General features: G+C 44.5%; 2 protein-coding genes and 2 long non-coding RNA genes across 16 annotated transcripts; 2 read left to right on the forward strand and 2 right to left on the reverse strand.

The window, feature by feature from the left end:
- Window positions 1-25,878: 25,878 nt before the first annotated feature.
- Ak2 (adenylate kinase 2) lies at window positions 25,879-46,869 on the reverse strand. 3 transcript variants are annotated; one of them, XM_005004222.4, is made up of 7 exons: window positions 46,661-46,869; window positions 37,181-37,306; window positions 35,113-35,223; window positions 34,888-34,982; window positions 30,605-30,677; window positions 29,156-29,351; window positions 25,879-26,971 (listed from the first exon to the last, which is right to left on the reverse strand). In XM_005004222.4, exons 1-7 carry the CDS (start codon window positions 46,751-46,753, stop codon window positions 26,967-26,969), a joined length of 699 nt encoding a protein of 232 aa, XP_005004279.2. In that variant the 5' UTR covers window positions 46,754-46,869; the 3' UTR covers window positions 25,879-26,966. The 3 variants fall into 3 exon arrangements, with proteins under 3 accessions (XP_005004279.2, XP_003471157.2, XP_023421402.1); XM_003471109.5 differs by lacking the exon at window positions 25,879-26,971 and having other exon boundaries at window positions 28,987-29,351; XM_023565634.2 differs by lacking the exons at window positions 25,879-26,971; window positions 34,888-34,982 and having other exon boundaries at window positions 29,115-29,351.
- A 150-nt stretch (window positions 46,870-47,019) lies between these two features.
- Window positions 47,020-73,649, forward strand: LOC134472988 (uncharacterized). Of its 5 annotated transcripts, XR_010043067.1 has the most exons (4): window positions 47,033-60,943; window positions 61,402-61,451; window positions 62,635-62,950; window positions 65,941-71,858. It is a non-coding gene; the product is annotated as an uncharacterized LOC134472988 (long non-coding RNA). The 5 variants fall into 5 exon arrangements; XR_010043065.1 differs by having other exon boundaries at window positions 47,020-60,943; window positions 61,402-62,950; XR_010043063.1 differs by adding an exon at window positions 71,901-73,649 and having other exon boundaries at window positions 47,033-62,950; window positions 65,941-68,140.
- A 7,542-nt stretch (window positions 73,650-81,191) lies between these two features.
- On the forward strand, window positions 81,192-106,979 carry Azin2 (antizyme inhibitor 2). 6 transcript variants are annotated; one of them, NM_001293708.2, is given in 11 exon segments: window positions 81,192-81,376; window positions 81,473-81,593; window positions 82,260-82,449; window positions 83,952-84,125; window positions 90,995-91,167; window positions 92,061-92,195; window positions 92,931-93,096; window positions 94,264-94,426; window positions 95,537-95,649; window positions 105,528-105,742; window positions 106,516-106,858. In NM_001293708.2, coding segments are annotated over 9 exon segments (1,383 nt in total). In that variant the 5' UTR covers window positions 81,192-81,376; window positions 81,473-81,593; window positions 82,260-82,344; the 3' UTR covers window positions 106,655-106,858.
- Window positions 106,980-108,480: 1,501 nt separating this feature from the next.
- On the reverse strand, window positions 108,481-110,995 carry LOC134472990 (uncharacterized). 2 transcript variants are annotated; one of them, XR_010043068.1, is made up of 2 exons: window positions 109,722-110,995; window positions 108,481-108,727 (listed from the first exon to the last, which is right to left on the reverse strand). It is a non-coding gene; the product is annotated as an uncharacterized LOC134472990 (long non-coding RNA). The 2 variants fall into 2 exon arrangements; XR_010043069.1 differs by having other exon boundaries at window positions 108,481-108,750.
- Between the last annotated feature and the right edge of the window lie 12,419 nt (window positions 110,996-123,414).

Consider the following 123,414-nt stretch of genomic DNA (forward strand, 5'->3'; position numbering starts at 1 on the left):
GGCTAGGCCTGGTGGTGTTGGCCTATGATCCCAGCACTCCGGAAGATTGAGGTGGGAAGACTGTAAATTTAAGTACAGCCTGGGCAATTTAATGACTTATCAAAACTTCTCTCAGAATATAAGGGCTGGGAATGTAACTGAGTATGAAGGCCCTGTGTTCACTCCCTAGTACTGAAAAATATAAATAAATAAAAAGTCATTTTTTACTACCATGAATTTACTATTTTTGCAATCAGAAACTACTGCAGCCCTGATAGTGTAAGCCTGTAGTCTCAGCATTCTGGGAGGCTGAGGCAGGAGGACAACAAACTTCAGCCCAGCAAAGGGTTATTAAGAGATTTAGTGATACCTTGTCTCAAAAATTCTTTTAAAAATTACTGGGATTGGGCCAGGGATTTAGCTCATTGGTATAAGCATCTGCTTGGCAAGCGTGATGTTGTGAGTTTGATCCCTGGTACCAAAAAAAAAAAAAAAAAAAAGTTGGATTATCAGCTTAGCTCACAGGTTCTAGATTCAAAGTACTCAAAACAAAACAAAGCAAACCCTATTACAACAATTACTTGTGGCCCGAGAGATGTTGGAATGGGTCTATTAGAAGCAGTCTCAGAGCAGGACCAGGACAGAACAAGGCAGCACACAGGAAGGACGGGGGGAAGTGGAGGTAAAAGGTTACCCCAGACTGAAAACCGATCACCATTCCTGAGGGACCACAGAGCCCAGCTTCTAACTTATTTTTTCCTGTTTTTTTTTTTTTTTTTTTTTTTTTTGTCTTTTTCGTTTTTGTCGGTACCAGGGATCGAACTCACGACTGCCTGCTTACAAGGCAGGTGCTTATGCCGCTGAGCTAAGTCCCCAGCCCCTTTTTCCTGTTTTTTAAAGACAGGGTCTCGCTATGTGGTCCAGGCTGGCCTTGAACTTGATACTTGATACAGTCTTCCTGCTTCAGCCTCCAGAGTGCTGAGATTATAGGCTCAAGACACCCAGTTTCTTTCCTAACTCCTGATAATCATATCTCATTAATCCTGAAAACCAGACAAACTATTATTTCACAGCTGAGGAATCTAAGGTTCTACTTCATAGGAGAAGAAACTCAGACTCAAGCACTTCCATCACTTGAGCAGGGACACACAAATAGAAAGTGGTAAGACAAAATTTGAATCAGGTCCTTGTGACTCATAGTATATACACAAAATCCGCCAAAAACAAGTATACACACTTCAGGCATAAAACAACTTGTATAAATATTTTTAATACTAAATTTATTGAGAGCATGAAATGGATCCAAGTTACCTTTGGTCTTTACAATTATAAGAGGTGCTCAGAGGTGGCCATCGGCTTTCTGACATTTATTAGCACTGTGAACTGCTGCTAGGTAACGTCGGTCACTGAGACTGCTGCATGTGCATTTCAATTTCTTCTCTAAGGGCTGACAGTGGGCTTTCTGTGATACATGACATCCTCCACATCTCTTGCATAAGGGCAATACCATCTGTTGAAAAAACAGGGTTAGGATTTTTCTGGGTATACCTTTTTTGGCAGAATATTTATTTATTATTTATTTTCCCTCTGGTAGTGGGGGCTTAACCCAGAACCTTTACGCTGAGCTACATCTCCCATCCTTTTTAAATTCTGAAACAAAGTTTTGCTAAATTGCCCAGGTTGGACTCCACATTGTGATCCTCCTGCCTCAGCCTTCCAAGGTACTGAGATTACTGACTCACACTGTCACACCTGGTTAATCTGCATACTTTTAACCCTTGGATTTGGTGGCCATTCTAAGCCCCTCTGCTTGAACGCCACTTACATATTCCCAGATGGTCATACGCAGACATCCATCAGTATTAGTACAACCATGTAGAGAAGAAGTTGGGGAGATAAAGACCACTGTTCCATTCTCCAGTTGAGAAACTTAAGGCCCCGGAGGCGACTTGGTCATTAGTCAGCTGCAGCAGCAACAATCCTGGATTCTCTCACCAGACAGCTCTCCTTCGGCCAACCAGGTAGAGGTTCCGTCACCAAACAAGCGACTCATGATAAATCGCTGGCTGCACTTCTCCTGTCTCAAAACACAGGACATCTGTGTGTTTGCAATCCTGGGGGTGAACAGTTGCAGGTCAGTTGCAAAGTGGGCAGGGCTGTGGAGACGGGGACAGGGCGCAGGCACACCTGTACTTTTCCTCCCTGTGGTCCTTGTGTCTGCCAAGTCAGGCTTGAAGTCCTCCTGGAAGCTGAATGCACTTTTGTTTAATGATTTTGTTGTGCTGGGGATTGAACCTAGGATTTTTTTGTTTTTTGTCTTTTTCTTTTTTATCGGTACTGGGGATCGAACACACGACTGCCTGCTTGCAAGGCAGGTGCTTATGCCGCTGAGCTAAATCCCCAGCCCGAACCTAGGATCTTTACACTGAGCTATATCCTAGTTCTTTCAAAACCTCTTTTTTTTGAGAAACAAGGTTTTATAAATTGGTAGGAAGCCTAGGCCAGGCTGAAACTTGCAGTCCTCCGGCGTCAGTCCCCCAGAGCTGGGATGACAGGCCTGTGGCACCCAGGAGGAAAAACTTCCCTCCTCTGTATTAATAACAACTCAATGTTGCTTTATTTTTATAGCACAGTGATCTTTCTATCGGGTGCTGTTGTAAGTGGTTAACATGTGAACTCATTTCAGCTATATAAGAGCCCTAGGAAGATGACACTGTAGCTTTAAACCAAGTAACACTGGATTCAAATCGTACCCATACCGCTGCCCAGCTGTGTGACCCCAGGGAAGTTATTTATGTTCATTAACACATATTCTTGAGCACCTACTATGTGCCACACACTGTTCAGTGAAAAGAACAAGGATCCCTGCTCTCACCTAGTGTTTACGTTCTACAAAGTAAAGCAGACAGGTTGTAAACCTATTGAATACACAAATAATGCCAGAAAGTGATAGGGCTAAGGGAAAAATAAAGAGAAGAGCATGATGAGAGGATACGGCGAGCTGATAGAGAGGGGAAGAGGGAATATGAGATTCAGATAGTGCTACCAGGGGCTGAAGTGTAGCTTAGTGGTAAAGCACCTGTCTACATTGTGCAAGGCCCTGGGTTCAAGTCCAAGCACCACAAAACAAAATCAAACAGTGGTATCAGGGCAGGTCTTCCTAGGAAGTGATGTTTATTAATTGGAGGGGGAGCGCTGGGGCGTGTGCCGTGGGCCTGGTACATGCTAAGTAAGTGTTCTACTACTGACATTCCTCTCAGCCTGAGAAAACAATATTTATACCAAATCTTAAGGAGGTGAAGAAGTAAGTAAGAACTTTTATTTATTTACCACAAGGTCTTGCTAGGCAGCCCAGTCTGGCTGCTTGGAGCAACCCCTTTCTAAGGAGAAGAAACAGCCAATGAAAAACTCTACTCCTGCCTGGTTATTTCAGAGAGCACCCAAGTCAGTATGTCTGAGCTTAAAGGAGTCAAGGAGAGTCCTTCCCAGCAAGGCTGCCTCAGTCATCATTTCTCATCCCTTATTTTATTGCTCTTTTGGTAAGTATTTTATTTGCTTATTTGCTGTTAGTTTCCTCCACTAGGCCAATGCTACTTTAGGTCAGAGGTCGTATCAGTCTTGCTTGGTCCTAATCACAAAGCCTGGGCCATAGAAGGCATTTAAATTTGCATGAATGAATTAAACCCATTCCCCCATTTACCTGGCCATATTAACACACAACCCTGCCTCTCATTCTGAGTTCCAGTCTAGGACACTAGGAACAGAGTGTTTAAATGTGCTTGATATAGAGCCAGATACATGGGTTCCGATCCTGATTTTTACTTCTTTGTAGCTATGTGATTTTTTTAGGGATGCTGACCGTGCCTCAGTTTCCAAATCTATAACATTGTCATAATAATAATATCCTTCTAGCCTTGTAAGTGTAGGGAAAGTTGGGGGACAGGAAGTGAAAGTTAAAGGGCCTCTGAGGTTTCTGGTAAATAGAGTTAAACCTCGGCTTAGAGAGGTAGCTAAAAAAAAACAGATGGAGAGAGAGCTGAAGGGCCCAGCTGAGCTGGCTCACTTCATGCCAAGGTGCAATCCCCTCCTCCTTCCACCTCTAATTAAGCACTAAAGATTCACTTAATATATAAAATATACACTAACACCTAAACACTCACGCACCCATACATATAAGTAAATATGTATTTTTTATTCTCATCATATTAATACACTAAAATGCACATGTCCTTTTCATTAACTTGGCCTTGAATGTAATTCTGCTGTAAATATCACAGTATAAACACTTGGACAGCACAAAGAGACCAAAGAAATGGTTTTCTTCAAATGTACACGTAGGCAATGCAGCGGGCAATGGCCAAATCAGGGGCTCAGACACCAGTAATAGCAACTCTCAAGGGAGAGCCCTTTCTCTCTATGTAATAATAAGGCTTAGCACAAAGACCCCCAAGTTCCGGCTTTGGACTCCCCACCTTATTCCTTATTCCACCTTTTAAAGTAACTGTCTGATACTGGGGATGCAGCTCAGTGGTGTAGCTCCTGCCTGGTAAGTTTGAGAGGTCCTGAGTTCAATTCCTGGTACACACACACATACACAAGTAGCTGTCTGTCTCTTCCTTTCCAATAAAATGATTTTGTTCCCTATTTCTCTTCCTTTTCAAATAAAGTGATTTTGTTTTTCCTTCTAAAGTTGAATCTCTAATTCTTCAATTGTTGTAGGTTTTTTCACAAATTGTAGATAAAAATTTACCCTCACGAAAGGTAACATCTTTTGGATTGAGTTACGATCCTGATGGGCTCCTCTGACAACAGAGCAGTGGTGCTTATCCCCCAGACACAACATAAGCACTCGAAGGAGCACAGGGTAGATAGTGCTTGTATGTATGTTTTCCAGGGCATACATTCCTGATGCGAGAGCCAGGATTCTCCTTCCTTCTTCCTGTACCAGATCCCAAAAGAGAAGAGGAGGAGGGCTGGGGATTTAGCTCAGTGGCTTAGCACAAGGTTGTGAGTTTGATACCTGGTACAGAGAGAGAGAGAGAGAGAGAGAGAAAGACAGACAGACAGACAGACAGACAGACAGACACAGATAGACAGACAGACAGACAGAGAGAAGGATGTCATGGTGGAAGCGAGCCTGCAGAGCATTCCTGGTGTGGGCTGCCTTATCTGCACTGTGTGCCTCCCTGGGGTGCCTTTCTGGGGATACTGTTCCTGGCTGTAGCTTTCCAGTCTGCTCTCTTGGCCTTTTTCTGTTAGGTAACCTAGAGCAGGGTTTTTTGTTTGCAATAGAGAAACCTGACTTGATGCAGATATTAATACAGATATTAATACTAATTCTTCACCTAGTACTTTACATTCATTATCAACTCTTACAGACTTGAGGCATGGGTGTTAACCCCATTATACAGATGAGAAAACCAGCTCAGAGAGGCAGAGTTGCTAGACCAAGGTCACATAGCTAATGAGTGACAGAAGCAGGTTTCAGGCCCAGGTGTGACTTGAGATTGCTCTCTGCAAGTGCCTCCAAATAGTGACTAAAAGGCTCTTGTAGGATTTTTCTCTTGTAACCGCTGCTGCACGCAATGACACACAACAGCTCACTCTCCTGGAGAAGGAGGCATGGAATCTGGTCTCTAAACTAGGAAGATAGATGGCTCCAGGCTGCCTGCAGGAACACCCAGGAGCACTGACTGTACCATGCTTAGGTCAGTACTTCAAAGCAAGAAACCCTCCCCCTGCTGCCCCTTAAAGACATTTTCTCTCTGAGGTCTGAGCTCAGCTGTCACTGCGTGGCCTGATTCCTATAAAAACACAGATACAAAACATCTGGGCAACTGTCATTGCCAGGCAACAACCAATGACTCACTGATTTGACAGGATCAAAAAGGCTATCTGATGCTGACAGAGGTACACGTACCCGAAGCCTGGAGACCTAGATTCTGGCTCTGACTTGCTGTGTGATGTGGGGGAAATCTCTGCCTCTCTTTGAGCCTCAATTTCTCATCTCTTTTATTAAGTGCACACTGGAATGGGGAGTGTAGCTCAGTGGTAGAGCACTTGCCTACCACTGCATCAGGTTTGATCTCCTGCAGAGAGAGAAAGAGAGAGAGAGAGAGAGAGAGACAGAGAGACAGAGAGACAGAGAGACAGAGAGAGAGACAGAGAGAGACAGAGACACACACACACACACACACACACACACACACGAGAGAGAGAGAGAGAGAGAGAGAGAGAGAGAGAGAGAGAGAGAGAGAGAGAGAGAGCGATGCAAATAATACTAGGTTGTCAGCATTAGAATGAAGGCAAGGCAAATCACTGTTTAGGGAAGACTCAGTTCTTCTGTTCATCATGCCCCAGGCTGTTCTGGCCAGCTGTGGGCAAGGGGCATTTCCTTTCCCATCCTGATCTAATTCGGGCTGCCCAGACTATCCCAGGCTCACTCTTGCAGTTGGAGTCTTGGAATTATCCTCATATTCACAAGTTAGCACAGCCACCACCTACCCAACAGATGTTTGCCCATGGGGAGTTTCTCCAGTTTCTGCCAAAGAGAAGCCACTCAGCTCTGGGTGTTTCCCTGGACACCCATTAAGAGGATCTTCTGACGCTGTCTGCAGAGGTTGGTAAGCCCTAAGGGTGTTTTGTGTCACTGTGATCAGCAAAGCTGACTCCACTTCAAACTATTACAAAATATAATGACGGCAGCTGCTATTTGCTGGGCCTAGCATGGCACCGAATGATTTATGTGCATGATCTCATTTAACCCTTAAACAATTGAGAGGACGGGAATTATTTAACCCAAGGCCTGGAGACCTAGATTTTGGCTCTGTCTTGTGTGATCTCAAGTCTCTGCCTCTCTGAGCCTCGGTTTGTCTTCTCTTCTATGCACTCTGGGCTAGGGGTGTAGCTCAGTGGTAGAGCACTTGCCTAGCACGCTCATGAGAGGTCACTATTGTACAGATAAGGAGATGAGGCCCAGAGAGGAAAAAGATTTGCTCAAGATCTCATAAATGGTGGAGTCAGGATTTGAATTCATGGCCAAGTGCTCAACTACTGCTATTTCCCCACGATCCCATCAGAACATATCAAAGCTGGTTGGCTTCAACCTGCTCCCAACCCTCACTTTATAGATGGACGGGTCAAGTCCCAGAGAGCAGTTACGGGGACGTAGTCACACAGCAAGTCAATTCCAGAGAAGTCTAGATTCGTTCTTCTCAAAACCTCCCCATATCATTCCAGAAAACAAAACGTGCCCCAGGCAGAAGCAGCAGATAAACAAGAAATCTCAAGTCTTTAGAAATCCCCAGCATTTCTGAGGAAGCGAAACAGTACCTAGGGTTTACAGAGAAGGATCTCCCAGAAGTCGTCAGGGTTAGACAAAAGAGTCCCAGCAGCACTGTGAGGAGTATGTTGGCTCTGGATGTCACTCTTCTGGGCCTCCTAATGAGGTCTCAACTCCAGCCACTTGCTGAGATGACATGCAAACCCAGAATAATCTCCTACAGATTTTTTTTTGTCTTTTTCATTTTTATTGGTGCCAGGGATTGAACTCACGACCGCCCACTTGCAAGGCAGACACTTATGCCGCTGAGCTAAATCCCCAGCAAACCCAGAATAATCTCGCTCATAATTGCCTGGCCTGGCTTATGCCCACCTGTCCTCACTGAAACTCAGTATTACCTCCTATGGGAAGGCCTTGAGGAGCTCCCAGACTCCCCAGGTTTTCCCACATTCCAGCTCTTTTCCATAATGGGACTGACCCAGTTTGCCCTGCAGACTCACGTCAGGGACACCTTTAACTACACCAGCTTTACAACCTATTCTCCACCCACTGACCTCCTAAGGGCCCCTCCAGAATGTGGCATTATCCTCATAAAAGCCGGCTCGTCCTGTAACGTGTGCTAACATGATGGATACTTAATCCAAAAACCAATTCAAGTCTGTGCTGCAGCCTCCAGGAACGCTCCAAGATCCCTGCCCACCCTGAGTTCAGCCGTGGGCATGAGGTCATCCCCTTAAAGGCAGAGCCTCTTCGGTTCCAGATATCTCGAGGTAGCCTTTTTTTTTTTATTTCTTGTGGTCTGAATCACTCACTGTTCTCAGACCTGAGCATGCAAAAGAATCATTGTGCCATATATATATATATATATATATATATATATATGACTTTTTTCTTTTTTCTTCTTTCTTTTTGTGTGTGTGTGCCAGAGTCTTGTGCATGCTAAGTACTTGCTGTACCACTGAGCTGCACCCTCAGCCCCAGTCTACCTAATTTAAGGTTTTTAAGTGTAATTTTAAATGAAAATGTTCTTTTCCCCTGACTGCTGTCTTTAAAACTGAGCCTCCTTCAGAGACACCCTCAGTATAATTATGAACGTGAGACAGTACTAAATTTCTGCACGCTTCCCCAGCCCTCCTGCTGCCATACTGGAAGCTCCATCTCCATGAGACTCTGTCGGGACTCTTCTCTCTGTGCTGCCATCCAGCACAAAGCCAGGGGCAAAGAAAGTGCTTAGTAAATGTTTATGGAAGGAATAGGTCACACGTTGTTTACCTGAGGAAGTAACACCAAAGTGGTCTCTGCAGGCCTGGGTGCGGGAAGCTACATGCTCACTTCTGTACACCTGCTCCCTACATGATCAAGGGCCGCAGCAGCGTGAATGTGAATGTGGATGTGCATTTATTTGCTCACACCAGAGGCAGTTTATTTTCTTACAGTTCTGGAGATCAGAAGTCTAACCTGGGTCATTTGGGGCCTATCATCAAGGTGTGGGGCTGAGCATGTAGCTCAGAGTTAGAGCACTTGCTTAGTATGTTCAGACTCTAGTGCTGCTAACCAAATATAATAAGTAAATAAATACATAAATACCATAGCATGGGAAAGTCTGCATTCTTCCTGGAGGGTCTAGTGAGACAATTTCTTTCTTTGACTTTTCTCCTTCCTCATATTTTTTTTTTTTGTTTTGTTTTGTTTTTTGAGGCAATGAGAGTTGAACTCAAGGTCTTTGCACTGAGCTAGCTAGCTCTCTAGCCCTTTTTATATTTTAAAAGTTTGAGACAGGGTCTCACTAAGTTGTGAAATTGTGACCAGCTGCCTGTCTTTCAGAGTGCTGGGATCATAGGTATGCACCACCACATCTGGTTCTTTTCTACTTTCTAGACCTACTTTTCTTGGTTCATAGTTCTCCATCTTTAAAGCCAGCATAGTATCTTAAATCTCTCTTATAAATGTGATTACATTAGGCTCACTTGGATAATAATCTAAGGTGATCTCCTTCCTCACTTTGAGATCCTTAGTCTGAGGATGTAACTCAGCAATAAAGCACTTGCCTAGCGTACGTGAGCTCCAGAGATCAAACTACAGTCTCACACACACACACACACAACACACACACACACACACACAGCACTTCTAAAATCCTTAATTTAAAGCCTGGCATGTGGTATAGGCTTGTGAGTCCTGTACTTGGGAGGCTGAGACAGATGGATCATAAGTTCAAGGCCAGCCTGGACTATATAGAGACTCCTTGTCTCCAAACACAAAAACAAAGCAAAAAATGAAACCTTAACTCTCTTGCCATCTAAGGTAAACTTCACAAGCCCTGGGGATTAGGACCATCATGACTTCTTGAAGTGAGCATTATTCAGCCAACAGCATCTTACCATACCTTACTCTGTTGAGTAAGATGCTTGAAAAATGTTTGGTGAATTCACTGTTCAGAGTGATATTAGTCTAGTTTCTTATGTTCAATTTCAGCGTATGTAAAGATAAAGACAACTACTACAAAAAGAATGAGAGACATTATGACAGTCGTTATTGACTTCCCCAATGTCAGGTCTTGAAGACCTAAAAAGCCTTCATCTTCCTGTAATGATTAGATTAGTTCTATAATGTGCAGTATGTATTCAATGTGTGTGAAGATAAGGACAACTATTTGGAAGAAAACTAGAGACAGTAAGATAGACAGGGAAGAGCTCCAGTGGACTTGCTTTGAAATCCGTGTTTCTTAAAATTGTTTCCTTGTGATCTGTTTTGTTCTGTTTAATCTTACCCTCTTTAAAATAAAAAAAAAAAAAGTTTGGTGAATTGCATCATAATGAAGGGAAAAACTATTGCCCCAAAAGACAGCACGTAGCTTGAGGGCCTCAGAGCTGTAAGAGTGTTGAAATCCTGGGCTTAAGGAGGTATAACCCGGAGCCCCTCCCAGTGTGGGGGAGGGCCTGACGCACTGTCTCCCCGCCCCCACCCCGGGACATTGCTGTTTCCCCAACTTCTACCAGGGATCAAAAAATTTGTTCTTATTTCACAACTTGAAGATACAATTTGCAAGGTTTATTGTTATTACACAATTAGAGTCTTGATTTCTGGTCACCAATTAATGGAGAAAACTGATTGTTTTGGTTAAATTTAAACTTTGGGGTCAGAAAGACCTGGATTCAATCCTTGACTCTTTCACTTAGAAGCTGTAAACAGTAATTTTACCTCTGAGGAGCCTCAGATGATGGCTGTGTTGTGAAACACGGATGATTACAGAACCTCTATCATAAAGTGGTTGTAACAAATAAGTAAGATAATGTATACTGTGGTTTTCAAAGTGAGGTCTCCAGACCAGCAGCGGGCGTTAAAGTCACCTGTGGATTAGCCTCACCCGGAACACCCTGAATCAGAGACGCTGGACATGGGACTCAGCTGTCTGTTACGATACAGCTTCCAGGGAATTCTGGAATAGCTCAAGTTTGAGAACCCCTGATATGGGTAATGTGCTGAGCATAAAGAGCCTGGTATAGTATAAGTGCTCAACAAACTGTTCTCATCATTATCACAGTCGTGTAGTGTGATAGTTCTGGTACATTCCCTATGATGATGAGCTGGTTGTATCTTTCTCCCCCTTCATATCCTGCAAACTCTGTAAGCGGTTGGCCCATGAATGTAATTGATTATTGGCACAGCTGTCCTGTAGAGGTGGTCTTCAGCCTGTCTCTGCATTTCTAGTAACAGGGAGCTCACTATCTGGCCAGGGAAAGTCCCCTGTTCAAGCCCTGCCCTTACCTGCCTGTCAACAGCAAGTGCTATGAAGGTGTTCCCCAGGGCCTCTTCTCCAAGGTCTTTTGGCAGTCTCTGTGTCAAAGCAGTTTCCCTGTGCACTGAGCCTCAAACGAGGCTTGACCGGTCCTGAGGTGCAGGAGAAATTTCTTTCTCTACTCCAGGACTGTATTTCTGTTTGTCTGGTGTTTTGGCAGCCACATCACCCTGCTGACTCATTCTGGTCTGAAGGCAACCAAAATCCCCCAGGCCTTTTTCTCAGGAACTGTGGAGCCTCTGGCTGATCAGGTCAACCCAGTCCTTGAAGTGTGCAGTTCACTTCTCAAAAATAACACTACTTTCCTCTTATGAAAATCATACATGCTAGATCCAGTAAGTTAGGGAAACAAAAAGGAAATAAAACCGTCACTGGTGATGGCCTCTTTAAAATTGACGGTTTTAAGACAGGGGAGCTATACTGGGGACTCACCCCAGGGCCTTTCCTCCAAGGTATATCCTCTCCTTTTTATTTATTTTGAGACAAAATCTCTCTAATTCACTAAATTGTCCAGGCTGGGCTCAAACTTGTGATCCTTCTGCCTCAGCCTTCTAGAGTGCTGAGGTTACAGATGTGTGGCACCATGTTGGACTGCAATATTTTTATAAATACATTTTTTTCTTTTTTTTGGAGAGAGTTTTGCTATGTAGCTCAGGCTGCCCTTGAATTCACTATGTAGTTCAGGCTGGCTTTGAACTTTCAGTGATCTCCTGCCTCGGCCTCCTGAGTGCTGGGATTACAGGCACGCTTTATCATGCCTAGCTAAATTTTTATGAGCACATAATAATTACATTCCTCATGGGAGGTTGGTCATTCAATTCTTTTAGTTCACTAAGCAGCAGACAGCCTGGACAGAAAAGTGGGATCTTCTGTTTCCTTGTTCAGTTTCCTTGTCTGTATAGTAACCACTGATAATAGCTGTTCCTACCCCGAGGGATGGTCGCCAGGATCAAGGGAGCTATTCACTGGCCTGCTCTGCAGAGGTTGGAGCATGTTACTTTTACTCAGAGTGGTGTAGCTTGGGTCAGCTTCCCACATGCCCTCAGCTGAGGCCAAATGGGAGGGCCTCGTGGGGCATTCCTGGGCCTGGTGTGGCCACAGCTAACAAGTCAGCCTGGGTTTGCTCTGTGCTGAGAGCCGGGAAGGTCTCAAGGCCTGCTGCGCGGGAGTTTTTAGAGAAGGAAATGGTTGTGGTGAGACAGAATGATGGAGCAACTTTGCAGGGATCTGGGTGGAAAGCCCCTGCTCCTGGTGTGTTCTCACATATTGTAGCCTCGCCCCATCCTCCAACGTCATCAGAAAGTTCCTGGTTGGGCGCAGGGACACAGCAACAACAGGTCTTAACGTGTGAAGCCTCAGACTTGCTATCTCTGCCTCAGAACCTTTCTCTCCCTGACCAGTGACTGGGGTCATTCAGGTTCTGGTCTTACCAGCCAAGCTTCAATTCTGCTGCTCCAAGGGACGGGCTGAGAAAACAGCCTTTGGAGTCAGTACCTGATTTGTTGGCTGGGTGACCAGGGAAGTCTTTTTCCCTTTTCAGGAAGTGACTAATGTTGCATCTGACTGTTCAGTGGCATGATCGTGAGATCAAGATATCGTGGCCAAACTAAGTTATTTTATAAACTCTGGGCTGTTGGACAGTAGAAAGGCTCAGCCTTATGGAGAGATAACCACCCAAAACAGTAGGAGGGATTGGCCACTGGTCACTGAGTGACTTAGAGAAGACTCAACATTGTGCATTTCTACTTCCTCATTGACAACCGTCAAGGGGCTTGGGCCTTGTGATCTGCTTCCCAGCTGTGATTCATCTCTCTGCATCTTAGTTTTTCCATCTGTCTAGTGGGTACTTTTATCTCTCCCTAGTCTCAGGGGTGCTGAGCCCAAAGGATGAGGGCCACCAAAATATTCTGATCAGGAAAGAAAATAGATACTAATGTTAGCATAGCACATCCTGCCTTCCTGCTCCCTGAGGAATCTGGGGTATACTGCCCCCACAGTGCCTGCTGGAAATAAATGTGGGACCATCATCCCTAGGACCTGTGTAAACAAAGTCAGTGGCTCTCTACTGCCCCAAAGGGACCAAGGCCTTCCACTTGGCTTCCGCTCGAAATCCTCCACCTCTTATGCCTATTCATCCTGCTCTCTGAGATCGTCGAGAACCTTCATTAAACAGGCTTATGCGCTTGCCAGGCAGGTGCTGTGCTGCTGAGCTGTATCCCTGGCCCCTCCACTCCAGACGTTTTTTGCTCATGAGTGCAAGGTTCCAACTGTACTTGTCATCTTCCCCTCAGTCCTGCTCCTCTTCATTTCTCTCAAAATGAGAGGAATCCTGTGTACCTAAGGGGCTGAAACCTGGAACCTGGGATGTAGCAACCTCAGCTCCTTTTTTCATCACTCATTTTTTTTTTTTTGGTCTTTTTCGTTTTTATCAGTACCGGGGATCAAACTCACGACTGCCTGCTTGCAAGGCAGGCGCTTATGCTGCTGAGCTAAATCCCCAGCCCCCTCATCACTCATATTTACATGAACCCTGGGCCATGAAGATTCTGTTCTCTGAGAATTCATCCTTTGTTTCCCAGGCCTTGAGGCCATTCTTCAGGGACATTGCAGAATGGCCAGGCACCTTCTCTGGGTGAGGCTTGGTGTGAAAACTGGAGGCACCCAGATAGGTAAATCTTTTCCTTACAGGTCCAGGCTGGTAGGGAGAGGATCACATAACTATGATCCTGGATTTAACTCATCATTCCCACTACATGTTAAATCCCCACATAACAAAGCCTATAGGTCTTTTACAGTAAGATCTGTAAATACAGCTGGTGGAGGACTGAACCAGCTGTGACTATGGGGAGGATCTCTTGCGCTCTGGACCTGTTTTTCCTCCTGCATAACAGTGTCAAATTAAAGAAGGGAAAGTTGGGGGCTTTTCAGTTCCAATAACTTGTGTGTGTGTGTGTGTGTGTGTGTGTGTGTGTGTGTGTGTGTGTGTGTATGGTCACTAGCAATCGAACTTGGGACCTTGCACTTGCCAGGCAAGTTCTGCTGTGCCACTGAGCTATAACTCCGGTCCCTTACAATCTTGAAAGCAATGACTCTCCAGGGTAGGGAGCAGATGGTAAAGGGACACAGAGGCACAGTTGTCCAGATGCCTGAGAAGGTCCTGCTCCTGCCAAGGCCCCTGATGGGCCAGTTCCTTTGAAGCCCGTTATTCTTTCTCATTTCAGCTAATTTCAGCCATTTGGCAATTTAGTGGTGTCCACTCTATTGGGCTTTGGGATGCACTAGAACTATAGGCTGCCCTGGGCTTCTAGCTTCTCAACTGAAGATCTTGGGACCTGTTAGCTTCCATAGTTATGCAATTATATATAGATGCTATTGGCTGTTTTTCTGAGTAATACACAGGCCTTGGACAATTTGTTTGCTTTCTCTGAGTCTTTATTTTGAAATCTTTAAAAAAAAAAACAAAAGAAACAGGAATTCTTATTATGAGGGCTTCTTTTCTATGTTAGAATTTTCATGCTTTACTCAATAGAACTCTGAATCTTACGAGTATCTCAAGGCCTTCTTGGCCCTGGCCAGCCTTAGTAAGATACATTTCCCCCATCACTGACTGGATGCTCTAGTCAGACACCAGTTTCACTCCAGCCCTCTGCCTTTGTAGAAGCTGTTCCCACCTCTGAAATGTATCTTATCTCTTCTCTGCCTGGCGAACACTCACACATCCCTCAGGGCCGGTCTCCAGCATCTACCTTCCTGTCAACCCCCTTCCAGGGCCTTCCCTGACCCCACTCTCAGTGCCCAGCACACCCCTTGGCTCTTGTGTCACTCATGCCATTTTAGGGCTGTGTGTGTGGCTGTGTGTTGGCCTCTTCCAAGACTGAGAGTCCCTTTAAGGCCTGGCTCCAAATCACTCATGTCTACCTACAACGCAGTGGTGGTTTCCCTGCCTTGTGCTGGTTCAGCATTTTCCAGTTTATGAAGCACTTTCAGATCCATGGACTCAAAACTCGCAACCACTCAGAGAAGGGGCAGAGGCAGGCCTAAGTCCCCAGCTCATTTCAGCTCCTTAGGCAAGCCTTTCTCAACAAGGGCGACTCTCCTGGGGAATGGGGTTTGGTTTTTTGCCTTTTTTGGCCTTCAGCACAGCAGAAATCAGGGAGATTGGGATCTCTGGTTTGGCAGAAGGTGCAAGGGCAGACAGAGGCCTCAGGGAAGGGTCAGGTCTGGGGCAGGCTGGGCTGGATCTTATTCCAGATGTATCCCTCACTATGAGGCCTTGGACAGCATTCCGTTCCTTTTTTCAATTTCTAGCTCCATGAAAGGTAGCTGTGTGCGTCAGTGTGGAACACAGGAGATAACTAAGCGGTAATGAAAATTCAAGGGACTGAGGAAACTTTGTGGACATAGCAAACATATGTCCCCACATATACGGAAATACTTGGAAGTGTTCCTGGTTTACTGTCGGACAAGTTATCTGTTATTGTTGGAACCTCCTCACAGGCATCCGGAGCATCCCAGCTTACCAGAACCCAAATCTCCTCTCCTGAAGGCCCTTTTGGGGCCCAAAAATAGCCCCTCTCATTTCATGGTGTGAGGGTGTGGTACTTGAATTATAGATCTCTCTGACCTCAGGGGGTCTCTTCGCCTAGATATCAAAGGAGAGGTTTACAGTGCCTGCCCAGGATGGGCTCACACTCCAGTTCATTCAAAAGCAGCCCTGCTTACCTTTGGGAAGGCAGGAAGAACCATGGTCAGAGCATCAGCTCTGGGCTGCAAGGAAGCTGGGAAGATACCTTCTTGGGGTCCCTAGACGCTGTTAGGCTTAGGACACAGCTGTCCCCAAGTTAAACGTATCTCTGGATTTGTTCTTGTATCTTTCCAGGAAGTTTTTCTCCAGGAAAGTCCCTGGGATGCCTGTCATTTGAAGAATAGCATGGCCCAAGCCAAAGCTGGGAAAGGGAGGTGGTTTTCTTCTATTGTCTCACCAGGTTATCTTGAAGCCCAGAGAAGTGGATTCTTGTTGTGGCTCTTTCTATGTAAACAGATGAATCACTTACTGTAGATTTCCTGGGTTTCAGTTTGCTTTAGTGTGGGGAGAGTGGGGCCTACCTCACTGAGGGTCCAGCAAGATCAGAGATGAAAATTCTTTGTTGACATTATTTTTTTGATACAGAGAATTGAACCCAGGACCTTGTGCTGTGCCGCTGAGCAATATCCCTGACTGTTGCTGATATTTAAATGAGAGGAAACCAGTGGAAAGGCTCTGTGAGGCAGCAGCCTGAGGTCAGAAGGGACCTGAGTTCCAGTCCCAGGATCCCCTTACTGGTGGGATGACATGGCCACTGTCCACTTGGCTGCATACTTTCCTCTGCTGCTTTGGTAAGCTGGGCCCCTGCATCCTCATGCTCAAATCGTAGCATCACTTTCTTAGGGACCTTCCCTCTCAGCCCTGCTTGTTCTAGCTTTTGGAGATCAGCAACCTGGTATTTAATTTAGCCCCTTCCATCTCCCACTTGTCCCTTTAGCCCCACATTTCCACAAACACTCTCTGCTCTCTGCAATGTGCCACGCAGAGCCCACCCTTTCCTCGATAGACAACAGTCTCTTCTGTCCCCAGGCTTTTGCAGAGGTTGTTCTCTTAAGGTGACTACAGATCCCTTCTCTTCCCAGAAAGTGCAAAGAAGTTTCACTCCATGTTCTTACTGCTGGGAGCTCTCCAGGCTGCTGCAGGCAGTGCACTGCTCCCTCTTTGGAGTCTGGCAGCTCTGAGGAAGCTCTGCTCTTTGTGCAGTGACAGACTTACTTACCATGCTGGGCTGATACCAACTGGAAGCTACTTCAAGGCAGAGAGCAGCTCGCCTTCCCTCCGAGACCCCAGTGGTCAGCAGGGCTTGACACCAAGGAGAGATTCTAAATGCTCTGGGGTCTGGGTTTCTAGGTAGGGATGACTACTTTGTGGCACCTCAGGTGGCCAATCAGTCATAGGTCATGTCTGCAGGAAAGTCAAGGCCAGAGGTGATATTATGACCTTCCAGAAAACTGAGGGCCATGAAGGGCAGGGATTTCTCCATGGTCCCACAGTCAGCTGAGCCTGGAACTGAAGGGTCCTAATGTTTAGTCCTAATCTCTGGCTGTGACAGCATGAACACTGTCCCAGCATTAGGCCAGGGTCCCTGCAGGCCCAAGGGGCCCAGACCCTGCAGCTGCTTACTCCATTCTGGCTCAGTCCCTCTAGGCAAGGCTCTCGGCCAACAGCAGCATGGGGACTTGGCTGCCCCTGCCAAAGGTTGCGCCGTCAGCAATCTGGGGAGGCAGCCAGGCCACTTCCCCACGGGCAGCTCAGACACAAGGTCTGGAGCAGCATCTCCAACTGGACTGTGGGTCTGGGAACAGTCTCCACACAGATAGAGGCCTTCAGCCAACCTGCTTAGCATCTGATTAAACTGGAAGCAGCCATCTGAAGTGCGCAGTGCGGCCTGTACTTCCCAAAAGCTGGTTCACTTGACGCTGATAATGATAATGGTAGCCTTTGCTGCTCAGGAACTGGAAACACAGGCCTGAAGGGTGCTAGCCAGGGTGCGAAGTCAGGGCCCGCCACTGAGCAAGTTATGCAGGTTACCGAACTTCTCCTTCATCTTCTTTTTGTGGCAGTAGAGGTTGAGTCCAGAGAACACTGAGCCACATCCCCAGCCCTTTCTGTATCTACTGACCACCTGACTGTGGAACTAGGGACTGTGCTCCACTCCTGAGCTATAAGTCCAAACCCTTTTTTATTTATGTTGAAACAGGGTCTCACTTCACTAAGTGGCCCGGGCAGCCCTCTAACTTGTAACTTTCCTGTCTCAGCGTAAGGAGTCCTGATTTCTTTAGTTTCTTTGTGCCTCCATTTTTGTGTCATTAAGGCAGGGATAACAGTAATACGTCTCCTAGGATTGTGGGAGAACGACATCATGTAATACATACTCTTCCCCACCCCTGAGGTGACCTGTGAAACCAGAGCCTTCCCTTAACTAGTGCACAAATTTCTCAGTGACCACAATGCACTCTACTCACCAGTACCACGGCTCAAGGTACAGATTTCAGAGCCAGGTGAGTCCAACTTCCACATTTACTGTGTGACCTCTAAATTGCAGTTTCTCATCTGTAAAATGGGAACAGTGATGATACCAACCTGCAGGACACTGTGAAGATTTACTGGGATAATGCACAAAGGTGTAGCATAATGCTGGGCATAAGGCGAGATAGGACAGGGACCCTCATGGGACATGTGATGTAGAATTTAGGCCCTAATCTACAACCAGCTGCTCGCTAAAGCTGGAGACATCTTTTCTCTATCTTCCCTGGCAAAAGATGTGTGGAATGTACCCTGCCCTTATCACTATACCCTTATTGCAAGGACCGAGTGCGTTGTTAATACCAGGGAGGATGCCAGGATGTCCCTGGGGGTGAGAATGGGTCTCTAATTCATATCCTGAGGGAGGAAATCCCTTAAAACATGAGGGAGCTGGGCATGGTGGTGCATGCCTGTAATCCCAGCACTCAGGAGGCTGAGGAGGAGGATTGCTGTACATTTGAGGCCAGGCTGGTCTACATATTTGAGTTCAAGGCCAGCCTGCACTACATAGTGAGAACTTGCCTCGAAGAAACTTTATGCAAAAATAGACATGAGGGAAAAATCTTTTTAAAATGTTGTACTCGAGAAATGTACAGCCTCTATTCCACCCTAGAAAAGTATAAGAGCTGGTCTTGTTCTTTAGTTAACAGGCCAGTCTGATCCTCTTCATCAGAGCTGTGCAACTCCCTTAGCTCCTCAAACTACAGTCCCTTCGCTGTTTTTTCTTAGTTTTCTTCCTCTTCTTCTTCTTCCTTCTTCCTTCTTCTTCCTTCTTCTTCTTCTTCTTCTTCTTCTTCTTCTTCTTCTTCTTCTTCTTCTTCTTCTCCTTCTTCTTCCTCTCTCTCTTTCTCTCTCTCTCTTCCTCTCTCTCTCTCTCTAAGTCAACCCAGGCTGGCCTCAAGCTAGTGGTCCTCCTGCCTCAGTCTCCCCTGTGCTGAGATTACAGGCATGTGTTCCATCTTGCCCAGCTAGTTTTCTTGTACTTTCTAACTTTGCCTAATAAATCAGCCTGTGCCTCTCACTGACACATCTTCAAAATTTCCTTTGATGAGAGTTGATAAACATACGGGGGAAAGTTAAGGTCCTCATCTCCTCTTAGAGACCTCTTTGGACCCTGTCCAGCAACACGTCAATGTCATGATTTCCACCCTGTGCGAAGAACCCTTAGCTGATTGGTGACTACGGGGAAGCATTCAAAGCCTCTGAGTTGCATCCTTCCCTTGGCTCCCCCTCCTCACCCCCACTCACTGCCCAAATCGTCACCCCTCGGTGGCACAGTATTGCATCTTTCTCCATGAAGCTTCCCTCCTTTAGCTCCTGCAGCCCTTGTCTATGCCACACAGGTCAGTATATTCCACTGAGCTGAACACCTGTGGTTCACCTTCCCAGGATCCACACTGCTTTCCCCTTTCTCAGATTCTTAGTTCCCTGTGAGGATCCACAGAGTTTCAGAAAGTAAGTTCTCTGTTTCCTCATCTCCCCAATGTTTAGAGTGAGACACATGGTCGGTGCTAACCCAATAAACAACTCCTGTCTCTAGTGTCTCACTCGTAGGGTGGACAGTGACCTGATTCAGACCATGGTGAATCTCAGGGCTTCTGCTTGGAATTCTGGGATACAGAATTTCTCTCCTGTTCTGGATGGTATGAAGTACATCTATGACATCCGGAGTTGCTGCAGTCACTTTGCCACTGTGAGAGAAGTGAGCCTGAGGGAAGACTCAGACGTCCTAATAAACCACACCTGACTGCTAGGCTCCGTTACATATTTTTTTTGGTTGCATGAGCCAACAAATGGGTAAGTTTTCTGTTATTTGCAACTCGAAACATTCTGCTTCAAATACCATCTAGTTAAATGGTTTTGTTTCATTTATCAATAAGTGTATTTATTCACTTAAATAATAATTAAGCCTCTGTCACATGCCAAGTCCATACTGGGTGCTAGGGATTTAGTGGACAACACTGACATGGTCTTACTTTTTCTTTTTGGTGCTGGGGATCAAATATCCAAACTTGTGCTTGCCAGGCAGGCGCTGTACCGCTGAGCTATATCCCTGGCCCTTGCCATGGTCTTTTTTTTTTATCAGTACCGGGGATTGAACTCACGACCGCCTGCTTGCAAGGCAGTTGCTTATGCCGCTGAGCTAAATCCCCAGCCCCCAGGGAGCTTACAGTCTGGTGAGAAAAACTACAGATTCAAATGCCTACTTTGGGGTGTGCACTGATGTGTTTGACTTGCTCAGCATCCATTCCCCATGTCTCTGAATACCAGAACTCAGGCTTTTCTTTGGGAAGTCATCTCTAGAGGCCTGGCTCACTGACCTAATCCTGGCCAACTGGCGCAGTCATGGTGCTGGCCAGTGATTCACTCAGTGCGGACGTGGAAGTTGGCCCTGAGACTGTTAACTGCAAAGGCAGGTCCTGTCCTTCTGCTGGGGTCACCAGACGAGACATAAACCTGTGGCTGCCCTAAGCTGAAAAAGAGTACTAAGACTAGTAATCTCCAGGAGCTGGCAGTGATAAGCTTCTCCGACTCCACACATTCATTTAACCAGCCGGAGGGACAGACAGACATGGCCCCTTCCGAGCACAGTCTTAGTGAAGGACAGGCAAATACCTCATCACAACACAGAGTGGCTGCACTGGAAGTTATTGCAGGGCATTGACTTGGCCTAAAGACAGAAGCTTTGTTTGTTTTTAAAAACTGAAACACAATAAACAAAAACTAAGACACACTAAAAACTTTAAACAATCTCCAGCCAGGAGCGGTGGCAGACAGCTGTAACCCCAGCACTCTGAGGCTGAAGGAGGACTGCACTTTTGATCAAGCACAGCCTGGGCACTTAGTAAGACATATTTCAAAATGAAAATAATAAATGGCTTGGGGACGCAGCTCAGTGCAGAGGCCTTGGGTTCTACTTTTATCACTGGGAAAAAACCTAATGATTTACCACTCTGCCATGATCACAGTTAATATTTTAATCTGTGGCCTTTTAGATGCTTTTCTATACCTCCAAACTTTCAAAAAAATTTTTTGATACAGGTTCTCACTATGCAGTTCAGGTTGACTTTGAACTTTCGGGAATATCCCAGCCTCAGCCTCCTGAGTGCTAGGATTTACAAGTATAAATCCTGTAACACACCCTACTTGACTATACACACACACAAAATTTTTTTACTATATGAATTTTAAATATCAAAAATAGTAATTGCAATGTGATATAAAGGATTGAATCCTGGAACAGATAGAAGAACATTGGTGGAAAAACCAGTAAAATGAGTCTTATCAGAGTCTAGTAATATATCAAAATTAATCTGTTAGTTGCTTATGTAGGATGTCAACCTTAGGAGAAACTAAATGAAGTTTAGACAGAAATTTTACTTTTGGAACTTTTCTGCAATCTTAGAGTTATTCCAAAATATAAGTTTACTTAAAAAAAAATAAATGCATTTTGGGGCTGAGGGTGTAGCTCAGTAGTAGGGCGTTTGTCTGACCTGTGTTGCATCTCTAGCACTGCAAAAAAGCAGTGAACACCCCAGAGGTCCTAGTGCTCACTCTCACTGAGCTACACCCCCAGGCCTTTTTATTTCCTTATTTATTTTAGTTTGAGACAGTTTTGTCTCGTCTGGCCTTCACTGCCGCCTCTTGCCTCAGCCTCTCTAGTTGCTGTGATGACAGGCTCGGGCCACCATGTCTGTCTCCTGCCCTGTTTCACCACCTCTGTTTATTCACCCAGTAATTTCTCATGAAAACTTTGCCTCCCGAAATGATTATTTTGTGGTAGCATACTATACTATTCCATGAATGAATCACAATCTCCCATTGTTGGAAATTTAGGTTGTTTCCAGTTCTTAACATCACAGAAAAGTGCTTTCTTCACCTATTTAGTCATTTCCTTAGGGTGTGTGAACAAACTGGAATCACTGAGCCGGAGGCTTCTAGTTAGCAAATCCTTCTGAGTAGCTTGGACACCATGAAGGCACCCGATATACACCAGCTCGCCCTGCCTGCTTTGCCAGGAGGAAGGTACGGTTCTCATTCCCTTGAACAGGGCAATTTTCAAAGGTTCTTAACACTCAAAGACTTCCTGCCTACTCCAGTGTCTATCTGGCGCCCCATGCATTTGAAGAACCCTGATCTCTCATCAGGTACTTCTGTGCTCCACTCGCTCCACCCCAACTTTTTGGTCTCTGGAGGCCAGTTCCTGTAGGCAGCATCAGAGGTCTGTGGAACCCAAGTGGGTACTGCTCCAGATCCCCTGTCTTCAACTACAGAATGTTCCACTCTCAGTGAATTTTGAGCTTTGTGGGTACTAAGACCATCACTAGAGCTGGCTGCCATGTCAGGGACACATTCCTCCTGCTAACCTGAGCAGAATGAGTGTCTCTGGGCACAAAAAGTGACTTCCATCTCCAGTCAGGGCCATACCCGACAGCTCAGGAAATACTCAATGTCTTAACCAGCAGCCTGTTCTGACTCGGTCCAGTACTCCAACGGGGAAGGAAAAGGAAGTGGGACACAGAAAGGGTGTCTTGGTCATCCTCAGAAACTATTCTCACTCCACTGAGGACATGACTGGGCCACAGAGCTGCCAAAAATCGAGGGATTCTTCTTCAGATGCATGGCAAAGGGTCACCTAATTCTAGTCAGAGCACAGACTGTGGCACGGCTAGAGGAGGAAGAATGGTACGTGGGCTGAACTTAAAGTGGGTCATCAACTCTTGTCTTCTGCTCATCTGAGTTCTTGACATTATTCATGAGCTAAACAGCTTCACTTCTATTGTTCCTGTACTTTACTTAAAAAGCACTATTACCAGTGAGATGCAGGTTTCCCAGGGACTCTTGTCCCCTAGATTAGGGCAGCCGGGCTGCCCTGGCACAGCGGCCTGCACACCTTCCCTTGGGCTGTGCTTCCTGTTGGCCTGTGTCCCCCCTCTCCCCTGCACAGGGCCACCGGCCCCATCCTGCCTAGGAGCCCTTCCTGTGCACCTGGCTCTTTTCCAAAATGGGTCTAAGGCAGTTTACTGCACATATATGAATATGAAAACACTAAATATAACACAACTGATTGGGGTGGGCTAAGAATTTTAATAAGACTGCAGCAGTGGAAAGCACAGCAGTGGAACACTAGACTTAGTTTCAAATTTCTTCACACCAAGAGCAAAAAGGAAAGCAAAAAATATGAAGAATTCCTTACCTAGAAGAAAGGAGACAAACTAAATGGAGAACACTGTCTCCTAGCTCTAAACTCAGAGATATTTGTACATTTTTTGTTTGAGTCTTTTTTGAGACAAGGTTTTACAATGCAGTTCAGGATGACCTTGAACTTTCTTTGTAGCCCTGGCTGGCCTTGAACTTGTGGCAATCCTCCTGCCTCAGCCTCCTGAGTGCTGAGATTATAGGTATACACCATCATACTCAGACCATTTAGAGAAATTTGTCCTAAAAGTTTTATCTAAGGGACATCACTCAATGGAATGCTTTACTGTACTTCAACCTCACTCTACAAATGTAGACCTGTTTGATATACAGGCCTGAGGGTGACCTAGAGGATCTGAGCGTGATATTGCCCTCTGGCTTTTCTTCATCTTTTCCATATCCCTGCTCTCTGCCCGGGGCACTTCAACCAAGCTGGGGCACCTGGCAGAGGCCTCCTATGGGGAAGCTTATCACCACACTGCCCTGCACTAATGCAAAGCCAATGCCCAGAGCTCCAGTGAGAGGCGAAGGAAGCAGAGCCAATGTACACACTCTGGAGCTGCAGCCACCTATTCCGAACCAGAAGTGAGGGACCTGATACCTCTTGTAACCTCTGGATGGCTGCCAGCTCTGTAAATCCTGTACCCCAATAGCTACTAATAGCAAAGAAGCCATAGAAGATGATCAAATAGAAAAAGGCTTCACTTCTATGACAATGGTCTCCATTTAGACCCTTTGCAGTGAGGGAACATACGTGTTTTTCCTGTCATTTGTTCATGGGTCACAGGATTTTCTGTATCATGAGTGCCTCGGAGAACCCTTCCTTTCTCCCCAGCACTGATGAGGCTGGGATGCACAGCCACAGATGCAGGCCGACACTTTGGTTCTGCCTTTCTCAGATGTATGAAGCTCACAGTACCTATCAATGCCCACTTTTTTCTCTTTGAACTCCATCACCATTCCTGGAGTACCTGCTGTGTACTGGTCATCCTTACCCATGAGCACTTACTGATGAGACTGTCCGGCTCTTGAGGTTGCTCCTTATCCTGCTTTGATGTCAGTGACACACTACATAAGATCCAGACAACAGACCCCAGGTCCTTAGAACTGGCAGTAAAAACATCTTCAAAATCAGCCTGGCATGAAGATCTGTAAAAAAGGGCTCTTATTTGGAAGGTTCCCTCCTGCCTGTAGAGGTGCACAAGTCACTACATCTCTTCAGCAACAAGGCCAACGTGCTGGCACGTGAGTTCCGGCTTTGGCTCTTCTGTGTGACAGGAGGAATGTTCCTCCACCGAGTCTTGGTTTCCTCACCTGTAAAATAAGCTTTGACTGCACAGGGTGCTCCGTGAGGGTGTCAGTGGTCAAGGGTGTGAGGGCTCCACTGAGTTTGGCATGCTGTCAGCCCTCCAGCAGCGCTAGTGATGCTTTCTCATCCAATCTTGGTTTGCAGTGAGGAAACTACAGTCCAGAGAAGCAAATGAGTAACAGCTTACTCATTCTTCTGTTTATTTTTTTCAGTCATACTAGGCTGCTCTTCAGGCTGGTTTGACAAATATTTCCTCTCAATTGGATGTATGATGGTCAAGGAATGGAAGAAAATTTCCATGGGGCATTTAAGAAGCTCAGGGGATGAAAAGATCAGAGCAAATCTGTCATGCTTACACCTGAAAATGACTCTGCTGAGACGGGGAAGTGAAGCAAAGAGGGAGGAGCTGGCCCAGGGAGCAGGATTTAACATGCCGGTGAGGACTCAGACTCTCAGATGCATGCAGAACAGCAGCAGTACTTCCAACCCAGCTCCCTCGGACTCCGGAAACAGCAGTGATTTCTCAGAAACTTCACTGCAAGGCAACTCTCACAAAAGCTCAGCAACACAAGCGTCTATCTGGCAAGCGTGAGGTCAGGAGTTCAACCCCCGGTAGCAAAAACAAAAACAAAACGAAACATGAATGCCTCAGTCTGGACAAGTGATTGAAACTCACTTTGGAGGAGTAAGTGGATTTAAACCAGGACACAGAAAGAAGCAATCAAAGGTGCTGAAGCAGTTGAAAAGATAGCCAAAGATTGGCGTAGGGATTACAAGCACTGGCTGTGGACAAATATCCACCTAGCCCAGCAGGACACAGGTATTTTTTTGTGACTATCTTGATACAACTTTTATATAACGTCTATTACATATTAAATACCAGGCCAAGAGCTTTTCTTTACAAATTCCATTTAATGCCAGTAAATCCAAGAAAGTGGCATCATCTGCTTATTCAGATTTAGGAGACGTGAGCAGAGCAAATGACTCACTGGCTGGGACTTGTCCCGTTTCCTGAACTCCAAGGACGGTGCTATCTTCACTAGACTAGACAGTGCCTTATCTTCCTGGGTCCAAGAAAAGCCTGCACAAAAGCTGGAGGTTGCAAGGGTGCAGGCTCATCTTGGAAACACATTCTTGGATCTCCCTATGAAATTTTCTAATATAGATTCCTTAAAAAAAAAAAAAGCCACAACAGGGGATACAAATTTTCAATATATTTTATTGATTTAGGGGCCAAATAAGGCAGCATTTGGTCAGTTAAGAAAGGCACCTCATTGAAAATACATCACACAGTGCTGTCAGTCACAGGATCTGAGAGTGGAAAGGGCAATTTTTTTGGATAATATGGCTTAGGACACTTGCTCATTTATTTTTATTAATTTATTTAATTTTGGGGGGAAGAGAATGGGGAACCAAACTCTGGACCTCTTGCTTGCCAAGCAGGCACTAGGCCACTGAGTCACACCCCTGGCTCCACTTAATATTTTTGTGGTACTGAGGACCAAACCCAGGTCCTTGCACATGGTAGGTAAGTGCTGAACCACTGAGCTCCGTCCCCAGCCGTTGCTCATGTACTTAAAAGGTCCCTTTACACACCATAAATGAAAGAAGTCAAGGCTGCAGGACTGTAGTACTCTGGGTGGCTCTAAGAGCTCAGCTATGAGAGCGCGTGGACTGCTAAGTCAGCGGTAGGTCAGGGAAGGGAGTTAGGGCTATCTCCCCACTCCCTCATGACTCGCAACCAGCCCTGAGAATTCACCAGATCTCTTTCAAATGTGGAGATGGTGTTCTGATCTGTGAGGGGAACCAAGATCCACAAATACTCTCTATTCCAAGCTATAAGACAGACAGGACCACATTTCCATCTCCTGCATTTTTGGTCCGGTACCCCAAGAGATTCTGAGACAACAGGTGAGGTCTTTACAGGACTGGCTTTTAAAAAGTCCAGAATACATGAAAACCCATAGCTTAGAAACCATATAGCTTAGAAATAATACTGTATCTCCCTATTTGTACCCACACCCTCTAATCACAGTTTTTAAAAATCTTCTTTGCTTACACTTTGAAACTCCCACTTATGTGTTAAAAAAAACCAAAACACCAAAACCCCCCAAAAACCCAGCTCATTATGACTCTGCTGCTCTTCCAAATCCTCCTCTTGAGCCCTCACTAGCCCTCCCTTCTCCATCCTTCCCAGGATTTCCCTTTCCCTCTGCCCAGCACCTAAGAGCAGGGATCACGCCGCGGGGTGATGAGCAGTGATGCAGTCTCGCCTGGCCTTCTGTTACTAGGCTGAAATAGAGAGGAAACAAGAGAACAAAATGGGCTTTTAAAAACCAAGTAAATGTCAGGGAAGGCTGGCATGCATGCCCCAGCAACCAAATGCATTAAATACTGGCTGTTTCTCTGCCAGGTGAAAGCTCTCATGCCTGCTGAGGTTAACACTGCAATTAAATGAAGCAAAAATACAATCCTAACCAACCTCAGACAGGCATATGAATCCCCCATGATCTTTTAGTTCTCATCTGCAACCCAAATATCACATGCACATGTGAGTATATGCGGACAGATGGCAGATACCTGGGCAAGGATCATTTAATTATCAAACACTGAGGAATTTCAACTTTGAGGCAAAGTACCTATGACTATCCCAAAAGAAGGGAGCTTACTCCAAGGTTCACAAGGCCACCCTCATCTAGTCTGTGCCAGACTCTTACAGGCACAGCTGATAGTTTTGGTTTCACTCCTCTCCCCTGCCAATTCCCAAAAGTCATGTGTTTCCCAGAAACACAAAACCAGACTTCCTTTCTGAGAAGAGTGGGGAGCTAGCTCAGGCAGGGGAACAAGGCAGGGCAGAGGCAGCACTCACTCGCTTGGACAAGGCGAAGAGGGAAGCAACATGGCCACACACTCATGCTGTTTCCAAGTGCACAGAGGACAGGCCCTCTGGTAGTCTCACAGACAGCAGGAAAACTCAGGTCAGATGGGCACCAAGCACTTTAAAATTCACTGCACCAAGTCAGCGGGAGGCTTATGCTGAGGCGGGCAGCATTACTTACTAGATGTTCCACTGACTTTCTAATGGTTTTTCCAGAGCTGCAGGTTTTGTGGTCTCTTCACAGCAGCCTACTAATTCATCTGTTTGCCCACAAATCAAACCAGAGACCGAAATGCACAGCATGGACCCTAGAAAATGCTTAACAGCTGGGGAACTAAGGTTATAAATAAAAGCTGGTTACAATCATAGATGATCTTATTTTTGGGTGATCTTTTCTTGGAGAGTCTGTGGCTACCAACTGTCATGAAATAAGGGGTAAAAGATTGGATCTGCGAGGGAGACTATTTGGGTTTAAAGAGGGCATAACTTTGAGTTTCTTATACTGGAAAGACTGGGTTTGAATAAATTTTGATCAAAATGAATCCAAGAATAGATCACTCCAAATCACTGTTTTGTTTATACTTAGAAACAAAAACAAACATTAAAAATAAAAGCAATCAACCCCTCCATGGTCTCTCTTTGGGGAAGTAGGTTTGGCTGTCTGCAGGTACCTAGCCCAGCCTGGATGTTCAGAAGACGTCTGAATTACAGAGGACTTTTACCTGCTTTAATTCTTTGGCAACAATTCAAATCCCACATGATTCCTACTTTATAGCACCATGATGCTGATTACAAGAAATATTCCAACCTAGCCTGGTTCTTGCTACTGTGATACTAGCTACCAGCAATTTCTGGAATCTGTAATAAAAATGCCTTTTGCTTCCATTTAGGGGTGAAAAAAATGCATGATCCCTGTCTACACACTGACTCATGCAGTTTTTCATCATGAACTGAAAAAAGTAAAATTTCCTGCCAACAATTTGCATCATGGATCGTGACTCTGCCTGATTTCCTGTGACCTTAGACTTTTAATCAGCTGCTGGAAACAGGATAAGTACTACGAGGCTTTGGAACTGGGGTATCTAACAGATACCAGGATAGTTTATTTTGGTCAAAAATTGAATTAAGAGTGTGACTAAAAAAGTAAACCATTGGTAAGCAGCTTGATATGCTGATGCATGCCTATAATTCCAGTGCTTGGGAGGTTGAGACAGGAGGATTGCTGCAAGTTTAAGGCCAACATGGATTACACAGTGAGTTCAAGCCCAGCCTGAATTACATAGTGAGACCAAGACCCTCAAAAAACAAAAAGAGACAAATATAATGATTGGTAAAGCAACTGAGCCCTGAAATTAGAAAGTAGGAGAGTAAAAACACAAACTTTTCCATACACACACAGATGGGATGAGAGTTGCATACACACCAAAGATACATCAAGCAAAGGCTTTTTAATTAATACATCAAAGGATATTCTTGCTAGCCTGAGAAATGAAGCTTCTCCATGCCTGCCCTGCCACTCCCACCCATTCCGTTAACAAGGATAAGAAGAAAGATTCCTTTTTGAACCCAACATTAGATAAACATAACCAAGTCTTTACATGTGGCTTTGGAGAAGGCTGCTAGGATGCTTGCAAACACGATGTCAGGGGTCTGGGAGGCATCGATGGCTGAGTGGATTCCCTGTTTCCTGTAGTAGTCCACAAGTGGGGTAGTCTGAGTGTGGTAGGCCTCCAGGCGGGTTTTCAAGGCTTTCTCATTATCATCTGATCTACGGATCAAGGGTTCCCCCGTGATCTGAAAACAAAAAGGGAGAATGAAAGGCTGAAGCTATTTGCAAAGCTTTATTTACATTGATGCAGGTCTGCGATGGAACGCCTGTCTGGGCTGCTGTTTGATCCCACAGTCCATCAGGGGCAAAGTCAGAAAATATACACCCTTTCCAATAAAAAGCTTCGAAGCAGACTCTTAGAAACAGACTAACTGGTCCAAAGAAGCCAGGGAGACCATCATAAACAGCAACCATAAGGAGCAAGGCCTTTCTCTTATACCCTCTGTGCGCCAGTTGGTCAGCTTCCAAGATGGACACTTTTGGTGGGAGGGAACTAGGAATTGAACTCAGGACCTTGCATTTGCCAGGCAGGCACTTATGCCGCTGAGCTATATCCTTGGCAAGATGAACACTTCTAAGGTCAGAAGCAAGGAAGATGGAGGACTCTGAGACCAAGAGAATGTATCAAAATCAGAGATGCATTAACAATTATAATCTTTTTGTGTAAAGAAAAGGTTTTGCTATGCAGCCCAGGCTGGCTTTGCTCTTCCTGCTTCAGCCTCCAAGTAGTTGTGATTATAGTCGGGCACCACATCATGCCTGGCACAATAATTGTAATCCTAGTGGCCTAAATATTTATCATCCTACTACAGTATTACCAATCAAATGGCAAGTGAAACGAGAAAGAATCTGAATGGTAAAAATTATTATCGCTTTGAAATGTGACTAAGTTGATACAATGGCTTTGGAATCTGAATTTACAGAACCTAGATAACTTGATGAAATTGTCTCATGACAAAGGTAAACCCAGGAAATTCTCACTGTTGCCTCCATGCTCTAAAACAGACCATATGGACTCCTAACAGCACATGGTACAGTGACCATGTACAAGATGCCAGAGTACAGCACAGAAGCCAGCAAGATATTCTGGAGCAGGGCTCGTTAGCAAACTTCTCTTGATTCTACCACCCCGCTAATTCTGAGGTTCCCCACAACTTTTTCCCAATTATTTTATCACTTAGGTAATGCCAGATAAGGGCAGTCCTCCTTACGAATCTAGACACTGGGAAAAAGCTGACACTGGCAGCTGCTTTGAAATCAAGCAGTGAACTCCCCGGGGAGCCAATGCACAGATCTGTTCACAGGCCTCCCGGCTTACGTGACAGCACTATTTTCCATGGCTGAATCAGTAATACTGGTAAAAGGGAAGAGCAAAGAACAGAGAAGAAGAAAGAAACAAGAATGAAGAATGAACATTTCCGATCATGAGTTCACATACATCATCTTTCATGGGCTCCTTTGGGGGGTTGAACTCCTCGTGGTAGGATCGGCCACTCTTGGGATGAATCAGCCTGAAAGACAGCAAAGGTGTGTGAGTCAGGGTGCTGGAAAGTACCCCTGTACTCCAGACTTGCAAGCAGAGAAGCTGACATAAGGACTTCTGCCCAGGTACAGGTGCCCCTCGCTTAGGATAGTAACTAGGCTAATGCCAACAGCACAGGCACTTTTTAAAAAAAATGTTGATCAAATATTATAATGAGGGTCTGAAAAGGTAACTGCTCACACAACTACCTAATTCAGAACCTGAGAGCAGGACACTGGTGCTGGTCTTCCATTCTATTCAACAAACACTCCTAAGTGTCTAGTTTGATTCAGGCCTTAAGCCAAAACTGGGGCTGGAGGCAGTGATTTGGTATCTCTGTACATAATCAGTGTTCACTACAGGAGACAACTGTGGAGACAGGTAACTACAGCAAATGAGTTCTTTCACAAGGATTTATGTGAAGGGTCAAGGGGAAGAAAAGACAGAGAAAAATTAAGCTTATTTTCTTTTCCTTTTGAGATGGAGTCTTGCTATGCTACTCAGGCTCATCTTAAACTTACATTCTTTCTGCCTTAGCCTCCTAGGTAGCTGGGATTACAGTGGTGAGCCACCAAACCCAGCCTCACTAATGGAACTTCTTCATCCACATGGTGGCCAGGATGCTAACTCTATGCTACCATTTTCTATGCTCCCCTTATCTCTCTGTTTACAAATTCCCAGGTGCCCTCAGCCCTACTTGCACACAACACACTGTTCTTTCCACATTCACAAATATCATTTTTAAAAGGAATGCAAGGCTTATTCCCTAGAGGATAAATGAAAGAAAGCCCAATCTTTTAATTCTCAAAATAGGATTGGTCTCAAGTACCAACCAAAACAGTTCCATAACCATTGGGCCTGGCCCAATGGTTGGAGGCACAGGTGGGCATGAGTCTGGACTGGGACTCTACAGTCACTGTTACTTTTGGCAAGACACTATAGACCCCTGATTTCTCACCCACAAAGTGGAGATGGTAGTAGGTATTAAAACAATGATACCAGAGAGCCAATGGGTAGGATAATTAGGATATTAGAGTCAACACCGAACAAGTGAAAATTCAAACAACCAACTATAATGTAATCAGGAAACAAAATGAAGGGTCAGAAGACAGCTCAGGGGCACAGTGCCTGCCTGGCACAAGCAAGGTCCTGAGCTCAATTCCTGGTACCAAAAAAAAAGCCCCCAAAACAAAATGAGGCCAGGTGTGGTAGCTCACACCTGTAACTCTAGCACTCTGGGGGCGGAGACAGAAGATGAGTTCAAGGCCAGCCTTGGCTACAGTGAGACCTTGTCTCACAACAAAACAACAATAAAAAGAAACCCCTCAAAATCATTAGAAGTAAGGTCACATAAAATTCAGAAGACTGTTGTTACCTGAAGCTCTTATTACCTCAGATTTAAACTGACTGGTACCTGCTTTCTGTTGTCAGCACGGCAGACAAGGAAGCAGCAAGCAGATTTCTGGTGCAAGCCCTGCCATGCATGTCAGGTGAACTTGGAAAAACACCTTCACCAGTTTGGCATGTTCTGTGAGGAAGCAGGTCCTTTTCCATGAGGGAGGGAGTTGCACTAAACCACTCACTTCTAAATGAGGGACTGAGCTTGCTGCTTCTGCCCTCTACCATAATCCTGCAGTTTGTTCTTCAGAATCTGTTTCTTTCAGTACCTGAATAGTCAGAAGCTTCATATGGATGACGAGCAAATTCCCAGAAAGGGTCCTTATCTGTTTTTCCTCTTCATCTTTAATGCCACCACCAAGGGCCTGAGAATGTTACTTTTGCCGTACCACTCAGGAGCTGGAGAACATCCCCTGCGCCTTGACTCTGTCTAGGCTATCCTCTTCAGCCTGGTAGACTTCCTGCTGAGTTCCTAGCTTCCAACAGCTCCCATCCTGCCCTCTGGCCCCTAGAGCACTCCGCCAGCTCTGGACAGACATGTCTTCTATTAGCCCCAACTAGATACTTCTCCCAGCCTACATTCATTTTTGCTTTGACTCCCCCTTCAGGGAAAGCCTCACTGAAACTCTTTTCATTCAGGAAGACTTAGTCTTACATCTTTTCCTAGGAAGCCTCGTATCCCTCTCCCAGGCTCTCTTCTTGAACTTCTTCTTGCTCCAAGTGGTCAGAACAGCCCTGATTTCACACATGACTTTCTGAGACCAGCGATGTGTAGATGTGTATCACTCTGTTGTTCTAGAGCCTCTCTTGGTCTTCTGTCACTGGGGTTAGTGTGCTACACAGGAAGTAGGTACTCCAGGTCAACCCATCAAATCAAAGCAGTCTGGTGTCACCTGATTCTGGTAATACTTGCTTTGCACCTCAGGGACCTCATACCTGGTGATATCCTTTAATGTCAACTCTACCACTTCCTGTCCTACATCAATTTTATTTACCTACTCTGTGCCCAATGAAGATATAAAGAAACAAAAGCCCTTGTACTGCAGGAACCTACAAAATATCTAGGAACACGAAACTTGAACATTTGAAAAGAAATTAATATAAAGTAGATCTGACTGCATTTCATAAAGCCTTCCAGAGTAACAGCTCTTACATTCACCCTGCTATACGCACGTCTGCATCAACCCTTGAAGGTATGGATAAGAGACACAATGGAAAAAAAGTGCAACCCTCTTAGGAAATAGAAAGTCTAGAAAACATCTTCTTTCTAACTAAATTGAGGAGGAAATTGAGGAGGGCACAGTCACCCATGCCCCTGATCCCAGCAGTCTGGGAGGCTGAGGTAAGAGGACTGCAAGCTTGAACCCAGGTGGGGCAATTTAGCAAGATCCTGTCTCAAAATAAAAGAGTTGGGATGTAATTCAGTGCAGAGGCCCTGGGTTCAATCCCCAGTATCATAAACGACAAAATAAAGCAAAGCAAAACAAAACACACAAATTTACATGGTCTACATAATGGTCATAGTATCAATTTAACAGTGACTACATAAAGCACAAACATACAACAATAAGGGGACAGTTATGTAAAGAATTGTTTACCTACTATTGTGAAATGTCATATAACAATGCAAAATAATGCTCATGGATGTTTGGTATGAGATACTGTGCTGATCACTTCCCTGAGGCTTCATCAAGAAATAACAGTCATGGGGCTGGGGGTTTAGCTCAGCGGCATAAGCACCTGCCTTGCAAGCAGGCGGTCGTGAGTTCGATCCCCGGTACCGATAAAAATGAAAAAGACAAAAACAAAAAAAAAAAAAAAAAAGAAATAACAGTCATAAAAAAAGTCATATGACCCACAATAAAGAAAAGAATAGAGTGCCCATTAATAGTTGAGAGCATCCAACATATTTCTGGAAGGCATGAAGCAGATGGCAGAGTAACTGGTAAAATAGGATAGGAGAAACTGCAGCCTAAAGCAGCAGCTGCTTGTCAGTACAAACTAGTTCAGAAGCAGACGCATTTCTGTGCTCAATATTGACTGGTACACAGAAACAAACATGTTTTAACAAAATGCAGCCCAAAGTGACAAAGTGGCTGGACTATGAACAAAATTTTCTAAATTTTATGTAGATGGCTGCATTATTTCTATAATAAAAAACCTACAGGGGCTGGGGGTTTAGCTCATTGGCTTAAGTGCCTGCCTGGCAAGCACAAGGTCATGAGTTAGATCCCCAGTACCCAAAAAATAAAACATAAAAAATAAAAAACCTACAGCAAAGTGTGCCAATTCCAACTGAAATCAGATTTTTTTTTAAAAAAAGCACTAAACTAGAAACATACTTCTTAGGAATATAACTTTTCTTTTGGTACTGTAAATTGAACCCAGGGCCTTGTGCTTGCCAGGCAGGTACTACACTGCTAAGCTACTAACCCAAGAATACAATATTTCTTAAGCATCTACTACAATCAAAGCTTGAATTATATATTTTATATTACCTAACATGCACAACAATTCCTTAAAGCCAAGAACTACTAACCTATTTCTGCAAATGAAGGAACAACCTTAGACAGTTTAAGAAATGTTCCTAGGGTCAAAGATTTTTATCTGAGATACTGTCTGACCTCAAATCCCTTGTTCTTTATGCATCTCAGGTCACTTGTTCAGTGGATGTCAGCAAATAAGATCAATTCATTTTAAAACATCAATAAGCTTTACATCTGAGGTTATGCAAGAACAATTCTCAGTCTGACACAGCCCAGAGGAAGCATGAAGAGATAGGACCTTCAAGGGACAAATACCTTCCAGTGATTCTCCGGATTAGCAAGGAGTCTGGGATGCAGAATTCAATCACAGAATCAAGTTTCTCTTTTCTCTTCTTCATGAGGCCATCGAGCTGTAAAAAATAGTGTGTGATCCACCTAAGCTACCAGAGCTTGACCAGACCCATCTCCTTCAAACATTTAAGAGGTAACAGGCCAGACCTTGCTTACATGCAATGACGATACAAATACTAAACTACCCACCATTTCCGCCTGCCTCACGGTCCGAGGAAAGCCATCCAAAAGGAAGCCATTTTTGCAGGAAGGGGTCTCCAAATTCTTCTCAATGAGCTCCACTACCATTTCATCACTCACCTGGAAGTTAAGAATGAAACAACTCGTGTTTAAATCTGTTAACTAGATGACGTTAGCCCAAGGTCAAAATTTTGGGTGTGTACAACACTGACATCTCTCAGATCCCAAAGAAGCATAAATGGGCAAATACAGAGTGGCTTCATTTGCAAGACCCATTCATAACCATTTCTGTACAGCAGCCGTCATACCCCTATTCTCTTCCCTTTCTGGATTCTAATAACCTGCATGATAGAAGACGGATTCCACAGCCTGTCACTCCACCAGAAGAGCTCTATGTCTTAGGTCCTAAAGCTTCTCTCATCACTAAAGCTGGAGTCCTAAATATCAGGTAACAGCTTCTCAGCAATCAGCTGTCTTCAAGGCAAAAGAAAGATGAGGGCACAAGGCTGAGAGATCTGGGGAAAACCAAGACAGAATGGGGATGGACTAGGATGCAGGAAGGCGTATGACTATTCTGTTTCATAATTTTGATTAGGCTAACAGAAGCAAGACTGAGACATAGACTTGGTTATGTATCTGGGCCATTCTGGACATGAAGCAACAGAGAAGCTAACTGAACTGGCAAGAGTGAGTCAGAAACAAGAATCCAAAGGACCAACCTCAGAGACTTAAAAAGCCCAGTGATAGCTTGGCATGGTGGTGCATGCCTGTAATCCTAGAACTTAGAAGGCTGAGGCAGGAGGATTGCACTGAGTTTGAGGCCAGCCTCAACTATAAAGTGAGATTCTGTCCCAACTTGGTGGTGGTGGTAGTGGTGGGGACAGTGAGGATCTTTCCCAGTAAAGAAGAGGTTTTGTCCTGAGTCTTTATAGAAAGATGACTCCCCATCCTATATTATAATAAAGGCTGCTCCTCTTGGCAGATAATGCTTTTATCTTTCAGGATCAGCTATGAACCTGGGGACAAAGTATCAGCTTTGAGATTAAACAAAGGCTGGAGATAAGTAGTATAATTGTCATATCCCATTTTTTTCTCCCAAGACCCAAAGCCCAAAATGTCTAATAATACCTTTGTGTTTTGGCCTGACTTAAGGTATCACTAACATGAGAAGAAAGCTTGAAAGAATAAGGCAGGTGAGTGGTTCCGTTCAGTGTAGTTACATGAATTCAAAACCTAATAGGTAACTTTGGAATGAAAGCAAAGTTTATAATCTTCCCAACCAATATTCTCATATACAAAAAGGGGACCAAATATAAAATGACTTCTGAAAGTGATTCCCAGAGGTCAAGCTCCAGAATAATTAAGCTCTGGCATGAACCAAAGATTTTATAGATAATAATTTGTCCAATCAGACCAATTAGTCTAAAAGCAAGAGACAATACTATTATGTCTCCCAAGTAGGATGGTTACTTTGTTACAAATGCCAAATATCTACTTCATTAAAAACACAGAACACTAATCCATAAAACACAAAACATATTTTGTGACTTTCTGAGTTTTTTCTTGAATATATCCCTCAGTGTTGGACTAGGGATGGCAGCTATATTTTGACCCTAAAATTGCAGCACATTTTACAAAGCATTTACACAAAAGAAAATAAAAAACACTGAGTAAATTGCCATGAATTCAGAACAAACCAAGTAACTTGTTACTGTGAAAGCTCATATCATCTTCTAGCTGAAACACCTTTCAGCAGAGGGCTATGTCACAGAACTTTTTATAATGGAGATGCGATGATCTGTATTTGTGCTAGTGGGATATTTGAAACACAGCTAATGCAGTGGGGAAAGTAAATTTTACTTTATGCACACATTACTTTTTCTGTGCATTAGAGTTCTACTATGTTCCAGGAATGCAGAATATGCCAATTGCTTGAAACAGAAACAAGGAGCTTCTGGTATCCGTCAGAAGTGAATTTTAAGTAAATAAATAGGCACATGTAGACGGCTGGTTACCATATTGAACAGTTCAATGTAGACTCAGGCATATCAACACTCACTGGTGTGATCCGTCTTACCAGTTTCCCAGCATCCATAGTGGCCTTCAACTTCTTCCCCAGCTCTGAGCCAGAAGCTACCATAGCCCTTAGCATATCCCCAGTGGCCAAATGGCAGACACAGAAGTTTTCAGCTAATCTGGGTGCCTACGGAGAAAGACAAAAACCAAGGTAGAGTTAACACTGCAGGCCCCGGTATCAGACTGCCTGAGTATGGACCTGGTCCTGCCACTTACTGGTTACATGAACTCTGGCAAATGCCTTCTTATTTCCTTGGAACAGGGATAGAAGTACTTTATGTTACATTCTCATGTAAAATGACTATAGGATTATGGTAAAAAATTATGTGAGATAATACATGTAAAACACTGTATTTACAAGAGTATACTTAGTATACAAGAAGCCATCATAAATATCAGCCGTTATCACTACTTTTACTGGCCACACTAATGACACAGACACCTCAGTTTCCTTATTATAAACAAGGAAAAAAACAGCATTATCAACACTTTACAAATTTGCTGTGAAGTTTAAAACTGCCTGGGTTTCAGACTCCAGTCCTACTAATTACTACATATATTACACATACCAATTGCTATTTGTGACGTTATTGTAACTTTTCAATTTTCAAATTTTCTCTAAATAAATGGACATGGCACTATATCTAGATCACTGGGTTAATGAAAAGTTTCTATAGAATGTAGCGCGTATGAGGCACACACGAATCCTCAGTGAGCATTAGCTGTTAACGGAATGCTGGCTCTTGTTCCATGTTCATTTATATAGAAAGAAAATATTTGCTCATGCCTCTTCCAAGAACCCTGTTGGGAGCCAAGGGCACAGAGGAATAGGAAACATAAGACTATGTCCTCCAAGAGCTCACAGTTTGGTGGATTACAAATCAGAACATACTCTGAACAGAAAGAGATAAGACAGCTCAATATTGATTTTATATGGCAAAAAAGAATGCAGAATTCACAGGAAATTGAATTGGTTCAAGGAGCTCAATACTTAGTTTTCTGGTTCAGCTGTTTTAGAAAGTAAATGGTTTGGCTCACCATTTAAACCATTTTGCTGGGAGTTTTCTTAAATGCACACAATAAAAGTAAATAGATGGGGCTCAATAGAGGAAATTCTGGTTTATGATTCATGAACTGGTTCAATTCAAGCAGAGAAATTACTTCTTAGTGAAATGGAACCCAGATGGGAAGGTATTAAAACTACATGCTGGGTTGGGTGTGGTGGCTCATGTTTGTAATTCCAGCTTCCTGGGAAGCTGAGGCAAGAGGATCACAAGTTTGAGGTCAGCCTGGGCAACTTAGCACAATCCTATCCCAAAACAAAAATATAAAAAGGGCTGGGATATAGCTTGGTGAGAAGCTTGGGAATGTGAGGCTCTGGTTTCCATTCATATTGCTGCAAGAAAAAATAAACAATATAAACTCTGCACTTTGAGTATCAATGAAGATCAAGACTTTTCGGTAATGGACAACCAGCTGGCACCATGGCACACCCCTACTTTCTCTACTTGGGTGTTGAAGTTAACTTGAGAGAACAATATAGAGATTGAATTTGTTCACAGGAAAGGTAACCAAATCACCAGAGAGCTGTGAGCAGGGCTGGCAGTTGTATTTTCATCACGCCCAAACTGTAAGACTTACATACACCATTCAACGTGAGCAGATCCTACAGGTGCATAAAAAACCACACACCCGGGGCTGGGGATTTAGCTCAATAAGTGCCTGCCTTGCAAGCAGGCAGTCATGAGTTCGATCCCTGGTACCGGTAAAAATGAAAAAGACAAACAAACAAACAACAACAACAAAAAAAAAAATGACAAAAAAAAAAAAAACCACACACCCACAGGGATGCGGCATGTGAAAGCCTACTTCCTCCATTTCCTGCTTGGCTGCTTAGAAGCCTCTGTGGCCGGGTGTAAAGAACCTGGATGGGCTTAAATTCTGTCTAAGCCACTTAGCAGTTACATGACATTGAGTTAGTTGCTTGACTTCTGAGAAAGTTTCCTCATCATTCAAATGAGGATAATGGCCATATCACAGGACCCTTAAGAGGATAAATGAAACAAAGTACCAAATATCAGACACATAGTATGCATTGAGAAAATAAGATTTTCTATGGTCTTTCTTTTGGTATTATTCTTTACTTACAGACTGCTGAAGCCTGATAAAAGGTTATTACAGTTCCATCACGCTTCAAACTTATGCTTCAGAGCAGTACCTTGGACTCCAAATCACTTGGGAGTTAACATGCAGACTCTGATTAGAAAGGGCAGGGGCCAATCACATGCTTAATTTTAAGTAAACTTTTAGGCTTGGACGGGTGGCTGGCTGCACAATCACACTCTGTTGCTGGCTATAAACTGTTGCTGAGCTCAAGGAACAGATTCTCTGTCATATCTATGAGAATCCTGCGGAGGATGGAGGACTTTTTGGGGGAGTGGATGAGAATGGCTAAAACCACCAGAGGCCGTGTAGTGGGGCTTAGTGGTTCTCAAACTTCAGTGTTCAGATGGACCCTAGCTTATAATTTTTAAGTGGTTTTAAAGAGATGTGTCCCTTGAATTTTAATCTTTCCCCAGGCTAGCCAGATGTGATAGAGTACTCTCGTGATGCTGGGTAGAAGCCAGAGCTGCAGTTTCTACTCAGCTATGAAATTATGTGGGAAAACAACTAACACTTCACTGTGTAGCACTGTGTTGATGAGCTATGCTTGGCAGGTTAGATGTATTAAATGCATTTTCAATTTATGGTTTAGGGATGGGTTTATCAAGATGCAACCCTGTAATAAGTCAAGGAATATCATAATCATCTAATCATTTGTACTATTTAAAATGCTAGGCCTATCTCATCCTTAAAAGTTCTCAGCTAGTGGGTTTTTTTCCCCCTTCAAATGAGCATCCCATTATGTCATCAGAGTGGTCTCAAAATCATAAGCTGCTCATCTCAGTCTGGAGTAGAGGTGATGACCAGTGTGCTGGGCTAAGGCAGTGCTCTGGGATTCTGTTTCTGGTTTTGTTTTTCAGGGCTGGGGATGCAGCACAAGGCCTCATGCACATTAGGCAGATGGCTTATCACTGAGCCACACCCCCAGCCCTGCTTTGGGATTCTGATGCACAGTCTGTAAGGCCCTGTGGCAATGGCAAAAGGCTTGGTTTCTCAGTGGTATAGACCTTGGGATGGAATCCAAATTCTGCCATGTGTTCCCTGTTTTATCTTGAACATGTTCAAACCTTGTTAAGGCCTCAGTTTCTTTATTCATAGTTACAAATAATATTTATTTCAGAAATATTGTGCGGATCTAGTAAGATCATGTATGTTGACTGAGACTAGGAAACAGAGGGAAGCAATCAGACCTCCTAACTCACCTGCTTTCTTAGCTCACAATTGCTTTTCTGCCTCTAGTCTTTCCTATTACCTTGAATGCTTCTGCATACGCAGCTAGAAACATACCTAAAATACTGCTGGGAAGGGTCGGGTATTTAGCTTAGTGGTGCAGCACCTGCCTGGCAAGTATGAGGTCCTGAGGTGGATTCCTGGTACCCTCCCATAAAACAAAACTAAACTGCGGGGCATGCCACCTAACGCCAGTGCACGTGTTCAGCAGCTTTCTAAATGCTAATGTATTACTACTGAGTCAAATACCTGAACCTGGCATTCAGTGATGTCCGAAATCAGCTTTCTCTATATCTCAAACTCTTGAAATTTACTTCTACAAGTGCCCTACATCTATTCTCCGTACTATTCCAGGCTAACTTCTCTGACCTATGGTTCCCAAAAGCACAACATAAATGCCTCTCCAAGGACCTCAGCTCAAGCTCCTTTCTACACAAGAACGCTCTCCCTTTCGTCTACTGGTTTCAGCTCTACTCTGCCCTGTAGTCAAATTCTGAGTCCATTTCTCTTGGGACTTCCCAATCACTTCTTCCTGTGAGCAATCACAGCAACATCAGTGAAAAATGAACATTTGCAATATGCCAAGCAATTTTCTGAGTGTTGATTATGTATGCATAACATATAATAAACCCATGGGGTAAGAACTATTTTTATCTGTATTTTATAGATGTAATTCACAGGTTAAGTTATCCATGGCCTTAAAACAAACAACCTGCTGAACTTTAATGGCTGTCCACATAGGAGGGTGTCCACAGAAAGATTTCAGTCCTGGCAATGTTCTGCATCCTGATGATGGGTGTAAGCCACAGAAGTGTGTTCACATTATAAAAACTCAAGCAAGGTTCTATTTGTACCTTTTTCTATGTATATTATACTTTGATTTAAAACTTCAAAAAAATCATAGAAACTATGTCTGGATTTTAGCTCTGCTTAACTTACTCAAGTTATTACTTACTTCACTGGATGGGTATGAGGAGACCTTCAATAAATTGGTTCTTGTGTTATACTTCAACTCACTGATGCTTCTCATATGGCACCGTCTACTAGCATGTATTTCTTGTAGGCATAAAAATGATGATTCTACTTAAGAATCAGGAGATAGTAGTTTAAGTCCCATCTTTACTAGTTACTAATCTGTGCTCTGAGACAATTATTGTCTCTGGGCCTTACTCTCTCATCAGTAAAAACTGTGGATAACAACAGGATCTACTTCCTAGGGTTGCAAAATTAACTCAGATGAAACATAAAAAATCCAGGGGCTGGGGATTTAGCTCAGTGGCATAAGCACCTGCCTTGCAAGCAGGGAGTTGTGAGTTCGATCCCTGGTACCGATAAAAAGGAGAAAGACAAAAAAAAAAAAAAAAAAAAAAAGAAACATAAAAAGTCCTTAGTCTGAAGTGTGTCAAATAACTAAGTAAAGGGTGACAACTGTGGCAAAGTACAGAAGAATTTACTGGGGAAACAAATAAAGCCCTAGGTTTAATACTCATTATGAGAGACAGAGACAGAGAGGTATGAAAGCTCTTACAAAGCCCTGGGTATCAGTGCACTGATAAAACTGACAAACCTAACTTGTAAATTAGCAACTGACTGCCTACGTACATAAAGCCTCAAAAAACTGGTATATGCTGGAAACACTAGAAACATGAGGAATGGCTGGTAGAAAAAACCAAGAGGGATGGGGATACAGCTCAGTGGTACTGCCTAGCAAATACAAGGTCCTGAGTTTGATTTCTGACACAAACAAACCAACCAGACAGACAAACAAACAGACTTGGTTTTGGCCACAATGCAGGAACATACAATTTCAGAAGGCAGAAAGCTATTTAAAGAAAATAACAATCTCATCTGGGTGTGGTGGTGCACTACTGTAATCTCAGTACTTAGGAGGCAGATGCAGGAGGATCCTTGCAAGTTCAACACTAGCCTGGGCTACAAAGGGAGCCCAAGGCCTGTCTGAACTGCACAGCGAGGCCCTGTCTCATAATCACAATAAATAAATAAATAGGATAATAAATAATAAATAATAGTAATAAAAACAAATAAATAAGATAAAATAACAATCCCAAGCATTCTATGATGTTTTAAAATATCAAATGGCGCAAAAGCAGGCAGTTTTCCAATGGCTATTTTAAAGTGGGAAGTTTTCAAAGAAAACATTATTTCAGTTATGACAACATAAAACATAGGATGTGGTAGTCAGAAGAAAATAATTATTGAGCAGGTAACTAGGCAGAAATTCTAGGTTAGGAATTTACTGAAGATTGCAAACATCTGCCAGTGTGTGTCAGGTAGACAATACAAATGAACACTGGGCCTAAGGTAAGCCTCAGGCAGTGAAGGGAACTGTGTCGGGGACAGGAGAGCACATGGACCCCCCCAAGTAACACCACCACTGAGTCAGAAGTGACTACTGTCACCCTGGAATGCAGGCGCACTGCCGCCAGATCTGATTTCTCAAGAGAAACTGGAGAAATTTCTCTGAATTTTTAGAGAAATTTCACAACTGAAAACACTCTACCATAATTATTATTTTTTAAAATTTAGGGGCTGGGGATTTAGCTCAGCGGCATAAGCACCTGCCTTGCAAGCAGGCAGTCGTGAGTTCGATCCCCGGTACCGATAAAAGACAAAAAAAAAAAAAAAAAATCTGAAAAAAAAATTTATGATTTTGAAAGATGAAAACTAAGCACTTATCTTGCCTTTTCCAGATAAGCCATATGACTGGCTTTTCCAGATAAACAGAGGAGTGGGAGTTTCTCTAGAAATATTTCACTAAGGAATGAAAAGGGAAATGACAGAACTGGAACACCACCCATCTGTCACCCACAAGGAGTTACTGGTCCTAGGCACTGACTAGCAATGACTACAGACACCCAGAGACAAGCGGACATTGGTGCCTCTTTATGGACAGCTGAGCCAAAACCTGAACCTGAATCTGATTAAGGGTACAGGCTAAACCAAGTCCTTACAGAAAACAGGACAGAGAAAGATTTTAAATACTTCGCAAGGATACAATTGAAAATTACAAGAATGAGGGATAATACTCTCACAACAAACAACTTTCTTCCAAAAAATTGCAGGATAAAGAAAAGAAACCAAAAGCCATCATCACATTTGTGAGACAATGGGAAATGTGAACATTAACTGCTATTAAAATTGTTAATATTTTAGGGAATATTATACTAAAAAGCAAATCAGTTGATGGTTAGTTGTGTTTGTTATGTTTTCTTTTGTGTACTCTACACTCTTCTTAATAAAGGTGGCCACGTTGGTGCATACCTGTAATTCTAGCTACTCTAGAGGTGGCAAGCAGGAGGATCACAAGTTTAAAGTCAGCCTGGGCAACTCAGTATGACCCAGTCTCAAAAATAAAATTAATTACTGTATGTATTTATTCATTCATTCACTCATTCATTCATTGAGACAGGGCCACACCATGTAGTGCAGACTGGCCTTGAACTCCATAAGCATCTAGGCTGCCCTTGAATTCACACCTATCCTCCTGCCTCAGCCTTCTGAGTGCTGGGATTACAGGCATATGCCACCATGCCTGGATCCCTCAAAATAAAATTTTAAAAAAGGACAGGGGATGGAGCACTTATTACACTACTTGCCTAGCATGACCAAAGCCCTGGGTTCAATCCTCAGTACTGAGGGAATGGGGCACCTCCTCATAATAAAAGTATGGGTGTGTCTGCAGGCTAAATGCTGCAATAGGCTGCCACTTTGCAAACTATAATTTCTGTACTTTTTTCCAATACCATAAACACGCTCAACTACCAGTGTTCCTTTGTTCTCACTATGGAAAGGGACGTATACAGAGGTCAAATGATATATGTAATTTTACCTTTCCTCAAGTCCTAGCTCTAATTACATCTTTCACTTCACGTAACCTTGTGACCAACTCCTACCATTCATATACTCTCATCAATCAGGTCATAATTTTGAGATTCCTGAATAAATCACTGTTTACACTAAAATTATCAGAACTGGGAGAGGGAAAATGTGCTAAGATACAGGTGCAATATTTAGAGTGCCCATTGTGCCAGGCTGTCATCTAGGTATGCATGGGTGCTTTATATGTATAAACATAATCTCCTAGTATTCTTGTGAATTTTTCATTTTTCAGGTGAGAACACTGGGGATCAGAAGTTATACAGCTAAAAAGCTCTTGTCTTAGCATAAGGATGGGTTATCTACAATGTCCATTTTACAACTACCGAATGTCCTACCTATCAGATACATATCAACTTCAATCTAAGCAAGGGGAAAAAATACATGTGAGCTACCCTGTTTTCACTTAGTCACTCACACCAAAAGTCTGCAAAGTCTTAAACGTCCTTAAGCTGCATGTTGCCTAATAACTGACAGTGGTAGCAAAAGGAAAGAAGTGATGTCAACATCACTTTTTGTAAAGGCTACTGGTAGGCCAAGGAAGAAACAGCTTAGTTTATAGAGAAAATGGAAAGTGGTCGTTCCTGACCTAGTAACACAGGCAGAAAGCAAAGTCTTTCAGATCTTTCTTTCTTTTTTTTTTCAGTACCAGGTATCGAACTCACGACCTCATACTTGCCAGGCAGGTGCTTATGCCACTGATGCCCCAGCCCCAGATCTCCTTTCTCTTCAATACCCATATTAAGCTGTGTTATTCATTCATTTCCAATAACCCCATTGAGTGCCAAGTAACACGTTGGTAAGTGCTAGGAAGACAGGAAACAGAACACTCCCCATTGATTGAGAAATCCAGACTTTCAGGAATTTCCTCTTTAAAGCCTAATGGTGAACAAGAGCCCCAATCCTACCCCTAGGAAGCAATGCAAACCTCCAGGCAGGAAGGCAACATTAATAACCCACATATGGGCTTCCAAATCCTAAATTAGATCATAAACCCAAACCCTGACCTGTGGCCCCATTATGTCCCAGATCTCAAAAGGGATCAGATACCAAGACATGAACTGCAGCCTGCTAGGGGGGAAGGCAGTTTCAGACTCCAGTCCTCTGGAGGTCCAAGGTTCCTGAGGTTCCTTCCAGGCCCAGTGAAATCGATTAATCAATTTCACTAACTCAGGAAAGCCACCTGACTTTTCTGGGCTTTTCTTTCTTTCTCTCTCTGTATCTGTCTCTGTCTTTCTGACACAGGGTCTTGCTCTGTAATTCAGGCTGGTCTTAAAACGCACTATATAGCCCTGGCTGGCCTCAAACTCACAGCAATCCTCCTGCCTCAGCCTCCAGACTGTTGACATTACAGGTGTGTGCTATCATATCCGGCAGAGCTGTTTGTTACCTGTTGACTTAGGAAGTTTAAAATTCAAGTTCCCTCTCACCTAAAATCATTTAAACCATCTTGTGCTGTTCAGCTTTCAGTCACCTCAGATTCCAACTGGAAGTTGAGGCCCTATACACATTCCTAGTCTTTGATTTGGTCACCACTCAAAAGTTCAGATTTAGAACCTATATGGCTCCAGAGGTGACAAACCAGATCTACACATCCATCTCTTGTTTTCAGAAGAACAGGGAGAACCTTAGGTTTTCTCCCACCCCGAATTAAGTGATTCCCATAGGTCAGTTTTCACTCCTGTTGGCAGTACTAGTCAGCATACACGAGATCTCACTCTGTCCCACGTGCAGGAGATGCTCCTTCATCCCCAGTCATTAATCATTATCAAGTAAAGTTCTGCCCCTAGTGTCTAGCACATATCCCTGATACTGGACAATTCATTCCCAACTTACAGGCAAACTGGGCCAACAAGCTTCTTCCTCCATTCAATCTGTAATCCAGAGCCCCAAACTACTCAACCTCTAACTCCTCATAGCCCTTCTAAAATTCTTGAAATCTCTTAACAAGACACTTCAAGCCTGCATCTCTAGGTCTTCAAATTCAACCCAAACTACCTGCCCCAGCCTCTTCGCCCTCCCATTTGGACCCTTCTCTAAAACTCCTTACTGAGACCTGAAACCCTGGCCAGGGTCCCCTCAAGCTCAGGCCACCATCTGCTCCTGGACAAGGAAAGGACTTCCGGATCTCCGTCCGCCCTGACCTTGGAGTTTTGCGGGCTCTGTCGCCAAGCGCGGTCAGGACGCTCACCTGGGTACCCTTACCAGCCCCAGGAGGCCCTAGCAGCACGGCCCGGATGCCTTTCGGATACTCGGACTCCGTTGCCTGTACGGTAGGAGCCATGTCTGCCAAACTCTTTTACCGCCAGCCCTTGCACACCTCCAAGGTCCAGCGCTTCTAGACCTGCGCGCCACGCACGCCACGCAGGCCACACTCGCTGCTCACAGTGGCCACTCGCCACGTCCTTCAGCTTTCTCCTCCCGCCCCTGAGAGAGACGGACACTTCAATTTACCAGTCATAAAGCCATACTGAGGAAGGCTACTTATGATTGGACAGGATATCTACGAAGTAAGGAAGGGGCGGGCCATCATCAGAGTGGGCGGGGTGCTTGTTGCGCTCTTGGCTGGCGTGCAGAGTGGGCGGGAAAACGTAAGGGAGAGCCAGAGCCCGCGCGGGACGTTCTACCTCGTCCCTTGACAGTTAATGACACCTGCAACTCCGTTTAAATGCTATGAAATTGCTCGAGGGAATGTAAATGGTTAAAATCACTCGTAGGAAACAAATTGGCGCCGGGCGTGGTGACACGCGCTTGAATCTCAGCTCTCAGGGAAGCAGAAATATCGCGGTGAGTTGGAGACCAGTCTGAACTGCATAGTGAGTTGAAGGCCTGCCTGAACCCTGATCCTCATAGCAAAACTCTGTCTCAATAAGATAAATAAACAAATAAGACAAAAGAAAATAAATTGACAATATGTATCACATAACCTTTGGTCTAACAATTCCACTTATAGAAATTCAAGGACATAAGAATATGTGTAAGTGTAAATATTTGTGTAATGTAGTAGTTACCATATTTATACCAGTCTCAAATTTCCAAACCAAAAAATAAAGGCAACAGTCTACATGTTGGACAATAACAGGCTGGCTAACTAAATTGCAACAAATTTGTATGCTGAAATTCACCCCTTGAATGACTAATGACAAGAGAAAAGTGTTCACCAGCAGGATACAAAATTGCAATTACAAGAAATCCCAAATTTTGTTTGATGGTTACTACTGGAGATTTCTATAGCGTGGTTAGGCGTGTGCGTTTAGATTTCAAAAAAAAATTCTGTAATTCTATAATATGCAGGTAATGCCTTTATATTTTTAATTATATTTTTATATTTTATTTATATTTAATTATATTTTAATTAATTTAATTTATATTTTTAATTCAGAAAAATTGCTCAAGAGAGATGACCTCTGGACAGGGAAATGATTTCTACAGCTTTTGGTGTAGAAATTGAGCCCCTTTGGACTTTTTATGAGGGTGTGATTAGGAAACCATTGCTATTTCTACATCCTAGTGATGAGGTTACTAACCTTGCAGCTGCGGTCTCTTCTACTTTACTTGACAGAAGTTAACATTCATTTTCATCGCTGAAATGAACTTTACAAGATGCCTGCTTGATTTTGTTTGATGGTAGAATGAAGCAGGGGTTGCTATGCCTATTTTCCAGAAAGTGAGCTGGGGTCTAGAGCTGTGCAGCAACCAGTCCAACATTAGGCAGTAGTAGAATTACAGTTAAGACTGGGGATGACAAACTGGTGCCTCTGAGAGCACAGGGCTTCTCTGATAGAAGCGTCCATGTAGCCAAAATTCATTTGAATAAGATTAGTTTATTAAGGTTTTCTGTGAGCAGGGCACTAGCCCAGGGATGTAGCTACAAGCAGCCTTCCCCTTCCACCACCGATCCCTGTAACAACTCTGACCAGAAATAGGCCCTTTAGGTGGGAAAGCAGTTAATATGATGCACAAAATGTGAGACTTACTCATTCAACTAAAAATGTTGTAGGCTTTGGTGGTTAGTAAGGAAATAAGACAACTAAGCTATATTCTTACAGAATTAACAAAATATCAGAGAACTGAGTGTTAAATGGTGAACCAGTCTTCAGCAATATAAAATTAACACAGTAGGAGATGGGAGGATAGGAAGCCATCTCAGCCTTCAAACACTGTATGGTCAGTAGAGAAATCAAGAAACCAGGGCCAAGAAATCTCCCACAAGTTCATTAAAATCAAACCCACTGAGGCAGGGGAATGATCTAACCTACTTAAAGTCCAATGAAGAACTTTTCCAAATGATAAGGAACAAATTCCAGGTGGCTAAAGGACAAATCTGTGTGTAGAATAGTCATGAAGTAATGTATGGTTACTTTTACTTTTTAGGATAGTAAAACTGACACCTAGAATGACGACTTATCATGATATATATTACATGAAAAGCTATGATAACCCAGCCCTTGGGAGGCTTAGGCAGAAGGATGTGACTTCAAGGCCAGTCTGGGCTATAGAGTGAGTTGGAGGTCAGCTTGAAATACCTAGAAAGATCCTGTCTGGGGGGAGGTGGTGGGGAGCAAAAGGCAGAATAAGGCAAAAGGCACAACTAAAATTGCACTTCTGTGTGTGATGTCAAGAGATCAGGTCTCTCCCCTGTTGATGCCATGAAAGCTGTTTATCCTTTGGGTCAACCTGGGATTTCTGTGCCCATAAGTTTCCCCCTTTTCCTAGAGCATAATAATAAAAGTCTTGTTCTTGTGCCAAAATGCTTCTATCTCATTCTTCTGAAAAGCACCAAAGCCCACAATGTAACTAACGAGACAATAAGAAGGATACTGACATTCCAGGAAGAGTGGTGTCTCATTCATTTAGTCACCCAACTATTAATTTTTAAAAATAAATGCTGTAGGGCTGGAGATTTAGCTCAGCGGCATAAGCACCTGCCTTGCAAGCAGGCAGTCGTGAGTTCAATCCCTGGTACTGATAAAAAGGAAAAAGACCAAAAAAAAAAAAAAAAAAAAAAAAGAATCCAAAAAAATAAATGCTGTTATACACCTATTATTGGATATTATGTGGCAAGCAATGGACTAAGTGATTTACAGGCACAATCTCATTTAATCCTCACAGCTGTCTATATATAGGGCAGCTACTTTATTATCAGTGTATTTTAAAAATGGAGGCACACGGGGGCTGGGGATTTAGCTCAGCGGCATAAGCACCTGCCTTGCAAGCAGGCGGTCGTGAGAGTTCCATCCCCGGTACTGATAAAAAAAAAAAAAAAAAAAAAAAATGGAGGCACATAAAGGTTGAGTACTGGACCTTACTCATGGTCGTGTGACTGGCCTGTGACTGAGCAGAGATCTGAGTTCAGATCTCGCTGGCTGTGCCCTACAACTGTCAGATAGCAGATGTGGCATTCACAGACCAGCAGGGTTCCAACTAGAGTGTAACAGGAGGAACCAGAAGGCTGGAGAGATCTGGGGTTTGGGGAAGGGAACATTTCAGGCTGAGAATGCTTGGAGCAAACTTCTAGGAGCAGGGGTGCTGTGGATTTTATTTAGTGAATTTTGGGGGAATTGGGAGTTTCTAAGTAGGGCTTATGCTCAGATTTACTTTATTTAAAGATCACTTACATGACAGACAGGAGAGGAGAAAAAGAGGTATCCACCCATCTATGACAAGAGCTATTTCTGTTAATGTTTTGTGGTACGAAGAAATAATAGCCCCTCGAAGATGTCCACACTCTAATCCCCAGAAGCTGGGATCAAATCACTTTATGTGGCAAAAAGGATTCTGAAATGGAGAGATCATCCTGGATTATCTGGGTGAGCCCAAAATAATCACAGCTGGAAAGGGGGGCACTCAGGCAGCAGGGACAGGGTCACCATGCAGTCCAGGGAAAGGCTCACTCACACGAGTCCTAGCACTACCAGGATGAGTTGGAGAAGTTTAATTTTGGTGTCTTGTGTAAGTCAGTCCGTTGTATGCCAGTGAGGACACATCTCTAACATCTCTGTCAAGAACAAAGGTGATATTATCTCCTTAGCACAGCAGGCAGCGTGTCAGTCTCATAATCTGAAGATGATATTGTGATCTTCCTTTGCTTTACTTCTATAGCTATTTCTTTATTTGTTTATGAAGTTGGGTGAGGTCACCCTGAAACCCAACAATATTCTTGACTCAAGATTTCCACTCAATGGGGCTGGGGGTTTAGCTCAGTAGCATAAGCACCTGCCTTGCAAGCAGGTGGTCGTGAGTTAGATCCCCAGTACCAATAAAAAGAAAAAATAGTAAAAAAAGATTTCCACTCAAGATTCAGATTTTTTTTTTAATTTTGAAGAGAATGAAACCAAATGAGACAAAACAAAATGAAGTCAGTCAAAACAAAAGGGTGGACATAGTACACAACTTAAAAACAAAATACAAAGTGATCAACAGTGGTTGCCATGATGTCTCTTGTTAGAATTGCCTATATCATCAGGCAAAATAAAATTGAACAGAACAGTACAGAACAAAACCAATAAAAACAAAACATTGGAGACATTATGGGATTTCAAAAGAAGATAATAGTCAAACCAGAATGGGTATCATAGTGAATCTTACTGTCTTCAAAGTAATTGCCTGTACCCTCAGACTTGATACTATCAAACAAAACAGATTCGAATAAAATCAGTCAAAATGAAACAGTGAAGGTAATACAGGGCTTCAAATCAAGTTAATAGGAAATCAAAAATGGTTACCATAGTATATCCTGCTCTCTTTGGAATAGCTGTCCATGCTATCAAATCTAGTACAAGTAGACAAACAGGAACAGAACATAACCAAACTAAACAGAACAATGAAAACAATATGGGTTTGAAATCATGATACAAGATTAACAATGGCCACTGCCTTCCCTTTTTAGACAACTGCTCTCCTTTCACTTTCACAGGGCACACTGTGCATTTTGTATCCCACTAACTCCTTTGATTTTTAGATTAGGAGGCAACCCCCTATTCGCCTAAGTAATTCTGAACCTTTTTACTCCTGAGCATGATCTCAAATTGTATTCACTTACTTACAAGAGCCTTAAGGTTTTCTTTCTGTATAGCTGAGTAGTTTTCCATTGTACAAAAGTGTCATGGCTTTCTAACCAATCTGCAGCTCATGGGCAAGCTACCGCACTTTTTTCTGGTTCCCTGTCACATAGAGCATTGTTTTCTCATTTTTGACTTTCAGTCTATAAAACTTTTTCAGGTTAATTATATTTCTTATCTAGAGCATATTGATGGACCCTATCTCCTGATCTATCTGCTTGTATTTCTTTTTATTGGTGTATCGAGGCCATCCATATTAGTGATTATTGCTATCCTTCTCTGCCTCGCTATTTTTCTGCCATTGGTTGTCTACTTTCCCCCTTTATTCCACTGTCTGCTCCATTCAGTGAGCCCCCTCTGCTGCTGTTCCTGAAACCATGGTTTTTTTTCTCTCTTTAGAATGTCCTTCAGTACTTTTTGTAGGGTTGGTTTGGTGGTCATGAACTCTCCAAGTTCTTCTTTGTCATGGAAGCATCTTGTTTCTCCATTAATTTTGAAAGATAGTTTTTCAGGGTACATCAATCTAGGTTGGAGGTTATTTTCTTTCAGGACTTGGAATACTTCACGCTCTTCTTGATTTGATGGTTTGTGTTGAGAAGTCTGCTGTGATTCTGATGAGTTTTCCTTTATAGGAGATCTATTTGTTTTTCTCTAACAGCTTTTAATATTCTGTTCTTGGGTTGAATTTCTGGGATCTTGATTATTATATATCTGGGTGTAGATCTATTTTGGTTATAGCTGGCAGGAGTTCTGTATGTCTCATATATCTGAATATCATTTCCTTTTCCTATGCTTGGGCAATTTTCTTTATTTCTGTAAATAGCTTTTGTATTTCATTTGTGTTTACCCCTGCTTCTTCACTCACGTTTTTTATTCTTAAGTTATAGATCCACTTGTCATCTTCTAGTCTTTGTATTGTTATTTCCTGGTTCCTTTTTTTTTTTTTTAAGAGATCTTTCCTTTTGCAATCGCAAGTTGCAAACCAGTCTTCAAGGTTTGATAGTCTATCTTTAGTTTCTTTGAAGTGGTTTTACAAGCTTTCAATAGAGGTTTTCTTTCTTTCTTTCTTTCTTTCTTTCTTTCTTTCTTTCTTTCTTTTTTTGGTTCCAGGGATCAAACATGTTACCTTGTGCTTGCCAGGCAGGTGCTTATGTCATTGGGCTAAATCCCCAGCTCAATGGAGTTTTTAATTTTCTGGTAATCTCTTTGAATCTGTTTCATGTATTCTAAATTTTTAAAATATTCTTCATTGAAGGTTTCCCTCCTTTTTCTATGCTCCTCTATTCCATCTGTGTCTTCTTTAGAGGTGGTTAGCAATTCTTTTGTTATGTTTACTTCCTTTACTTGTACTAGTATTTCTATTTTAAGTTCTTTTATAGCTTCATGAAGTTGTTTATTTCAATTGCTGTTACTTCAGAAACTGCAGGTGTGTGACTCCAGATCTCTTCTGTGTTTACATTTCCTGGATAAGTACTGCTTGGGTTGGAGGCCGGAGACTGCCTTTTGCTTCTTCTTCTTGTCATGTTTCTGGTTTCTTCCAGACAAGTGGGTAGTGAGTTCCCTGGCACTTCCTGTATTGGTTATAGTTACTCTGAAGCTGCTGGCTAGGGATTTCTGCTGTTTGCTGCTTTTCCCAATCTGCTGGTGACTAGTGGAGTATAAGCAGGGGTGGGGCAGTCTGGTGCCTCCCTCCTGAGCTGGTTAACCACAGGGAATCTCCACCACATTAGTGTGTGCCAGACTTGGTTAGGGATAGCTTTAGGGGAACCTCAGCAGTGGCCATTGAACCACACACAGAAGTGGGACTCAGTCCAAGCAGTTTCCCCCAGTCTGCTCTCTGCTAGAAGTGGCTGAAATAAATCGGCTGCAGTTCTGCTCCCGGGCTTATCCTGCCTGACTCCAAAATGGCCCCTGGCCAATTGCCCACTCCTGCAGGAGGACTGAGTTCCCCACACTCACCACCAGCCAGTGCAGTTCTGCGGTCCACTGCTCCCCTCTGCCACCACGTCTCCCCGCTGAGGCCTTTGGGCTTGCCCGCCACCAGCTTCACTGTGACTGTGCGTCTCTGGATCCCAGTGGCGCTTCTTGCACAGTGGGACCAGCTCTGGTGAAAGTGCCACTGGCTACCACCTTCTGTTTAAGTTTTTCTTTTCTTTTTATTCTCTCTGTGGGCTTCAATTCTCACATTAGTTTCTTCCTGGGTCAAGGGGACTCATTTCTTTCCTTCTGGTCTTTTCTAGAATGCTATATTCCAGCATCAGGGCTATTTCTCTCAGAGAGGCTCTTTACTGTGCTGCTTACTGTTCCGCCATTTTCCCATTTTTTCCAAGATTCAGATTTTTGACTTGGCTTGGATCTCATGTTTACCCTTGGGTGAAAATAAAAAGCACCTTGATTGACTCAGAGTTCCCTCAGGACTGTTGAGAATAGAGAAGTAATTCCTTAACAGTAAATGGTGACAGCCAAAATAAGAGACAAGGGTTTTGGGTAGGCAAAAACAACAGAGGTCCTTGCAGGGAGCTACTGCAAAGGCCATATGAAAGATAATGTGAAGGTAGCATTAACAGGTTTGGCTCCAGACCAGATGAGGATAAGAAAGTATGAATCTTAGGGCCAGAGGACTGGTGGGCGGTGGTAGCCCCATTTATAGTTATCTCCTTTATTCATTGAGTCAAAAACATGTTTAATGAGCATCTATTATGTGCCCAGTATTGTGCAAGGTTCAGAGGACCCAGTGAGGGGAGGGTGTCCACCCTATGGAATTGCAGTCAAGCAGAGGAAAGTGCAGGTAAGAGGTGGTTGGAGGCTATGCTGGGAAAGTACAGGCTGCAGAGAGATCACAATAGTCTGAGTGTCTAACTCAGACTGAGGAGGAATTTTGTGTAAGTGAGATACAATTTTAAAGATGAGGAGGATTTACACAGAGGAGATAAAGAAGCATATTCTGAAAAGAGCAGCATGTGCAAAGGTCTAAAAAAAAAAAAAAGGAGACTGGGAAGTGGAGGAGAATTGTGGTACTCAGCAGAGGAACACTTCTCTTATGTTGTGGAAAATCTCTACTGTACAGGACTGGGAGGAAAACGGCCATGCTCCCTTCAGGAGAGTGGAAAGGACAGAAACCCACCTGCTTTCTTGGCAGGAGAGTGAGCACATGCCAAGACTTGGCCAGCATGATATTCCTGCCCAGGACTTTGACCTTCAAAGGAGGGGGTTTTAGGGACAGAGCCGGCTCTAAGGGAGGTGAGAGTCCAGCAGCACTGGGGAGGCCAGTGGCCAGTAGTGGCTGTCCAGCTAGGCAATGCCTGTACCATGTCTTTGGGAGTGTTCTCAGCCTAACTGCTTTTGGTTCCTCTTCAGGTTTGGAATTCATGAGATCCTCACATTATTCACGAAGTTCCTTCGCCTCTTAGGCTAGCCACCAGGTCTACACTGGCAGCTTGAAATCAGCCACGGTGGAGAGTTTATACTATAGAAATTGGCAAATATTGGTATGGAACCAAGAGAGGGCCATTTTGGCTGGAGTTAAAACTCAAGGGGGGGGGGCGCCTGGATGTAGTGGTGTCCACCTGTAACCCCAGCTACAGGAGCTTGAGGCAAGAAGATCATAAGTTCAAGGCCAGCTCAGACAATGTAGCAAATTTTTTTTTCTTGGTACTGAGAATTGAACTCACGACCTACAGTTACCAGGCAAGCACTTGAGCCACTGAGCTAAATCCCCAGCCCCAATTTAGCACATTCTATCTCAAAGAAATAAATTTTTTTTCAAAAGGGCTAAGGATGTAGTTTGCCTGACATGACCAAGATCCTGGGCTCAGTTCATAGTATTAAAAACAACAGGAAGGGGGAGGGGGAAGAGAGAGAGAGAGAGAGAGAGAGAGAGAGAGAGAGAGAGAGAGAGAGAGAGAGAGAGATTGATTCTTAGGCAGGAAAAACATGCTTCTTACTTTTGATCAAAATTTTTTTTTTAGTACCAGGAATCAAACTCACAATTTTGCGCTTGCCAGGCAGGCACCATGCCTCTGAGCTATATATCCCAGGACCTGCCTCCTTATTTTTGCATGTCAAAGGGAGGCTGCAATGCCTGATATTCAACAATATTCTTGGGGGGCTGGGGATTTAGCTCAGCGGCATAAGCGCCTGCCTTGCAAGCAGGCAGACGTGAGTTCGATCCCTGGTACCGATAAAAAGGAAAAAAGACCAAAAACAAACAAACAAACAAACAACAACAACAAAAAAAAACCAATATGCTTGGGACCATGAGGGGAGACTTCCTTTGGACTTCTTGTGATCAGAGATAGACCCTTAATGGTCAAGCCATGTTTATTTGAGTATTTGGATAGCTGCTGCTGAAAGCCTTATGTAACACTGAAATCACCCAATCTCCTTGGCTCTCAGTTTCTCTCTGCAAAGTGAAGTTGGATGACACTTATCTTATAGGGTCATCGTGACTGGAATTAGGTAAGAGATGTAAAGTATTTAACATAGCACCTTGCTTACATTAAGCATTCTGTAAATGCTATTATATACTACTGGCTTCAAAACTGTGGAGTAGATGAGTTTGTCCTGGGAGAAGGTAGGGAGAAGGGAAGGAAAATAAAGACTAACATCTGCGAAGCCAGTATATGCGAGGAAAAAGGTGTCCAAGAAAGGACTCAAGGAATGATAGGTGAGCTAAGAGGAAAACCTGAAATCTCATTTGCTCCTAATTCCCTTTTTCACCTGGACTAATTCATCCTTTAAAGTTTGATTTACATATCTGCTTCTCTTTGAAGCTTTTCTGCGCCATTGGACCACAGTTTCAGCTTTTAAGTTAGTTGCCATCTCCCACCTGTTCTCCCTTAGTTTCTGTATTTACCGTGATTTAGTGTGGCTTTCTGTTCTTATGTCTGCCTTCTGCTTTGGACCATGAATGAAGTCCTTAAGCAGAGGTCCCCGGACTGGATCTCCTCACCCCCGGCTTGGGGGTTGGCAACCTGTAATAACAGCAGCAGCTATTATTTGATGGCAGGCCCTAGGCTAAGTGCTTTACGCATATTAAACTATGCAGTCCTCATGACAACTTGATGAGGTAGGTGCTAGTCTTAGTCCCATTTTATAGACAAAGAAATTTAAGTACTGTGAGATTAAAAAAATTGCCCAACATTATGGTTAATAAATGGTATAACTGGGCCACAAAGTCAGGTGGTCTGGCTCTCAAACCTGCATTATATCCACTCTGTTATGTGTTTTCCTGTGTAATGGGTTCTGATAAGGTTTTTTTGGTCGAAAGAATGAAGAAGGAATATTACCAAAGCCAAAGAGTTTCGGGGACTATGTTAGTCAGTGTCAGCTAAATTACTCTGCAGTGGTGACTAATAACCCTCAACTCTCTAACTTACACAAAGAGTCACATGGCAACTACATGTCAGCTATGGCTCTGTTGTATTAGGGATGTAGGCAGTTTCTTTCTCGTCTGATCTCGGAAGCTAAGCAGGGTCGGGCCTGGTTAGTACTTGGATGGGAGACCGCCTGGGAATACGGGGTGCTGTAGGCTTAGAAAAAAAAAAAGAAGCAGTAGTTTCTTGTCCTATTTAGAAAAATGCTGTTCTCAGGGGAGAAGACGGGATGCATGGTGTGCTACAACCAGCTTACATTAGAGGAAACTTATAGTATACATCTCTTTCCAATTCCATGCTTGAAAATATCACCCGGGCTGAAATCAGTTATGGTGGGAAAAATTTATACTAATCGAAATTGACAAATACTTCTTTCTTTGGGAAAGTTGCTTATTAAACATTTACCAGCACAGCACTGGAGGAAAACAATGATGAGATTACCTCCTGATCCTTAAAGCTTTGGCCCAGAAATGGCACAGGTCATGAACATGTCACAGTTAATGTGTATTTGTACTTGCCGAAGCACAGCCAATTGCTGTCACTGGGGCCCAGAATATACTCCTGCCATTTCAAGGGTCTCTTTCAGGGAGGCAGCAGTTATTCAGAAAAAGCCCCATGATCTGCTGTCATGGAGGATCATGGACAAGGAACAAGAAAAAACCCCTAGGGGCTGGGGATTTAGCTCAGTGGCATAAGCGCCTGCCTTGCAAGCAGGCAGTCGTGAGTTCGATCCCCGGTACCAATAAAAAGGAAAAAGACAAAAAAAAAAAAAAAAAAAAGAAAAAACCCCTGAAATTGGCCTTGAGGACTCTGAGACTTTTAACAGGTGGCTGTTTGAGGTTGAAAGAGGTGGGTGGCTACGTGGCTCCCATTTTATTTCTGCTTTGTGGCAAAGTTCTCCATGATTTAATTTTAAAAAGTGAGCATTTATTTAGCCAAGTGTTGGTTCCAGGACCGTGTCCAGCCCACCACAGACAGTCTCACTGAGTCATCTTAGTGAGACTCTTGCTTTTGCTATGTCAGAGCTATTTTTATTCCTGTTTTATGTATGGTGGGAACTGAAGCTCAGAAACGGCTTGCTTGAAAACCACACAGTTAGTAAAATCTACCGGACGGCAATTTTTTTTTGGTGGTAGTTGTGGTAGAGTATTTAAGTACTTCCTGTTCTTTCTGATGGGAGAATTATATATCTCTATTTTGTTGAACTTAGGTGAGCGCATATGACTTTGCTTAACATGACCTGAGCAAAAGTGAGAAACATGCCGTGTCAGGATAGCAGATGTGAGTGCCTTGGGGGGTGGGGTGGGGTTCTATGTTCTCTTTTCCTTCCTTCTGCAGTTATGAAAGCTGTGTTGGATTGGGACCATCCCCTCAGCCTGTGTCCCTAAGAAATTACATTAGCAGACTCTCCTGGTTAATTCAGATGAGACTGAGCATGAACAAGGAGTTTATTTGGTAATGAGATTCTCACAATTATTGCTTACTGCAGCAAAACCTTATCCATCCTAACTTATCTGTCCCTCACCAGGATCAGAATAAAGAGACTGAACAGGAGACTCTTGCCAAGTGGACCAAGATCTACTTATGCTGCTGAGTGGAGACCTAGACTTTGTGTTCCAGGGACTTTGTGGGCTTTAAGTTCTGGTTTCCTATTCAGACCAAGTTGTTCCCATCTGGCAGAGAGCATGTGCTTCTATACCCTTTTTGGGCTTCACAAGCCCACCTGATCTAGTGCCCTTTTCCAATCTCTGTAACATGCTTTCTAACCCTTTGCTACCAAAACCAAATGTGGTTTGAGATGTGGTTTTCTGAAGAACTGACTAAATCCAGGCCACCTAAACAAGCAAAGCCTTTCTGCTACTGTTTTGAGGCTACTGTGGTCAGATGCTGGTTTGCATAAAAGCTGCCAGCCTTCAAAAGCAAGCTTATGATATTAACAGCAACCATTAAAGAAAAATTATTCAATGACATTTGTTAAAGCAAGGAAAAGCAGACTCTACCCAGGATCACTGATATGCTTATAGCCACCACTTCAATGGAGCTTTGCAGTGGCGGCAAGAAATTGGGCTAAACTCCAAATACAGCTGAGGCAAGTGGGAATTTATAATGAGGAAGCAGTTTTGGGGGTGTCAAAAATGGAAAATTGCCAAGAGAAAACTTCAGGGGTTAGAGCTGTTTTGGCTAAACCCACCTAACAGGATTGTTGCTGAAGTCAGGCTAGTGATCAGATATTGCCTGGGGGTTGGTAAAGAATGAGGATTAATCAAGAATGATCAGATAAACTGATTTAGCCATGTTCTTTGGTAAAATCGGATTTTATAAGGAAGTACTCAAAGGGGCCTAGCAGAACATTCAAAAACCTGACTACAGTTTGGCCAAACAAAGAATCTTTGTCACAACAAATACACATTTAGTTAGAAAATGTTGCACATTCAGTATAGACTGTGATAATGTGAGATGAACTAGAAGCTCTACAGGAAAATGATGATGCAGGCCAGAGGGCACTGGGTTGGAAGAATTTACTGGGATCACACTTTTTGAGCGTCTCCTGTGCCTCGCAGTGAGAACTCTGTGGTCTCTATATTATCATTTTCCTATCATGGAGACAAGATACCTGAGAGTTTACAAAGGGGAGCCTTTATTTTAGCTCACAGCTTTGGTGGATTTATTCTATAATAGGCTGGCTCCAAGACAAAAATGGCATGAGGGAAGAAAGCTCTTCACTGTATGTCTGCTAGGAATCAGGGAGAGAAGGTGGAGGGGCTGGGGACAAGAATACTTCCTTCCAAGCCATGCCTCCAGCAACTGTGCCTTCTGAATGTAAAACTTTGGGGAAACATTTTAGATCTAAACCATAACACTGTGTCAGGAAATGCAGGTGATGGTAGAGACAGGCAGGTAAGTAGCACAGAATGCTAAGGGTAATGGATGATGTCTACTGATTAGTTTGGTTGTTCTTTCATTTCAGCATATCTATTAAGCTCTCCTGTTCTGCTAGGGGCTGGACATTTATTGGACTGGGCAGTAAGTATAAGGAAGACTGAGATTGTCCTTCTGCTCTTGACATTTAGAGTCTAGTCAACATGAGAGAAATAGGCACAAAGTGCAAGGGCGCATCTAGCAGGGGCAGACAACATAATCCAGGGTGCGGGCAAGGACAGGGTTCTAGCATAACTTTTTAAAGGACAGGACTGAATCCTGAAAGATGAGTGAGAAGGAGGTAGCAAAGAAAGAAGAAAGGCATTCTGGGCAGAAGAAACAATTTAAGCAAAGACTTGGAGGTACAGTACACCAGTATGAGTTGCTTGGCTAAAGCAAGGAGTGTAACCTAAAGAGGGGCTAGAGATAAGGTCAAAGACTAGACTGACAGGGGCTGAAGGAGCTCAGTTTAAGTGCTTGAAGACAAAGGAGCCACTGGATGGGTATTGAATTGAGGCATTTATTATTTAAGAAACAGGCTCAAGTACTATAATGGAGCCTCTAAAATAACAATGATTTAGACAAGATAGAAGTTGACTTTTTGCCTATACAAAAACTCTGGTAGGCAAATGAGTGTCAATATAGTGCCTCCTATGTCAATGGCTCTGGCTCCTTTTGGCTGGCTGCTCTGATATTCCCAATACAGCTTTGTTCTTGAGGTTCAAGACAGTCAGGGTAGCAGCTCCACTTCTGCATCTTACCCAACCGGCAGGAGTAAAAGGGCTGTAGGAGGACACCCCTCCCCTCTAAAGATGTGAACTGGAATTGCAGGCATCACCATCATTCACACTGCCTGGGTCACAAGTGAGTCACATGGCCACAACTAGCAGCTGGGATCCTGGGAAATGTAGTCCTTATTCTGGACTGACGTGTTGCTCAGCTAAAAGGAAAGGCTGTATGATTAAAGGAAGAATGGCTGCTGAGGGATGACTAGCTGTCTGTCTTTTGTTATGCTTTATTATGTTCTCTCTGGGGAGGGGTGGAGGATGGCTAGATGGTAAGAGATCAAAGCCAAAGAAACAACCGAAATGAGAGACACTGGGGCCTGAACGAGGGCAGGTATGTCTGGGATGAGCAGGGTAGGGGAAGGCTTAGGAGATACCTGGAAGTTGAATAGACAGAACATAGCAATCAGTCAGTTATTCTTTAACTAACTATAATTATTGTAGCCTGAAATTATACCTGTGGGATTAGCTGTTTAATGTCTCCCTTCCCAAGTAGATCATAAATGCATAAGGACAGGGACTAAGTCTATTTTGCTCAACACAGAATCCTGGGGACCATGTCTATGACAATGCCTGGCATACAATACATGCTTAAGAGTGAAAGAGGAGGAGCCAAGGACAGTAATAATGATCATTCCTAGAATTGGTTTGATTAGAGACTATCAACACCTTAAAGTAAATATCAGTTTTTAAAAAATAATTTCTGCTGTCTCCCTTTCCTGATGAGCATTTGGCACCAGTTTTAAAGCTTTTCAGTGACTTTTAGTTACTAACACAGCGTATTGTTTCCAGTATTCCTCATTTCCAAAGGTCAACTTCCACTGGATTCAAAGTCCAAAAAGGTAGGACCTGAGGCTGGAGAGATGGATGGGGCCTTTTCTCTCTGCTCTTCCCTCTTCTGGGCAGGAATCAGAAAGAAAGAACTTGTTTCTCTGCATGTTCCTTGCTCCCCCTTGGCTGACTCTGTCTTCATAGCTTGGAAGATGTCTGTTTTCCTGTCTGTTGGCTGAAAGCTGCTTGGCTTGTTGTCTGTAGATGTAGCTCCTGTGTATGTACTGGGGAACTCTTACGGAGGGATCTCTCTACAGGCCAAGCTGAAAAAGGGCTAGGTGCCCTGCTGGTGGTCTCAGGTTTCACCATTCATCTGTTTGCCCCAGCAGGCCAGCTGCCCCAGTCACATCTACTCTCTGCAGCTCCAACCATGGCTTGTGGGCTTGGTGAGATCCACCTTTCTACCTCTCCGTGCCCACTCACCACTTGGTTACTTCCTCGGCCTTCTCTCTTCAATGCCATTTGCCCTATTTCGGTTATCGAGGTAGGGTGGCTGTTATGTTCAGTTGCTCAAAGTGCATGTCAAGCAACGAGAAGTCAGACGCCCTCTACTGGCACCCTAAACCAGAGGAATAATTCATTTAGTTTTGATCAAATTACCTACATCTGTGTAACAGACCACCTCAAACTTTGCATCAAAAGACAATCACTATTTTATCATGCCTAAGGAGTCTGAGCCAGGAATTAGGCTAAGCATAGGAGAGATTCTACTTAGAAGGTGGCCTCTAGGACGGCTCCCAGTGGATTCTGCCTCCTGGTATTCACCCTTGGGAAGTCCTCGTCCATAGGATATTGGTTTGTGTGACCAATAGGAAATGGTAGAAGTAATAGTCAGTGCTATGGTTTGAACGTGGTTGATTATCTCCCCAAATGTTCATGAGCTGGAAGCATGATCTTCAGTGTGGAGGAGTTGAGTGGTGAGTCCTAGTGGAAGGGAATTAGATCATGGTGTCACTGCCCTCAGAAAGGTCTTGTGGAATGAGTTAGTTCTTCCAAGAAAGAAATTGTTATAGAGGATAAGCTTATGCCTAAATCCCTCTAGCTTTATATTTTGCTAAAAGATCTCTTTCATATTCATTCCTCCTGTTATAATGCATCTCACAAGGGCCTCACCAGAGGTTAAGCAGGTGGGGTCTTCCTGGTCTTGGACTTTTTGCCTCTGAACTATGAACTAAATCTCTTTTGTTTAAAAAGCATCCAGCTTCAGGTATTTTGTTGCAACAACAGAAAACAGACCAGCCCAGTATGTCACTCATGAGTGATTCTCTTGGATGGTTCACTCTGGGGGAAGGTAGCTGTCAAGTCATGAAGACACTTGTTTGTGGAGAGTCCCATCTGGAGAGAGACGGAGACATCCTGTGAATGGGCGTGTGAATGAACTTGGAAATGAACCCTCCATCCTCAAAGTGACTGCAGCTTGGCTCACAGCTTGAATGTATTTTTTGTGAGATGCCCTGAGTCAGAATCACCCAAATGTGCCACTCCTGGATTCCTCACTATCAGAAGCTGGGTGAGTTGATGAATACTTGTCTTTAGTTGCTGTGTGGAAGAGTAACTTGTTACATGACAACAGACAACTGGCACATTGCTCTGTGATGTTTGGGTGTTAGCTAGGAAGACTCAAATGTCTGGGGGCTGGAATCGCTTGGAGGCTAGGATGCGCGATCATACAGATATTACAGCCATCTTTGCCCACTGCATTTGGCCACACCTACCCTGCTTAGGGGCCAATCCATGCTAAGGGACAGAGGGACAAGTGACTTCTTTTCACAGTCCCTGCACTCTCCCACACTGTGGGTAGAGCTAGTTCTGCTGAAATGGCACTTCTTATCAAGCTCTGAGCAGAGCCAGCAGCCTTTTGGGTTTGGGACGCCTTTTATCCTTAGTTGTGGATACTGGTATAAATTCTACTTTTGTGGGAAAATGGGGAAGGTCTAACATCTAACATCTCATCCCTTTAGGTCACTCCAACTTTTCTCTGCCAGTCACTGTGCTTTACCTTTGCCTTTAGCCCTTTACCTCCATTATTCCTACATCCATCTTCCAGCTCAGAATGATGAGTCCATTTAACAGAAGTGGTATAGGAGGACCAAGGTCATACAGCCGCAAGGTGATAGGGCAGGGATTCAGTGACAGCTCTGACCCCTACATCCATGATCTAGAGGCTTTGGGATTCCCAAAAGCCTATAAATAAGAGCCTCAGCCCTGTTTTCCTCAGGGACCTTCTGGGATTGAAGCCAGAATAAACAGTGTGAGAGGGTGGGCTGGGGGAGTTATACTCATAGGAGCAAGGGGCTGCAAAACTCCACCCTAAGGGTTGGGGCTGTCAGGTGCACACTTAGAGTGAAAGGTATAGAGAAGCAAGACAGAATAGATTTTTACTTTCTTTTTAGCCTGTCCCTGACCACTGAGCTTTCTACTATCCAGAAGGCTGAACCCAGGGAAAAAGCCTGTTTGTTGGCCTGGAACATCTAGTTGGAGATCCCTTTGAGCTCATGGGTTCTGTGGACACTGGTCTCCTGCTGGTGCCCAGCCAGTGCCCTGCTGACTCCTCCTTCCCGTAATGCTGTACTCCCAAGTCCCAGGAGGTGACATTTCCCAGAACTTTCTTTTTGCCTGGCATTGAGCTCATGTTAGGGATCCAGAAATAAATGAGACACAACCTCTGTCCTTGAGCAGGTCCCAGTCTAGTAGCAGGAGAAGCATGAGGAGAAACTACGAGGTGTCTGTTAGCGGGTACGTTTAGAAAGGGTGAGGTCACACATGGGTGGGAAAAATACAAAACTCAGTGGTAAGATGGAAGAAACCTTTGAAAGAATAACCCATGGATGAATCCCAAATCAGTAGGCAGAAGATGAAAGAGTCCATAGCATATGGTTCCAGGTTCATCCCATTTTAGGCTAGGAAAAACCATGATTTTATGTGGATAGAAATAAGATTGCTTGATGCTTGGAGTGAAATGGGATTGACTGGAGAGGAGCATGAAAGGAGGTTCTGAGCTGATGGACATGGTCAAAGCTTCACAGAGGTGTGGGTTTAAAGAATATTCCATTTTTACAACTGGTCAAACTATACACTGAAGATCTGTGAATGTCATTGTATGTAAATTATACCTATGGCAAGCAGCATTTGAAATAGTCCCAATGACACTTACCATGCCTTACATGATCCCCACGCATGTTGTACAAGGCTGGTCTGTGTGGCCCACAGAATATGGCAGATGGAGTGTCACTTCTGAGATTAAGCTATAGAAGACATTGCAGTTCTCTCTGTCTCTCTGTCTGTCTGTCTTGTCTCTGTCTGTCTGTCTGTCTCTCTCTCTCTCTCTCTCTTTCTGTCTTTCTCTCTGTCTCCCCACCCTTCCCTGGAGGAGGCCCTGTAGAAAAGTCCACATGGCAAAAAATTAAACTCTTGCCAACAGTTACGTAAGTGAGCTACATGCAGCTCCTTCAGCCCCAGATAAAGCCTTCAGATGTCTGCAGTCTTAGCTGACTGTCTGAGGACAAACTCATGAGATTTCTGACTCAGAGACTATGTGAAACAACCAATATTTATTGTTTTAAGCCATTACATTTTGGAGTTATTTGTTATGAAGCAATAAGTGATATAATATTTCAATAGACTAAATAAATGTGTGGGGAAAAATACTCAAAGTTCTCCTGGCCTGGATGATTTTTCCAGAAACTTTTAAATGCTTTCTGTGACTCAGACTTTTGGGCTCAGCCTCTGAGATGGGGTGATAAGGGGTTGGAAGCTCTGTCTAGATCTCAGCAACTAGTGTTTCTAGACCCCTATCTTCTGAATGGTCCCCCAGTAACTGCATGCAAGGTCCAACAGCACACCTGTATGGCAGGGAGGACTCGGGAATGTTCCCTGATCCCTGCCCATGGATCCTCAGCTGCAGCAGGAGTCTACCCAGGGCCCAGAAGCCAGTGACAGTGGCTAGTTTGGGAATATTGTCTGTTTATCGGGGGATGCACAAAGTGCTTTGCCTGTGTTTTTTGTTTGTTTACTGTTTGTGTGGGTTCACCTTGACATGACTGCAGCTGCCATGATTCCTTCAGAATAGCTCTAGTTGGTTTTTCCTTCCTAGTTTCTCAGAAAATTATAAATAGACAAAACCATGAAAGTGGTATGTGGAACTTTACAACTGGACCATCGTTCTAGGGATGTGCTTGGTTCTTTGGTATTAGCTTAAGATAAATCAGGAATATTCCAGCCAGGATGAAGTCACTTCTGTCTCAACTCACAGATATGGCCCTCTCTCTGACCCAAGTTGCAAAGATCCAGCAGGCCTTGCTGCCACCCAGGACCACACTTACATCAGTAAATCCCCTAGTCCACAGGATTCAGAAAACTGAAGCAAATTTCAGAGCTTCAGTGTCATGGTAGCTTTGGATGGAAATCAACACTTACCTAGTTCTCAAACTGAGTAGCAGTGAAGCAGCAACCACAGACAACACTTTTCTCACCTTTGATCTCCTATGATTCCTTTCACAGGAGAACAAGCCACACGCTGCCGTTAGCGAAACGCCTACCATTCTCTTCCTGGATTCACTACAGCGTGTATAAAGAGACTGGCAGATGCTATCAGAGTCTCGGAGATCACAGGAGTGAGAGAGGCGGGACTGAGAGCCTGAGGGGGAAGTGACTTTTCCAAGGCAGGCTCTGCTGCGCCTCCTACCTCACAAGAAGGGAGTGAGAGGAACATGTCAGGGCAAAAAGTAGACATGAGGGGCTGGAGATTTAGCTCAGCGGCATAAGCGCCTGCCTTGCAAGCAGGTAGTCGTGAGTTCGATCCCTGGTATCAATAAAAAAGAAAAAGAAAAAAAAAAAAAAAGTAGACATGAAATCCAACTAGTCAATATTACCCAAGTGACTGTGCTTATTGTAACCTTTACTGGTTCACCATAGTCTCGGCCCATCTCAGACCCATCTTGTGATTTTCCACTGAATCAATTATTACCTTAGCAAGTATTCTTGTAATCGTACTGATTCATCATAGCTCTGTCCCACCTTGAGCCCCCCTCCCCTCATGGCTTTGTTCAGTAAACACCCCTGAGAAGCAGGGTTGGTGGGCAACTCATTATCTGGGCTCCCTCCTGTCCCTCTTAGGCAGAAGCTTTCTTTCTCTCAGTGAATTCTTCCTATTGTTTAAAAAAAAAAAGTAGATTTGAAGTGGGAGGAAGGAGTGAAACGGAGAAGTCAAAAGCAATGACAAAAGTGAGATCTCACTGTGTGTGGTGGCACACACCTGTAATCCCAGCACTCGGGAGGCTGAGGCAGGAGGATCACTGTGAGTTTGAGGCCAGCCTGGGCTACAAAGTGAGTTCAAGGCCAGCCTGAAGTACACAATGTGATCCTATCTCAAAACAAAATGAAACATCTGAGATCTCACAATTTTTTCCTTAGGTCAACCATATGATGGCTAAAAGATATAGAAAGCAGAATCCTAGATGGAGCAGTTGAGGACCTAGGCTATACCAGAGGATGTTACAGAAGAGCACCGAGGGCAGCAGCTGATGAAAGCACTGAATCTCCTACTCACCATGACCTTGGGTTGCATCAGCAATTAATTAACTCAGTAACTACTTTTGGACCATCTGCTATATATCAAGCATTGTTTTAGAAATTTAGGCCAGCTCTGGTGGTGCAGGCCTGTAACCAAAGCACTCTGGAGGATGAGGGAGGATGATTCTGAGCTTGAGCCTCACCTGCCAAACTTAAGAGACTTTGTGAGATCCTGTATCAAAATAAAACATACAAAAAGGGGATGGGGGCTTGGAAGGTAGCTCGCTGAGAAGATCCTGGGTTCAATCTCTAGTACTATAAAAAAGAAACGAAAAGAAAACAAAATTGGGATATAGTTAGGGGTTTGCAAGGAGAAGAAGACAATACAAGACATACAATTATAGTATTATTTTATGGTAGTCACTCGAGTCAAATACAAAAAAAAGTACAGGAACTCTGTCCACAAACTAAAGACTTAGAGAATCCAGTCAAGAGCCTGGGTCCCACAGCAGTGTCCTACATAACTCCAGCTTAAACCTATAGCCTTGACAATGTCCCCCATGAGTCCAACAGGAGGTCTAGGGCCCACAACGATGACTCCTGAAGTCTGTTTCATGGATCTGTGCTGGGAAGGCCAAAGATCAGTGGTGGAAGCAAGAAAGTCTATGCCAGCGGAACAAAGGATCTGTGCCAGTAGGTTAAGTATTCTGCACTGGAGCCAAGAAGCAATGCTCAACATAAGGACCAGGGCTCCCCTGAAAAGTACCACAGCCATCCTTGGTGACAAGGAGATCCTGAGCTCCTCCAACAATGAGAACTGGCTTCATATCAGGAAGCCAGCATGACAAGCTTCTCCTGGACATTTGAACAGCGCACCATCTTCCCTTCAGGAGCCAGGAAGCGATGCTCAAAGTAAGGACCAGAGCCCTCCGAAAGTGAACTGCAGCCATTCTCAGCAACAAGGTCCCGAGCTCCTTTGATAATGTGAACAGCCAAGTTCATATCAGGAAAGAAGCTCAGCAAGCTCCTCCAGGAGAATCCACAGCAACAGGAGAACCAACAGCACTAAAAAGCACGTAGGAGGATCCACAACACTACTCTTCCTTTCCAGGTCTCCTTTTTATGCTGGCAACAGTCCTCAGATGGGCCATCTACATTCAGCACCACACGGATTCAGTTCAGCTGGTGTGTAAGTTGACCATCAATTTTCAGTCCACAATAGGATATATCAGTGATCAAAAAGATCACATACCCTTGTACTTAGGAAGTTTAAAATAGACTCACTCTGAAAATTCTAAAGCATCTTAGAAAGTGACAAGTTCTGGGGAAGAGGAACAGGTGAAAAGAAGAGAATCAAAAGCATGCATAAGGGTGGGTTGAAATTGTGGTAAGGTGACATTTGAGCAAAGGCTTAAACTTAGCGAAAGTGTACCACATACAGCATGAAATGTGTAGACGCCTGGAAGAAAAGCAATCCAGGCAAAATATACAGTGACGTGCCTGGGGTAAAGGGGCATTACATCAGCAACTTACTCTTAAATGATTCAGAAAAAATAAATGATAGAGACAGATGGCTGGACAGGTAGTATAGATATTGATAGAGGTGTATCATGTATGTGCACATACATATATAAACATATGTGAAAAGAGAGAAAGAACAAGAAAGCCAAACTGTTAAGATGTTAATATTTGGGGGAATCTGGGTGAAGGTATGTGTTATTTTTGGAAGTTTCTGTATGAATTTTAAAATAAAGTATTTCTTTAAAAAAGGATTTATATTACTTGAAAACAAAAGACTCAGGAAGCTAAGGCAGGAGGATCAATGCAAATTTGAGATGAGCCTGAGCTACAAAGTGAGTTTAAGGCCAGTTTGAATGGCATAGTGAGATCCTAACTCAAAGACCAAAAACAAAAACAGACAGACAGAGAAAAAAAAGAATGAAAACATTCTTGCAGAGGAAGTAGCTGTGTAAAGATCCTAGGGTACCAGAGTACTTGGGTGCTAACAAAGAAAAGTGATTCGTCAAAGTTTCCCTGCCGAGAATGTGGGCCCACTTAAAGCGACAGCTCTGATTCTTCCTTTGTGGAACCATCTCTTTATCCCTTTTATTCCGTACAGTAAGCCATCCTCCAGCTGGAGGAGGGGGGTGCTTAGGAACCAGGCCCGACCCATCACAGAACAGGACCAAGAAGCTGGGCCAGGGCTGAGCGGTGTAAGGAGACTGGCTGGAGAGGAAGCCAATCCTGAGGAAGACATTGATGAGACTTGAATCAGATTCCCCATGACATTTTTTAGCTCTTGGGTCTAATTCATATCTAAGTCATTTGCTTGTCATTGAGACAGGGTCTTACTATATAGCTAAATGGGCCTTGCCTTGCACTCTTTTTGCCTCAGCTTCCCAAGTGCTGGGGTTACATGATGTGCCATCATGCCTGAACTTTCATTGTTCAATGAGTTAATTACGCGAAGCAACAGATGCCCTCTTTGCTGGAGCGAGTTTGAGCAGTTTCTTTTGACCTGCAGCAGAAATGCATGCTGACTGGTCCGAAGTGTCAGGGGAGCCTCAGGCCTAAAGGATGAGGAGGGCTGGTCAAGTGAAGAAGTGGAGAAAAATATTCCAGACAGAGACAATAGCAAATGCAAAGGCCCCAGGAATGGAAGGAGGATAGTGATCTCAATGAGCTGGAGTCTAAAATGGTGGCAGGGAGAGTGAGGAGCAGGCAGAGAGAGACGAGGGAGGCTGAAGTGCAGTTCTGGATGGAAGGCCTCAAGGCTCTGAGACTGTCCCAAGAGCAACAGGTCTCACTATGCAGTTCAGTTCACTTTGTAGCCCAGACTGGCTTCAAACTCTCAGAAATCCACCTGTTTCCTCATCCCAAGTGCATTCTGGAATTACAGGTGTGCACCGCTACGCCCAGCTCTATAAATAGGTAAAACTGATTAAATTTGCCTTTTGATATTTTTAAGAACATTCTGTTGCAATGCAGAGATTAGATGGCAGGGGGCAGTGTAGAGCAGGGGAACTACTTAGACCTCCAGCCTAGAGAGGAAGATGACCTGGGCAGGAACAAGGCATAAACATGTAGGAAGTGGATAGATTTTGTGCAGCTAGTCTCCAAATGTGATTCCCAATAAAGCATGCCTCCCAATATCCGTGCTTTGTGTAGTCCCAACCCATATGGAATCCAGGACATCCTTGTGCCCTTATGAACCAAAGGAATGCAGAGGAAGTGATACCACACTGGCACTGAGCCTAAGCTTTAAAATGACTAGGTGTGGTGGTGTATACCTGTGATCCTAACTCTGTGGAGGCTGAGGCAGGAGGATTGCTGTGAGTCAAGGCCAGCCTGGGCTACCTAGTGAGTTTAAGGACAGTCTAAACTACATAATGACACCCTTTTGAAAAACAAAACAAAGATATCCCGGCAAGCCCTCCACAGGAGCCCTGCTCCACTAGGAGGAAGGCCAGCCCCTTTGTTTTGGGCCCATGTGGCAGATTATGACAGAAACCCAGTTATCTCAGTCACTGTTGATCTTCTATATGACTGTAATCTCAGCTACCATCTGATTACACCACATGAGAGACTATTTCTTAACCAAATACTTGAGATTGGGTAATATGTAAGCAACAGAACTTATTTCTCATAGTCCTGGAGCTGGCAAATCCTAGATGAAGGCACCAGCAGGTTTGGTATCCACTGAAGCCATTCCCTCACAGATGGTGCCATCTAGGGGTTTTCACATGGTGGAAGGGACAGAAGGGGAAAGGCAGCTCTTCAAAGCCTCTCATGAGGCCATTAGTCCCATCCACGAGAGCATGGCCCTTCTGGTCTAATTGCATCCGTAGTCCCACCTCTTAATGCCATGACCTGGGAGCTAAGTTCTAAAACATGAATTTTGGAGGGATCCAGATACCTAATTCATAGCAGAATGTGAATGAGATCAGCAGAAAAACTGCCTAGTAGAGACTGGGCAGTCCATAGAACCGTGAGCCATTTTTAGGCCATGGCAGTCTGGAGTGTCTTGGTACAGAGTACTAGGTAAACGGAAGCAGACTTGAGAAACATTCGAGGAATGAAAAGGATAAGAAAACCGAAGAAGTGTCAGAGAGGATGTCAAGGTTGCTTGCTGAGTGGGGCATGAGCTGGAAAATATAAGCTGATGAGTGAGATTTTGGACATGTTGAGCCTAGGAGCATCCATGTAATATTCACAATCCTGTGACTAGACTGTACTCAGCAAGTGTCAAGCAAGAACAGATAATAGGGAACAAATGCCCATCTAAGCCAGTACAAATGAATGATGGTAATATTGGGTGTTAAGCATGCACACTCTTGTTTTGGTTGTGGACTGAGACACTCTGTAAATGATCAAAATGAGGGAGTGCATATGGTTGTTTTTTACTTCAAAGAGGGCACCTTCTGGCCGTGTCTGAAATGGCTGCATCCTGGAAATTGGTGCTGCACAGGGCCTCTTAGCTTGGGCAGCTGGAGCCCCAGCCAGGAAAGGAGTATTTCAAATCAGATAGAACCATATACACACCATTTCTTGGAAAGCATCAGCTCTCAGGATCTCAATGCTTTGACCTTGTGTTCCAGACAAGTGCAATTAGTCCTCATTCATTGCTTTTGATGCTGCCTGTTGTTGAAGCAGAAAAAGGTGGAGGCCCAGTTGCTCTTGTTAGACGGTTCTCACCGTTACAAGCATTTGTGCTTGCATACAGGTACGGTATATGTACAAGAGAGAAATGGACAGCTATGACTTTGAATGGCCTTCTGAGGCTAAATTTGAGTTTTGGTCACCGAACATCCCCAGGAAACAGTAAGTGGGTGGTTCGAGACAGTTAGGGACCACCTTGGTGGGACAAAAATCTGGAATGACAAAATAAATCCCTGAGCTCAGTAAGATGTCGCCCTTTTATACATGGCATGTTGTTTTTCTTTCAACAGATTTCTCAGGAGACTCTGATGAAACCACCGAAGCAGAACATTTATACAAAATGAGGAGATTGACTGGGGAAAAATAATCTAAATAAGCTCTCTAGTTTCATTGGCTTTCAATTGACTTTAAAAAAAAACCCCAATTTTGAAGGTGTTGTAGCTGGGTAATATATTATTAGTTTCCCACCAGCTTTGCTGTAGATATCACCCCTAACCTGTGTGGTAAAATAGTTGGCTCGGTTACTTTGCAGAAAGTTGACGATCACTTTTGATGATGTTTTCACTGATTTTTCACTTGAGCCTACAGGCAACTGATGGGTGTTTAATATGGGATAAAAGTCTTGGCTATTCTGTCAATTTCTATCTGTTCCCTTTGCCATCTTAACCTTTGGGTCATATTTTACTCAGTTCTGCACACAGACATGTTGATCATTTAAAAAATGTTTTGTCCAGGACTATAATACAAAGTTAATTTGGCCCATTACCCATGGGAGCTGGTGTATGTTTCTTCTACCCATTTTGGTGGCTTTGCAACACCAAAACACCTAAAATCCTTTAGCTCTGTCATAAGGCCTGGACCAGCCACAAGGCCAGAATGTTTGTACAGTGCTATGGATTAAAAACTAGTGGTCAGGGGCCGAGGATTTAGCTCAGTGGCATAAGCTTTGCCTGCCTGGCAAGCGCAAGGTAGTGAGTTCGATAGACAGTGCAAAAAAAAAAAGCAAAAAAAAAAAAACAAAAAAAAAACTGGCGGTCAACTTAATGCCAGCTGAATTAAATCAGCAGGGCGCTGAGCGTAGATGTTCCACCTGAGGAAAGTTGTCAGTTTAATTAGAGGCATGGAGAAGGAGAAGAGAGGTGCTGAAGTATTGAGGCAATATGGTTTCTCCTACTTGTTGCTGTTTGAACCACTGGTTCTCCTGGAGAAGCTCTAGTCCTCACAATCGAGCATTGTTTCCTCGTTCCAGAGGGGAAGATGTGTGCCGCTTAATCTCCAGGATAAACTCCTCACACTGTCTTACTGGCATGTACTCAATTGTGCTTATCGTTGGAGGAGCTTGGGGTCTCCATGTCACTGAGGATGACTGTGGTGCTCTTCAGGACAGCCCTGGTCTTTGTTTTGAGTGTGACTTCTCAGCTCCAGCATAGAACCCTTAAGCTGTTAGCATAACTCCTTCACCCCGCTGGCATGGACTTTTTGGCTTCCACTGCTGACCTGCTTCCCAGCATGGATCCGTAGAAGAGACTGGCATGAGTCCTTCTTGGGGGCTCTAGACCTCCAGTTGGACTTGTGAGAGGCATCGTCATGAGCTCTGGGTCTTCATCTGGACTCATGTAGGACATGCTGTGGGATTTGGAACCTTGGCTAAATATTCTATGTCTTTGGTGTTGTGGATAGATTTCTTGCACTTTGTGTTAACTCTGAATGACCATCATAAATAATATTACAAACTTCATGTCCTGATTTTAATTTTCTCCTCACAACCCCTGACTACAACATACAGGAAAAGGGCACCAACTGCAAGACCTGGGACAAGTTAATCATGACCACTGGTGATCACGAAAAGCAAACATCTTTTTGAAACTATGCCTCTGACCAGTGGAAATGCATTGCACTTTTAGCCTACCCCAGGAGATCAGTAAAAGTTCACTGTTCTCTTTTTTCTGTAAGTGGCTTTGTTCATCTCTCCATTGATGATGACTTCCTTCAGTTGAAGTCTCCTACCCTGTTTCCTCAATAAAGCTTTGTCTGTGCAAGAGTGTGTGTGCTCACAATACTTAATGCAGGCTCACTTCTGTTGTTCCAGTGTCAAAAATCCCATCCACTATCAATTTCACCTTCTTAGTTGTTTCTATAATATGGAAACAAATTGAGATTTTTAAGTGGTAAAAATATTTTCTTTACAACAAATAATACACTGAAAAACATGCAGCCTATTATTTGTATCTGTGAGTTCTAAATGGGGCCCCAGTATAATGGCTGAAATTTGCATGAATATTTCACAGTTGCAGAATTTTCCAAGCATCTGAAATAGGAAGAAAGATGTTCTTTCCTAGAATCCCCAGGCAATTACCACTGTTCAATTGTAATCCCCACCTCCTGACTCACATGCTTTTTTTCATGCTTTTTCTTTATCAGACTTTTATTGCATCTCTCAAGTTAACAATGTACTTAGAGATCAAACAGCTTAAAATTGAAATATTTATCTTTTGGGGGGAAAAGTTCAAAAAACTTCAGAAAAAAACCCCAACCAAACAAACAAAAAACCCTATTCAGTATATCTGATATAGTAAGAGGGAAAAATAAAGGGTTACGTTGACACTGAGATGAAGAAGATATCTAATATTTAGAAGACCATTTATATTAAAATGAGTAACATTTTCATAGAGTACAGTATTATGTTAAGTGTAAAACTATTATGTTATTTTTAAAAAGATAGCATTTTTTTGCTGCATATTCATGTGACAGGAGTGAGGAAGCTCCTTTGAGTCTCTTATAAAGGTGCTCACCCCATTCATGAGGGATCACGTTCCAAAGCCCTCCCTCTTACTATGAGGTGTGATCCAGAAATATGCTGAATGTTTAAGTTTTAACAAAAGTTAATGTCTCTCAAAACACCTCCCTGCCCTTTAAACGCATATAACCCATCATTCTTACCACTTTCTGAAGCAGTTCTGAAGTACTATTTCTTGATGTCTTTAGTTGTCCTGTCTGGGTTACCTCACGGTCCTGGATGAACCTTTCATGGTCATTTTGACTTTGGGGAGGAGCCAGAAGTCACGTGGTGCCAGATCCAGTGAATAAGGTGGGTAAAGACACCTGCTAAGCTTTTTGTTTGACAGAAATTGCTGCATTCTTTTGATCAGTGGGATTATCAAAAATACTGTGTGTAAATTACAAATTTTATTATAGCAAAAGATACGTTGTCATTAATACCTCTCAAAAATGCTCTCTCTTTGAACACACTTAGCTCATTGCTTTTGGTAATGTCTTTTACTACAAGTTATTATTTAGGGGCTGAGGATTTAGCTCAGCGGCATAAGCCCCTGCCTTGCAAGCAGGCAGTCATGAGTTCGATCCCTGGTACTGATAAAAAGGAAGAAGACAAAAAAAATAAGTTATTATTTAAACATTCACTGCATCTTTCAATTACTCTTTGAATTACGTAGCAGATGTTAGATTCCAACATGAATTTTTTGGGAGGCACCTTCATTCAGACTGTATCACATGGTCGGTCATCTTTTCACTCACAACATCAACCTCATGAAGTTAATAACAGTAACTTTATTGTCCTCACTTTACAGATGAAGAAAATGAGGTTCAGATGAAAAGGAGCCAGGATTCAAAGGCAAGAGGTCTGATCCCTTGGATCCATGTGACTGAAGTCTTGGCCGAGCTGCCTCCGGGAAGGAGATGTACCGAAAGGACTCTGGGTTTCTCAGGGCAGCGGCAGGGTTGGAAGCCTCAGAGACAGGCAACATGCTCTGGCTCCCTCTGGAGTGGAGTCTCTGGACCTAGATCCTATTCCCTAGGACCTCTGATCCTATTCCCTAACCACTAGCTCTGGATTTCTAGCTGGTCAGTTAGCCAGAAGTGCTTGGGTGAGGTGTCTAAGTGTGGGGCAGGGGGCAGCGTGCAGGGAGCACAGGATCCTGCTCTGAGTCTACTCTTTCTTGGGGTGAGTGAAATACGTATTTTTAGTGGTACTGAGAATCAAGTCCAGGGACACTGCCCACTAGGCTACATCCCCAGTCCAGCCCTCTTTATTTTTTGAGACAATTCTAAGTTGCCTTAGTTGGACTCCAACTTGCAATCTTCTCACCTCAGCCTCACAGACAGATGGAATTACAGGTGCGCACTACTATGCCCAACTCAAGAGAAGAGGTTTTCAATTTTTATTTTATTTTATTTTGCTTTTAAAGAGAACATGACTATGATGGTAACTTAGAAAGAGGCCCTGCCTGGGTCAAGCGTATATGGCTTGGTGCTCAGCTCATCAGCCTCTGCTCCATGAAATCCCACCAAGAGTGGACAGGAATACCCTCTTGCATCACACTGACCCAGTTCCTGAGCCTCTGTCGCCTGCTGGGTGTTCCTCAGCTCAGGCTCCAAAACCTCCCAGGAGGAGGTTTCTCCTGTCCTGCCCTGGCTGTATCACTCTGATATCATTCTGCATCTTGGCCAAGCACAGTGATACTAACACCTGTTACTTGGAATACATTGCTAATCCATGTGTCAGGCATAGGCAGCAGGTTTTTACATGCTCATGAATAACTTAGGGAGTAGGTGCTCTTATAGCCCCATTTCACAGGTGAATAAAGTGAGTTCTCTTAAGACATAAGCACATATGCCCCTGTAGTTTGTGCTTCTCCTGTCAAGTGCTGCTGTCTAGTCTGAGCTGTTTTTTTGCTTCATCCTGTGTCTCTGCTGGATGAGAGTCTGATGCTTTCTTTCAAAGATGCACAGCTTTGAACTCTTTGCCTGTCCTGCTTCAAGTTCCTTTAGGCTGGGGGTTTTCAAAGTGTGGTTCTTGGATCTGTGGCATCAGCAAAACTTGGGAATTTGTCAGAAATGCACATTCTTAGAGTCTCCTAGACCTCCCGAATCAGGAACTCTGTGTTTTGACAAGGCCCCCTGGTGGTTCTGCTGCCTGAGAACCACTGGAGAACACGGGAAAGCTGCCGCCTTCTCATTCCATTCTCAGGCGGCTCTGCAGATACTGGCTTCAGAAAGTGGTATTTCTGGCTAAATGTTTTCTTCTTTTTCTCCTCCGCCTCTCCTCCTCCTCCTCCTTGTGTGAGGTCATTGTTTTCTCATCACATTTGTTAGAAATGACTCAGGTCTACCTTAAGGGAAAGTGTGAATTCCTAAATTGTCACACACTATTATTATGTTTTCACATGTGCATTGCTTAAAAGAGAGTGAAAATAAACACACAAAAAATCCAAACTATGGGTTTTAACATCTGTTAGGGGAGGGCTGTGAATGCAATCACCTCCTAAATCAATGTATTTGAAATTTGTCTCCTTGGTGTTGGTGCAGACCAGCCCTCTACCTGCCTGTCAGTGGGTCAGGGAGGCACAGACACCTCACTGATAACTAGAATGTGGGATTCCAAGGGTTGGGGCTTCAGGGTCTTCTTCTGTATAGCCCTAGGCATGCAGAGCCATGAGTTTGAGTCCAGGCTCTGGCACTTACCTACTGTGTGATCTTGGGAAAATCACTTGGCTTCTCTTGGCCTGATTTTTCCATTGAGGAATACTACTAAGTCCTGACTTACTGTCTTGTTGTGAAGATGGAGAAAATGTATGTAATATAGTGGTGTTATTTAGTAGCAGTATGACTTTGAACAAGTTAGTTGACCCATTTAGGCTTGTTTATTCCCTTGTAATTTGGGGTTACTAAGAGCATACACTTTATAAAGCTTTTGGAGTTAAAAATTATATATAAATCTTAAAACAAGCCCGCACAATAGTAATGGAATATTAGCTATTATTATTCAATACATAATAAAGTGGAACATAATAGGTGCTCAATAAATGATGGCTACCATTACTACTGGTTTCCATCCTTAATTTGTAGACGGCTCCAGCCTCAAAAAGTCATAAAACTAAGGCTGCTTCTCTGTTACTGACTTCTAGTTACTACAGGGCCTTCATTTTTTAACGCCTTCTAGGAGTTCACATCTGTGACTTGGAATTTGTGCTGTTTCTGTCAGTTTAACTGGGATCTGACCTTGAATTCTAGACACTGTTCAGGTCTCCTGCTGTTTGCTCTTGGCCTGGTCTCAACATTTTTTGTTCTGGCTTCATGTCCTATCCCCAGGGCACATCTCACCAGAGTGAAGTTCTGGCTCTGTTACTCCCTAGCAGTGTAACTTAAGACAAAGGATTTAGTCTCTGTAAAATGGAGCAATTAATGCCTATTTCACAGGATTTTCTAAGGAGTAAATGCAATTATGTTTGTAATCATTTAGCATGACGATTGATGTTTATTACTTCTCTACTTCTGCCTATGCAGTAAATCTCATAATCATTCTGAACTATGTATAATGATATTTGAAAGGAAAAAATAATCTTCTCTATTTGTAGCTGAGGTAGTTACCATATAATATTCAAATTCTCCTTTCTAAGTATTTTGAGCTTAGGTGGGTGAGGGAAAAATAAGCCCAATGTTTTTCTATCTCCCTTGTAGCTATATATCACCATGCATCTATGTCTTGGCCAAAGATATGAAAGGAAAGTGTTTGGTGGCAGTTTGGATGGAATTATGTTCCTTCTCCCAAAAGATACACTAAAGTCCTAACCTCCACAGATTTGACCTTATGTGGAAATAAGGACTTTGTTAGACGTAGTCAGGCTAAACTGAGGGTATTGGGGTGGGCCATAACCAATACAACTAGTGTCTTTATTTAAAAGGACAATTTGGACTCAGAGACAGACAAATACAGAGGGAGGATGTCGTGAAGACACACAGGGAGAGACCGGGAAGGGACTAGAGCAATGTACTTGAAGTCAAGGAATGCCAAGGATAGAGACTAGATTAAGGAAGAAAAAATTCTTCCCTGGAACTATCAAAGAGAGCATGGCCCTGCTGACACTTTCATGGCAGACACCCAGTCACCAGAATTGTGAGAAAATAATTCCCATTGTTTTAGCTAACCAGTAATTGGCAGTTTGTTCTGGCAGCCTAGGAAATCAATATGGGTAGAATTTGGGGAAGCCTGAATAAAATGATGGACATGAAAGTAGTTTTGCAAACCTTCCAGTTCTAGGTAGATATAGAACATTTTTGTTTGTGTTTAAGTTTGGGTTTGAACTCTATCACTGAGCCACACCTCTAGCCCAGATTCAGGTTTAATCTGGAGTCCATCCCTACTTGCTGTGTAACTCCTAGGCAAGTTACTGAACTTCTCTCATGTGTAAAAAGAAAACTACTATAGATTCTAAGGCATAGGATTGTCATGGTAATTCAATGGGATAACATGCTTAGTAGGGAAAAATATAAAGCCACAGCCTCTCAATACCCAATTCAGGATATAGATCTTACTGCTCTGCTTACATATTATCTTTGACAGATCACAAATAGACTGGATTCTGGTTCATTCCTTCTTGCCTATTCATTCAGTAAGCATACAAAATACACCTACTTTTTTTTTTTTTTAGCCTATTACATATCAGGTGATGAGAAAAGCAGGTGAGACCTAGCCATACCACAGTATCCATTGAAACCAACTCAAAGGATGATTTCAATGAGAGCCAGTGGTCCCCTCCTCTTAGCCTGATCTTTCCAGCTTTATGCCATGGCTTTCTTGATCTACCCCTACGCCAATCTGTAGATATTTGTTCTTAGGAGAACCTTGTTCCTTGGGAGAGAAGACAAGGATGTTTATTTCCATTGTGTGACCTGCAAATGACTACTAATCTCTTAAAGCAAAAGCCTGCAATTGACTCTCCTCACAGGCTGCCTCTTGAAGGCTACTCCTGTGCATAGAAGGGATAAAGCATACAGGCAGAAGGGCCAAAAAATTGTTTGAATGCTTTCAGTTCACAAGGAGAATTCAAGCCAGACAGCAGGCATGAATTCAAGGCATCCAGGAAGAGTGACTCACCATAGACACTCAGCTGTTATGTGTGACTCACATATGGGTGGGTAGAATAAAATGGTCCTCCACTGACTTCTTGGTCACTTTCCTGTCTCCAATGAGCATGTTCTGAGTAGGTTGCATAGAGTGTTCTAGAGAGACACACAGGACAAGAAGTGTTTCTTCTTTTAAAAGTCTATAGACTGGCAGGTGCATGAACACACGAGTGTGATCTGAATATGTCACACTACTGATTTGAAATGCTGCCTGCATTGTGTACCAAGTTCTCCCATCATGTGTACAAGACTGTTCTAGACTATGTTTTTTTTTTTTTTGAGATAGTGTCTCACTCTGCAATTCAAGCTGGACTTGAACTCACAGTGTATCTCAAGCTGGTCTCAAACTCACAGATAACCCCTTGCCTCAGTCTCCTGAGCTCTGGGATTACGGGCATGTGCCACTACATCAGGCATTAGACTATATTCTGTTCTTCCATTGTCTTCCTGTTCTAGTGCCACACTGGTTTGTTTGTTTTGTACCAGGAATCAAACTCCGACCTTTCACTTGCTTGTGCTGCTGTGCTATATCCCTGGCCCAGCCATGCTGTTTTAAAGTCTGTGGCCTAATAAAAACTTTTGGATATCTGGTAGAGGAAGTTCTCTTTCTTCTTCCCAACGGTGGCTTGACTGTTCTTGAATAACTGTTCTAGATGAACTTTTTGTTTTGTTTTGTTGTGATACTGAGGATTGCATACAGGGCAGCATCATGCCTGGATCCAGATGAATTTTTGAATTAGCTTTTGAGTAACACAGCTATCGAATCTTCCAGAGCACTCTTGTGTGTGCTAAGCACCCTGAAGAGTCAAGCTGTCAGTCCCTGTCCCTGGGAGTTACAAAATAGCTGAGAAGTGTCACCAGACAAAAAGTGGAAAATAACTATAGGGAAATCAGTTATAGGGAGCAAGAATCAAATGAGCAACGGGTCTACCTAGTTAGACACAAATGCTCTTAATTCCATTTTGGGGCTAGAAAAGCCATGGGAGGCGCAAGAGAGCGGTGACATTGTACTGGATTTTGGTGGATGAGCCAGAGACTGAGTTTGTCCGTAAAGAAAAGGAGAAATGCTTTGAAATCAGAGACAGCTTCTCGGAGGAAACACATTTCACTTGAGGACTACAAATTTGTCGGATTCAGACGGAAAGGTGAGAGGAATCGTCCCAAACAGGGAAATCCACAAAAAGAAACGCCTTCCAAACATATTTGAGCTGAGTTTTGAATTGGTGAAGTCAGAGAAGAAGGCTGGAAGAAGCCATTAAATGAAAATGATTTTATTAGAAAATAACACAAAGGATGAAATTTGACCTGGGTTTCTCGAGGTTGAGTTAGCACTCCTTGAGGCAGAGAAGACAGAAGACGTCACCGAGTTCAGCCAGGGATAGAAAAAGTTTCCTGGACCCAAATACAGGATCTAAGGGTCCTACCCGCATAGACACTAGAACTCTGCGGTTCCGAGTTCCCTGCGTGGGTAGCCACCGAGAGGGCTCCGCTGGGAGTACCGCGGCGTAAGCGCAGGTAAAACTGAATGCTTTATGTCCGAATCGACCAATGGGCCGGCCGCAGTCGGTTGCCAGGGCTACGGAGCTAGCGGGGGCGGGGCCTGAACGCCAGGGGTGGGGCTTGGGCGTGGCTTATATAAGTGGGGCGGCGGGTGGAAGGCGGGGCGTGGGGTCGGTGGCTACTGGGCGCGCGGGGCGCAGGCCGCCGGGCCGGAGCCGGAGCCCGAGCCGGAGCCGGAGCCGGAGCCGGGGGGGAGCGAGCGAGCGGAGGCGCGGAGGGGCGGAGGATCCGATTCACTCGCTGGGGAGACCTATGGGCCGAAGCCGTGTAAATGCGTTTTAAGGCGAGTGCAGGGGGATAGTCTCGGGGAGCCTCGGGGAGTGGGCACCCTCGGCTTCAGTGCTGACCTGCCCCTTGTGCCCTTCTTGCCTCCTTTCAGCAGGAGCCTCGGCTCCGCAACTGCCACTCCTCCTCGGAGTGTTGCACAAGTTTCGAGGTCACCGGCGAACCCCCCTAGCAGCGCGCCTGGCTCTGGCCCCCACGAAGGAGGACGGGGCTTGGTAAGGGGGTTCAGGGGGCGGGACCTCGACCCTGCACTCGAGAGAGGTCACCAAACTAGAACCTCGATCGTAGGTTCTCACCAGAGAGCTCGCGGACCCTGCCCACCACGTGACGCCCCCATGCACGCTTAGAATTCTAGCACGTCAGGACCATCCATTTACAAATGGGGAAACTGAGGCACTGAGCAAGGTCGGAGACTGCCCTTGCTCCTGCAGCAGAGAGTGAATTTAAACCTGAGCTCCCGTTTTTGGGTGGAGAATCTTTGGTGTGGCCACTGGCCTCTGGGTGGGCGGGATCAGGACAGGGGTGGGAGGCACCCTGGAAATTTTCCTACCCAGGCTAGTCAAACTTCCTGCTCCCTCGCTTATTCTTTCCCTCTTCCGAACTCAGCATTTCAGAATTGGAAAAGATCTCCAAAACAACTCGTCCATTTTACAGATAGGCGACTGAGGTTCTAACAAGCCTACCATCTGAGCATACAATGCCTTGTCCCAGTATGGGATCTAGGATTCCTGACCGTGGCACACCCTTACCAGAGAATTTAAGATCCCCACGCTTGTGCTGGGGACAGGGTGGTGGGTGACTGCACTGGGAGACCTCCTCCTGGGAGGTAAAGGGAGCCTGGGAGCCTGCCCTCCAGCCGTACCCCCACCCCACCCCCGCAGTGTGTTGCATACTTTCTAAGGCGGTGGCTGCGACAGCGGCAGTGGTTCCAACCAGCCCATCGACCGGACTCCTGCTTGGCTTGGCATGGCTGGCTACCTGAGTGAATCGGACTTTGTGATGGTGGAGGAGGGCTTCAGCACCCGAGACCTGCTGGAGGAGCTCACTCTGGGGGCCCCACGGGCCGCCACGGTGAGGGCTTGGGAATGGAGGTGGGCCCTTAACCCCTCCTCTGGGAGGGCCCTCATCTTATTTTTTCACTTACTGGCTATTCAGTCCACACTATTTTCAAGAGACTGGCTCATTTTATCGCTAATTCTTGCATCCCTCCTCCCACTGGCTCTGCCGTATCCCCTGCCTTAATGAACAAGCAACACGCACACCATCGACCCAGCCCTCCAGGCTGAAACCTGGGAGTCTCTCCTTTGCCCCCTCTTTCACCTCTTCTCTCACTACCTCCTTCACCTCCCAACTCTAGGTTTCACTTAGCTCTGTGAGTTCTGCCTACTTAAATAGCCCTCCAGGGAGCTGATGGAGAATGTCTTTTGTAGTCTGGTCCTCATCTCCCTAAAGGCCCCTGAACTCCTACCCTGGAGTGGTAGTTGGCTACCACTCCAACTGTGTGGTAGCCTTGCTTAAAATCAGAATTCTTTGGCAGTTGCCTCTTGCTACAAAATCAAGCCTGCTTCCATAGTCCCATTTCTGGACTTTTAGAATCCCACAACCTCTATTATGCTTCATCATAGCTGAAACGCTCTATTCCTATTTCTGAGGTGCTATCTGCTCCATTACCATGGCTTTTATTAATGTTGCCTTTTCCTGATTGCTCCAGGAAGATTTTGTATTTTCATTCTCCATGGCTCCCAATGCATTTTGCAGAAACTCCCACCTAGCGTGTATTGAAAAGACTTGTGATTACTTAAGGTTCATTCTCTTCCAGGCCTAAAGTCCTTTCAAGGACTAAGGCTTCATTAGCCACCTCTGCCCCTAGCATTATATTTGACACCAAGTAGGCATCATTGATAAAGTATTGCATGAAAAGGAAATTGAATCCCAGGGAAAGTTTAAATAACATGATTTCACCTATAGCCTGATACACGTTCAGCCATCAGCCAGTCTTTGATAACCAGTTGTCCACTGGTATGAGTTGTTGTGGCAGTGGGATGACCCTCAAGGCTTCACTGAACACCTGTATGTGACAGTCAGTGAGCTCTAGGCCACAGCTGCTGCCTTCAAGGAACTGACCCTATTCTGGAGCAGCTGGATGTATATACAGTTCTGCTGTTTTGAAAACACAAAACGTACAGAAAACATTAAAAGCCCAGGTACTTTATGGTTTGAGGAAGGTAACATTTGAGCTGAAACTTGAAGGTAGACTGAGATGGCCAAAGTCAGCAGAGAGTATGGCTCACAGAGAAAAAAGACTTGGAGGTGGGAAAATGATCCAGCCCATAGCTCAAAGTTGTCCCTACATTGAAGGGGTGGACGGGAGCTGCTCACAGAGCCTTGAATGCCAGGCTGAGGAGTTGGCTTTCTATCCTGGGGGTGGGGGGTGGGGAATGCCAGACATTACAACAGCAGAAAACATTACAGCTACAGCGTTGTGGCCAGAACTGAACTGGGGCAGGGACTTGGAAGGTCTAGATGGCATGCACAGGGAGGGGTCTCACATCCATCCACCTCTTGTTGTGCAGGGTGAGGTCGCTGCCTTCTTCGTGGCCGACCTGGGTGCCATAGTGAGGAAGCACTTCTGCTTTCTGAAGTGCCTGCCACGAGTCCGGCCCTTTTATGCTGTCAAGTGCAACAACAGCCTGGGTGTGCTGAAGGTCCTGGCTGAACTGGGGCTGGGCTTCAGCTGTGTCAACAAGGTGAGCCCTGCCCTTACCCGTCCATTGGCCCTTGATGCTGACAGAATGCCACCCTTCTGGTGCGGGTGGGCTCTGGGGAAGAGGGGTGGCCTGCTTTCTGGGAAGGTCACCCACTCAGAAGGACACTCCTGGGATAAGAGAGGAAGAAATGAGTATGGGATTGGTCAGCTTGGAAGTTCCACATTGGGACCTTGTGTATTCCTGGGTAGATGGGTCGCTTTTTAATGGAGGCTTTAAAATGTTTTGGCATAGAGCTATGTGTCGTGTTCTTCTAATTAAAACTAAAGAAAAACACTTCTATATTGTTGGTTTTTTATCTTTTATAATGTTTTTTTTCCTTTTTGGTACCAGGGATCAAACTCATGACCTCACACTTACCAAACAAGCGCTTGAGCCACTAAGCTAAATCCCTGGCCTTTTATAATGTTAATATGTGACTATTTCCTAACTGATGCTTTTAGAGTTTTGTGTTGCTGCCAATTCTATTGTCTTCCTAATTTGATTTCTGCTATTGTCTTTAATTCTTTGTGGCCGTCTTTTGATGGACTTTGCTTATATACTATTACTCAGTACTCATGGAACTGCAACGTGGTGACAGCTATGCCAGGGACCGTTGGCATTTACAGCATTAAGACAGGTTCTGCTGCCCTTGAGTAGCATGCTTAGTTCATGTATTGTCATTCTACTCTTACTAGATGGAAAGCCTTTAAGTTATAAAGTTTCATTAGAGTTCAACTTTGAACATATTTATTCATTCAGCAAATATTTAATGAGAATCTAATATGGGGCCAAGTACTATTTTAGGTGGGAATTTAGCCATGAATAAAACAAAATAAAAAAGCCCTCCATTCATAGAGCTTGAGCTCTAAAACATAGACAAATTAAACCATGAAAGTATATAGTATTTCAGATAGTAAGTGATGTGAAAAAATAGGAAAGGGAAGTAGGGAATCTGGTGACAGGGTTGTGCTTTTACATAGTTTGGGCAAAGAAGGCACTGGGGAGATTTGAATACAGACCTGAAGGAAGAGAGGGATCAGATAAACAGGGAGGAGCATTCTGGGCTGAGGGAACAGCAAGTGGGAAGTCCTGGGTTTAGGTAAGGGCTAGGTCTGTACTGGGATAGGACAAAACAGGCAGGTTAACCTTAGACAGGGACCAAATATTAATGCTCTTCATGGCTGACAAGTGTCTTCCCTTGTGCTTTCACTGCGTGTGTTAGGTAAACCTGGGGAGACACTGCAGAGCCAGGACTTTCACTCTCTCTGTTGTCTCCTGCAGCATGCTGGGCGAGAAGGAACAGGGTCCTTTGATCCCTCGTTCAGGGGAGAGGACAGGACCAAAACCACTGACTAGAGTCCTCTGCTTCTGGAAGCTCAGGGGTGAAGCACTTGGTAGTTGAGCCTCAGGAGCTGGACTCCAAAAGGCACAGCTGTGGGCTGTTAGGGCATTGGAGGACCTCAAAGACAGTGGGGACTTTAGAAGCTTCTATGCTGCTGAGTGTGTCTGCAGCGCCAGGCACCTTGCCAAGCATTTTCTGTACATGATCTCATTTGATTCTTGAAACAACCCTGTGAGGTCTGATTCTGACAGCAGCCTAATAAAGATGAATTCAGCATAAAAGCAAATGCAGCACAAGAATTGAGTGACTTGCCTAGGGTCACGTGCTGGAGGTGGCAGCTTGAACCTAGCAGCGTGATGTTGGGACTCTGTTGTTACGTTTTTTCCAGTGCCTGGGGGAGGGGGTAGCTGAGCTGCCACTGGGCCAATAGTGGACGCCCTCATTTCACTGCAAGGGTAAGAAGAGGCCAATGTCTCCTCCTTGTGGTGGGATCACAGAGACCTTTGTGTTTTTACTGAGGGGTGGCTCCTGGACTTACAACTTTTTTTTTTTTGATCAGGGCTAGGAACTAAACCAGGGCACCCTAACAACAGTCCTAGACTTACAAGTTTTCTTAAAGGGCAGAGACCGCCTTCTGGTTGGTTCTAGTGGGTGGCTCTGCTTAATGACACTGTGCCTTTTTGGACATTCATTAACCAAGGGTCTAGCATGAGCTAGGGCTGGAGGTACAAACAGGCATCCACTGGACATGCTCCAGGGCCAGGAGCACAGGCTACAGCTTGCACAAGGTCTCCGGTCCACCCAGCCTCATCCCTAAGGACCTTGTGTCATTGTCCCTGTCCCTAACCCTTGCCTGTTCTTGGCTGACTCCCTCAGCCTCCTCCTATCTTAAAAAGACTTCTCTAGATACCACATCCTTTTCTAACCCAATCCTTTGCTCCTCCTCGTGGCCAAACTCAGCAGAGTCGCCGCATTCAGCTGTGCCCTTGCCTGTTTCCCACAGGGCCCATTCCTTAAGCTTATTTCCCGGCCTCTACTCTTCCTACCCTGGAGAATCTCCTCTTAGCAAGGTACCTAGGGACCTCCAGAATCCAACGAGCACTTTATTTGAAACAGTAATTATGAATTATTTAAGTAACATGTTGATTCACTCTCCTAAAAAGAAAGTAGGACATCAGCTTTGTTTCCACAGATAATCGCTACTATAGGTTGTACAAATATACCAAATACCTACAAGAAGTATATAACACTATTTTGTGGTCTTTGTAAGAAAATGTAAAAGGCATTCATGTGGTACAGACTCTTCTACAATAGCTTTAAACTCAACAAGGTTTGGAGACACGTCTGTGTTGATCCATCTGGTCCTGGTCTAGGGACACTCTACGGTAGTGCTGGCTTTCCACCTGGCAATTAAAATTTTTGTTTTGCAATACTGGGGATTGAATCAGGGTCTTATACATGCTAGACAAGTGCTCTACCATTGAATTACAGCCCAATCCTTTTAAATGTTTTCATTTTTGAGTCTTAAATGGGTTTTTTTGAGTTGGGGTCTACGTTGTCCAGGATAGCCTTGAATTTGTGATCCTTTGGCCTCCTCCTATGGAGGAGGTGGGATTACAGTCATACAACATCATGCCCAGCCCTTTTTGAAAAATTCTCAACAATTACATACATATCTAAAGACTTCAGTAGTATTTAAGATGATCCAGGCATTGTGGTACATTCCTGTAATCCCAAAGCTCAGGAGGCCAAGGAGGAGATTTGTGAGTTTAAGGTCAGCTGGCCTACATAACAAGGCCCTGTCTCAAAAAAAAGAGTACATGCTGGTCTGGACCTATTCCTACCCTTACTGGTCACTTCTAATCATTCATCTGGGTGTTATCATATGTGGATTGATCTCATCCTCCTGACCTCTCCATGGGTCCCAGGAGCTGGCTTTTTCAATCTTGTATCATTCTAAATGTGGCATGCCTCTGTATTGTTTTAGAGCCCTCTGTCTTATAAACTCTGCCTTCTCTTGGGGAACTTCACTTTCTCTTATTTCAGCCAGACACCCAGCACACACCTCCCCACCCTTTCTTTTTTTCTTTTTTAATCGGTACCAGGGATCAAACTCATGACCACGTGCTTGCAAGGCAGGCTCATATGCCGCTGAGCTAAATCCCCAGCCCCTCCCCACCCTTTAGAGCCAGCTCAGTCATCATTCCAGGCTTGAACACTGACTGACCAGCCTCCCCAGAAGCCCGTCACATTCCTTCTCATGTGGTCAGAATGATGAGTACTGAGACCTTATATTTAAAATACAAATCTGACCTCACCATTTCCCTTCTTGAAACCCTTTTAACTCTTTTCCATCATGTGCAGAGTAAAATGTAAATCCACATGCAGAGCTTCTGGTTTCCTAGGTGGCTCTGCCCACCTCCTCCTGACTATCTTGACCACTCCAGCATACCCTCTTCCTTGATTCAGCTAAGAACATTTTTGCCTCAGAACCCCTGTGTAGGTTGCTCCCTTCCCCAGAAGCATTCTTTCCTTCCTTCTGGTCCTGGCTGAGGGCCCCTGCAAGTATCTGCTTCTATTTTTGACCTCGAGGCTGTCCTTTATGCCTCACAGCCAGATCCTCTTGTCCCACATTCTCTAGCATCCTGTACTTTTTCATTACACCTTTAACCATTTTTAAGTCCTTCATGATTTGGTGTCCACTTATGATCACCTGTTTCCTACCAGCTGAGAACACCACAGAATCTGAACGCCTGTCAGCTTTATTCACAACTTATTTTCATTAGTACTTTTGTAGAGCTTGGCAACTACCAGTGAGATATCTATCAGTGAAGTCTGGAGCTTGACAGTTAGAATCCCAGTTGTGCTATTAAAAGCTATGTTGTAGCCAGGTGTGGGGATACACACCGGTAATCCCAGCACTTGGGAGGCTGAGGCAGGAGGATCTCTGTGAGTTTGAGGCTAGCCTGGGCTACAAAGTGAGTTCAAGAGCAACCTGAACTGCACATTGAAGCCCTGTCTCAAAAAAAAGCTGTGTTGTGGGACTTGGGACAAGTCACTTAACTTCTCTTTTTCCTAACTGCAGTAAGAATATTATGAAGATTAAATGAGAATGTATGTAAAATTTTAATGCAACAGCTGGCATATAGTAAGCCTTTTGTGAATAATATTCAGTATTTAAATATTTACAATCAAAGATAAGTCACAGGTTCCCACAGGGAGCAAAAATACATTTGCACATCCACTCAAACTCAGCCAGTGTGTATGTGTGGTGGTGAGGAGGCACAGATGTCCCTAGGAAGAAGGCAGTAATGGCAGCAAGTCTAGCTTTGGATTTGAACCTTTGGGTCCCTCTGCTATTCGTTGACTGTGTTGTCACAGAAGGGAGGAGCTCTCTGAACCCAGTTTTGTCCTCTGGAGTATGGCTAGTAAACCCTTGTATAGGGTGGCGATAGCGTTTATATGAGATAATGAATATAAATACTTCGTAAGGAAAAGTTGCTGAATCAAAATTAGAGTCTTATAAACTCAGGATAGCTTCAAGTGGTTCTTATGTATTCTACTATGTTTCAAAATTATCTCTCTTTGGACCTGTTTTCCTTATCCTTGGAGAGTTAGCTTTGAATTTGGAAGCTGGTTTTGCTACCCACTTGCTACATAATCTCTGAACATCAGCCTCCTCCAGTGTAGAACACAGCTAACCCTGATTTTAATGGGTTGTTGTGAGGATTGAATGAAACAGTGAATTTAAAGCAGAGGCTAACTCCAGCCTGCCCCCTGATTTCCTGAGGGGAAATCTCAGCCATGCTCAGTCATTTCTCTATTGTCTGTGGCTGCTTTGGTGCTACAACAGCAGTTGAGCAGTTGCAGCAGAGATTATATGGCTTGCAGAGTCAGCCCCTTTCTAGGAGTTTGCCTGTGCCTCATCACGGTTGTCATCATCATCACCGCCCACATCATTAAAGCGGCAATCACGCAGAGCCATGTTCTATAAAGGTGAGGAAGAGCGGAGGTTATAGCTCATGAGCAGAAACTTGCTCAGCATCCCTGAGGCCCTGGATTCCATCAGCCCAGCACTGCAATAGAACAAAGAATAACAGCAACAAAAACCGAGCAGCAAAAATCACTTTCACCACCTCCACCACCTCCACTGTAGCTGCAGCAGCACGTCAGAATAAAAAGGAGGAAGAAGGGCTGGGGATTTAGCTCAGTGGCATAAGCACTTGCCTGGCAAGCGTGAAGTCGAGTTTGATCCCCAATACCAGGGAAAAAAAGGAGGGGGAGGCCCTGAGGTTTGCTGAGCCAGATCCACCCCACCTAAGTGTCTTACATAGCACAGACCCTCAGGGCTAGGCGAATGTGTCAGAAAGTCTCTTGGTTTTGTACACTTTCTAATATATGAAGCAATATTCTTATTAATTTGGCAAAATTATATTTATGGTGTATACATGATGTATACCTCAGGAAATGGTTACTTCCAACCAAGGTACTCATTAACGCATACTTTCTTTTTGCATTAACACCTAAAATCTCCTTTCCTAGCAGTTTCCAAGTATGTGATACATTGTTATTAAATGTAGGCACCAAGAGGGACAATAAACCTCCTGAATTTAGTCCTTCAGGGACTGTGCATCCTCGGAACACCCTCTCCACACAGCCCCACCCACGCCCAGGCCCTGGCAGCCGTCATCCTATGCTTTCTCGGAGTTGGACTCTTTTTAAGACTCCACACATAAGTGACATCATGCAGTATTTGTGTTTCTATGCCTGGCTTATTTAACCTAACATAATGTCCTCCAGCTTCATTCATGTTGTTACAAATGACAGGATTTCCTCCTTTTTTATGGCTGAATAGTGGTGCATTGTGTATGCATTGCCTTTTCTGTATCCATTTTCCCATCAATGAATGAGTTGTTCCATTTCTCGGCTATTGTGAATAGTGCTGCAGTGCACATGGGAGTGCAGAGACTGTTTCACATACTGATTTCAGTGCCTTTGGATGTACACCCAGGATGGGATTTCGGGATGATATAATAGCTCTATTTTTGATTTTCTAGGGACTTTCCTACTATTTTCTAAGTAATATTATTAAAAGCTTAAATCTGATGGGAAAATGTGTCACTGTTGTTAGGGCCTCTAGGAGTCTGTACAGACCGTTGCATAAATTGTAATGTACCCCCTCTTTAAGACACTTAATTGATATAATCAGTATAATATACTGATTTTGTTACAGTGAGATGTTTTATGCCAGCAAGTTACAATGAATGTGCTAATCTATCCTGCATTTGCTGTTAGTGGGAGCCAGCAGGATTGTGCAGTGTACCACCTGTGTGACTGGATGTAGCAGCTCTTTTCTGTCAGAGAATGGTGAATGAGCCTTAAGTCCTAACTAACTTTTTGTTTATCTGTTGTCTTAAAGGGAAGGCCCACTTGTTACGTAGCTCTGACTGCCCTTTATTTCTGTTTCCTTGGGCTCCATGGATCAGTAGGTCCTGGTGTCCTTACTACCACCTTTGGGGCTCTACAGGCAGAGATGGAGTTAGTCCAGCGTATTGGTGTCCCTGCCAGTAGGATCATCTATGCCAACCCCTGTAAGCAAATTGCACAGATCAAGTATGCTGCCAAGCATGGGGTGCAGCTGCTGAGCTTTGACAACGAGGTGGAGCTGGTAAAGGTGGTCAAGAGCTACCCTAGTGCCAAGTAAGCTGAGAACCAGGCATGCAGAGGGTGAGGGTTGGGGTGCTGGGTAAGGGAGGAGGGAATGGAGAAGGGCTTGCCTTGGACTTGGCCACTGTCATAGAGGTCACACGAGTACTCCTGGACTGGACAATGGATGCCAGGCCTTGCTAGATCAAAGGTAGTTAACTAGTTACAGGCCCAGGCAGAGAAGGCCATGATATAGTAGAAGTCTAAGTCATAAGCTTGAAAGAACCAGCAGAGTTGGGCAGGAAAGCTTCAGAAGTAGTCCTTGAAGAATAAGTAGAATTTGGGGAGGGCATGAATAGCAAAGCACATACGCAAAATTATGGGTGTCAGAAGCAGCGTGTTGGAGGGATGGGCACAAATTTGATGTGGCTGGTACATGCCTTGTGTGATGAGTGAAGAACACGGTCAGTGATATTGGTCACGGGAAGGGATCCAATGCAGATGGATTCCCAGGGAAGGTTTTGGGTGAAGGGTTTTTTTTCACTCAAAGCAGGTGAAGGGGTTAGGTAGGGGGTTTTTCTAGTTCACCCAGAGCAGCTTCCATCATGTTACTGGAGTTCTCCTTAAAACTGAAAAATAGTTCCTCTCATGCATGCAAAGTATGAAAAGTGCCTGATGTGGAGGAACTAGAGCTGCCCAGGGGAGGGCTGATGAGAACTAGCCCATGCAGATGATACAGGAATGTGCACTGGGAAATTAGGAGAATGAGTTGGATAGAACTCAGTGGTTGACTGGCTGTTTGGGGTGGAGATGGGGCTTGGAAGTTTGTGGGCCTACCTGGCTCTAAAGTCACGTGAGTTCACAGGCCTGGATTCACAGAAGACATGGTTGGGATGGAGCGGGCAGGGTTCACCAGCAGAGGTGCACTGTGTCTTATCACTTATCAGGATGGTTCTGTGTATTGCCACCGATGACACCCACTCCCTGAGCCGCCTGAGCCTGAAATTTGGAGCATTGCTGAAATCCTGCAGACATCTGCTTGAAAATGCCAAGAAGAGCCATATGGAGGTGGTGGGTGTAAGGTGCGCACTGGGAACCCCACCATCCCTACCCACACTCAACCCATGCCATTCACAAGAATTAATCATTCTATATGAGACTTTCCCCAGAGCCTCCAAGCAACGCAAGCTCCTGGGCCTGGAATTCTGCTAGTTAGGAATTTCCTCTCTTTGCAAGAAAGGTTTGGAATGTACCCTTCCCAGCCCCATAGTCTCCAGAAGGTCCTGTCCCAGGAGGCTCTTCCCACTGGTCTGCCCTCATGGAAGTTTTATCAGCCCACCCTGGAACTGCCTCTGTTCTTCCAGGGATGTGGAAGGAAGTAATAAAGGCCAGTTGCACAGCTTCATTAATCTGTTCTTCAGGCACTGAGCTGAGGGCTGCACGTCCATTACCCATGGCCTTGTGTCACAGAGGCTCCTATCCCTGTTCTGTGGATGGGAAACTGAAATGAGGCAGGCTGAGTAACTAGGCCAGGCCACACCATGGACTGACAGGTCTCTCCCAGTCTGGGTAAAGTAAGCCTTGGGTCTCAGCCTAGAAGGTTCTCTTGGGGCAGTGTGGAGGGTTGAGAGGAGCACCAAGGATCTTCTGTCCTCTCCTAACTGGCCACAGGCCCCTTGTGACCCACTTAATATTTCAGCTCTTGGTCACTACATCAGTAACACAGGTACACTGTCCCATTTGTCCACCCAAGATCACCACTGGCTGGGATGAAGTTGGGATTTGTGTGCAAACATATGCTATTCCTCCCTTCCCAGTTTTCATGTTGGCAGCGGCTGTCCTGACCCCCAGGTCTATGCTCAGTCCATCGCAGAAGCTCGGCTTGTGTTTGAAATTGGTGCCGAGCTGGGCCACACGATGCATATTCTTGACATTGGTGGTGGCTTCCCTGGAGTAGAGGGAACCAAAGTGAGATTTGAAGAGGTAAAGCGGGGCTGGGAGTGACTTGCTGGGTTCCTTGGGTGGGAGCTGGGGACTGGTTCAGTGGGGTGGAATGTTCATAGGCTTGGAGTCTACTAGTAGACCCTCGGTACCTTATTTGTGCTTGGTGAATTACCTGGGTTACCTTACTACTTATTAACCCTGTGCTATGGCCGAGCAAATCAAGGCTCATTGAGCTTATATTACTTCCTGAGTGCACAGCAGGCTGGCTAACATTGGCTTTGCTTGACTCCAGCTGATGCACTTACCCAGCCTATTTGAGGTTTAATAAAGATATAACTGCATGTCATAAGGCCCCTTAAGGGTCTGAGTTTGCCCTACTTACCCTTGGGTAGACTGATGAGAAATCAGATGGGAAGACACAGGAAGGAAAATCAACCTCTCTGCTTTCTGTGTCTCTTCATCTGTGAGAAAGGCAACATAGAAATCCCCACTAGGGGTCGCCTCTCTTTAGAAGGAGGCTGCCTCCGCAGTCTCCACACCTAGGAATTAGCTCAGGTAATTCTGCAATGGACCCAAAGATTAGCCACAAAAATCAGTTGCAGCTTTGTGCAAAATGGTAATAAACTTTCCTGGGCCATGTAATACTCAGGATTGGTTAGATAGTGGTACACTGTTAGGGTGAAAGCTTGTAGTTATGAGGAGAATATGGACAGTCTATTGAGCAAAATAGCTTGTAAGAATACATGCAGATTCATGTTTATAATTTAAAAATAAAGTTTATAAAAAAGAATTAAGGAATCTACTCAAACAATTCACAATGATTAGGATCATCTGGGTGATAGAATTAGGGTAGTTTCTTTCTTTTGTATTTTTGAATTTCCTTAATATTTTAGCAAACAGGTTATGGAAGATATACACTAGGACTTCTGGAACCCGAGCATCAACCATTATAGGAAGAGTGCCCCTTGCCATTGTCAGGGCATTGAGGAGGGTGATTTATACAAGTTTGAGAGCCGCAACCCAGCCCTGTCCCTTCCTGCCTTCTTGGCTAGCTGTCCTCAGTTACCAGCTGGGGCTTTAGCAGCTGCCAAATCCTTCTTCCTGAAATCAAAGCAGCTCTTAAGAAATAGACTTGGAGCTGTAGCAAGTCTTCAGTATAAACTCACATTTCAAACACACAATTGTCCTCCAACCTGCTCCCACTAGATTACTTCTGTGATCAACTCAGCCTTGGACCTGTACTTCCCAGAGGGCTGTGGTGTGGACATCCTTGCTGAGCTGGGGCGCTACTATGTGACCTCTGCATTCACCGTGGCTGTAAGCATTGTCGCCAAGAAGGAGGTTCTTCTAGACCAGCCCAGCAGAGAGGGTAAGTGTCAGGTGGGCAATGGAGCCCTGTCCCCTCCTGAAGCTGGGACAGTGTCTAGCTGGAAAAGGCCTGGTGGTCAGCCCAGTGGCTGGGGTGGGGGAATCTGGAGAAAGGTGCTTACGGAAACTTGCAATTAAGTACTTTTATTCCCAAGACAATTATTAAGCATTTTTCCCCGTAGCTGTGTGCTGCAGACTGAGATAAAAATGGCATTAGGGAAAATAGAAATTTTTTGGACATCATTTTATAGATGAAGAAGCAGAGTCAAAGGGAGTATAAGTGCATTGCTTAAGAACTTGTGAGAGGTCAAGCCTGCATTTGACTTATATTTGTTGAGGTCCACTTTACAGAAGAGAAAATGTAGGCAGGGACTGAGTCACCAGCCCAAGGCACATGGCTATTAAGGGTCAAGGTTGGGACTCAAGTTTGGGCTGGGCTGACTCAATTTGAATACACGCACATCAGCATCACAGCTCTTCCCTGTACTCCTGGATAGGTCAGGTCTCCTAGAGTAAGCTCTCAGTAGCCTCTGAGTGAGGGGTGTCAAGGACTCTAATTTTGGGCTTTTCCCTCTGCTCTGGGATCTTCAGGCAGGAGAGCCTCAGGATTGTTTGCTCTTCCTTGGACACAATTCATGTGGAGGTGTGGTGGGCTTCAGATCAAATGTCCCATTTGTGCACGGGGGTAGCATTCTTCTGGTCTCCTTTGTAGACCTGGGGGATTGTCCCATCTGGTCCAGCCAGGAGACCTCGCTTCCCATTCCAGCTCATCCACCACCCTATCTGGTGCAAGAGCTCTGGGGTCTTGAGGTTGAGTGGACTGCTCTTCTGCCTTTGCTGGGGCATGTAGAGGCTCAGATACAGGCTGGGAAGTGTGCCTTGGGCAGGACTGCTCTGATGAAAGGAGCAGTATTCCTAACACGGCAGTGAACCTGTGTATCAGGAGGATGACTGTTGGTGGCTTCGGTCACAGGACTTGCTCCATGGTTGGGGAGGGGGCAGCCACCTCAGTTCCATAGACCTGTTATCTTTTCTAAACCTACCGTGCTGTCAGCTCCCTTTCTTGGCCCCTTATCATTCTGTTTGTATTACTCTCAACCCCTCCCCACAGAGGAAAATGGTTCTGTCCTCAAGACCTTTGTGTACCACCTTGATGATGGCGTGTATGGAATCTTCAACTCCGTTCTGTTTGACAACATCTGGCCCACTCCCATTCTGCAGAAGGTGAGCCTCCATCACCGGACCTGTTTTCAGCTGTGTGTGTGGTTTCAATCGCATCTGCTCTGTTTGAATCTAATACATATATAGTGCTCGGGATTGAACTCAAAGCCTTGTACATGCTAGCTGAATGCTCTACCTCTACATTTCCAGCCCGTGATCTAATTTTTAAAAAGTAAAACATGTTTCATGGTAGAAAATAGGCAAAAAGATAAAGAAGGTTATCACCCATAATTCTACCAGACAGAAAGACTCTTTGAACATTGTGTGTCTTTTCATTCATTTAAAAATGTGTTGCAGTTTGTCTTCATAAAGTTGGGATCATATTTTTTTACAACTTGCTTTTCATTTATGAGGTGTAGTTATTTCTCGGCTATTTACTAGTCTTTGGCAACATGTTTTTGATGACTACATAGTATTTCAATCAACTCTAGTGGTTGGTGTTTAATTTCCTGTTTTGAACATTGTGAGTCTATTCCAAAATATATTTCTGATTACTGGTCTAAGGTAATCCTAGAAGTAAAAAGAAACAATTTATCTGCAATGGGGTTTTCATAGTAACAGGACAACAGGATTAACACAACATGCCTGGGCCTCTAGCAACTTTAGTGGGCATCTTTAAGAGGTGGAAGATAATCAGACACATTACTGTATCTTCACATCTCTAGGCCTTTGTGTGGTTTTTCCTTCCATCAGATAGGCCCTGAAAGTCTGCTTTTTTTTTTCTTTTTGTCTTTTTCGTTTTTATCGCTACCAGGGATTGAACTCATGACTGCCTGCTTGCAAGGCAGGCGCTTATGCCGCTGAGCTAAATCCCCATCCCCTAAGTCTGCTCTTCTTGCGCAGGCAGGGGCCCACATAGTTTGGGGGAGCTTGTGGGCCCTCATTCTGTAGTTAAGCATGGTTATGTCAATTGTCTGAAGAAGCCTCTGCTGTGTTGAGGCATCCAGAGCTTTCCACTCTGACACACTAGCATTGCCTACATTCTGTGGCAGCCCACATCCTGCTGCCCTGAGAAGATACTGGGCTGGCCCAGGCAGCAGAGCAGGCAGTGGTTCTCTCCCTCCAGGGCCCTTGTGCGATTGTGTGCTATCCCTGACCCTCTCCATCTCCTCCATCGGCCCCTCAGAAGGGCAGGACTGTGGTTCCCCCTTTGCCAAGCTGTGCTGCCAGTATCTCTGCTTTGATGGATCTCTAGCTGGTTTTCTGCACGTGGGCGCTAGGATGTTACTGACTCTGTGGTCTGTGCCCTTCGTCCTCTGGTCAGTGCCTCAGTTTCCTCTTTCAGGCTGCTGACCACTTACTGAGCCTGGCTGTAGAGCACAGTCTGATGGTGGAGACACGTTATGGATGAGTTGGCTCCAGTTGTGCTGGGAGTGTTGGGGACTCAGCTGTGACTTCTTGAGACAGTGCCTTTTTTCCAAAGTAGCAGTACTGATGCTCAGTCCCGGCAGTTTGTACAAGATTCGATGGGTCCACGTTTTCCTTAACACCTGGTGCTATCAGCCTGAAAACGTTTTCCCAGTGGGGTGAATGTGAAATGGTATCTCATTGTGTCCTCTCCGTTTCCTGGCCACTAGGAGGCTTGACCTCTCTGTGAATATGCACTGGCCACACAGTTCCTCTTCTTCCAGAGACTCTAAGTTGGCTACTGCTGTTCATGGCTGTATCTCCCCACCAAGTGGTCTGCACTTACTGCCCCTGCTCTCGGCCCCCACTAACCCCTAGGCCCTCTCTCTTCTGGTTTCTGTCCTGTCCTCTTTTTACATTTTTAAATTTTCTGACAGGTTCACTGAGTTTCCCAGGCTGAGCTCAAACTTGTGATCAACCTGCCTCAGCCTCCTAGAGTGTGGGGACGGACATGTGCCACCACTCCCAGCCCGGGACATGCTGTTGGAGGCCACATCCAGGTTACTACCAGTTCCCTGAAGCAGTTCTGTCCTCAGCAACGCATCTTCCTCCAACTTCACACTCAACTCACGTGGCTTTTGTGGCTGCGCCCTGGCTTTGCCCTGTTCCCTCCTCTTCTCTCTGGCATATCTCCCACTGTGCACACTGAAGCACTGACCACCTCGGGCCTCAGCCTTGACCCTCTGCCCTGTCTACACATACCTCAGGTCTCAGTAGCGCCTCTCCTCTCCCCACTCCTAAATTTGTATCTATCCCGGATCGCATTATGTGGCCCAGGCTAGTCTTGAGTTCCTGCTCCTTAAAAGTGATCCTCCTGTCTCAGCCTCCTGGGCAGCTGGGACTACAGGTTCATGTTAGCATATCTGTGGAACTGAGGAGATTTTAAAAACTTACATAAGTGACTTAAAATTTACAGGAACTTTTAAGAAGGAAAAAACAAAGACAAGCAAAAATCTCCCACAATCCTCTGCTTTAGTGGACCTCATGACGTTACCTCTCCCTTCACCATTTCCTACAGTACTGTGTGGCTGCAAACCTTACGAATGTATTGGTGCCTGCTGAAGTCACTGTGTAGGTGTTTTATTAAGCATGTCATGTAGCATTACTCTTAAGTTTTGTAACAATTCTTTGAGGCAGGTATTATCAGTCCTGTTTTACAATGAGAAAACTGGGCTTCGAGAGGCGAAGTACCTCGTTTCGCGCAAAGTCACACACTTAATAAGGAGCAATGCTTGTAAAGTGGAGGTGGAGCCCCTTCAGGGTCGGGTTCATGTCTTACTCAATTCTGATTATCCATCTGGTGCAAGAGCAAAGCACTCCTATAAAGTTATTGCCTCTCCACAAAGCGCAGTGTCCTTGGATACTTCAGCACTGCTAGTTTTTGTTATTCTTACTCGGTCTCCCATAAAGATTTCTTCTGCTTACACTGCTCTGTGCTTATCTCTCTGCATGGCCAGCTCATTTTACTTGCTTAAAGTATAATCACTTTTACAAACTACTTTCTTATGATGAGTTCTAAGAATCAGATTATCAGGTAAAAAGGTAGGAACATTTTTAGGCCTCTAGATGTATATCATCAGATTATTTCCCCATAATCCTGGACCATGCATACTGTCACTACTTGTCCCCATTTCACAGTAAGCTCACAGGAATGGTACACTGTGAGCGACTTGTTTGTTGGCTCACTTATCTGGAATGGTACATTTCAGTATTTCTTTCATTTCTGTGTGTATTTCTGTGACAAGGAGAAGTCCTTTTCATTTATTTTTTGATGTCAATGTCATTTTACCTATAATCAGCACCTACCTTGAGCAGGAACTCAAGACTAGCCTGGGCAACATAGTGCGATCTGGAGGTCTTGATGTTTCTTCTTACAAATAAGAGGTGAACTTGTATATGGATGTGTATTTAAAGTAACAGTTGATACAATTCTTTTTAATCTACTGATTTGCTTTTATAGTTTTTTCATAAAGTTTCAGTATAATACCATGTATCTTAAATGTGCTATAGTAATTGTATGAAAATTTATTTCTTAACTTTTGTGCTCTGCAAGTTGTAGTCACTTTATTTTATATATGCCTGCTCTCTTATAGAACTAGATACTGGAGAAAATTAAATGATAAAATAATTCACAAATCCCACTAACAGAGATGACTTTTTAAAATTTACTTATTCCTTCTTCTAAATGTCTTAGTGTACACTATTTTTAACTTAAAAATATAGAATGAACATATGGTTTTAAGTATTGGCATGTTGGGTGGACTTTTATATATAAACATTTAAAATGTTCAGTGGGTTATCTAAGATGATATATATTTAGGGTGTAAAGGTAATTAATTCCACAATGTATACCAGCACTTCAGAAATGCAGAGTATAGCTAGGTATAGGGAGGGACCTGAGGGGCAATTCTGTGGGAATTTTATGAGCATCTTAGTGGCTGTATCATGCTGTATCCCTGCAGCAGGAATGACAGCAATGAATGACAGTTTCTGTTGCTTTGTGTCCTCACTAGCATTTGGTGCTGTCACTAATCTGGATTTTGGCTGTTGTAATAGAGGTCAAGTGCTACTTGTTTCAATCTGCATTTCCTTGATCATATATGATACATGGAATCTTTGCATAAACTTGTTTGTTTGAGACAGGGTCTCACTATGTAGTTCAGCCTGGCCTTGAACTCACTATGTAGCCCAGGCTGGCCTTGAAGTCATGACAATCCTCCTGCCTCAGCCTCCCAATGCTGGGATTACAGGCATGTGCCACCACGCCTGGCGAATAGCACATGTTTTAATTTTAATCAAGTCCAGATTATCAGTTTTTTTCTTCTATGGTTTGTGACTTTCCTGTGGTATGTTTTTCTTTTTCGGTAACACTTACTACTTATTTATTTACTACTTTTTTATGAGATGGGGTGCCCAGGCTGGCCTCAAACTCACAGTCCTCCCTCTTTAGCCTCCAGAGTAGGTGGGATTACTGGTGCATGCCACTGTCCAGCTGTTAACATTTTTATCTTTTAACATGCTACATTTTAAAAAAATTTAAAAAACTTTTTGAGGGTGGGTCTTGCTATATTGCCCAAGTTGTTCTAAAACTCCTGAGCTCAACTGGTCCTTGTACCTCAGCCTCCCGTGGAGCTGGGACTATAGTTGGGCACCACTGTGCCCAGCTCATGCTATATAACTTACTTCTTCATTTTGATGGCCATTACCCTGCTACACTGCAAAAAGATGACTATTTTGTTCACTAATGTGTCCCGAGGACATAAAACAGTGACTATTCAAATGAGTCACCTAATGCTGAAATTGGATTTCTGTTGGGAGGCATGCTGAATCCTCACAGCTTTGATCTTCAGCTCTGATTGCTCTGTGGGTTCCTAGAGCCTAGCCAAGACAAAGAATCTGATAGGGTGGCCTCACATAAAGCTGCAAACATTCTTAGTGTAAAAGGACATTCTTAGGACATTCTTGGTGTAAAAGTCAACCAGGAAAAACACCCTGTTCCACAGAGAACAGCAAGAAAACTTGTCTGCTTCAATTTTGGTAGTGATTTGAAGACAACAAAACTTTGAAAACTGAAACTATGAGCTGCAATCTGGCTCACATTTACACTAATTTTGGGATCTAAAAAATCTCAAGCCTAGAACTGACTGTATTTGGCAGAAGCAAACACAAATTCTCTCTGGAGGGGGAATCGTCAATCTAGGCTTCTAACAATTCTCAGATAAGGTTTTACAGAGCATGAATTGGAAGCCCAAAACCTCAAAACACAAACAGGTAACCAAACTAGCAGGGGCAACTGACACAATCAGACCTGCAATTACTTCATCTATTGGAATTATCAGGCGCTAAACATAAACTTTTTTTTTTAATAGTCCAGGCTGACCTTGAACTGACTGTGTAGCTCAGGCTGGCCTTGAACTCATGATCTACCTGCCAAAGCCTCCAAGTGCTGGGGTTATAGGCATGTGCTATCACATCTGAAACAAAAGAAGTTCCATAATATGTAAGTTCCATAATATGTAAAGGAATAAAAGATTGAGCCAGGCACGGCCTGTAATCCTAACACTTGGGAGGCTGAGACAGGAGGATTCAAGGCCAGTGTGGGCTACACAGTAAGTTCAAACTACATAGTGAGACTCTGTCTCATTAAGAAAAAGAAGTAACAGATTGAAAATATAATCAAAGAATAAGTGAATGTAGGTCAGGAGTGTAGCTCAGTCATAGAGCATATGCTTAGCATACATAGGATAAGCAGTATACTAGAAACAACTAAAGGGCATGGGGAAGATAGTGGTCAACACATCACACAAATGTAGCACAAATAAACAAAAAGGTATAAAAAATAAGAAAGGCTAGGAAAGTAGTGCACAGCGTGAGCAGACAGAATATACAATCCAGATTGTATCAAATTACAGAAATCACACCAGTAATCTGAATAGGAGCATTTTGATTCAAGGAATTATAAACTTTGCTCTTTTTTTTTTTTTTTAAACTTTTTATTGGTACTAGGGATCGAACTCGGGACCGCCTGCTTGCAAGGCAGGTGCTTACGCCGCTGAGCTAAATCCCCAGCCCCAAGGAATTATAAACTTTGAAGGCAACTAATTACTAAATGGAGCAAAACTGGCTACCAACCTGGAATAGTGAATAAGGAACTAGAAATCTAAGAGAATGAATGGCTCCTCTTGTTATTAGCAATTGAGGGTTCTCAACCACATGTAAGATGGAAACCAGCCATGGGCTGGTTCCCAAGCTTGTTGATGATCATCGCCATTACCTACTCTTTTCCTCAGGACCCTCCTGAGGAAATGTATGCTTCACCATGCATGCCTCTGAGATGTTAATAACTGGCTGGGCTGCTTGCTGAATGCATATGTACATTATGAATCACAAAAGGTGTCCTTGAGTGCTAACAGCCCTAAATGATATCAACTCTCTTCTCGTTAGTGGCTCTCCTCCTTTGCTCTTTGGGAGCAAGCAGCTACAGGGAGGCCTTGGGAACTCTTCTGGCAACCAGCAATTCTTCATTGCTCTCTGTTCTCTGGCTGCCAGCTGCCTTCAGTGTTATTACTTCAGGCTGCTGACAGCTCTGAGCACCACTTTCCCTTTGTGTTACCAGCTCAGCATGCACTACCTGAGACTCACAAATGGGTGGGGATGTCACCTAGAGGAAGCCTTATCAGGGCCTTATTCTGCAGAGAGTGACCCAGACTGACCTGCAGGAAGAGGCTTACAGAGGGTGGATAGCGAGAGGGAAGGCACCTCTTTAGGACCTGACTGAGGAGGGCTGCAGAGTGGCAGGGTCAATTGTGATGTGTCTGTGACTGAAGCCTGTTGCAACTAAAGCAAATGTCTCCTTGAGCAGCTGTAAGACAGTTGATGCAACTGTGACCGTCACAAGATGTGTAGGGGAGCCATGTAGTTACTTTCATTTGTTTTTGGGAGGATCAGGCCTCTCTCCTGTGTCATTCTCTCCAAGGCCCTATCATAACCTTTGGAGAGGTTGCATCATAGGAACATGCAGTCTCCCAGTGGCAACAGAACTCATCAGAAGGTGCCCAGACGTGGCTGTAGCCTGCTGCTGGGTGGAAGAGAAACTTGAAGACAGATGCAGGCCAAGGCCACCTGGGAAAGCCACTGAGGTGAATGCTACCAGACCCTTGCCTGCTGATCCAGAGGAGCCCAAACATAACATTGAGCTAAAAGAGGCAAGCATCTTCTCGATCTGTCCTGCTGTGTCCCTAATCATCTCTCTTGACAAAGCTGAGTAGCTGACATGGAAATGTTTAGAGTCTAACTCTAGAATCGCAAAGCTGGACAGAGAATTTGAAATGCAGATCTGTATTTTTTAGATTATGAGGAAGAAAGTAGCTTACTCTGTTTCTTGTTGAACCCTCCCTTCCATTTCAGAAACAAATTATCTGGTCATTTGAAAATGAGTCTCAATATGAGCATTGATTTGGTTAGCTAAGGTTTCATGTCTGATTTTTGCCTGTTTTTGTGGGTTTTTTTTTCCCTTTCTCCCTTTTTGTGTGTTGTCCTTGTTTACCTCATTTTCTTCTTTTAAAATGTTTTGGTACATTTTATGTCATATATAAAATACTGTTTTTTTTTTTAAAGTAGTTGGGGCATTAGGTAGGGGTCCATTAGGACCATCTACCTTTTTAAATGTTCAACGTTGTTTTTGTGGATATGCTCTTGTATTAGGCCTCTATGGGGAAGGGAGCTGCGTCTGGGACAGGTCTGCATAGTCCTATTAACTCCTCCCAGGACCTGGAGCAGGTCACCCTCTCTCTGCATTTTCTCCTCTGTAAAATGGGAACTACACTTGTAGCACCTGCCTCATCAAGCAGATGTGAAGCTATGGGCGCTGGGCACACTCTGTGAACAGGGAACCCCTTGCTCTACTACAGAAGGACCCAGTGGCTAATAGACTGGGTATCTCTGAATTTTACAGATGCTAGAGTTTTGGAATATTTATGTTGAAGATTTTTAAAAAATGACTGTCAATAGTAAAAGGTAGTTTATATTATCTCCTGTGAAATTTTAAAATCCTTTTTTCCACCTACATTTTATTTGCACCACTAATAGGATGTGCGAGAATGCTAAATTATAACCCAAGATTGCCTTTTCTCTTTATTGTCAAAAAACTTTTAAATCCTATTTACTCACAGATCTTTGTGGCTATGTTAATAGGCCATTTCCATCCAAAAACTTTGAAAATTAGTTTAATGTTTTTTAATGCCTGGCAGTGAGGGAAATAATTCAGAGCAACTGAGATTAATTTTACTAACAAAAAGCTTCTAAATAAAAATATCGAGTTAAATGAACAAGGATATATTTGTTTGTCTCCCCTTCCTAGAACAGGAGTTTTACAACCACATAAATGCTCTTAAATCAGACCTGGCACATAGTAGGTGCTCAACAAGTACTTATTAAATGAAAAGATTCACGAATATAGGGAAGTTCTTTTTCTTGGACTAACAGCTTATTAATAACTGTCAAATACATGAATCTGACTTCTGTGTATGGAGACTTAAGACTTTTCGTTCTCATTTTCTTCATGCCTGCCTCTGGCTAAATTCTTCACTGTCTTCTTCCAGTAGCTTCTATTTATATCCCCTTTTTCTTTTCCATTCATAATTATATCTGTCTATCTGTCTGTCTACATCTATCTATTCCATTCATTCATTTCTTAACAATATTGAAAAAGCATCTACTATGTGCAAGGCTGGAAGACATGGAGGAGACAGATGAACTGGGCTAATGCCACCTCTGCATTCCTGGAATTTATCATCTGTCAAAGAGAGGACAGGCATGAACAGATACTTTACAAACAAATATGCAATTGCAAATTCTGGTAAATGCTATGAAGGCAAAGCTTGGGGAAAGGAACTTTAGGAAAGGCTTCCTGGAGGCTTTTTCTTGTGAGATCTAAAGGACAAACAAGAGCTGGCAGACTGGGAGCCTCAGAAAACAGCAAGGGTGAGGGCAGGAGGAGAAGGGAAAACTAGATTCCTAGGAAGCTCAGAGCAACAGGAGTAACTGGAACTCGCGAGTGCAGTAGTGGGGTGAGGGGCCCCGAGGCTACAGTCAGGACCTGCACACATCTGTTCTTAAGCTGCGACCCCTCCTCTAGGGCCTGCCTAGCCTCCACTGACAAACTGCACTGCTATTTTGGTTGCCTGCAAAGGGTTTGTGTTCAGATTTCTTTTCTGGATTTGGGAGTCATTAAAAAAAATTAAAATTTCATTGGTAAGCTGTGCCTTTGAGCAAATCTTTAACCTCTCAGAGCCTCAGTTTCCCTAAAAAGACTGTAGTTATGTCTAGCTGGGAGGTGGCCCGTGACTTCTGCCCAGTCACTCTGATTTTCTATTGGAGGTGTGCCTTCATCACAGACCTCAGGGAGGTTGCATGTAACACATCTGTGTTCTTCTGGCTCCTGCCACTGGGCCTGGCAAGGAATGAGGGGATCTGGGAAGCATTCACAGAAGGGCAGCCCTAGGACAGACCCAGAAGACATCTGGAATGGAGGGCAGGGGGAGGGCTGCAAAGGTGAGCACACAGCTTGGGTATGGAAAGTGGCCAGTGAAAACCAAACAGCAGATGTGCTAACAGTAACAGCAGTAACAACAGCAATAACTAAATTGGACCTTTGTCATGTTAACTTACCCTTTTAGTAGTGCTCTGAAGTAGATACTATTTATAACTCACATTTTATAAATGAATAAATCTGTAGTATCTTGCCCAAGGTCACACTATAAAGTGTTGGAAACTGGAGTTGAGACCAGCTATTGTGCCTTTCCAACTGGAAGAGACAAGGAAAGCACACAAGTGGGGAAGTATTAAATGCTAGGTTACGAGGGCCATCAGGTCTCTATCCTGCTGGCCACAGGAGCCATGGGAGGCTTCAGGGGGAGGAAGCACTGAGGCTGTGGTATGCCCAGGAGGGCTGACAGGTTGCTTCTTTCCTACAGAAACCAACCACGGAGCAGCCTCTGTACAGCAGCAGCCTGTGGGGCCCAGCTGCTGATGGCCGTGACTGTGTGGCTGAGGGCCTGCGGCTACCGCAACTACACATAGGGGACTGGCTGGTCTTTGAGAACATGGGCGCTTACACCGTGGGCACAGGCTCCCTCCTCGGGGGGACCCAGACCTGCCACATCACCTATACCATGTCCCGGGTAGCCTGGTAAGAGGGCCGTGCCACAAAACAGGGAAGCGGGAGGCAAGCAAGATCTAAGCAACAAGGGAAACCTGTAATCTCAGACCAGCTTCTGTGTAATCCAACTCAGCAAGGAGCTCCTGCTGAGGCCCATTTACCACTGCCTGGAGCCACAGAGGGGTTCAAGCTTCCCTGAGGGGAGCAGTGCCAGGAGATGCAGAGTTGCAGGCAGACACTGGGTGTAGCACATGCTGGGTGGGAGCACAAGCCCTCCCTGAGGCTTAGTCCTGCTCCCTGGGAAGCTGGGAGGCAGCAGGCAGGAGGCACAGGGTGGGGGGTGGCGGGCAGGGGGCAATTGTGATATATCTGAGGCATTAACAGAGGTTGGCTTGACTGGAAGGGAAGACAGGGAAGATAGCTGGGTTCAACTCTAGTGCTGGCACTACTAGGGACATGGGTCTTGAGCGGGCCACTCCTCCCTTGATCCTCAATTTCATCAGTAAAATGGGAGTGGGAATGGTCCTTCCCAGGGTTTTAGATGATGGATGGAAATACCTGACATGATGTCTGATTCACAGGAAGTGCTCATAAGTGTGGGTCCCTTTTCCTTTTGCACAGTGGGGACCACAGGGGAATCAAGCAGAGGGGACAAGGGTCAGCAGGTTTCACTTGCCCCTGACCTTGGCTGGGCTTAGGTAAGAGTCCTGTGCCTGACAGAATCAGAAACACAGGGACAGGGGCCAAAAGAAGCCCGCTGCTGTCCCCAAGTTGGCTGGCTCTAGGACCCCTCTCACCCCTAGGGAAGCACTTCGGGGACAGCTGCTGCCTGTGGAGCAAGATGAGGACGCTGAGGGTGTGTGCAAGCCTCTGTCCTGTGGCTGGGAGATCACAGACACTCTGTGCGTGGGCCCTGTCTTCACCCCAGCAAGCATCATGTGAGCAGGCTCCGTTCCCCCGGACGACCCCAGTGGGGCCATGGAGATGCCTCTGGGAGAGGTAGGGAAGGCGGCAAGCAGGACACTCTCTGGCCAGGACTCTGGTGCTTTCTCTGCCGCACCCATAGTGTTTGTTTCTGCCCTATAAATAGGACCAGTCTTATCCCCGCTGTAGTTCAAGTATGCAACATAAATCCTGTCCCTTCCAGCTGTGTCTGCCTTCTCTGCAGTGCAAGAGGCCTGGTCAACCAGGTTTCGGGGTATCCTCGGGGTCTTCTATTTTTTTTTTTTTTATAAATATGAAAATAAATATTTAGCTTTTCTAACGCTCCAGTCTGATCCAGCAGTTTGATTGAAAAGTTGGCCAGTCAAGCGTGGGAGAGCCTTCCCCACTACACAATGAGCCCATTCTCCCAAGTCCTGCTGCAGGGTGGGCACTACCTACTCACACCTCCTCTGACTCACCTCTATCCTCACAGCCTTCCAAGACAGGAAGAAGACTGGAGTTAGGAAAAAGGGTGAGCTGTCAGGGCCTGAGGTGTGGGATGAGTGCTGCCTCCTTTCTGGAGCTCACAACCGGCTGGCGGCCTCTGTGTGAACCCAGGCTAAGGCCGGGGCCAGTGATGGAGCAACTAAGCATTTGATACAGCACTGCAAACTCATACTGGAGAGAAAGAGCAAAGGGATGGATGTCCTGCAGTGCTAGGGACCGAGCCACAGCCTTTCAAAGGCTAGGCAAGCACTCTAGCACTGAGCTACATCCCCAACTCCCTTTGACCCCATGGGAAGTTCTTTCCTTGCAGGCAGGCAGGCAAGACAGTAAGAATACTGCTAACACGTGGTGAGTTTTGCTTGTTTAGGCAGTCACTGTTAGGACAATGCCAGCCACAGAACATTGCTGTGCCCAATGCCAACGGCCCTGGCATCCCCTCAGCCCGGCAGCTCTTGTAGGACAAGGGTTCTTTCACACTGCCGGAGCCCCAAGCCCTGCACCCATGGTGTGTGAGCAGTTTAGCAAAGGAGTTCAGAATTTTAGACTTCTTCCAGATGCTGAAGGAGACCAAAATTCTTTTTGTAAATCAAAAAAGTTGAGCTACAGGGGCTGGGGGTTTAGCTCAGCGGCGTAAGCACCTGCCTTGCAAGCAGGCAGTCGTGAGTTCGATCCCTGGTACTGATAAAAAGGAAAAAGACAAAAAAAAAAAAAAAAAAAGTTGAGCTACAATTCACGTCATAAAAGTCAGCCTTTTAAAGTGTGGAAGTGAATGGTTTTCAGTGTATGTGCAGAACTGTATACCTATCATCACCATCAGTTCTAGAATATACTCATCGCTCCCAGAAGCAGCCCCACAACCACTGGCAGTCACTTTCCATCTGTCCTTTCCCCCAGCCCGACAACTCTAATCTACTTTCCACCTCTGCATGGTTTTTATTATCTTCACTTTACCTTCTCTTAGTTTAAGCCTAACCAGCCTGCTTTAGTATCTTAGGCTAGCCAGACCTACAATCCGAGGCCTAGACTTGACTTTGAGATTACCCAGTGAGGCCATGTGCCATGTGTCTGAAGTAAACTAGGTACTTTTCAAAAGCAAGGGCACTGCCCATTTTAAGGCTGGGCCTACTTTTTGTACTGACAAGAAGTAAGCTGAAAGCTCAGGATTGTTTTGAAATTCCAAAACAATCACCAAGGGTCCCTCCCTTGCCCTCTGATAACCACCCCAAACCCTGCTTTACAGACAGATACTCTTACATTGGTCTCAGCCCTCTCTCTGTAAGAATATTTCTGAGACTTCTTTCATTGCGGACAACCAGGCAGATAAGACCCATTCACACTTCTTTTTCTTGAGGAGAGGTAAATATAATTTCTTCTTCTGGAATCAGCATCTGCTATCAAAGTCACCTGGAACACTGGGGCAGAAAGTGTGGCTGGCTATGGTGAGATGTGGTTGTAACTTACTACCATGTTGAAGGCAGGATCACCGGAGAGCGTCCTCTGTGTCTTTTGAAGTGACAGTGGCTGGCACATAGCTTGAACAGATATCTCTTCCTAGAGCCTTTCTCCTATTTCACATTCCATTTGCTGCGAGAATGAAATTTACTTTCCTGAGAAAGGTAAAGTATATACAGAACCCTGAGGCAACTCACTTGAGAATAATCAGTAAGTCATTTCTTCCTCTTCCTCTCCACAGCCCACCCTCACTCAGCAACCAGACACTGTCACTCCTGACTCCATTTCACCAATGACACTTAAAGCCTTAACTATGTATCTCGGACTCTCCTCTTCCCTTACTGGTCTTGGCCATGATGGCCTCCTCAAACATTCTATTCACTGCTGGGCCTGCATTTACTGTCCCTTCTCTGTAGAGCAATCTTCTCCATGATGGGACTCATATAATCCAGGTTTCAAATGGCTTTTTTACATAAAGCCTCCCTTGATTGCCTTTTAGAAAACAGCACTTCCTGGTCTCTTTTCCTTAACTGGTTTTCTCTTCACAGCGTCTATTAGCATTTGACATACTCCATAGCCGTCTGTGTATCATGTCAGTCCCCTGAATTGGACCCCCTTAGCAGCACAAACCTTATTTTTCACGGCCCAAACAGACCAGGTGCTCAAAAGTATATGTCAAACAACAAACATAGGTCTTAACCTATCCAAATCTGTGAACTCATACAATGTGCCTGCTAAACATACTTCTCTTGGAAGGTTATTGTGAGGATTAAATAGGAAAATGGGTATAAAATAGACCAGGGCCTAGCATATTACTAGGTGCTCAATAAATGACGTGAAAGGTAATTCCTTTGCCATTTATTGAGCACTTATTGTGGTCGACACTTGTGACGTAAAGATGAGTCCCTCTGGGTCTTCAAGGAGCAAGTCTGTGGGACCTGCAAACTAACTCAAGAGTACACTTGGGGAAAAACCAGGCTTGCCAAACGTAGCCCATGACCTTGGAGTAGGATCGCCACACAAAAACAGAATACTAAATTAAAAGGCGATTTAAAAGAGGATTTTTTTTTAGTGCACGTATGCCCCATATATTGTATCTGGCTTTTTAGACTAACACATTACTCACCAAGCGTAGTAACCCATTCCTGTAATCCCCATACTCGGCAGACTGACGCAGGATGACTGTAAATTCAAGGACTATAAGTTCAAGGCCAGCCTGAATACATAGTGAGGCCCTGTCTCTGAAAACAGAACATTACTCGTTATCTTAAGGTCAACTTTGAACTGGACATTCTGCATTTTATTTGCGAAGTCTGGCAACCGTAAATTGGCAAGTCCTTTTCTGGGTTCCGTTTTCCCCACCCATTCGCCTCCCCTCTGGAACTCCCCGGGCTGAGCACCTCCCACTCCTGGGGGTCGTTCCTCCGCTCAGGATGGTGTAGGAAACGCGCGGGCCTCCAGTTTCTCGCTAAGTGAATATTAGAAGTCCCGGCCTCTCAAAGCCCTTACTTTTCCTATCGGAATATACGAGACTGTGTGTGTTAGGGGGCGCTCAGAACCTCTGGCTCCACGAACTGAACGCGAGTTTCTCAGCCGCCGGAACCCTCACAGCAAGACACTTCAAGCCATGAACTTCCGGTCGCATGGCGCTACTTCCGCATACAAGAGCCTCCTAGGATTTGCGCCTCTGCCTCTCCCAGGATTGCGTCCTCTGCTGGTCTGGAGGAGGAACCGACTACCAAACTGAAAAAAAAAAAAAAAAAACCCTCAGGAATCCATTGGTTGAAATATTGAGATGTAGCTCCGCCCCCAACCTCTACCAATGGAAAACCGAGCCCTCACTGGGGGGCGGGGTTTCCGCGATAAAAATGTCATCCTGAACACTGCTGGGTAGGGAAGGGGTTAGTGGATTTGCGCAGGGTTTGAATGGCCTTGGAATAGGGTGGGGTGGAGTGGGGTTGGGGGGACAGTACCGGAAGATGGCTTCTGGCCCATCAATTACTTCTTTTTCTCTGTCTTTGGTGTTATCAACCATTTCATTCATACACAATGACACCTGATGAATTCACACAAAAAATCGGGGGCTTTGAATGAATTCTTGATTTCTGGATCAAGATGTATGATATTTTAAAAATAATCAAGATTGCTCACTGTGTGTCATGCCTTCCTTGATCATGCCCTTCTCTCAAATTATTCCACTTTACTCACACAACACTGTGGAGTGAATTTTTTTTTTTTTTTTTTTTTTTTTTTTTTTTTTTTACGTGGACTCTAATCTCACTGCCTGTGTTGGGATACTAGTTCTTCGTCTTTTTTTAATCGGTACCAGGGATTGAACTCCCAACTGCCTGCTTGCAAGGCAGGCGCTTATGCCGCTGAGCTAAACCTCCAGCCCTGGGATACTAGTTCTTGATATTAGCTTAAATTACTCTCTCTGGCACTGTCTGCGTCTGTAAAACGGGATAGTAGTATCTATCTTGTGCCGTTGTTGTAGGATTAAACATTTCAAATACCCAGAGTAGGCATATGGTAAACATGGGTTTTTTTTCCCCACACAAATTAAGAAATTAAGGCTTAGTTATGAAGTAACTTGCCTGGAATAGGTAGCAACTAGTGAAGAAGGTCAGGAAGCATCTTTGCCTAACCGAAGGATTAACACACCCAACCTTTTTTTGGGGGGGGGTTTAGAGGTATACTGTGATGATCATAATTGCCTTAACAGCAGCATATATATTTATTTAATATAACCCTAAGTGGCTACTTTCTGGGCCTTTTAATAAAGCTAATGGAGGGTTATATTCTATAACTTACCTCCCAGTCTAGGGTTTCTGGATGCAGTCAAATTGGATGGCACCAAGATTCACCTCCTGCTAAATCCTACTGGGTAGAAAAACCAGTAGTTTTTTTTTTTTTGAGACAAGGTGTCACTATGTAGTTCAGGCTGCCCTTGAACTCATTATGTAGCCCAGACTGGCTTCAAACTGGCAGCAATCTTCCTGCCTTTGCTTCCTAAATGCTGGGAGGATTATAGGTGTGTGCCACTGCAGCCATCTAGGAATAAATTTTTGAATAAATTAAATTTGAGCTCCAGAGGGATGTCCAAGTGGTGGTAATTGTGATTTGGTGCAATACAGGAAAGCACAAGGTACCAAGGGATAGGCATAACTGCCTGCTCCAGTTAAGGTGGACTTGGCAGAAGCAGTGGATTCTGGTGGATGACTAGGAGTTTGGTGAGGGTATGAAAGTCTGGGGAAACTGAGAAGAGCATTCCAGACCAGGAGAATGATATATACAAGAGAAAAAAGGCCTTTCTTAGGAATTAGAGTACAAAATCACAGATAAGAATGGAACAGAAACTTGGGGCATATTATGAAGGCTTATGTCTTGGAGATATCAGCAAGTCATCAGAATTTGTGAGCAAGGGAAAGAGTAGGCCAGCTTTGCATCTTAGACTGTACTGGAAGGCAACAAAAAGGGTATAGTAGGTGGCCTCTCCAAAGTCTTCAGTGATCCCACAGTCCAATATCTTCTGGTGTGATCCCTTCCCCCAAGTATGCATTGTTTATTGATTCCATTCTAATGAATAGAATATGTTAGAAACAATGAGTTGTCATTTTAAAGATTAGATTGTAAAGACAGGCTTCTGTCTTGGGTGTCTTCTCTTTCTCTTAGTGAAGACATCAGCCATGTTGTGAGTTTCCCTGTGGATGGATTGGCCTGTGTGTTCAAGAACTGACAACTCTGACCAAGGTCCAGACTTTCAGCCTTTTAACAGCTACATGATTGAGCTTGGTGGTGGATTTTTCCTTAGAAGAGACACTAAGCCAGAGACCCCCATCCTTGAGTGGCTCACCTGCACCCTTCATGGGGATGGGACCAGAGACCCAGGACCACCAGTAGCATGTCTTCCATAAGATGCAGCTGGTGACTAGCAGAGTGGATGAGATCAGAATCAAGATGATGATCACTGCAGCCTGCAAGCCACTCACATCTGGCAAAAGGGACGGGGTCACCAGGGCAGAGATGGTGAACTTATTTCCTGGGGTAGGTTATGCCCCATCCTTGGTAGCTGTGGTCTCTACAATACTTGGTTCCTACAGTATGGAGGAAATATGGTGCAGGGAAGACAGGCTGGGAGATAGAGTGAGCTTGGGCAGATATCCAAGTTATTTCCCCCAGTGTTTGGCACTTAGCAGGTGCTTTGTACATGCTGTGGATGAAAAGGGAGAGACGTAATGCTAGTACTACACCAGATGCTTTGCATGGCTTATCTTATTCAACCTGGCAAGCTGGCTTGGTCACTACCACTCACCAGCTGGGAAAGCTGGAATGCAGAGCCTGCCTTTTTTCTGAGATAGTAAATTTACTGGGATGGAATCAGGATTCGAACCCAGGGTGGATGCTGCCAGACCTCTGTGCAATCTATGTGGCTCTCCACAAGTGTGTTCTGAATACTTACCAAAGGCCAGGCATGTGGGCCAGCCCAGTAAGATAACATGTAACACACTGGAATCCCTTAGTAAACGCTAGCTGTCACTAGGTATCACTATTATGTGACTCATTTTGTCTTTACCGCAGCTTAAAAGGGTAAGTTGATTGATTAGCACTTGGGTTGATCCTAGTGTCTTCTATATCCCCACCTCACCTTTTTAAAATTTTGAGACAGTATCGCTAAATTGCCCGGGCTGGGTTTGAACTTGCGACTTTCTCTCAGAATGCTGGGATTGTAGGCAGTGCCACCACACCTGGTAAGGAGAAATAATTTTATTGTTATTTTCCACAGCGGACTCTCAGGCTGATGTGGTGAAATGTCTTGCTTCAGGACATCCAGTTAGGAAGTGGCAAGGCCATGATTCAAACACAAATTGACTCCCCTTTTCTGTGTCAGCTGAGGGGCTCGGTAGAGAGGAGTCCAGTACTACTGCTTCAGTTTACTCAGTGGATAATCAGAAACAAGTCCTTGGAGAAAAGGAGTAAGCAGAGGGCCTTGAAAAGCCAATGGAAAGAGGGCAGGCTTTTGTGGGGGGCTCAGGGAATGGCTGGAATCAGTGCAGACACAGGGGGATTCTCTTAAGGAGCCGCCTCCTAATAATTATCCAGCAGCGGGATGGGTGAGGTCCCCATCACCACACATACCCATGGATGCGGCAGGCATGGGAGGCTGGTGCTGGGAACATATGTAGGGGCTCCTCTGACTTGCCTTACACCAACTGCCTGTTTGCTGTACCTGTTCTCTTTGGGGCTCTGTGGAACAGAGTGGTGAGGATGAGAAACTCAGCTTTGAAGCAGCCCCACACCCCCAATCCTGCCTCCTGACTTCCATCTTTTGCTTCTTTCATCTACCTCATGGGCCTTGCAGCTGCCAACCTCCAGCTTTGCTCTACCCCACATGCATAAGATCATCCTTCTTCCTGGCTTAAAACCTTCCCGTGGCTCCCTACTGCCTGCAGGATGGCTCTCAGCACGCCATGGCCCCGTCCCGCTTTCCTCTCTGGAATCCCTCACTGCTCTGCTCCTTTGCTTCACATGCAGCCGTTGGGTGCACAGCCTCCATGCCTACCTCCTGTCCCTGCCACATGCTCACCTTTCCATTCAGGGGTTGTTTGCCTGGCATTTCCTCATCCTGTACGTCTCAGCTTCCAGGAAGAACCACTTTTCTGACCCCCTTCCAGTCCTTGGGACAATTCTGCAATTGCCTGCTCACTATTCATCCTTCACTCAGTCTTTGATAGAGACCTGGGATGCACCTGTCTGCTTATCTCATTTCCTAGCACAGAGTGGGACTCACTGACCAAAGAAGTGAGTGAAGGAGAGGTGAGTGAAGGAGAGGGGAGCATTGGGGGGCTGTCTTGCAGGAGAGTGGAAAGAAGGGAGAACACTGGCACAGTCCTGGCCACCCCACATGTTATGTTTCTGTTTCTTTAGGATTTGACTAAAGTCAATACATCTCTGGATTGACTGGGGGAGGTGGCCCCTGGCTGAACCAGCAGGGCTCTGAACCTCTAAACCTCTAAACCCCTAAACCCCTCTCAGATCTGGACCTCGAACTCTAGCCCAGGGAGTGTCTCTGGCTCCCAGCCTCCTTTTAGGGTGGTATTTTTGGGGGTATTTTTATTAGTACATCAATCATATTGAATATTGGGTCATATTCTAACATTTTCATACCTGCATATAACAGCTGATCCACCCTATCACTCTCCCTTACCCTTCCTCCCATCTTCTCCTAACCTACATCTTCTTGTCTAATGGTTTCTAATAGTCTCTAAATAGTCTCTTTCTACTTTAATGTCCTAGCATTCATTTCCATCTTGAAAAGTAGCCAGTATTGGGTGGGAGGTGAAGTGCACTGGCAGGTACAAAACCTGATTTACCCAACTCTGCCATGGACTTGCCATGGGACCTTGAAGAGGTCACACCTTTCCCTGGTTTCATCTTTCTCAGCTGTGCCAAGGAAAGAATTATCTTGATAGACATCACTAAGTAGAATAGGACAGGGATTGGAGGATACTAAGGAGCATAAGTTTGAGAGTCACATGGCTCTGGTTTGAATGCGACCTCTACATTAAGTTGCAAAATCATCTTAACTCAGTGTTCTCATCTCTAAAGTGAGACAAATATGGCACCTCCCCTTAAGCTTATTATGAGGATTAAATTAGATGACAGCTAATAATTATTATGTTGAAGATGTCTCAAACAAGGCCTGATGCGTAACAGATGCCACAAATCCTAAGATGTGCAGTACTTTGAGAGAAAAGAGAGCATTAGGAACATGGGTTTCCACTGAGTTATGGTATTCCAGAGTGAGGAGGAGGCTTAGGAACTCATGTTCCATATTTCCCATTGCACAATTGGTGGGGAGAGACAGCCCAGAGTGGAGAAGGGTCATGTCCCACACCACACTTAACTCCACACTGTTAGGCTAGTAAATTCCATAAGTAAAAGCACGGGCTTTGGCTGAGGAGCTGATTATTTTCTGAAAACCTGAAAAACTTTATAATTAGCTCATCCTCCTCCCCATCCCACACCTGGTACCCCTCTCTGTCCTCTATCCTTTCCTCAGCTCCTCAGTCTGAGGCTAAGCTGGCCTAGAGATGAGGACACTGCCTTCTGTTGAGTCCAGAGGGCCCCTCTTGCCTCACAGTCAGGATTGTTCTAGGCCCTCCCTCACCTCCCATCTGGGTCTTGGGTTGGCAGCATTATTGGAGGAGCCCAGGGTCCAGCAAACAGCAGAGGAAAAGGATGGGCATGTATTTACTGCACCAGTGGGTAGAGGTGGAAAAGCTGCAGGGGGGTTGCATACACATCAGTGGAGTCTTGGGACTTCTGCTCAGGAGGGGTGGACAGGTAGATGCTCAGAGACCTGCAGGGCATTTCATTCATGAGAGGGAGCAGAAAGAGGTCACACCCTGGGGCAACAGGGCTGAAGCCTGTTCCTGACTCAGAGTGGGATCAGGACAAGTAGGCTTCTAAGGGGTCCTGAGGTCAAACATCATGTTAAACTGATGCTGTAGATTTTTAAAACTTAGGGGCAAATGCTCACAGCCTTTGATTAAGTAGGGAAAAAACCCAAATTTTAGATCAATAGGTAGAATATATATTTTGATTTTTATAAAATATGCTCACATGGGAAAAATTTATAAACCTCATTGCCAAAATGCCAGCAGTGGCTACCTCCGGGCAGTGACACATGGATGAGTCTTACTTTGGATATTTTTATGTATTTTCTACAATGAACATCTCACAAGAAGTTATTACTTAGGAAAGCAATTTTTTTAGTGCTTCCCAAAATTGGTTTAATAGATTTTATTTTTTGTACTAAAAATAATTTTAAAAAGGCAAACAATATATTTTAAATGAAAAAAAAAACCTATGACCCACAATTTCATTTGAAGAAATATACTGCAGAAGAAACAGAAAGATGAACACTATGTGAAGGATGATCATGTTTTTGTAAAAGAATGGCATTTTTGTTTATGCATAAGCAAAGTATCTGGAAGGAAACACACCAACTGTTGGCAGATGCTGACTTCTGAGAGTAGATGGATGAACTTTCTACTCTTACATTAATTTGACTTTTTAATAAATAAAGATTACAAAGTATGCTGTAATTTATAAAAACAGCAGGCAAACTACTTTCTTAGTCTCTGCCAAGATCCCCTGGTTTCCTGTGCACACAGGCTGGCTGGGGCTTCGTCAGTGAGTCCCTCTGGGCATTCAGTTTCCACTCAAGCATCTTGGGGGGGGGTCATTTTGGTCTCTAAGATTCCTCCCAATTGAGAGGTGGTTGATCTCACTGTTGCACTTGGACACTTCCAGTTTCAGCTGGCTACACATTTTCCAAGATCCTCTCTGTACTCTGTGGGCAAAGGTGCAGGACATGGTCCTGGCCTCAAGATGCTCATGGCTCAGAGGCCTCAAGGGCTTCAGAGACCCAGGGTCACACATTCTGCTGGACCCAGACAATGGCACAGCCAGCTTTGAGTAGGACACAAAGGTGAGATTTAAACAGGGAATAAAAACAGAGCATGCACCTTCTAGGTACGGAAGTCTTTTATTTTTTATTTTGGTCTTTTTTGTTTTTATCGGTACCAGGGATTGAACTCATGACTGCCTGCTTGCAAGGCAGGCACTTATGCCGCTGAGCTAAATCCCCAGCCCCATAGGTATGGAAGTCTTACAAGAGCACATGTGTGAAGGACAGAACTGTGCTGAGCACTCTCCATTTGAGATCTTGAGGTGGATAAATAACTGGTGGTCAGCTTGTAACAACCAGCTGAACTGAATAACCATGGTGCTGAGTGTAGATGGCCCACGGGATTGTTGACAGCATAAAAGGGAGGCCTGAAGAAGAAGAATAGCTGTTGTTCGATGCTGTTGGTTCTCCTGTGGCCCAGAATTTGTTGAGCTCTTCCCTGATATGAACTTGGCTATTTTAACTATCAGAAGAGCTCAGGACCTTATTTCTGAGAATGGCTGTGATTCACCTTGGGGGAGCTCTGGTCCTTACTTTGAGCATCACTTTCTGGCTCTGAAGGGGAAGATAATGTGCTGTTCAATCTCCATGAGAAGCTTGTCATGTTGGCTTCCTGATATGAACTCAGCTGTTCTCATTGTTGGAGGAGCTTGGGACCTTGTCACTGAGGATGGCTATGGTTCTTTTTTGGGGAGTCCTTGTTATTACTTTGAGCATCACTTCTTGGCTCCAGTGCAGGACCCTCAGTTTACTGGCACAAATATTTCATCCCACTGGAATAGACCTTGCAGCTTCTACTGCTGACATTTTGGCCTTCCCAGTGCAGATCTGTGAAACATACTTGCGTGAGTCACTGTCGTGGGCTCTAGGCCTCCAGTTAGACTTGTGGGAGGCACTGTCATGGGCTCTAAGTCTTCAGCTGGACTCATGAAGAATACTCCCATGGGATCCAGGCCTTTGGCTGGGTTCTCTTGGTCTTCAGTGCATGAACAGATTTCCCACACTTGTATTTGACTCTGGGTGACTACCGTAACATAATACTATAAATTATGTGTCCTGGATATAATTATTTTCCTTGCATCCCTCATTATAATAGATCCTAATTGTCTAAATGCTGATTCTTTTTTTTGAGACAGGGTTTCACTATGCAGTTTGGGCTCGCCTTGAACTCACTATGTAGCTCAGGCTTGCCTCAAACTTGCCTCAAACTCACAGTGATCCTCCTCCTTCAGCCTCCTGGATGTATGCCACTATGCTTGCTCAGTGCTCTGAGTCTTATGTTACATGCACAGATTTTTTTTCTCTTCTGGAGAAAACCCCTGTATATAACAGAGGTTGGTGAGAGGAACAAGGCTGAGGGCTAGACAAGAGCAGGACAGAGTGGCTTGGTGAGGAGAAGCCTTGTTGTTTCTAGCCTGGTCAGTGCCCACCTGCTTAGTGTTGCCCATATGGTATCACAGGAAGTGCTCTCTCTCTTCCTATCCACCTTCCCCATAATCTTCCCCACCTGCTGAAGGTCCCTGGACCTGAAATTCTAACATTACTATCACTTTTCTAGGTGTGGCTCTTATCATAGAAGTGCATAGGTCAGGGAGAAGAGACATCTCAAGCCATAAACCCATTACACTGAGGAACAAAGGAGGATAAATTATGGTGGAGGGATGAGAAGGACAGGGAGAGCAAGCCAAGAATGGGGCAAAGAGAGGTCCCCAAAAGGAAGAGGACAATTAAAGGGAATGGGTACTCTTGGACAAACTCCATGAAGTTACCTCTGGTTAGAACCTAAAACCCACTCCCCTTGAGTCTTAGTTACTGCTTATCCTGTTGCTGAGACAAAATACCCAACACCCAAAGATAAAGAGTAAAGATTTACTTATCTCACAGTATGTAGAGGTTTCAGTCCATAACTGATTGCTTTCAAGGCAGGTAGATGGCAGACAGGCATCACAGAGGAGAAATAGTTTATAGCAGGCAGAAGGTAGCAAAGCAAGCAAGAGATTAACAACAGCTCTTTCTATCCCTTATATCTTATCCAGGTGAGTTGCACTCATAACCTTAATCCTAGTGCCCTTGATCCTAGCATTGTATCATGAATCAATCCAAGCACCACACATTCTAGATCCAGTCATTTGCATCTATGAGTGTATGAGGCCTTGGGGGGACATCTAGACACAAGCAATAATATCTTTCTAAGCTCATAAAAAATGGAGATCCTAGGATGGAGATGAAGGGAGCTGTACAATGTCACTAATGAGTCAGGCAGAAAACCCAGAATCACTCGAGGTCTCATAAGGTTTGCCCACAGCTCCACACCTGTGAGATGCATATACCACCTCCTGTCTCCTTTTCCTTGGGCCCTCATCTTCATCTCCCTTCTCCCAGTGGCAAGAACAAAACATGGGGCCCCACAGTACAGCTTCTAGTTGGTAGGTCTGGCAGCTTGGTCAAGGTTATGCAGTGGGCAGAAGAAACAGGCCCAGTGGTTCAGCTTCCAGAGAAACAGGAGGGAAAAGCCCCTTATTTGGGCAATGATCCCAAAACCTCCAAACTGCCTGGCATCCTAGGGCTGAGGATAGTCCCATGAAATCAGAGGACTTCTGTGGGCCACTGATCCCAGTGCCCACACTCACCAGAGACTGCTTGTTGGGTCAGTAGCTGTGCTTGTTGGGTTTTGTCTTTGCTGTAGCTGGTGCTGGCTCTAGACTCTTACCAGAAAAGGAGGTACCAGGTATGGGCAGGCATTGGCCTTGCCCAGAAAGAGGCAGCTGGGTTCTAAACCTGCTCTCCCTTACCTTTGGGAGACAGGACAAAAGACAGCAGCCAGTTATCTGGGGCTGTGGATCTTTGCTCAGACTCCTGGTATCTGAGGACTAGGAGTGGGCTGGCTCCAGAATCCACATAGCAGAGGATAGAGGGCTGGGTGTCAGTCCAAGGGCCTGGGGTTGGCCCTGATCCCACTGACTGATAAAATGATGGCACTGAGACCAGTGATCTCTCCCAGCCATCCTGGACCCCCAGCTGAACTGTCTCTACCCTAGAGAATACTTCTTGATTCTGTCACCTCTTTTTCCCTTTCTCATTTCTTGATACTACTGCCCCCTACTCTGATAAGCACCCCTACACCCATGTACCTTTCCAGCCTGCCCCTGGTGCTCATTTTCAGTGTCTGGAGTCGGGGCTTCTCAGCTGGTGATCCTCCCATGTGCTGACTGGGAACCAGGACATCTGGGTCCTGATACCAGCTCTGTCACATGCTGTGTACCTTCAGCTAGAAACTAACTAACTCTAGACTTTAGGGTGAACTAGAGGGTCACAAGACTCCTCCAGCTTTCAGACTTGATCACATCCAGGTCCACTCTCTTAGGGAGCTCACAAGACTTGGGGCTTTGGGTCTCTGACTCCAGTCTCCTGAAAAGTCCTCTACGGTCATGACATCAGGGCAGGGAGCTCCTGCACCTCTGGTTCAAAGTGTCAATACTTTTCCCATTTCATCCAGTTCCTAGGATGAGTGAAGAACATTTTATAATAATTAGAAATATGACAGAACTGTCAAAAATTTGAAAGATTTTTCTATTTTACATTTAGGGTAAAATTCAAATGCTCTTCATAAATATGGAAAAGAAAAACAGCCATGGGTGGTGGTGCAGTCCTATAATCCAGCATTCTGTGGAGCTGAAGTAGGGGGTTTGCGAGTTTGAGCCCAGCCTGGTCAATTTAGCAACTTAGTGAGACTTTGTCTTAAAATAGTAATAATAAGTTTTTTTTTTTTTGGTCTTTTTCATTTTTATCGGTACCAGAGATCGAACTCACGACTGCCTGCTTGCAAGGCAGGCGCTTATGCCGCTGAGCTAAACCCCCAGCCCCCAATAATAAGTTTTTTTAAAAATGCTTGGGGTGTAGCTTAGTGGGATGTCTGTAGGTCCAGTCTACAATATGAGAGAGAGAGAGAGAGAGAGAGAGAGAGAGAGAGAGAGAGAGACAGAGAGAGAGAGAGAGACAGAGAGACACAGAGAGAAAGAGAGAGAGACAGAGAGAGAGAGAGACAGAGAGAGAGAGAGAGAGAGAGAGAGAGAGAGAGAGAGAGAGAGAGAGAGAGAGAGAAAGGAAAATGAGCACATTTTAAAATAAAAGGAAAAGTACTTTTCCTTCTCCTGTTATGTTTTTGGAATCTGAGTCCTCTGAGTGTGCCATGCTCCTCTTTTCCTGCTCTGCTCCACATCACTTTCTTTTTCTTTATATTCTTCAAGATTACCTAAGAGATTGGGTGGAATCATTGGTCCTATAATAAGAAATAACCATGTCCTGTAATGATTCAGTTCAGCACCTTGGTCAGTACCCCACCTTCCCACATCTCTCCCAACCCCTGCATTTCAGTCTGTCTCCCAGGTCTTTGCAACTGACCTCCTGGTGGTGAGCCCGAGGGTAGTGAATAGTGCCAGGACCAGAGCAGCATGGAAGCAGGGAGTGCTGCCTAGGTGTGAGCAGTCAGCCTCCCTGGATGGTCTTTCTGGTGGAGGAAAGGTTTGCCCCAGAGCCCTCAAGGTAAGCTCTGCGTTGCCAAGAGACCTTATTTTGGTTGGTTTTGGTTTTTGCTGCAACCCAATAGAGAAGGAACCAGAGATAATGGCCTTATTAGGGGCTGAGCAGAATGATAAATCTGGCAAGCTATGGGGCTCAACATTGGACTCTCAGAAGCCTGGACCAGCAGGGCTAGGACCCTGGCAACCAATAAATGAAATCTCTTAACTCCTCTTAAACTGGCACAGGGAAACTGAGCCCCAGCAAGGGAGAGGGACCTGCTTAAGGTCACATAGGGTCTTCACAAGTCTCCCCCTGAACCTTGGAGATACAAGATACTTTGCGTGCACCTGAGACTTGAGTCACAATTGTACAATTCCATGATGGCTAGTGTAGGTACCCACTTTGAAACCCAGGGGATCCTAGTGTTGGTGACAAGTCCTCAAAGTCAAGAATAATATCTAGAGAGGTCCAGTGAGGAGTTGGGCTGATTTCCAACTCTGCCAAGTAGTAATTGTGGGTCCTCTGGGAATGCTTCTTCACTCAAACACTGAGACAATGATTCTAACCAAAGGGACTTGTCTCAGTAGTTAAAATAGAAAAAGTACCAGCACTTTGCTTGGTGACCTCATAGGAAGGACTCAGAATGGGGTTGCTGTCAATCAATCCTTGCCCACCCTGGGTAAGATCTACACTGACTTTTCCTTATTACCAACAGCCAAGCTGCTTTTGCCTCCCGTCTTAACTGCATTACACATGGGGATTCTGGTTTCAGACCAACTATCCCATCTCTTATTCAGGAATTTTCTGGTTTTGTGCTAATATACCTCTTAGAGGCATCATAACTTCCTGGAGTCCCTACATGGCTCTGTAAATGAGGCCCCTACAGTTACCCCCACATACTTTAAAATGAGGGTGGGAAGTGCCTAGCACTTCTTGGACTTGATGTTGAGGCAGATGGGAAAGGGCAGGATGAACCATGAAGTGTGTGGGGAAGAGGGTTGCAGAGAAAAAGACATTCACTGAGCAAAAACAGAGAGGCATGGTTTTGGAAGGAGCCACAGGGATCTGAATGAACAGGAGTTCTTGGGAACACTCAAGTCTCAAAACTGCCCTCCCTCCATAACTTAACTCTACAATGGGCTGTTTTCCACCAGCCAGTCAAGACCTCTGGTCCTGCTGGGGATTTAACTCAGCAGCACAAGTGCTTGACTGACAAGCACAAGGTTGTAAGTTTGAACTGTTGTACCAAAAAGAAAAAAAAAAAGGCCTAGTGGCCTCCCACCACCAGTGTGCACATCTGTGTGCTCTGCACAGGCCCTGTTGGACTCCTGGCCAGACTGCTTCCCCACCAGGAAAATGTGGGATAGACTGTCTTGGATTTTTTTTTTGTCTTTTTCGTTTTTGTCGGTACCGGGGATCGAACTCACGACTGCCTGCTTGCAAGGCAGGCGCTTATGCCACTGAGCTAAATCCCCAGCCCCCGGGATAGACTGTCTTTAACCAGCAGATCTGGGGTCTTCCTGGTGATCCCATGTCCCTCATGGGGAACAAGGAGGAAGATGGGCTTCTCAGCATCAGACTCAGCACAGAGATTCAAAAAGCCCACACAGCTCCAGGCACTGATAGGGGGCAGCTAGAGGAACAGGTAGGGCCTTCCTCAGTGTGCTGTATTTAGCTTACTATGAAATCAGGTGAAGCTGGTGGTATTATCACTACTCTGCCTTGTGGGGCACCAGAGACACAGAGAAGTTAGGCCATTTTTTTTTTTTTTAAACATCACATACTGATGGGACTGCATAGTTCCAGAGACCAGGCTCTTACCACT

Source organism: Cavia porcellus, unplaced genomic scaffold (genome assembly GCF_034190915.1).
Source record: "Cavia porcellus strain 051 isolate PalLab524CR breed Dunkin Hartley unplaced genomic scaffold, mCavPor4.1 scaffold_25, whole genome shotgun sequence".
In the NCBI taxonomy this organism is placed as follows: Eukaryota; Metazoa; Chordata; class Mammalia; order Rodentia; family Caviidae; genus Cavia; species Cavia porcellus.

Coding starts and splice junctions, on each gene's coding strand:
- Ak2 (XM_003471109.5), bottom strand. CDS start 46,753: ATGGCTCCTACCGTACAGGCAACGGAGTCCGAGTATCCGAAAGGCATC. Junction 35,224..37,180: donor CTATGGATGCTGGGAAACTG/GTAAGACGGATC, acceptor CTTAACTTCCAG/GTGAGTGATGAAATGGTAGT. Junction 29,352..30,604: donor AGGAGCCCATGAAAGATGAT/GTATGTGAACTC, acceptor TTTTGTTTTCAG/ATCACGGGGGAACCCTTGAT.
- Azin2 (XM_023565607.2), top strand. CDS start 82,345: ATGGCTGGCTACCTGAGTGAATCGGACTTTGTGATGGTGGAGGAGGGC. Junction 84,126..90,994: donor GCTTCAGCTGTGTCAACAAG/GTGAGCCCTGCC, acceptor GGGGCTCTACAG/GCAGAGATGGAGTTAGTCCA. Junction 92,196..92,930: donor ATGGAGGTGGTGGGTGTAAG/GTGCGCACTGGG, acceptor CTCCCTTCCCAG/TTTTCATGTTGGCAGCGGCT.